This window comes from Electrona antarctica (genome assembly GCF_951216825.1).
Source record: "Electrona antarctica genome assembly, chromosome: 24".
Lineage (NCBI taxonomy): Eukaryota > Metazoa > Chordata > Actinopteri > Myctophiformes > Myctophidae > Electrona > Electrona antarctica.
The window spans coordinates 14,469,248-14,613,426 of NC_136803.1; the positions used below are offsets into that span (position 1 = coordinate 14,469,248).

Sequence of the window (144,179 nt, forward strand, 5' to 3'; positions counted from 1 at the left end):
GCCAACGTTTTTGCATTTGTCTTTTGCAATCCACCCAATTGCATACCCCTGAGCACAAGTTCTCTCTCTCTCTCACACACACACACACACACACACACCTGGACGGTCGGACCTGCGATTGTGTGTCCACTTCTTGGATCCGAAGTTCCGAACAGAAACCGAACCAAACCGAGCAAATCCGAACAGAGTTCAGTTCAGTTCCTCCACGCAGATAAGTAAGCCTGGGACCGAGGCTAGTTCCTCCGCAGCATCAACCTGTGCTGTTCGGTGTTGGCTGAAATCACCGAAATCACCCCTCAGATAGCGTCAAGTTACACAACCAGTCCACAACTACACCTGGCACTTCCACTTTGAAATATCAAAATAAAATTGTTATTACAAAAAACACTTAAATTCAGACCTATAACCTAGCATAGGGCCTAGATATAATTTGGCAATTTGAAACAGACAAGGCTACTTTCAAATGATCTGATGAATTGATGAGGACCCCGATATAAACAAGTCTTGGTGTTTTTTCTGGTTATCCTCTCAGTAACAGTTTCTGTATTGATCTGTAGGCTACTTTCGTTTGAACGGTCCCATTCTACAAACTGTGAATAACATTTTCAATCTGAAAACGTTTTGATGCCAATCAAATACTGCCAATACTTTTGTTTTTCTTCTTTGTTTATTTGTTGTTCTCCAGTAGGCTAAATGTTAAATACGATCTCAGGTTACTGGACTAAAACCAAAGCGAGCATATCTTTTAAATTTGTTGAAATCAAATTAAATACAGTTCGATGCTGCAACTCTACAAACTTTAAGATTTCAAAATAAACGCTGAATGGTTCAGCTCATCTCCAAAGACACATGGACAGTGTTGTTGGCGCCCTCCTGTGGCAATACAATGCAAGTACACACCTAAGCAATAAGCATGCATGGCATGGGTCATTGAGTAGGCTACTTTTACCTAAAGTCACGTTCTTGTATTTGTTTTAGGCTATTGAGAATAAGGTTAGAAATAAGTTTAGGGTTAGGCATAGTTTTACTGAGGTTATGGTTAGGAAGGTGGCTCACGGGTAGAGTGCTAAGGTAGAGTGTCTGTTTTGAGGCCGGATGGAAACCGCAAGGTTCCTAGTTCGATCCTGGACTCCCCCAGAGTCCAAATCAGAGCAAGACTCAGATTTTTGAATTGCTCCTGATGTGCAGGTTGGTGCCTTGCATGGTTTCCTCCATCATCGGTGTACTGTATGAATGCGTTTGTGAATGGATAAATGTAATGCAGAATCTATGTAAAGCGATTTGGATGAAAGCACTTTTTAAATGTACCATTTACTGAGGTTAAGGTTATGCATGGATTTACTGTAGGCCTAGGTTTACACATACATTTACTGAGGTTATACATTTAGGAATAAGGTTAGGATTAGACATAGTTTTACTGAGGTTATGGTGAGACACTGACTACCCGGTATATAGTCAAAAAGTGAACTAATAGCTATCACAATGAAACTTCTCCATTACATGTGCTAATTTGCGGAACGATACATTTGAAGATCGGATAAGGCCAGGTTCAAAATTATTGTTTCATTTTCTTGACATATTAGACTCTAAGACACAGGGTGGGGTAGCAACTTATTACTTAAAACCTTTGATTCTAACATGTAAACAAAATTAAATAAGAAGGTTGCCTCTTATATAGATTCTGGAAAGTTATGGCTCATGGACTTCTGACTTATTTTGGTATTGCCATTAACACCTGAAGGCCGAACGGATTGCGGAGTGGTCTTGATAACGGAAGGTCGCCAGTTCGAATCAGCGGTCCGACACGTTCAAATTACCACCGCTGAAGTGCCCTTGAGCAAGGCATTGAACCACTACCATGAAATGTTCTATGAGCAGGGCCTGGCTGGAAACAAGTTCTTGAGCTTAGCCCAGATACCCTGGGTAAATATAGTAACTTTGCTTTGCTTTTTACTACTGACCAGTAATGTAAACTAACCAGAATCTCAACTGAGAATACAGGTTCTGTTTCAAGCTCTGTCTATAAAGAGACACAATTTGGCCATGCAGTTCAAACCTGTCACCCTGCACTGCAGAGCCACTATTACATAGACTTCATAGACAAGCACTTACCTGTTGTTGTTAACTTGTTCTGTAGCTGCTGATGCCCTTTTAGGATGACCAGAATCAAATCCAAACTGTTAATTTGAGGTATTTGTATAAGTATTTGTGTGGAACCGGGGGGACAGGGCGGCGTTAGCAACTTATTACTCAAATGCGTTGTCATATTCGACCATAGGCCTAATAATGCCTATCATTTTATTATTAAACACCTCTGATCTCACATTTGGTTTTAAATGCAAATTTTGGTCATGGGTAGTATGGCTGACTTGGTACCGTAGCCTAGGGGATATTTATCATGTTATTTTAACAGACTTAATAGTAGGCTACATTTTGCAGGAAAGAGGCAATGAGAGCTTTACAACAGAAAGCCAACTATTAGGGGACTATAGGGCATTTGAATTTGTGGGACGCCTTTAAAGTCCTGGCAATGAGGGACTGTCCCACGCAAAGGGGGACATCTTGCTTAGACATAGGTTGGTTAGGTTTAGACATAGTTTCAGTGTTTAATGATGTTGTGTATATCTCAGTTTCAGCCAGACACCATGATGCAACTCTGAAGATATTTATGACACATACACTCAGGGTGTGTGTGTGTGTGTGTGTGTGTGTGTGTGTGTGTGTGTGTGTGTGTGTGTGTGTGTGTGTGCGTGTGTGTGCTTGTGCGAGTGAATGTGAATGTGTGTGTGCGCACGTGTGTGTTTGATAGATCGATCTAAAGTATTATGCAACATCTGCTTTCCAGTAAATCGTGTGTGTGCGTGTGTGTGGTCACTGTTTCTCAGATAATTTGCCGTATAGTGGTCCCCAGCTAAATAATAGAGTTGGTAACCAAATTTGATCTTCAGGGCGTTTCATTTTACGCTCTCAAGCTAGAGTTCAATATTGTCAAACATCTGCGTCACTTAATTTACAAGAAGGCAATTAGAGAATGTAGAATGATTGTTATTTTGATCAACGTTTTGCCTGTTATCTCTCCTAATGGTATACAAACATCAATACAGCATGGAATTGTGGACAAAATCTTATCAAGTTACAACAACATATTCTTTAGTTTTGGATCTGAGAGGCTAAAAGTCATCAAATGGTGGTCTGTGGCTCAAATGCTGAATAAATAATGGACCTTGATAGGAAAAAGCCACAGATCTATCAATCTGAGAATCCCATCAGCAAATATTCTGGAAAACAGCGGCCCAGTCTCTCTTGAGAGACTACAGATCTCTAAAAGCAGTGTCGTAGAACAGGGGTGAAGATTGACAATTTTCATACTGCCGTGGCAAAAGTAGCTGATCTACAAGCTCAAAGTGACGCGTTTTGAACTTGTAGATCAGCTAGTTTCGCTATTTTTGAATTGGAATCCTGAAAAGTCACATTTTTATTTCACTTCAAATACATTTAGTTATAGTTCTTATTACTAGTCATTAAGGTACTAATATAGAATATAAGTATTTAACCCATTTTGGGCAGGAACCCCTTTTGGTGTTTTAAACATTGTTAGCTTGTAGGTCTGCTATTTTTTTTAAATTGTGAAAATATTTATTTCAGAAAACTGGAGGATTTAGAAGATGGGTTAAAGCGGGCATGTTTGCATGTTTGGAATAGTTATTGTATTGGAATCAATCAGTATGCCCCAGGCCATGTATACCGTAGGCGTAGAGGGCCATGTTTCTGGAGTGGTCCAATGTCTGCATTCACAGAAAAAAACTAGGATTCAATGTGAAAATGTATTTGGGATAGAGACAATTGAACAAAGTCACATATGCACACACGCACCCACACACACATACAGTTTACACACACACGCCCTGCTCTCCCTCGGGTCCTCAGATTCCCCTCAGCTCTGTTTAAATCCTGGTCTCCATGGCGATTAGGGTGTTCACTCTAACACAAACACCACGCAATATCCTGATCATTATCAGTGCAAGCCTGACACGTTGTGAGCTTGTAGATCTGTCATTTTAGACACGTTGTGAGCTTGTAGATCTGTCATTTTCGACACGTTGAGCTTGTAGATTTTAGATCTCTGTGTGAAAAAATGTGGGACATTTTGTATTTTATGTACTTTCATTCCAATATGTTATACCATACCATGGTGAATCACATCTTGATGATGTCATCAAGATGTGATTCACCATGTTAATGATTTTTTTTCAGACCTCCAGTTCTAGGAAACACAGAATTGGGGGACTTTTTTTATTATTTCCACACAACACCTCTAATGTATATTAATGACATAGTAAAATGTTGAAAATGAGTGGCATTCCCCTTTAAAACTGTGTTTTACTCAAGTAAAACTTTTTTACTGCAATTCATTCACGTAAAACTGTTTTATTAGAGTATAAATCTTCTTTTTTGTCACATTAATTACTTGTAAATGTAAACCTTGATCAGTTCAGCGAGGGGGTATATATAAACAGCAGATGTTCAACAATAAACGAAACTGTTTATTCTTAAAAGACAGAATGTTCTAGAAAGAAAGAAAGAAAGAAAGAAAGAAAGAAAGAAAGAAAGAAAGAAGTTGTTTATCCCCAGCTGCTCTCTATCAGAAAGCTGCAGTGAGGTCACTTTATCACACGAACACAGAACGGCTCACAACACCCATTCTGAAGACACAGAGCGACCACAACACCCATTCTGAAGACACAGAGACACAGAACGGACCAGAACACCCATTCTGAAGACACAGAGACACAGAACGGACCAGAACACCCATTCTGAAGACACAGAGACACAGAACGGACCACAACACCCATTCTGAAGACACAGAGACACAGAACGGACCAGAACACCCATTCTGAAGACACAGAGACACAGAACGGACCACAACACCCATTCTGAAGACACAGAGACACAGAACAGACCAGAACACCCATTCTGAAGACACAGAACGGACCAGAACATCCATTCTGGAGTGAAGTTTTACATCACAGCCCTGCCCTCTCCTCTACTCTTGGTTCTGTTTACTTTGGATTCGGTTTAGTTTGGGTTCTGTTTAGTTTGGATTAGGTTTAGTTTGAGTTCTGTTTAGTTTGGATTCGGTTTAGTGTGAGTTCTGCTTAGTTCATTGCTTCATCATGTCTTCGTGGTGCATCCTGCGTTGCTTGACCACCTTCCTCCTGCTCTCCTCCTCCTCCTCCTCCCCCAACGCCATCTCCGAGGGAGCGCCGTGTGTCCCGGGGTCTCCGGAGCCGTGCGCGGCCGGGCTGCGGTGCACATGGAGCGGTGGCGTGGAGGCCAGCACCACGGTAAATTAATGTTACACTTCCTTGTATTATTAGGGATCAAGCACAAATGGGCAAAGACCCCATATTGTTTTTGTAATTTGGCCATATGGTAGAGGGTCATGGGAAACGGTCAACAACTGAAGCTCACAGTCATTGGTCAAAGGGCCTCTGACCTTTAGATCTCCCAGATATGATTGTATATTATAGATAGGATTGATAAAGTACTGTATATCATACACACAATCCACGCCTGGGATTTTCGTAGCCTGGTTAACCACTCTCCCACTTGACATCGCATTACCATTCATTTTTGTGGAGTCTGGACGCTGGTTGCGGGAGTACAGCGTTGAAAGACAAACCCTTCACCAATCAACGTAATAAAAAAGTGACATTATCTCCAATCAGTGAACGACACTCGCCCGGAAAACAGAGCCTGATTGGGTCCAAAATCTGGACTGAAGAGTATGACATCACCCCTCTCTATATAATATGACTTATTAGCACTGTATTGTATTGAGTATCAAGTAGTACTTTGCTATAAAAAACCAAGGAAAGTGTTTCTTGTCTCCCAAACATCATTAAAATAAGATCTGGTTGCAAATGGGGTGGCCTTTTAAAAGGTGCATCTCCCTACTGAATAAACCAACGTTGTTCTTAAAGGTCTGGTCTTCTTTTCTTTTTAAATTTTCTGAGCTCAATTTCACCAAAACAAACCCTGAGCCTTTAACATTCAGTAGATTTTCTGTGGTTTTCTGGCTCAAACAAGTGCTCTGTTTTGCCTGTGGACTGTGATGTAACAGTCCACAAATCCCATAATAATGACATAACATGACAATTTGCCAGAAGATTTCACTGTTGAGGGATTTTGCCTGTTTTCATTGCAAAATTAGCAGGCAACAGTGCAACACTATCTCTCTCTCTCTCTGTTTCTGGCACAACAGCGCCACTTTTGCCCCTACTGGTACTCATAGTCATAGGTTAGGACGGACATTGCTGTTCCTTGGAGTGGTTGCACCACTCAAAAATAAAAATACATGAAAAGGAATGTCATGAAACCCTTAAAGGTGCGGTCCCGGAGTGTGGCCTCGGGGGTGTGCGTGTGTGTCAGTCCCGGAGGTCCGGCGGTGTGCGGGAGCGACGGTGTGACGTACCGCGACGTGTGCGAGATGAGGAGGCTGAACGCTGAGGCGCAGACAACCAGCAGCCCTGTGGTCCTAGTGCACGCCGGTGCCTGTGGCCAAGGTAAGACCAGGTCACTGTGATCCTACAGAGCGCTGAAGTCCCGACGTCACTCGCTCATCCCCTGCTGGCTCACAGGCACCTTTTCTCTATGGAGAATAACATGGGGTCATCTTACAATCGTCTCATATAAGAATTGTGGTCCAAAAATAAACAAACTGTCTCGGCAATATTGTCGGGGAGGCGTCTCTGTATCATTTAGGTCACTCATATTTGTCGGTCACTCTGTATCGTTTAAGACCAGTCGGTCACTCATATTTGATAGTCTGTTTCTAGCGAAAATGTAATTTGGCAGCAGTAACATTAGCATTTTATTTATTTTTAAGATTTGTTTTTGGCTTTTCTGCCTTTATTGATAGTTTCAAGTGGAGATAGACAGGAAAGAGGGAGAGAGAGAAGGGGAGAGACATGCAACAAAAGGTCGTCATGAACTGGACTTGAACACGCGACGCGCTGGCCAAAGCCTATATGTGGCATGCGCCTGGACCACTAGGACAGCAGGCACCCCAACATTAGCGTTTTCTCTCAGTCAGTTGATTCTTCATATCCATGAGTTCAACGGCCTAGATGATTTGTTATTTGTTGATTATTTTTCAAACACAGTTCTTATATGAGGCGATCTAAGATCCCCCTATGGGGATTACAATGCAAATAACAAGTACACAAACCCGTGGACTTAGAGCCCTCTACCGATATTGACGTCAGACTTCGGTGCTCTATAGCGCAGTGGTTCCCAAAACCTTTCAGCCCGTGACAAAAACAGAAATTATAGACATTATCCCGGCGGGACCCCAAACTAGTGAAAATAGCTGATCTACAAACTATTAGCCTGAAGTCTTAGAGCAATCATTTATTCATAACGTAAAAAGTTGAAATAGGGAGCAACATTATGCATTTCCTCCTGTGTGTGTGTGTGTGTGTGTGTGTGTGTGTACTTGCGTGTGTGTGCCGTGCACGTGCGTGTGTGTAGTAAAGCATCAGGCTGAAAGTCATCGTTTTCGGTTCAACTTCATCGCTGACGTTGTGGAGAAGATCGGCCCTGCAGTGGTTCACATAGAGCTGTACCGCAAGTATGCACGCACGCACGCACGCACGCACGCACGCACGCACACACACACACAACAGAATTATATCCTGCACCAACCTCCCTCCCTCCCACCCATGAAAAGAAGCTAAACAAAGTCGCACTGTGATCGAACTGCGGCTAAAGCTAAGTGGGGGGGTTGTGCGTTTCTTTTTTTTAATGTTGGCGGTCTCATCGACCAAACCGTCTTCAAAGTTGATGCAGGTGTTAATGTTAGGTTTAAACCAGGGTTTAAAATTTTGGAAACCACCAAACGTTATCGAGTAGGGAGTAAGATTATTTACGATTATGTCTGTCTGTCTGTCTGTCTGTCTGTCTGTCTGTCTGACAGGATGGCGTTTACAAAGCGTGAAGTGGGCGTGGCCACTGCGTCAGGTTTCGTGGTTTCAGAGGACGGTCTCATCGTCACCAACGCTCACGTTGTCGTCAACAAGCACCGCATCAAGGTAAATATAACTCTAACCCTATAACCCTATAACCCAACCCAACCCTAAGGGTTAGATAGGTCAGGTAGGTTATAGGATAACCTACCTGACCTGGCGGAGACGTGCACTTTTTCCAGTTTACTCTGTATTGTCGCCCTCTAGGTGGAGCTGATGAACGGAGCAACGTTCGATGCCAAGATCAAATACACCGACGAGAAAACAGACATCGCTTTGCTCAAGATCGATGCTCCGGTGAGTGAGAGAGAGAGAGTCAGAGTGTCTGTCTGTCTGTCTGTGCGCATGTGTGTAGCACACAGCCAAGACCCGGCCCACAACAGCCCTGCCAATCGAGCTCAGCCGTATTGGCACAACAGGTTGTGTGTGTCGGTCTGGCGAGTGGGAGACTGGAGTTCAATCCCTGCTTCCTGCGCATCACTACACGTGCAACAATCCTAAACAACGTGTGTGTGTGTGTGTGTGTGTGTGTGTGTGTGTGTGTGTGTGTGTGTGTGTGTGTGTGTGTGTGTGTGTGTGTGTGTGTGTGTGTGTGTCAGATGAAGTTACCAGTGTTGGCTCTGGGTCAGTCAGCAGACATCAGACCAGGTGAGTTCACTGAATGGACATTATCATGTTTAATCACTGAATGGGACATTAACACATTTAGTCACTGTATGGTCTATGGGACATTATCCCGTTTAATCACTGAATGGTAAATTGTGCATTTATATAGCGCCTTTATCCAAGGCTATTTGCAGAGATTGTGCATTACATTCACCCTTCACACACATTATAAAAAGGGACACTACAATGTAACGATACAAGCACATGTGTGTGCTGTAAATTGATGTGCCCAAATAAATAAACATATAAAAAAAGATATTAATAAAGTATTATATTACAAGAGAATTCGTTGTGGTCATTGGCAGTCCCTTCTCTCTTCAGAACAGATTATATTGTTGAGGGGCCCCTCCTATGTCCAGCTTTGAGGGTGTGTATAAACACAAACATTGTCCTAACACAAACATTGAATGCCATTGAAAATGAACGGCCATTTTTGAGTACGTAAACATAAACATTGAAGACAAAAGTGAGGACGCAAATTGTGATTGGCCGGAAGGAGATGATGTATGATGACAAGAGCGCCCCTCACTTCACATGGGTGTGATTTTTATTAATGAAGTATCATATTATCTTACAGGAGTTTGTTGTGGCCAGGCAGTCCCTTCTCTCTTCAGAACATATATATATTATTAATAAATATCATATTATCTTACAGGAGTTTGTCGTGGAGATAGTTCTCTCTTCAGAACATATTAGATTATTAATAATAAGGTATTATAATCATATTACAGGAGAGTTTGTCGTGGAGATAGTTCTCTCTTCAGAACATATTAGATTATTAATAATAAGGTATTATAATCATATTACAGGAGAGTTTGTCGTGGCCATAGGAAGTCCCTTCTCTCTCCAGAACACGGTGACAACAGGCATCGTCAGCACAACACTGAGAGGAGGCAAGGAGCTGGGAGCTCAGTTCTCTGACCAGGAGTACATCCAGACGGACGCTATTATAAATGTAAATATATAATGAATGTACATATATAATAATACATCTATTATTAATGTAAATATATATACTAGTACGACGCCTGAGGGCGAGAAGCGACAAGGGCGAGGTCGCGTGCATGCATCCACCTGGGTGACAGCAGACTGCTGGGCGAGCGCTGGCGCTATGGAATGCAGGGGTGCAAATGGGTGGGGGATGGGGTCAAGTCCCCCCCCAGGGTCACATTTGTCCCCCCCACTCTTCTCTGCGAGGGGCAGAGAAGAGTGGCTTTGCTCAACTTGATTTATACTTCTATTCTCCACTCTGTTCGATATATATATATATATATATATATATATATATATATATATATATCTCTTACTGTAATAATCCATTTTCGATCTTAAAATCGATTTGAGACTCACGCGATTAATCGGAAAATCGATTACCAAGCTAGTCTAGGTGCTCTGATAGAAGCTTTGAAAATAATACGTAGGTTACAATAATTAAAGAATATATAGGCTACTACATGTTTAAAACATGCGAACCCTCTGCACTCCTGAAAACTGCCCAGGAACTGATGTCGTTGTACATTTTATATAGAATAGGCTACTTACAGTTGGTCATACAGTGAGTTTTGACCATGAGCTGCTGATAATGTGGTTAAACTTTTACGTTTTGAGTCACATGGGAGGAGGAGAAATCACAGCCAGGTAATTCATAATAATAATAACTGTGCCAAAACGCAGTTTTGTATGTGCATTTCGGGGGGGTTTAGGTAGCGTGGAGGTACTGGTACAACCTCTCTTGAGTCCGACCCCAACCCCTAAACATTACCCCATGTTTTGGGCGTTTGACCCCCCCATCCCCCCGTCCCCTGGGGGGATGGGGTCTTGAGTTTAAATGGACTCATGGTATCAGTCAAAAGGGAGACATCGAAGAGGAAGGATGGATGGGGAAGGATCAACATAATGGAATGTCATAACAGGTCATCTCCATATATGGAGATCTAAGCCATCTGACCTCAAACCTCAAACCCTTAGATTCTAAGGGTTTGAGGTTTGAGGTCAGATGGTAAGAGTTGCTGGCCAATATTGATGACATCAGGGATCTCCATCCCTGATGATGTCACACGCTCCATCCCTGATGATGTCATGCGATATTTGGTCGCAATAATATATATACGGTATGGGATGTTATTAATGTATTTATCAATGTGATTATCAATCATGGATATTAATTCATGTTTCAACGGTTTATTTGCAGTATGGCAACTCAGGAGGACCATTAGTCAATCTGGTAAGAAGGTTCTATGATATTTATTATTTAATATCTATTTGATGTCTATGATATTTAATATCTATTTAATATATTTTTCTTTTCTTATTTTACATATAGTCAGTGCTTTCTTATTTTCATATTTTCATTTCACATTATATTCTTTATTATTTATTTAACCTCTATGATTTGATAATATCTATGATACATCATAGATATATCCAGCAGGTTATGGAAACGGATCTAGCCAACTGAGTTCAACTGAGTGTGTGTGTGTGTGTGTGTGTGTGTGCCTTCGTGCGTGCGACGTGCATGCGTGCGTGTGCATGCATGCATGCATGTACGTGCGTCCGCGCGTGTGTCTGCGTGCATTCGTCCGTGTGTGTGTGCGCGTGTTTGTAGGACGGCGAGGTCATCGGTATCAACACTCTCAAGGTGGCGGCGGGGATTTCGTTCGCTATTCCTTCTGACAAGATCAAACAGTTTCTGTCTGAGACACAAGGTACTTCCTGTCTGAGACACAAGGTACACACACACTAGTCTCACGTAGCCAGACAACTATTCCACATTATATTCTCAGAATGCTATATAGAGTCTGGAACTACACCTCCTGAATGTTATACGAGTCTTTACTACACCTCCTGAATGTTATACGAGTCTTTACTACACCACCTGAATGTTATATAGTCTGGAACTACACCTCCTGAATGCTATATAGAGTCTGGAACTACACCTCCTGAATGCTATATAGAGTCTGGAACTACACCTCCTGAATGTTATACGAGTCTGGAACTACACCTCCTGAATGTTATACGAGTCTGAACTACACCTCCTGAATGCTATATAGAGTCTGGAACTACACCTCCTGAATGTTATACGAGTCTGGAACTACACCTCCTGAATGTTATACGAGTCTGAACTACACCTCCGGAATGTTATATAGAGTCTGGAACTACACCTCCTGAATGCTATATAAACCTCTCCATCAAACAGAGGCAGGTCCCCCAAGATTTCAAACTGGCCAAAGTAACCCCCCTGCACAAGAAAGGGAGCAAATTAGACCCCGGCAACTACCGCCCTATTTCTATTCTTAGCTCCATCTGGAAAGTGATGGAAAAATAGTCTATGAACTGGTTGAAAAGTATCTTGCCACAAAATAATTAATGTACAAATTTCAATCCGGCTTCAGAACATCCCACTCCACTGACACATGCCTCCTCTATTTGAGTGACCAGATCAAACACGAGGTGGATGCTGGCAAATACTGCGGCATGGTCATGCTGGACCTCCAAAAGGCTTTTGACACCATGAACCACTCCATACTGGTTAACAAGCTAAAAGCAATTGGTTTTGATAGCACATCAGTGAGCTGGATGCAATCCTACCTGGAGGGAAGAGAACAGATGGTGGAGGTGAACGGAACACTTCAACTCCTGAATGCTACATAGAGTCTGAACTACACCTCCTGAATGCTATATAGAGTCTGGAACTTGTGAGAATTGAGAGGAAATCTAAGTAAGGAAGCTACCATTTCCGTTCACAAAAATATATTTTGAAAAAATCTTTCCACTAACCACTATTTTTTTCCACTAACCAGCAAGCTATATATGCTTAGATGATTATAATTTATATTAGGATACATTTGCGCGAAGGTCATCAGTAGACCACAGGAAGCTTGCAAATATTTTGATTGTGCACAGATGAGTGTGCAGAGCCTCCCTTTATTTTTTCTTCATTATACTTTTGTGACTCCAAGTTTTTTCGGCAGATGAGCAGTGGTTTTTTTCTTCTTTTTATGTGATTGTAAAGACGAAACTGATATAGGGAGGAGGGTGCACTTCTGCTTTATATTTTACTCATGATCAGAGCTTCCGTTGCTCCAGACTGTATGACGGAAGCATTTATATTTTACTCATGATCAGAACCTCCGTTGCTCCAGACTGTATGACGGAATCATTTATATTTCACTCATGATCAGAACTTCCGTTGCTCCAGACTGTATGATGGAAGCATTTATATTTTACTCATGATCAGAACTTCCGTTGCTCCAGACTGTATGACGGAATAATTTATATTTCACTCATGATCAGAACTTCCGTTGCTCCAGACTGTATGATGGAAGCATTTATATTTTACTCATGATCAGAACTTCCGTTGCTCCAGACTGTATGACGGAATCATTTATATTTCACTCATGATCAGAACTTCCGTTGCTCCAGACTGTATGATGGAATCATTTATATTTCACTCATGATCAGAACTTCCGTTGCTGTATGACGGATATAAAGGAATTTGAAAATTGAGAGGCAACAGTCTCTGGCCATGCCAGACTATACACACGCTGACCAGATCAAACACTTACTGTAGTATGCACGCACACACAAGCATGCACACACACGCGCACACACACACACACACACCACACACACACACGCACACGCACTACACACACGCGCGCGCACACACTACATGCACGCATGTCACGTGCGCACTACACACAGTCTTTCCGGGAAGACAAACGGGCAAGCGACTGCGCCTGCCCGCTCCTTCCCAGTCTACACACACACACACACACACACACACAGGTCGTATTGACGTTTGAACTTTGACCTTCAGCTCTGGCCAAAAACACACTAAAGAAGAAGTACATCGGAGTGAGGATGATGTCACTGACCCCAACGTGAGTCTGTCTGTCTGTCTGTCTGTCTGTCTGTCTGTCTGTCTGCCTGTCTGTCTGTCTGCCTGCCTGCCTGCCTGTCTGTCTGTCTGTCTGTCTGTCTGTCTGCCTGCCTGCCTGCCTGCCTGCCTGTCTGTCTGTCTGTCTGTCTGCCTGCCTGCCTGCCTGCCTGCCTGCCTGCCTGGATAAAGATGTTAAATGTGTGTTTGTGTGCGTGCGTGTGTGCATGCATGCATGCGTGCGTGTGTGTGTATGTGCGTGCAGTGCAGCTGCTGAGCTTCAGGACGTGGATGTGATGTCTGGAGTGTACGTGTTGGAGGTTCTCCCTGGAACACCTGCTGAAAAGTGAGTCATAACACTGATTGATTGATCGAACTGTACGTAAAAAAAACAGTCAAAACGACGGAGGCGAGACAGGTGGTCACCACCCCCCTTATTTTTTCTTCCACTCTGGACATACCTGTATAGTGTTTTATATTTTGTGATGTTATATTGAATTTAGCAATTTTTTCCATGTCATGTTTATGAATTTAATACACAGGACCCGAATGGAAACAAGACCGTTAGGAGTGTTTTGGTGCTATATGCTTTTTGATCAAGGGCTCAATTTTCGTCCATGCTAATCCCCTTATCCCTAAACTACTTTGCCTTTTTCATTTCTTACTATTTTGAAAATAATTTTTTGAATAGTTAAAATAGCCAATCTACAAGCTCACAACAAATAAATAAGTTCTTATAGAGGGTATGCGCATGCTTAAAGTGAATGGCACATCGAGTGGCAAAGCAACATGCAAAGTGAGTTTAACATTGTTTAACGTTGTTTAATGCAATTAAATAGGACTTTTCTGTGTGGATGTATGGGCTGTCAAGGCCAGAAAGTAGTTTTTGCCACTCAGTAGGCGTTCCTGCATAACTTCCGGGTTTGATGATGATGTCACACGCATACACTCTATAGTTATGTTTTAAAATACGAATACGTTTATATTCATTTGTGTTTCAGGTCTACACTGGGAAGTATTAGAAATTAAGTTAATTCACAGCCCCCTTTCTACTGTAAATCAACAACACTCTTTTCTTCCTCCAGGTAATTAGAACGTCAAGTATCTTAATTCCCAGATGAACAGGTATAAGTATACAGGTAATTATTAGTTAACTTCAATACCAGGTTATCAAGTACAGTAAATATTTTAACTCTTCAGGTTAGCAGGTATAAGTATACTTCAAATAATCCGTTTACCAGGTGAGTATAAGTAAACACTTGTATTATGTAAATAGGCTACCAAGAACCCAATGTCCAGTCAGCTAAGTATAATAAAATTACAGTTAGCCTACTTAGACAAAACACATACAAATACAATAACGTACAATTGGTTTATCAAAATGCAAAACAAATAAATCCCAACTCTAGTTGTCAATCAACCTATTTCTCAAACCAACCAGAAAAACACCCCTTATTATTCTAATTAGTGTAAACAATAAACCTATTTGAATTAGGCCTATGCTAAATTAACCTTATAATTATTGTAATTAGCCTATGCCAAACCCTGTTTTAGAATATTTTTAAATCTTATTTTAATTATATGAACTAAACCCAATTTTAGTCTTTTTAGATGTAGGCCTAATTTAAATCCTTTTAGATTAGTAAATGAAAAACCTATTTTAATTGTAACCCTATACCTAGATTATAGGCTACTAACTAACCCCTTTTATCTTAATATATTAAATAACCCCTTTTAGCTTAATATATTAACTAACTCCTTTTAGCTTAATATATTAACACGGTGGAGTAGGCCTACTTCAAAATAAACCAAAAACACTTCAATGAACTTCAAAGCTCAACCTCAAAATTAAACAATAGACTGGCAATGTGGGCCCACAACCTTTCACACCATTACACCCTGGCAATACAAGAATTAAAAACAATTAACCCCCCGTTGCAGGCCTGTATCGATGCTCGCGGGTACGTTGTGGCCTAAAACGGAATGGCCCCTTCGCTCTACTGAGCCAGGAAAATAAAACAAAGGTAGCCTACCTTAGCGTGTGACGAGTGTCTGTGGGTGGGTGGTGATGCTGATGCAACAGTTCAGCTCCTCTCCAGCAGCGAACCGATCTCGACTTCCAAACGAAGAACAGCAGCAGAATGTAGCATGCACATGCAGGCAGGCAGCTCACTTACAGTGTAGAAACATCTCTCCTGTCGTCCCGACGTAGGCCTACAGCAGAGACTTTAGCCCGACAACATCTCTCTGCGCTAATATCGCAGCATATCACGGTTTAAAACGTCTTGTAGACATTCAGTCCGCGTCTACAACATGATTACTGCAGCTTCACTGTAGTTGTCGAGCAGAAACACACATAATGGCAAACTACAGCTAAAATACTATTTTACATTAAATGTTACAAACTTTAGGATCCCACATCAAACGGACGCAGCCTCTCTCTTTCTCCTTGATTGGAAACCACAGGCACCTGTACACTCATGGTGCACCGACTCCTGTTCTCTGAAACTACATTCCCCACATCTGCCAATCACACTAGGTAAGTAGCCTAATATAATTGACTCAATAATGACATCATCATTAAATTGTACGCTTTTCAGCTTTACCCCAAAAATACAGACACATATAGAAAATAAAATCACCAGTCAATGCTACAAAATAAAACACAGTTCCACCAGGTTAATACCCACAAAATGAAATATCCACCGTTACTATTCAACAATGTTTTTTAGAAATAGTAAAAAAGGCAAAGTAGTTTAGGGATAAGGCCATAAGGGGTTTAGCATGGACGAAAGTGTTTGACTGTACTGTAAACTATTCAATCAGGCAAAGTCACCTCTCTCCTCTCCTCTCCTCTCCTCGCCTCTCCTCTCCTCCTCCCCTGTCCACTCTTTAGGGCGGGGCTAAAGAAGGGTGACGTCATCGTCAGCGTGAACAGCGAGCGAATGGCGTCGGTCAATGACGTCAGCGCCGCCGTAAAGCGAGGCGCAGCGTTGCAGACAGTGGTGAGGCGAGGAAACCGAGACGCCACGGTCCTCATCGTCCCCGAGGACGTCAACCTTTAACCTCTGGGGCTTGACCAACGCACCGCCCTGACCCCGGGGCAAATTTAGATTTTAGTTTTAGTCATAGTCTCTTAAATAGTTTTCATTTAGTTTGTCACATTTTAGTCACCTGGAATGTTTCAGTGTTAGTCTAGTTTTAGCCGACTAAATATCGTAAGATTTTAGTTGACTAAATTTGATTTAGTCGACCAAAATGTATTTTGGCGGGCCTTGATGCCGTCGTAATGACTGATTTCACAAAGTGCTCACAAAGTGAGCGCTGCAACACGTTGTAACAAATTGCAATTACTCAAGTAATGTACTTAAATACAATATTTTGGGGTATTTTCTTTACTTTAGGCTACTGGAGAATTTCCAATTGTCAGTACTTTTGTCTCCAGAGGCAAATGTGCTTTTCACAACGCTACAAATATTTGAAAACTTAAAAATGTTTACATGGTCATGTTTCACCTTTGTTCTCTGGACTGGTTGATAGACTTCCGTTGCTTTGACTATGCATGCACCTCCTGGTACCACAGCACCTCAAAGGCCCTTAAAACTAGGCTCCAGACTTCCCAAAACAAACTGGTCAGGCTCCTACTTGGCCTCACCCCCCGAACCCACCTCACCCCTGCCCACTTTGACAGGCTGGAATGGCTTAGGGTCGACGACAGAGTACAGCATCTTGCAATGGGTCTGGTCCACAAGATTCGATACACCACCAAGATACCCATGTACCTGTCTAGATACTTCCCTAATGTTAACGAAGTCCACACCCACAACACCAGAGGAAGTGCAACGAACCATGTACAACCCAGATTCGGCACAAACAAGGGACTAAATTATTTTCGCTCCTATGCCACCAAAATGTGGAACACCCTACCAATAGTCATTAAGACATGCAAATCCCTTGACTCCTTCAAAACCGCTCTCAAAGGGCACCTACGGACGGCTGCAATTCGAAACTGGCCTCCGTAAAATCTGAATCCCCCCCCACCGCCCACCCCTTTTTCCCCTCACTATATGTTTATTTTCCCTTTTTACCTCCCTTATGATGAATTCCTGTTCTGTTCTTTGACTATATAGAAGTGTCTATTTGTACGTCTCTAAATGTTTTGATGAATTGAACAAGGTGGACCCTCTTGTAAACAAGTGTAATGCTTAATTGGGTCGTCCACTCACAGTTAACAGTCTTTGTATTGAGTTTGTGCTTGAAATGTACTGTAATTCTGCAAACTGTTAATAAATAATTCAATCAAACAATCAAACCCGAGCTCTGGCAGAGCAACTACACAAGCCTCAACAAATGGTAACTGTACTGTTCCCAGGTGTAACAACTCATTCGGACAGTCTGCCTTCTCAGTAAAGGGGGCAAACCTTTGGAACTCTTTGCCTACGGGTCTAAAACTAGAGACGGATGGTAATGTGTTCTACAGAGGACTCAAACTATGGTTGAAATCAAATCATCTGTGCCCACATGTATAGTGTCTGACTGGTTACCTGAGTGATTGTGTTTGCTTTTGTTTTGTAGGTCAATGTAACGGGTATTGTCATTTTGTTGTAAAATATTATTAGTAGCCTATATATTCCTCTTTTTGTACTCAATTGGGTATTTTAAACTAAAGTGTTACCGTCTTTTTAGATCACCACTTTGACTAAAGCCTTTATCACAAACATTGCAACTAAAGGGCTTTTCCCCTGTGTGAGTCCTCATGTGTGTTTTTAGAGCACCACTTTGACTAAAGCCTTTACCACAAACTTTGCAAATAAAGGGCTTTTCCCCTGTACGAGTCCTCATGTGTGAGTTTAGATCCCCCCCACCCCCACCCCTTTTCCCCCTCACTGTATGTTTCTTTTCCCTTTTTACCTCCTTTATGATGCATTCCTGTTCTGTTCTTTGGCTATACAGAAGTGTCTATTTGTACGTCTCTAAATGTTTTGGTGAATTGAACAAGGTGGACCCTCTTGTAAACCCGTCCACTCACAGTCTTTGTATTGAGTTTTGCTTGAAATGTATCCTACTGTAATTCTGCAAACTGTTAATAAATATTTCAATCAATCAATCAATCAAAATTGCCCTTTAGACCAAAGCCTTTACCACAAACTTTGCAAGCAAAGGACTTTTCCCCTGTATGAACAACTGTGTGCCTCTTCAGACTTTCCTTGACTAAACATTTTGCCACACTCTGTACAACTATTAAACCTTTCTTGTCTGTGTGGCTCTTCGTGGAGTGAGTTTGTTTTGATGGTTTCAGGTCCTGGGACAGCTTGTGGCTTGAAGACAATGTTTGTTCTTCCACCTTTTGTGTCTTGTGTGAATCCAGTGTGTTTACAGCCGACTGACCTTCCCTGGTCTCCTCCCACTCATCACTGTCTTCAGTGAGGTCAGATTCAGAACAGTGTGGAGAGAGGAGCTGCTCATCTCTGGTTGGTTGTGATGTTCCACAGTTCACTACAGTACATCAGCTTGTGTTTTAATGTGTTCACCACTAGATGGTTGTGACACACAGTCAAAGTGTTAACCCCCAACCCATATACCATTGCAAGTAGGTAAGCTATATGCTAGTCATTGTCATGTCACTTGGAAATAAAGGCGTACACATCCATTTATGCCAAACATAAAAATGTGATGTGTCTGATGTCCCGCTGCGCTCCCGTGGTCAAAATCATCTTGCACATATTTTAACAGAGCCAGTAAAGCACTGTTTGATTAAGCATCTAAACGTGTAACATTGTAAATGTTATATACTATTTAATTGCGCAATTTTATTTGCTTGTACAGTTGGAAATCAGGACATCAGCACATCAGGAGCAATTAGGGGTTCAGTGTCTTGCTCAAGGACACTTTGACACTAAGTTCGAGCCGGCAACCTTGTGGTTTCCATCTGGCCACTCTACCACTGAGCCACCACCGCCCATTTCCTATGACACATCGTTGATGTATGCGTGAATGTTTTATCTCAAATTATTGCTTTCTAGGGGGTCCCTGGAATATTATATTTTCAGATGGGGGTCCGCGGCCAAATACAGATAATTCTGGGGGTCCTTGACAGGAAAAATGTTTAGCACACTGGCAGAAAACGTATTTAGAACATTTTTTTAGAATCGGCCTCAGTCCTAAATGGTTTAGATCACTGTGTAAATATACTGCAGTGCAGCAGACTCTGAGTCCAAGTAACTTCAATCAATACTGTGTGAAACAACTACAGTGGGAGTGGACCGCGGTCGCCCTCTTGTGGTTTGACCATGAACTGTACATGCATTTTATCAAGTCAAGAAGGAAACACAAATAGACTATACTAGGATGTTAAGATGTTTTAATGTCTACAGATGTTGGCATGCATTAAAACGTAAAAAAATCTAAGCCTTAAACATCTGCATTACTTAATTTTCTGCACAATGAATTAGAGAATGTAGAAGTATTGTTCTTTTGATCAACGTTTGTTTGCCTGTTGTCTCTTTTATGGTCAATACAGATACAGATCAATACAGCATGGAATTGTGGACAAAATCAACAACATATTCTGAGTCTTGGATCTGAGAGGCTAAATCTCATCAAATGGTGGTCCGTGACTCAAATGCCGAATAAATGATATGGACCTTGATATGAAAAAGGTTGAAAACCACTGAAGTAGGACCACTGAAGTTAATTAATACGAAAAAAGATGGGAGCTAGTTTCTGCCCGACAGCGCCGAGATGTTTTCTCCGCGTGTCTCCTCATACCAGGTAGTTGCTGAAGACGTCTCCTCTGGGCATGGTGACCTCCACGTCCGGTCTGACGACAGAGAGGCCGGGGCTGGCAGGAACATCCTGTTTGAGGACAAAGCGGCCGGGGCTGGCAGGAACAGCAGGAGGAGGAGGAGGAGTTTGAGGTGCTGGGGGGTCTGGAGGTTGAAGATGACATTAGGAGAAACGATCAAACGTGATTCTGATTACTTTGTGTGGTAACACGTTCAAACAGGCCTACGACGTGACCAGTATAGGGTTGAGTACAGAGAACCGGTGCCATACTAGAACCGGTACCACCACATCGGATACTATACCGATACGTATGGGATTACAAGAACACTATCCCCAAATCACGCTAGCCCCGGGTCAAATCCGGCGGCCTCAGAACAGTCGCCACCAGGCACCAGGTATTCCTAAAAGTAACTCCCAATGTAGTACAACATTGGTCAAAAAAATAAGAAATGCTATTGATGTCATTGACTGTTTGTAGGCCTGTTTGAATGGAGTGAAGATTTCACTCAAACAGTGATGTTTGTAGACCTGTTTGAATGGAGTCACTGGAGACTTCACTCAAACAGTGATGTTTGTAGACCTGTTTGAATGGAGTCACTGGAGACTTCACTCAAACAGTGATGTTTGTAGACCTGTTTGAATAGAGTCACTGGAGACTTCACTCAAACAGTGATGTTTGTAGACCTGTTTGAATGGCATGAAGACGTTACTAAAACGAAAACTAAAGTAAGATGAGTTGAAGAAAGTAAGGCCCCATTTACACTGGCAGCCAAATCCAGCCTGAATCAGATCTGTGCCACATCCAGATTGGAATCTGATTTGTTTAAATGAGTCATGTGATTATTTAAACCAATCGGATTTCAATCTTGATGTGGCACAGATCTGATTCAGGCTAGATTTGCCTGCCAGTGTAAATGGGGCCTTAGTGTCCTCTCTTACAAACTGATTTCTGATATGACAGTCTAGGACGGGCGGCTAAAACGCTGTGATTCTTGAAGGTGGAAGAGAATTGTGTAATTCATATAACTTTCTGTTTTTCTTTACATAAAACTGACTGATTTCATTGATGTTTGACTATAATATGATAATATAATATAATGTGTTATTACCTCTGTTGACCAATGATGGGATATTGAAATGCTGCCTTCCCCTGTAGAAGATCTGTTGGTATGGAGAACAAAACAGTTATATTTTAGTTATATGTTAAGGTCATGCTAAGAACATGTTAAGATACTGCATATGCAATTCAGAACATATCATTATTGATAATTATGTGTTGTGATAGTGTATAAAGTATTTTCCTTTTAGGATGCCACCCATATCTCCATATCTCAACTTCTTTCTGTTTTCCTCCGCAAGTTTTCCTCCCAAATTTGATGTATCCTGAAACACTTTGATGTTGTACTCTATCTCTCCTCTGTCAGAGTGCTTGTACTGTATCTCTCCTCTGTCAGAGTGCTACTGTATCTCTGCTCTCCTCATTCTCTCACCTCCTCACTGGACTCTGAGCTGGAGGAGCTGGTACCGTGGCCGCAGCGGAGCGACACCACCTGGGCAGACAGCGCAGACACACGCACACGACTGACACAGGAATAAGAGGGCTGGAGAGGCAGAAGGAGGGAGGGAGGGATGAGAGGTGAAGGATATATGGTTAATTTATATATGACATTGTACATTGTTGTCAACTTGCAGATCAGTTCTCGTGGGCAAAAGGAGTAATTAGAAATGAGCTCAGTTAATAAATGTTACGCTCGTATCATAGGGCCAAATTAGACAATGAGCCAGTGGGGCTGCGGCCCAAGGACCCTTGGCCCTCAGGGACCCTTCCTGAGGGCCAGCGGTGCTGGGTTTGAGGCCCTGAAAAGGGCTCCTGGGGACCTTCATTGGCTGTTGATTGTGTTAAATTTAGGTCAAAAAGATGATTAAAAAAACGGAAAAAACACAAAATGTTGCGTGCACGCATACTATGGGGGCCTCCCAAAAAATACTGGCCGCGGGGCCCTCGCGGGGGTTAATCCATCCTTGCCGTATCATATGTTTAGTGTCCACGGATTGTTTGTTTGTGCAGTCAGTCAGTCAGTCAGTCAACAGAGTCAACAGCCCTACTGACCACACAGATGCCAGATGAACCCAGTGCACTGTGTCTGTGTGTCATTTAGAGTACAGTATTTTCATAGGTCCTGTGACCTGGCAAAAAGCCGACAAAATGCTTGGGGTAATGTAGAAATTGTTATGTATGATTGTTGTTAATAATAATTCCCAGTGGAACGTCACTTCTTGTCATTTTTGATAATAAAGTTGGTTAAACTCTAAGACACGATACTATGTTAACATGACAACAAACACCAAACAGATATTTGCAAAAGTAATTTTTGTTCCAGGTCTGATGAAAGTGAAAGACAAGGATTGTCTTACCAGGAAGAAACCGGGTCTGAAGGCACATCCCTGAGGATCCTCTCTGGAACTCTTCAAACACGCAGACTCTTTGACACCAAAGCTCAGCATGAGGTCATACGTAGCATGTCCTGCATGGTTCATGGCAACAGGGATGACCTGGGATACGGGATTATTAGTGTTATGATCCCGGCAGAGAATATTTTGGTGGCCAGAAATACGTGGATCTGACCGTTCCGAGGTCGCCGGATTTGACTAGGGTAGGTTGAACACCTACATAAGTGATGTGATCTCACATAGTACTGAATTTGAATCAGAATTATCTTTATTGTCACATCACAGTTTTACAAGGGGCGACTGTAGCTCAAGGAGGTCCAATGATCAGGTAGACTGGTAGAGCAGGTCGTCCAATGATCCATGGGTCGCGGTTCGAATCCCAGCTCCTGTCTACATGTCGAAGTGTCCTTGGGCAAGACACTGATTGAACCCCACATTGCCTCCATGCCTTGCACGGTAGCTTGTCACCATTGGTGTGAATGTGGGAACCTTGTTCCACAAACAGCACACTATGGTCTCTATAGCTTATTTAAAAACGGCACAGTTGTAGGGTCTCTTAAGGGGTTTCCAGATATTTACAAGATTGATTGCACAACCATACTGTAGTGTGTGTGTGTGTGTGTGTCCTCTCCTCACCCGTGTGACAGAGCCTCTAGTGACTCGGTACAGGTGAGTCCCAGCGTACACAGAGTTGACCTCGCTCAGAGCCGCTCCCAGGCCCCTGTCTGCCATCACGGCCATCTCCGAGTTGTACACCGGAAGACCTGAGGAAAACACACGCTAAACTGTTATGGCCTGTTATCAGGCCTGAGGAAACACAATTGTTACTATACTGTATTCTAACCTTTTGTGTTCTTGTTGTAAATGAACGCCCTGCTGTTTCATCATACAGCGTCACACAAAAGCATCAAAAGTAGCAGATCCGCAAGCTCGAAGCGAGGAGAAAGACAGAGAAAGACACAGCTCTTACCTGAGCAGTACAGAGACTGCAGCAAGGCCAAGAGAAGGACACAGCTCTTCATGTTGACTAGCACACGGCAAAAGCACTTTACATTTACTGGTTCACCTCACTTCCAAATAAATAGTCCTCGTCCTAAACCCTCCCATTATCCGTCAACCTTTGTCCTAAGCTCTGTTTGGGTTCGGTTGGTGCCAAGTTGCCAACACTATTGATCCGACCTTGGCAATTATGATTAGATGAAATCCAGAGCAGAACAGAATAGACATTGTAACGTTGCAAGGGCACGTGCAATGTTGTATCTAAACGTTTTCTTGCACCTGAAAATTTCACACAAAAAAAGGTTTAATATAAAAGATTTTTTTTAGTTGGTTTTGTTCCTAAAACTTCAGGGTTAATTCTAACATTATGCCTGTACTGATGTTTTTAGTGCTGCTGTCGGGAGTAGTAGGACGCCTTACAGAGCTCTGAGGCCCCGCCCAAGGGTGTGATAGGCAGCTTGATGTACAAGTATAGTAACACCCCCTGGACATGACGCTAGTATATCGCAGGGACTTACCCCCCTGACTGCCAAGCAGGGAGGCACTGGGTCCCAATTTTATAGTCTTTGAAATGACCCGGCCAGGGATCGAACCACTCTAACGACAAGGCCACTGAGCTGGATGCTGTCGGGAGGAAACCTTTTATGTCCGTACTGTAGTTCCTCTTTTCGTGTTTGTTTTGTTTACTTTTTTTCATAAATGAATGCCTTATTTTATACTTGATCATATGGGTGTCGTGCAAAAGCAGTTATTATTATTATTATTACAACACGGTGTAATAGGTTGTGTGAGTTTGTAGATCTGCTATTTTTGCTACTTTTCGATTTATTTAAATGTTTTGCGTATTATGATGAGAGTGGTTAAATCTGTTTGTACATGGGTTTTATACAAAATGGTAAGTGGTAAATGTTGCAAACCATGCAAGGAACCAACCTGCACATCGGGACACTTCGACACACGCACTTCGACACAACGCACTAAAAAGTTTTCAACCAATGAAAAGTAGAACTAAATAGCAACTGCATCGGATCCATTGGTTTTCATCACTTTTACATTTCTTAAAAAGAAACAGTTTTGGAGGTTTACTGCTGACAGTGACGACGATATCCCAGTTTCACCCCTGCACTGCACTGGGATACTGGCCAAGAACAAATATAGTGCTGCATGAGACTGAACTAACTGTCTGTCTGGGGTCAGAATCCATTACAACCATTAGTTTTGCACGAAAAACACTCCTTGGCCTAAATACGGCCATAGCCGTCATCACAAATGTGATGAGGTCAGCACATTTGGGCACATTTTGGCAAGTGGATATGGCCGAATTTAGGCCAAGGAGTGTTTTCCGTGCAAAACTAATGCTTGGGATGGATTCAGAATCATGAAAACCACCTAGTTTGACATGTCACATTCTACTTAAAGTATGATGAAATTTTGCCTTATAATGGTTGTCTATGGCGTGGTTTTTTCGCGATATTTCCGGCAGAGCAGACCTCTCATTCTGTGGACCCTAATGACCAAGTGAATAGAAAAAACACAGCTAAGAGTATGGCAGGTCTGACAACAAGAAAGCAGTACACTTGCAGTGTAGCGTGATATCTGCTAAAGTTATAAAACACATCTAAGCCAATTTGAAACGGTCAAAGAGACATTCTAATTCTAAGACCTTTAAGCAAGCGGCCAACGAGGTATTCTATTTTTTGGGGGTTTCTCTAGTACAGCGGCTAACAGTCAGGAACAATCGTTCATTTTGTGATACAAGCGTGAAATTCGGCATGAACATTCCTCTGGCTCATCTCTTTAACTTTTTAAACCGGTCATTTTTCAAGATGGCCACCAAATGGAAAAAGTCATATCTATTATACCAATTTTGGGTTAGTAGTTTTCTGAACCGTCATCAGATAGTGAGGAACAGTGTTTGCCATTTATTACATTCATCATCAATATAATATAAAACAAAATGTCACATTGGTGTGGTACAGTATGTACAGTAGAGCGTCCATTTTGGTTCATGTAAACAATCGACAGTATATCCTCAGTCATACCGCATGTATTACTACATCATTATTTAAACACATTCATCAAAACAAAAAAATATGTTTTATTGGTCTATAGCAGTCGGTCTCAGCCTTTTTAGGCTGTGAGCCCCCACAATAATATTTGAACTGGGGACCCCCACCCTGACAAACACTTGAATTGTAGGAGTTTAGTTTTGGAATTTAGTTTGACTCGGTTCCAGATATAGTGAAAATAGCTTATCTACAAGCTCACAACGTCTTGCAATTTGAGGTGTTGTGACCTTATAGATCAGCTCTTTCCGCAATTTTTGCCTTATATTTTTTTGAGTGGTGCAACCACTCCCTTACAGAGTTGTGTGTGTGGGTGGCTGGCTGGCTGGCTGGGTGGGTGCCTGCCTGCCTGGCTGGCTATGAGCACGAAAACAGCATGGTTGTTTTTCACCACCTGTGCGCAACCTAACACACACACACACACACACACAAACACACACGCACATATTAACTGTATATATGATGATTTCGGGTGTGCCAGTACAGTACAAGTACAGTATAGTACAGGGTACAGTAGAGGGCGGCTCGCCGGAACCGGGCCGGGACCCTGGGTGCGTTCCTGTGGGTCCTTTTTATACTTGATGCACTAATGGTTCTTAAAAGTACTCAAATTGTCACTTCACTGTCACCTGGGGATCCCCAAAAAATGATGTGGGGACCCACCTGGGGTCTGGTGTCTGGTCCCTGTAGCTGCTTAGGGCCACATTCAACTAGTTCTTTTTACACAATACCGAAACAACCAAAAAGGTAGCATAGTATAAAAATAAGAGTAGCATCTAGTACTGATGGAACTGAGAAATGGACAAAATGAAATAGGACAAACTCTTCGCTCTTTACTTTTACGAGCAGGATTTACATACCGTTGCTGTCAGACAGAAATCTCTGCATTTTAAAGCAGCACTATGTAACTTTCCTCTTCTACCCCAGATTTGAGCCTGGATTCCTGTGCTGACATGTATTACCATTGAAAGAATGCAAAATTCTCTTCACTTAACCCAGTGGTTCCCAAACCTTTTCATGTCAAGGACCCCCAAATTGGCACTCATTCGCCCGCGGACCCCCCACTTGAAAAGATATGCCAGGGACCCCCATAAGAGAAGATTTTTTTACGGCTCTAGCACAGATTCTCAACCCGTTTAATTTCAAGGACACAAAGTTTGACATGCATTAGTCTACGTACGGACCCCCATTTAATGGCATTTCTATCTCTGGGACCCCCAATTTATATTGTAAAATCAATGTTCATTTAACTCTGAAACCAAATGGACCCCACTGGAACTCCCTCAGGGACCCCTGGGGGGTCCCTGGACCCCACTTTAGGAACCACTGACTTAACCTACAGTACCTCTAAGTGTGTCTGAACCTATTATGAAATATTGAACCAATGAAAAGTATTAACGAGAGCTTGTGACTAAATATAATAACTCTCCGTTGGAACATTATCTGAAAACTAACAGTTTGGGATATACTAGGTTTCCACCTGACAGTGACGATATGTAAAACATACCGTAGCTACAACAGCATGATTTCCTGACCTAACGTAACAGATGATCATTGCTGTTTCCTAACAGTGTATTATATCATATGTATTTATTTATGTACAATTATCTTTATAATATTACAGATCGTTTCTCACGTGACCTCCAGTACTGACCAAATCACCAGGACGTCAGCGCAACCATAATGTAGGCGTAGCATCGGGACACTTACATTCTCTTGTTCTACAGTAAACATCCACAAGTTGACAAATTAGTCGACATGGCTTTTATGTTATTGTGTAGATATCCTCAGAGACATTCCACTTGTAAATAGCTAGCCTAACCGTTCTGATTTGGTCTATGCATGTGTTCTAAGCAGAGGTCCCATAGTGCCACAATCACTCGCACACGCACACAAACGCACGCACGACACACACACACACACACACACACACACACACACACACACACACACACACACACACACACACACACACACACACACACACACACACACACACACACACACACACACACACACACACACACACACACACACACACACACACACACACACACACACACACACACACACACACACACACACTCTCATCGAGCCAGTGTTCCCATGAGCGGCTCCATGGCTGCCAGGAAGCAGGCGTCGAACTCCTGATCGGAGAAGCGCGCAACAGACTGGCGAGCGTTGCGTCTGATCTGCAGTCTGGCGGCGGCGGGCAGCGCCAGGATCCTGTCCATGGCGTCCGCATAGCCGCCCTCGTCCTCGGCCAGGAAGCCCGTCTGACCGCCCTCGAACGGCACCACGATGTCCAGCTTGGGCCCGCCAGACTTGTGGGCCAGCACGATGGTCCCGGCGGCCATGCACTCCACCACGCCTGGGAGGTAGAGATGGGACCAAACGAACATTACATCATGTCACTATTACTGTAGCAACATTTTTTAACCCATTTAGACTTGAGACCAGATTCTACAAATGTCTTCAAAATCCTGACAGTTTTCTGAAAAACGTATGTTTTAATTTTTTTTTAATCCCACGATTTTTGTAACCCATTTATTTTTATCCCAGTGTCAATTGTCTAATGTAATCCTGGGCGCTACACTCCCTCTGCCAACCTGAAGAAGAAAAAAACTTATGTTTCGATATCAGTGGTGCTCAAACTATTTCATGTCAAGGACCCCAAACATACGTGTAATTGGCCGCCGATCCCCAACCTGAAAATGTTGTTCCAGGCAACCCCCCAGAAGCAAAGATATATTGCTGTGAAAGAATATATATTCAACGTTTTCACGATAAAAAATAAATATATAGGAGATCTACAAGCTTGTAGCATGGCACTCGGTGCCGCACTACAAGCTTGTATGTCTGCTATTTTTCAATAGCTAAAGTTTAAAAATGTTTAGGTTCCAACTTTACTCACCGATGCCAAAGTGTTCGTTCCACATGGTGTGCAGGCCGATGCTGGCTCCTGCCAGCTCCCTCTTCAGCTCCTCGAAGGTCACGTTGACCTTGAACTCCACCCTGTTGGCCACGCCCAGCTCCTGGCACAGCCCCCTGAGCATCAGCACCCTATCCTCGTCCTCCTGGTTCCGGCATCCACCAATCAGCACCAGCCGGAGCCCCCCCAGCTCCTCCCCTCGCCGCTCCACCAGCCTCTTGAAAGCCCGGATCTGCAGACGGTGGTCCTTCTCTGGCCTGAACTGTCCGATGGAGACCACCGTCCGGCTCTTCCTGTAGCGGAGAAGTTATGAGAGTTTAGTTGACCACGTCATTAACCACTTCAGCCCTGTATACATTTCGGACCTGAGACCATTTCGGCCGTTAGAACATAGTCGATCTACAAGCTCACAATGCGCTTGTAGATCTGCTATTTTCAAAAGATTTCTTTATACATTTTATTCATTTGAAAACTTGTGCACAATGAGTACTTTTACTTTTGGTACTTTTTGAAGTACATTTTGATGCCAATACTTTTGCAGTTTTACTCAAGTACATTTTTAATTCCGGACTTTCCCTTGTAAAAGACTAGTATTTCTACATTGCAGTATTGACCTCATCTGCAAAGTGTTTGTTTCATAAAATCCACTGTAGAAGACATGTTAACAGTATGAGCTACTTTCTGTCAATTCCTTGCAGGTGATTATTTTTTAAGTGTTGAAGTTTGGAAGTGCTCGTTGGATATCACTCAACGGCCCTGCGGACCACCTGTTTTGAATTTGCACATAATGCAGGAAGCAGCCGGACACTTAGAAAAATAATCACCTGCAAGGAATTTCGTGACAGAAAGTAGCTCATAACTCATAACATGTCTGAGGTGGATATTTATGAAACAAACACTTTGCAGATAGAGGATAATTGAAGCTTTTCGTGCAGCTGCAATGTTGTTTGACATTGTTTAATACAATCAGATAGGACTTTTCAGTTTGGATGTATGGGCTGTCAATGGCAAACTGCGGCTAGTTGCCACCCTGCCATTAACTTAATAGCAAGATGGGCGTGGTCTCTGCATAAGGTCAATTGATACTACACACTACAACATTTGAGTACTTTTTCCACCACCGCTTACCTGTCCTCCTTCTCCTCGTCGTCCAGGGCGATGTCCAGGAATGCGGTGACGTCACAGGGCGGGTAGACCACACTGGTGCGGTTGGGGGAGCGCCACAGCGCCAGGATGTGGTCCAGCGTCCATGAGGAGTTGACCATGACGATGTCGCAGCAGGAGCCTGCCATGCCGTAGAGCAGGGCAAACACGCAGTAGTACACCACCTTGACCGCACTCAGGAACAGGTTGTTGGAGATGTAGTCCGCGTTGTTGAACCTGGCCAGGAGAGGGCAGTGTTTAAACACGTTAATAATAATAATAATCTTTATTGTCCCGAAGGATATTCATCTTCACAGGTCTGTTCAACACCAACAACAAAAACAACACATAGTACAGAAAAACATTACACCAAGACAATACAAAAACATGAGGTCCCCACTGTGTACAGAACCATCCTATCGGTGGGGCAGTTTGTTTAATGCTGCGATGGCTGAGGGGACAAAACTCCTACTGAAACGAACTTTTTTCCATGGTAAGGTTCTGTATCTTTGTCCTGATGGCATGAGGGTGAAAAAGCGATACAGGGGATAATCAGTGTCACATGATATTGAGAGTGCTAGCCGTGTGATGGCCTTGTTGTTCATATCAGAAAGTGTTGGTGTGGGAAGTCCGATAATCTTGGAAGCAATACGGGTAATACTGAAAAGTATTACCCGTTAGAGACCTGAGGCCGATTCTACAGAAAAAAAGAATAATAATAATTTAAAAAAAGAAAAAATCTAATTTCTGTTTTGGTTCTTGAGCTAAAAAGTTTGCGAACCACTGTTAAGTGGTACTCACCTAGGGTTCCTCTCCCTGACCACGGACAGCATGTCCGTGCTGATGGTGGGGTAGTGGACGTAGCTGGCCACGCTGCAGCCGCCCAGGTAGCGGAACAGGGGCAGCGTGAAGGCGTAGCCCATGGAGTCCACGTAGAGGTCAGGCACGTACTGTGCCAGGGCCTCCCAGCCCAGGAAGACGGAGCCCACGCTCTGGCACAGCAGGGTGAAGTGGGGCCAGAGGCCCGGCTCCACCAGCATCCGGTGCCTCAGGAACACGAAGTGGACCGGCCGCGGCAGCGTCACGCTGAAGCGCCGCCGTGCGCCCTCCGTCATCTGCGCACCCGTCACGTCGTAGTCCCCCGTGTACACCACCACGTTGACGTCGGGGTACCTGTGCCGCCCGAGCAGGTGACATTTAGATTTTGTCCCATTTAGTTTGTCATATTTTATGCCTATCTGTTTACGTCATACATGGGCAACTGGCGGACCGGGGGCTACATGCGACCCCCACCATCACTTAATGTGGCCGGCAGGTTAATATCAGAATACTGATACATGTATATACCGGTATTATTGATTTTTTTGTATTTCATGAGGTTAAGAATTAAAGGTATATTCAGTGATTTCACTTAATTCAAATATCACTTCTTTTTTTGTTTTGTTGTGATAATCCTCCCGACCATAGAGTGTGCTGACCATATAAGGAGTTCCTCCCTGTCCCCAGTGAGCCCCTGGGGTAAAAAAAAAAACTTAGGTTTCGTTTTTGGCTAAGTCAAGCTCAAAGCTCAAGCTCAAAGCTCAAGCTCAAAATGCGTCGCAGTGCGATGCGTTTTGAGCATGTAGATCAGCTATTTTTTGCTACGACAGAAATAGGCAATGTGGCCCTCTGGAGTGAGTGTGGACATATTGACAATATTCAGACCGTGGCCATCTTGCCAGCAAGGTGCTAACTATGTGCAACTTCCCATTGACAGCCTATTCATCCGAACATAAAAGTACTATCCAATTGTATTAAACAGCGTCAAACTCACAAACATTGCAGCTGTGCGAAAAGCTTGAATTGTCCTCTTTCTATCTGCAAAGTGTTTGTTTCATAAAAATCCACTGTAGGCTTTTTATGAGCCAATTCCTGTCAAGAAATTCCTTGCAGGTGATTTTTTTGAAGTATTGGAGTTTGGAAGCCCTCTCCATCGTCAAAGTTGCCCACCCCTGGTTTACGTCACCTGTTCTGCAGAGCTCTGATGGCGCACCACAGCACCCTCTCCCCGCCGCCGCCCGCATTGCAGTATGGGTGGAAGAAGGCCACGGCGGGCCGGCCGCCGTCCCGCGCCCGCCGTGCGTTCCTGTTGGTCTGCAGCCACAGGCGCACGCTCAGCACCAGCAGAACCAACACGGCCACCAGCAGCACACACAGGAACAGCAGAGGCAGCAGCAACTTCCACAGCAACCTGAGAGCCACCAGGGTGGGAAAAGTTACGCATATTTTGTACTCGAGTAATAGTATCAATACTACAACGTAGAAAGTAAATACTCTGTTACAAGTACAAGTCCGGAATTCAAAATTTACTTGAGTAAAAAGTAGCCTGGGCAGCATTCCATTTCGGGTTCATGATCCGGTCGGGAGCGGATGGTAACTTTCGTCATGTTGTAGTCAATGATTTGTAGTCATCTGGCAGCAAACCACAAGGCGGAATCAGTACTATGAATATTCCGCCTTGTGGTTTCCTACCTGATGACTACAAATCAGTGACTACAACATGATGTAAATTACCATCCGCTCCAGACACACTGCGATTTTGGAACACAGACTAGGCTTTCTTCCTAGGTGGAAAGCCTGGTGACGCGGTGGTAAGTAAAAAGTACAAAAGTATTGACATCAAAATATACTTTAAAGTAGCAAAACAAAAGTAGAAAGTACTCATTACGCAGAATGCACCATTTCACATGATGTTCCAAATGTATAAATATAATTTAAAAACGTTTTTCCTCACACACACACACACACACACACACACACACACACACACACACACACACACACACACACACACACACACACACACACACACACACACACACACACACACACACACAAGTTCAGTTCCACCAGTGGGATTAACAGTTAAATACATGCAAACATGGATCAACATAGACTAGACTAGAGCATGTTGTTTACACTGTATGTTCTATATGAGTACTGTTTTGAATACATGTCAGCAATATACCCGGTTAATTCACACAGACACACATATATAAATATTTATTATCATGAATAATAATGTAATAATACCTGGTTAATTCACAGAGACACAGTACGAGCTGATCGTGCCCAGACATCTTGGATGATGATGACAACACAACATAAACTTTGACCCCGCTTTTCCTCGGCGCTTTAGCACGGCAGCAGTACACTCATGTGTTTGTCTTTATCGCCACCTGCTGGACAGAGACGGTATAACACACACCTTCACTACTCACTGCACGCTGCGCACGCACGCACGCACGCACGCACGCACGCACGCACGCACACACACACACACACACACACACACACACACACACACACACACACACACACACACACACACACACACACACACACACACACACACACACACACACGCACACACACACACACACACACACACACACACACACACAGCAAAAAATATAATTGTTGGCCAATCAGCGAGGCCGACAGGTTGGGGTGGCCAATCACAATCGGATAAGTGGTTTTGTTTTTTGTTGTTTGTTAATCTATTTGGGTCTCACTCAATTTATCTCTGAATATATAAAAAAAGAAAAGAAAGAAAAATGGCAAAAAGTTTATGGAAATATTATGTACATACAACTGTGTTTGCAAATTGCAATGTGTTTGTTTTAGACTTGGCCCTTTGAAGAGGAATATATTTCTGGACATATTAAACTGCATTTAATAATAGTTATCATAAAATTAAAACTTCTAAATGCGACAGCAACCCCATGTGTAGTGGTAGTATACTGCCACCTGGTGTTTATATTGCATTGTTTTCTTTTAACCTGTGCAGCACTTTGGTTGACTTTGTCATTTTAAATGTAGGCCTACTATATAAATAAATTTTGAGTTGAGTTGAGTTGGTGAATTTTGGGACTTTGACACCAAATCCAGGAGAAATACCTACATTCCAAAGCTGAGGACTGATCTCTCCCAGTCAGAACTCCAAACTCACTCCATATCTTGTGCCACAGGCTGAAGAAAATGGAACCCCTGGGTCCATTTGGTTCAATGTGTACATTCCCAGAGTCAAATTAACCCTGAGATGGGTTACACTGAGGTTCCAGAGATAAATCTTATCTTATATTATTGATCTAATATTATTAAACTTATGTTATGGTCCTTGAAATGAAAAAGGAAATCAATCAATTCTCTGGGCCCACGCACACTGTCACATTAAAGTGCAGCAGACAACAGTCCACCATTATAAAATGAATGCTCTCTAGAAAGCAATTAGGTTAGCATTAGCTTAAGTCGACTCATTATAGAGTTGTTTAATTCTTGTGTAAACATGCATTTTGTTGGTTTGAAATTAAATTCCAGTGCCTGTCGAGGCTGGTGAAGACAGGCCACCACACAGGATTATTTCTGGGCTATGATTGGATACTCAACTACATTGTTATAATCTGCCACATTTGACTGATTTTAAACCACCTTATTACATATCTGTCATCCATCCCACTGCTATTTTAATCACACACATTATGTGACCTGTTTCTGTTCCTTTATCTCATTCCAACTGACAACAGAGCTTGTACCACTTTTTTGCCAATAGTCGAGTTGAACTCTAAAAACGTTAAAGATTATAAGATCTTGTGTTGTTGACTGAAACAGCTAGAAATGTGAGATAAAATCATATTATGCAGAAAAACTGGAATACCACTGTTTTTTCTGTTTGTGGATTGTGTTTTACATAATAATAAATCACTATAAAAAGGGAATGTGATTATGTGAGGTAGTGTATCTGTTCATTGTCAGTGGCATGTATTTCTATACTTTAGTGGCTGTGTTGTGCAGGCGTGTATGTGTGTAATTGCAGTGTTTCACTGTTTATAATATACTGTATATGGCATTATTTCAGCGTTTGACAAATCTAAATCACTAGTTATTCTACTGCACCTTTTCCCGTATATACTTGAAATACTTTAAAACAATGAGTATCATAATAAGATACATACAGACACGTTTTAAAATTTTAGATGATTTATCAAGGAATTCAGTTCATATTTACAAGTTATATACATTGTTCTTATATACAAAATGGAATCATTAATAAACTAGAATAAGAGTAACAGATACAAATAGATAAATCAAAACAAAAGAACAGTAACATAAATTCATTGATGAACAGTTTGCAACAAAGTTACAAATATATATCATTGTTCTTATATACAAAATGGAATCACATTTGTGACAAAGTGTCCTTTTCTTGGAGTCTCTCCTCCGCCCATTTCTCTAACCGTCCCTTCTGCAGTATAGTATAGTAGTTTGGCCTCTCCAGAACGGCTGCCATCTCCATTTCAACCAACCTCCTTGCCATGTCCCGGAGCTGGAACTTTCTAATTTCCTTGTCCTTCTCCATGGCTGCAATCTTAGTCCTCATCATGTCAACCAAAATCACCATGTTCTTCCTCTCTTCCTCCATGTTTTCAATCTTCATTTCTTGTGAGAGGAGCCTGGACCTGAACACATTAAGATAAGATAAAATGAGACCTTCATTGATCTTGCCACGGAAATTCAGTCACCAGGGCAGCACAGCAGTTAAGATGAAGTTAAAGGGTAAGAAAAGTACTGTAAAAACAGCAGAATAAACGATATCACACCATCGATAATTAACAAAATATACAGTTACAACACTATACACTGACACCACGGCGCGTAAACAGCGCCTCAAACTGTGACTCCTCCGCAAGTTAGATAGCATCGGCATAGATGTTTGTCCGTATGTGATTAAGGATTGGTTTTTGGGCGTTCCTGTCTAGCGTGGTGTCAGTGTATAGTATAAACCCTTAATGGTGCTTTCATAGTGCAAGATTAAATAAATAAGAGAACACACAGTAAGCATGTCAGATAGTGTACTTACTGTAAATTGTCTTCTGCAACGCTCTCTGTCCTTCCAGCATCATGCCTGCTCTTCCTCACTTTGAAGCAGAATTTCTTCTTCTTAGAAGTTTGCTCTGAGGTGAAGACGCTCCCTGCATCTAGGGCTGTCACATGAAATTGTGATTAACGATTTAATTATGTTTTTGACATTGAAGATTTGCACAGGGCAGATATGACAAATAAAATAACTCAAATGCACAAATAAATTAATAATGTACTGTGACCAAAACAGGCCGACATAGGGCGCCTTCGGAAATAGCGCACTGAGTGCACTGTGCAATGCAAACTAATAGGCGAGTGCGCTCCTGTTCAGTATTTCCGAACACACCCATAATGTTATACTTTCAAAAGTGTTTTAAAAATAAAGGAAATGGCAGATTCACATGATAGAAATACCAGCTCACAATGCGACATGTGAGCTTGTAGATCTGCCATTTCCACTACTTTTAAAATCTTCCAAAAATGTATGAACATTATACAACTTATAGAATGCAAATGGTTCTGATTATGCAAAGTAATTATGACTATCTCAAATAATTGCGATTACGTCATTAATAATTGTGACAGCCAGCATACCTGCTTCCTCAACCTGCTGTCTAATTACATCCCATTCCTCGAACTTAGAGGCTGGTGGTGGTGGAGTGCTGAATCTGATGACAAAAATGTACAATTTACAATTACAATGTAGGTATTTAGCATGCGCTTTTATGCAGAGTGACTTACGATAATCAAGGTAACATATTACTACTGTACCCTTACTAGCCTATATACATGTAACATAAATAAGTTATTTTATAGACAGAATGCAGAGAGACAATGTGATTCCTGAAGAACTATACCATGCAGGTATAGGCTTAAACATAACCTAGCATCTGTTTAAATAATGCTATCTAAATTACATTATTATCATTGTGAAATGAAGAACATACCTGGTGTGCCCCCCTAGTGTTGAAAACGTCTGGGAACTCAGATTATACCTGATGATGTTTGATTCGCCAAAGAACCACTTCTTCAGCCTGTAATAGAGAGAGAGATAGATAGAATATTATCGCATTTGCATCATTTAAAAGCAAACAGTGTGCAACCAACCATTAAAAACGGCAAAATGAAAATCACAAAAAGCCGGCCATTTAAATCATTCAATTTCAACATATCAACACTCAACCAACGCTAACGGACGCCCGCTGGTCTGTCGTCTGTAAGCACCGCACAACGTGCGGTGCTGACAGACACGGGTGCAGTTAGGCGCCGTTCACACCTAGCAGACAGCCGTCTTACTAACACCACACACACACACACACACACACACACACACACACACTGTCTGTCGTCTGTAAGCACCGCACGTTGGCGTCCGTTGGCGATTTTTCCCCCTGGCGTCCCAGGGGGAAAAATCGAATCTAATCAGTTAAAACACAACTAACCTCATCAGTAAACTGTCTGTCCTCCGCTGCTTGTTGTTGTTGTTGTTGTTGTTATCCATGATGATGATGAACAATTCGTCGTTAGTTTTCACCGGGTGTGTTCCGTTAGTCTGTGATCAGATATCGTTGAGAAAGATGCGACTAATGTCTGTGATGTCTGTGCAGCGAATGACTTCAAATCGCCCACTCTCAGCTGCTTAACCTGTGACCTGTAGTGAGGCGAGCTCTGATTGGTGGGAGCGTCGGTCGCTCCACCAATCAGGTCGCTGCGTTGCACCGGAAGCTCGCGTGCGGCAACGTCATTAACTCAACTAAACTAAACCTAAACTATGATATGATAAACATTTAAACAACAACAAACAGCATTGTTTGTTTGCATGACTCAGTAAAAACACGGCTGCTATTGGACTGGCTGGCCACTTGATGTACCGGGCGGGCCGTTAGGCCGTGGAATCCATGGTGAAATCACGTTATGATTTTTTCATTTTTTTTCAAGTTCAAATGATAGCAGCAGGTGCTGACGTCACGCGTCCAAGCGCACGTTGAACAACCAATCAGAACGGTGAGGTAAACTTTAAAATCACGCATTTTCTACCTTAATATAACTGTTGATAACACTGTCCGTTTGTTTGTAGATGTTTGCTAACTAACCAGCTAGCTAGCTAACTAGCGTGCTAGCTAAGCTAGCTAGCTAAGCTTGCACGTTAAGCCAGCAACTGCACCTCTCCACTCCATGTTATTATGCATTCATTATGGTCATATCAGATACAGATTATAATTATACATCGAAATTCCTCAAGTCCAGCTGAAACCAAACCAAACTCTGGAGACTGGAGAACAGAACGTGAACAACAGGCTAACTTTCGTGTGCTAAAACGGCTTTATGTATCATTGTGAATTAATTTCGTGATGGTTATGTTGCACATTTGAGTACTGAGTACTGACATATTGGCCATCTATTGTATTTGCATCATGCACAAAATAATAAAATATGGTCACCAGCCAGTTGAGAGTGGCTCTGTATGTGTGTTTTATACATTTTTAAGTATTAAGAGTTTGTTGAGACTAAATAATAACTTCATTGGATCCATTGTAACATTCTTTTCCATTTCCTGAATAGTACGGTTTTGAACATGCAAGGTTTCCACCCGACAGCGACAATATGTTGGAACTGCATGTGTATATGTGCCCATTAATTTGGCCATATTTGAGTGCAGCAGAGGTACAGGAAAATGATCACCCGATACTACATCGGGTGCAATGATTGAGCCCAGATAGTCTTATATAAACTAAATCGATTAGTCTGATTAAACACATATGCTAAGCCCTGTATTATACTTAGTTGTACAATGGTGGTGTGCAATAATAGTAATTAATAGCTGATCTACACGCTCACAATGCGTCGCATTGCAACATGTGAGCTTGGCGTGGCACCAAGGAGCGAGCCATCTAGATTTGCACATCTAGTTTGTGTGTCTCTGCACCTCCGCGACTACTTGCAAACCACTGGACGGATCAGTGTCAAATGTTTTGTGCATGTTGACAGTAGGCCAACAAAGTAGTAAATCTCGGAATATTTTTTTATATTGCAAATAATTTCTTTTGGTGTGAATTACACACAGATCCACAGTGAAGCCATGCCGTTATTAGACCTTACTTTGTTTTTTTTGATTGATTGATTGAAGAATTTATTAACAGTTTGCAGAATTACAGTACATTTCAAGCACAAACTCAATACAAAGGCTGTTAACTGTGAGTGGACGACCCAATTAAGCATTACACTTGTTTCCAATAGGGTCCACCATGTTCAAATCATCAAAACATTTAGAGACGTACAAATAGACACTTCTATAGACAGAACAGGAATTCATCATAAAGGAGGTAAAAAGGGAAAAGAAACATATACAGTGAGGGGGAAAAAAAGGGGTGGGCGGTGGGGGGGATTCACGTTCAGCTCCGTTAATTTGTTTGTTTTCCTTGGAGGAGCTGCGTTGGGTCCCCAAGTTGGCTCAGTGGCCATACCTTGAGTTGGCTGTGTGGCCGCGACCATCTCTTGTGTTGTCCTTGCGTTCGTGTTTGAGGGATTCCGATTTTACAGGGGCCAGTTTCGAATTGCAGCCGTCCGTAGGTGCCCTTTGAGAGCGGTTTTGAAAGAGTCAAGGGATTCGCATGTCTTAATGACAGTTGGTAGGGCGTTCCACATTTTGGTGGCATAGGAGCGAAAATAATTTAGTCCCTTGTTTGTGCCGAATCTGGGTTGTACATGGTTCGTTGCACTCCCTCTGGTGTTGTGGGTGTGGACTTCGTTAACATTAAGGAAGTATCTAGACAGGTACATGGGTATCTTGGTAGTGTATCGAATCTTGTGGACCAGACCCATTGCAAGATGCTGTACTCTGTCGTCGACCCTAAGCCATTCCAGCCTGTCGAAGTGGGCAGGGGTGAGGTGGGTTCGGGGGGCTAGGTCAAGTAGGAGCCTGACCAGTTTGTTTTGGGAAGTCTGGAGCCTGGTTTTAAGGGCCTTTGAGGTGCTGTGGTACCAGGAGGTGCATGCATAGTCAAAGAAACCCTGTACAAGGGCTCCTGTTAAGGTCTTCAAGGTGTTTTTGTTGACCAGTGAGGAGATCCTGTAAAGGAATCTTGTTCTATGGTTGACCTTTTTGATTACGTTGGTGGCCATTTTATTTATTTATTTTATTGTTAAATACATTTTTGTACTTTATACAAATACATTGGTTTTGGTACTAAGTAGCTTTGCGGTTTAATTTCCAATAATAACCAGCTTACTGCACAAGCAATTGTCACCACAGTCTCCAAGTGGAATATGAATTTGTCTTAGAGCTGCATGTACTTGATATGTCCAGCAGATGGCTGTCCTGCATCGTGTCCAACAGAACTGCTAAGTGGCTGCTAGGAGGGGATGTGGGAACTCCAGTCTCCAAGCCTTTGATGAAAGTCTTCAGCACTCAGGAGTCAGCACACACAGGCACACAGTAAGTAAAGGTCAATACAAAAGTTTGTAAATGCAAAATAATTAGCCAAGTGTAACATATTTATAGTTCTAGTCACTGGAGGGTATTTTTTAGCTTTTGTTTGTTTTAATACATTTCTTTAATACATAATAATATTGATACATTATTGTCTCCACCAGGCCAAAGGCATGGGGAAAGAGTATGTTTTGCACTCCATCTGTGTGTGTGTGTGTGTGTGTGTGTGTGTGTGTGTGTGTGTGTGTGTGTGTGTGTGTGTGTGTGTGCTTGTGTCCGTCCGCCCGCCCGCTGCTAATCTCCGTCACCGGCTACCTGTTATAGCGCCACTAGGAGGCCGACTTTTGATAAACACATGTTTTGATATTACTCCTCCAGATTCTGTCCAAAAATTCCGCAAATCACACTATCTCTATAGTCATGTGTTCAAGACGGATCTGTCCGATATTTCAGATTCCATCCTAATTGGCTAACATTGGCTTTCAAAGTTTGCAGGATTGGCCCGTTTTGGAAAAAAAAGCCTCAAATCCTGAACGGAGCGTGCAATTTACGTGAAATCTTTCACAGACTTTCCTACTAGGCTGAGGAATATATCCCACCCTTTTCACATTGGCCTGTTATAGTGCCACCAACTGGTGGATTTTTGCAAAACACATTTTTGGAACAAAATGCCTCAAACCATCCAAGGCGTAAGAAGAAATGTCACCCTTTTCACCCTTTGCCTATTATAGAGCCACCAGGAGGCAACCTGACCTGCCCTGGTGGAGACCTGTGCCCCGAGGGGCACTTTATCTAGTTTTACACTAAGACTCTGCAGGGAAGTTGCACCTACTGTAGGTAGCACCTTGCTGGCAAGATGGCAGCCGTGTGCATATCATCAATGGCTGCTGCAGTGCCAGTGCGGGCTGAATGCCACTAGGCGGGGCCGCTCTATTTGCCACTTCTCTCTGGAGCCAATCGGAGATGAGATTATACCCAGAGAACACAGTGGCCGCTTGGTAACCGGAAGGTTCCCGGAAGGATCCCGGGATTCCCCAGAATTAGTGTCGAAGTATACGTTTGAGCAAGAGTCAGACTCTGAACCCCTAATTTCTCCCCATGATGGTTGGTGCGTTGCATAGTTTCCTCCGCCATTGATGTATGAATGAATTCAATCTATGTAAAGCGCCTTGGATAAAGGCACTATAAATGCACCATTTATCATTTAACTTGCTGGGTGCCAAACAACAATTGACATTTGAATCCTGTTGTACACGGCTGTGTGTGTGTGTGCGTGTGTGCGTGCGTGCGTGCGTGCGCGCGTGCGTGTGTGCGTGCGTCTGAAACAGAGACATACCAGGATAAGGACAGGTGAATACCAAAGTGTCCCATGTGTCAATAGCATCCAAGACACCTTCTCATATTGCGGTGTAGCAGTATTAATGGTGTGTGTGTGTGTGTGTGTGTGTGTGTGTGTGTGTGTGTGTGTGTGTGTGTGTGTGTGTGTGTGTGGTGTAAATTGGGATACACAGTACACATGATCGAGGCACCCCGTAACTCACACCTCACTCCTGCTCGCTCTCTCTGTCAGAAACAGCTTCTGTGTTAAATAAGCCACAGTGGTCTTGCAAAATCCTCCCGAGCTGAATCAGTGAATAAAATGTGAATACGTCTTTTTTTATCACAGGGTGTTTCCCCAAAGCCTATAAGGAGTTGGACCCGAGAAAAGTGCAACAATGTGTGCATGACATACGTACGATAAGGCTAAGTTTGTTCTACTAAATCAGTGCTTCCCCCAAAGAAACATCTGTCTCTGTGCTCATGTTACCAAAAACCTTACCTCATACATGGTGTGTCGGACACTGAGTTCATTCTGCCTGTACATTTAAGCTCCCATATGCAAACTTCCGCTTGCCTGCTTCCATTTAAACCTTGTTTATAGCACTGGTTTATTTTTTGTTTCCTATGTTTTGTTTTTAATTATTATTTCAAAACCTGTAAAAGAAACATTCCCAACAAATATTGTTTTTCCATGAATAAGAAAAAAAAATATTTCTAGCAATAGAGTATGCGCATGCTTAAAGTGAATGGCACATCGAGTGGCAAAGCAACAGGCAAAGTGAGTTTAACATTGTTTAATGTTGTTTAATGCAATCAGACTTTTCTGTTTGGATGTATGGGTTGTCAACGCCAGAAAGTAGTTTTTTGCCAGTCAGTAGGCATTCCTGCATAACGTCCGGGTTTGATGATGATGTCACACGCGTAGTACCTCTATTCCTTGAAGAAATAATAGAAACATCAAAGAAATTCCATAATTTAGAAAACAAATGTTTAAGAAATAGTGGAAATTGTCAATCTACAAAGCTGGCAGTGTACTGAACAAAACTATGTTGTGATCGCTCGTACTCCCTCAACAGTCACACTGTGGGTAAACACTGCACACATGATTTCACTCAATTAATGAGATGCAAAAATGTATGGTTTATATATTCGTGCCGGTTTGGTTCTTGAAATAAGCAGCTAATGTGACAGCCATCTGAGCCATGCGAATGCTTGTAATTTTGATGTTCTATAGCAAAAACCATATTGATTAATATCACGAAACACTGTTCTATACAGTAGCAAAAAGCACATTTATTAACGTAATGGCGTTCAGCTGAAAGTCTTCCAGGAAGGCTGCTCTCGTGTATCCTCGCTCTCAGAGATCCCTCCTCGCTCCTAGAGCAGAATGAAATAAGAATAGATAACCTTCAGAATGCGTTTATTGCACTTTTATCCAAAGCGCTTTACATAGATTGTGCATTACATTCACACACACGGCAGCTCCCATCTGGGAACTCTCAGGCAGACTTGATGCTCCGGCCACAAAACGGCCTGGCCAATCAGCGGCAGCTAGAGGCGGGATCAAGGCATACACAGTGCTGCCTTGCCATCTGGCGGAGTCAGGTTAGAGGACACCATGCAACATCACACATCGGGAACAGGGTTTCCGAGTCTTGCTCAAGGACACTTCGACACTAACTCTGGGGGAGCCAGGAATCGAACAGGGAACCTCACGGTTGCCATCCGGCTTTACCCCATAGCCACTGCCTTCCCTATGGCTTTAGCTTCCGCTTTGAGCCAGGAAGTATCAAGTGGGACACTTGAGATGTATCCATACTAGTGTCATTTGGTTCATGTGGCAGCCCTTATGCCATGGCAACCTGCCCAAAACAAATAAATGTCACCGTCGACCGTGTACTGTATGTGTGGGAAGAGTGCGCGGGCATCGTCTGCACGTGAATTCACCTTTAAATGGCAGCTGTTTCTAACATGAGACATGCCAGCCACGCACGTAGCACATGGATAAACATGACTTGACAGCACCACTTTTACTCAAGCACATTTTGAATTCCGAACTTTTACTTGTAACAGAGTAATACATTGCAGTATTGATACTTTTAATTTAGTAAAATGTGGGTACCTTTTCCAACACTGGGTCTGAGCATGTATGTGTGTGAGGGAGGTGTCAGTACTGGGATCCTAGCTAACAAAGGCTGATCCTGAATATAGATAAATGGTATAATGGTGCATTTATATATAGCGCTTTTATCCAAAGTGCTTTACATAGATTGTGCATTACATTCACCCATTCACACACCGATGGTGGAGGAAACCATGCAAGGTCCCCAACCTGATCATCGAGAGCAATTTAGGGGTTCAGGCTGTTCAGCGTCTTGCTCAAGGACACTTCAACACTAACTTTGGGGGAACCGGGGATCGAACTGAACCTTGCGGTTCCCATCCGGCCCCTCCACCTGGGGTGGCAGATGTGACTTGGGTATGGAATGGTGGGGATGATGGTGGTTAGCTCTGGTTCTGATGGGGTTTTACACATCCTTTTGTTTCCCTCATAAATTGTGTGTGACTTCAGGGAGGAGGATTACAATATGGACCCTTTCTCGACGGGCCATCAACACAGCTGAAGTTGATAGTGTTAATTCATTTGGGTTGTTTGTATTATGTATAGGCATGTAACGATTCACTCAAGTCACGATTCGATTCGAGTGTGTGTGTGTGTGTGTGTGTGTGTGTGTGTGTGTGTGTGTGTGTGTGTGTGTGTGTGTGTGTGTGTGTGTGTGTGTGTGTGTGTGTGTGTGTGTGTGTGTGTGTGTGTGTGCACGCGTGCTGCAAATCCATCCCTCCTCGTCTATATATAAGTTAATAGGTCTATCTATGTTAAAATGAAACCACCTTCTGACGTGCTGCCAGTGCCAAATCCCCCTGTATGGATACCCGAGACGCGCCGTGTGTCGGTGTGTGTGTCCTCTGCCAAAACCCTGTGCGCTGGCTGCATGCTAACTAAGCACAAATCGGGACACGAGCTTGTACGGCTGTACGCTGTAATATTCATACTGTAATGCATGCACCACGGCTGGAAACGCGACAAGTGACAAAGGACACTTTGACTTGCTTTCAGAAGTCTAAAAAAGAGAGAAGGATAGAGACCGGCGTATCGTCTGCTGTGGAGGACCCGTGACGTCACTTGACTTGACACACCACGTTGATTGGGCTGATCTATCATCTGATGGTGGTTGTTTTTGGTAAGGACCAGATTAGAAAAGGAGTCGTGGAAGAAGAAGAAGAAGAAGAACTCACATGTTTTGCATAAGTAAAAGTAGGCTATCAATATTGCAGTGTAGAAGTACTCTGTTACAAGTTAAAGTCTGGAATGCAAAATTTACTTGAGTAAAGGTACAAAAGTATTGGCATCAAAATGTACTTTAAGTACCAAAAGTAGTACACATTATGCAGAATGTCCCATTTCACAAGTTTTCAAATGTATAAAAAAATATTCAAAAATAATCTACAAAGTAACTAGTAACTAAGTTTCAAATGGTGAGGTGGAGTAAAAAGTGCAATATTTGCCTCTGAGATGTAGTGGAGTAGAAGTAAAAGTAGAGAAAATTGGAAATACTCCAGTAAAGTAAAAGTACCTCAAATTGTACTAAGTGCAGTACTTGAGTAAATGTACTTAGTTACTTTCCACCACTCACTGCCAGAAACGATCTCATTGGTTGTTGACTCAGCGATGGACGCACGCTTTGGACATTTTACGCACGCACGCAGTGTGAATGACACCGCCCTTTGCGGCGATGGCATGCTGTCAGCCATGGATTATTATATCATTTTGTGGCCTTCAGGCCACTTTGACCGAAATCTTACGTTTTATACTGCAGAGAGACGTAGAAGATGATTTCTCTTGGCATCGTGGTGACGTTGGCTTTTCTTCAGTTTGGACGGGTCTGCAGCGGTGAGTCCTTGGCATCTTTTACTTGCTTTTCATCTTTTTCTTCTTCTTTTTTTTAGGGGCTTTGTGAGGGGCCAATGCATGTTTTTTGAAGATTCTGAACGCCGCAACATGAAGCCGTGAGCTGATGCAAAGGCACACAATCTGATACTGTATAGATGTTCATTTCTGCACCTGACGGTTATGACTCGTCATTCTTGTTATATCATAATCACTTTACCCTCCTCTCTCCTCCTGTCTCCTTCTCCTCTTTTTCTAATCACCACCCTCCCATCCGTCTGTCCCCATGTTTCCTCACCGATCCTTCACTGCTCATCTCTCTCTCTCTCCCTGTCTGTCTCTGTGTGTGTCTTTCTCTCTCCCTGTCTCTGTGTCTCTCTCTCTCTCCAGTCTCTCATCTGCCCCAGGTTGCGTCTCTGTCGGTGGATTATGGCTCCTTTGTCACTTTGCCATGCAACGGCTCGGTGTACCTGGAGGAAGGGCTGCAGCTGGATGAGGGGGAGGAGAGTGAGTTCCGCTGGGAGGCAGTGGGAGCAGACGTGGCCTTCATCCAATCAGACGGAGAGCTGGTTCATGGTCCGGGATACGAGGTAGTATCTGCTTCCTGTTGGGTTTAGGGCAGGGGTTCCCAACCTTTATATTGTCACGGACCGGCTGACAGTTCATAAAATGTTCACGGACCGGCGGGGGGGGGGGAGAGGGGGGGTCGCGCGTCATCGTACCAAAACCTAACGTTCTCATGGTTGACTGGCCCTTAAATAGGCTACCCTCTGCTATAGGCATATTATTGTTATATATCATTGACCTAAATGGCGTTATATCATTATCAACAATGATAGTATGATTTATTAAAAAAAGGGTTAGGCTTATGTCTTTTTCATAAATTGCTTTGGACATGTGGAAAATAGCCTACAGCTGCTGCTGCCCGCAGAGCATACATACAAAGATACCAAGGATTGGACAGTGCTACGCAACATGGAAGTAACACTGACTCGAAGCCGTTTATAAATCACAGTCAGTGAACAGACGAGTCAACTTTTCACCGCCGTTTGGTGTGTCCCCCCCCCCCCCCGCCGCACAATCAGAAGCGTTTTCAAAGAGATGAGTAGGATATAGGCAGCCTGAAAGGCAAGCATTTGCATTCCAATGGGTGATTGAGCGTCGCACTCTACGCGCAACGGCCATCAGGTCTGGTGTTTGTCCTCTCTCTTTTCTCAGTGTTTTCAAATGGATTTTTATACGACGTGAAAACGTGGAATTCCCTTATCGCGTACCAGTGGCACGTGTCCCGCACTGGTTTGACCACCAGGGTATCCTAATAAGGTCCTGTAACTATGGTAACTATGGTCTGAGGGTGTACAAATGGTAGAACAAGCGTTTCATGTTAGACGTCAACAGACATTGAGAACCAGTGGTTTGTATGTATGTATGTATGTCGGTAAGAATGGTGGTCCCTTATTGGCTGTTGACAGTGACGTAACTAAGGTACACTTCAAGGTAGTTATATCTTTTATCGTAAGTTCGCAGATCGTAAGTTCGTAGAGGTCAGCAGTAAGTTGGAACCTCGTCAGAGTGCATTTCTAGTTCATTCTGTGTGGGAGTGTCTCAGGGCGGCTCAGAGTCTCAGAGTTCATGTGCAATATCATGCTGGCTAAGAGGTGTCTCACATCTAAAGACTGAAATCTTTAAAAAAAATCACACCTGTGTGAACTGAGTGGTGCAACTACACATTTATTGTTATAGTTACTGTACATTAGAACCAGGAAATTGATTGATTCACTCTGACGTTATATCTGTGATGTCAGTGACGTCACATACTAACCATAGCAACCATGCTTGTTTTTTTGGTATGAACAAACACGGGTACAAAGCCAGTTGTTGGAGTGGTTTGCACCACTCAAAAAAAAAAATCTTTAAAAAAGTATTTGAAAAGTATTTGGGTATGGGGAGGCTTAAGGCTCATACATAGTCTGGATTTTCGGTGGTTAGGTGACCACCGAACTACAACATGACGTCACGAGCCGCGGTGAAGAGCAAACCACCGCCACCGCTCCAGCCCTTCTCTCTGTTTTTACTCACCACCGCTCAACGTTATTTCAGCTCCGGTGGTCACCTCACCACCGAAAATCCAGACTATGAATAGGCCTTTAACTGAGCTCTGTTCCTTGCAGGGTCGGGTAGCGCTGGCCCCAGGATACAGGCGGAAGGAAGGAGACTGGTCTCTGTTTCTGTCCAGAGTCAGACTGACTGATGCTGACATGTATGAGTGTCTCAGAGGAAGACGCACCGTGTCAACAGTGTGGCTCAAGGTCAATGGTGAGAGAGGGGGCGGGAGGGAGGGATAACAATGTGCAAACTCAGCAGCAAGATGTATGAGCTGTTGTGACAGGAGAAGGATGTCTAACCACCTTCATGACTACAAATCATTGTGTATCCCTGCACTGTTTTACCCCGGTGCATACAAATACTGTACATTGCTGCTATTTTATCGGGAAGGTTTTATACAACCAAGTGAATTCAAAACATTGAAACACTGCTGTCAACTTTTACATTTCTTACAGAAAATGAAAAATCGTTATTATAGTTTTGTAAGATATTTCTTCCCTTTAAGTTCTGTATTCCCATTATATTGCACATACATTGTTTTGTTTTGATCGTGTTTTGATTTTCTCATGCCAATAGAGCTCCTTGGAATTAAAATAAAAAGATAATTGTGTGGGAGAGAGAGAGAGAGAGAGAGATAGAGAGAGAGAGAGAGAGAGAGAGAGAGAGAGAGAGAAAGAGGGGTGAGATATCTGTTATTTTCACTAGTTTGGGTCCCGGGGAGACATCACATTTCTCTTTAGGGGTCACAGGCTAAAACGTTTGGTAACCGGTGGTCCAACTAACACACAGTCCCCCTCTCAGCCGCTCTCCCTCCTCTCCGTCAGAACTGAGTGTGGAAACGTCTGTGACGGCGTGGCTGGGCGACATGCTGCACCTGCCCTGCGTCCTGTCCGTGCAGAGATCCCAGTCCTTCAAGGAGCTCAGTGTCTGGTGGCTCCGAAACGACCACCTTCTGGTCTCCTACAACCAGGTATGATGCACTTGCTGCCTCTTGTGTTCTCATGGTGCTGCTCTCTGGTTAAACAATGGTGCTAAGTTTTCAATAAACTTCTAAGTTTTCAATAAACTTCTTAAGTTTTCAATAAACTTCTTCCTACTCCTTTTTCGAACATAAATATAAGTTAAGGATTATGAAAGATCACTATTATTATTTTTGGACGCTTCTTTTTTTGTTTTTAATCTTTACTTTGTCTTTTCTTGTTTATATTTTAACATGTTCGGAATAAATAAATAAATGAAAAAATGAAATGAAAATGAAAAAAAGTGCTAGACAATTAAGTTCCCTGTGCAGACCAAGACCAGACTTATTTCAATAAGCAGAGAGAGAGAGAGAGAGAGATGTCAACCTGGTGTCAATGGAGATAAACGCCGAGTTAAAAAACGTAGATTGGTGCTTTTAGGATCAATGGGAACCAAAACCTGAAAAAGAGGAGAGATCCGGACACTGACACGGAGAGGGTGTCAAATCAAGATACTTTAGTCATGTCTACAAAATGTTAAAAGCCAAGTTATTATTTTTACAGAGTGTACAGCACTTTGCTTCAACAGTTTTTATTAGGTTTATAAATAAAGCTGGATTAATTTGATATCAGGCAGGTCAATAGACTGACAGTCTGCTGCATCGTGCCATGTCGTAGTCATGTTATTTCAATAACTGCAGTGCATTATGATTATGAATCTATTAAATGTTGTTTGTTCGCCCCAGTCCTACGTGACGATTGAAGACGAGGACACGTCTCGGTTCACCGTAGACATGGGCAGGACTGTGGAAGAGTTTGTCCTGTACGTCGACCCAGTGCTGTACGAGGACCAGGGACAGTACCGCTGCTTTTACAAGACCAGGTGAGTACTAGTTGAACTTTTTATTTTATTTTATTATTATTGTTTGAAGCTGAACTCTCCAATTGAAGTTACATAGTGAGGCTTTAACCTCTAACTGCTCCCCGGGTGCTCCAATAATAATCCTAAAAGTTCACATATGTGCAATGTACTATGACATAGGACTTTAAGCAACTAGTCGACTATTCAACTAATCGACTAGTAAAGCCACTAGTTGACCTCGTTGGTACTAGTTGACTAGTTGAGTTTTTTTCTCCCGTTTTTGTAGGCCTCAAAATCATCTATAATGCTAGATTCACTAGTAAGAAACCACACGACTGTTCAAGATTAGTACTAGTATTTATTTGCACAAATGAGATGTGGGTGTAATGATGAGGAGCCCGGGGAGGGCGAGACTGAGGATGGGGACGTAGTCGCGAGAGCTTGACGACCGACCTGCTCACCCGGGAGTGGTCGGTCGCCTCTGCTCGGACGCTGCCCCCCCGGGGGCTCCTGGGAGAAGGAGAGAGAGAGAAGTGTTAGCGGGGCGATGCTGAGGATGGAGGGGGTTAGTTGGGGAGGAGGGGGGGGGGATTTGACAGCGCGGGGCGGTATCAAACAGGTAAGTAATGATATGAGGTGTGTATTTATGCTGTGGGTAATGTTACGTGATTGGCTGTGCGGCCGTGGAGACGCAGGTGGACTTGACGAGGAGATATGGGATGGGAGTGATTAGGTTGAGCAGTGGGTGGTATTTACTCCTGAATCTACGTTGAACACAACTACATTTATAGTCACCAATGTACACCGTTTTTAACTAGTCGAAAGTGAAAGCCCTACTGTGACAAAGAAATTCCACAAAGGAGTGGGTAATATTGTTAATTATTATTAACTGAAGTACTGTGCATTCTCATTACAGTATACAATATTATTCAGAAAAATGGAAACAGCTGTTAATACCTGCCATTATACATTCACGTGTTATTGTTGTTTTCTTATTTTTAGTGTGAAAGAAAAGGCCAAGCCTGGATTCCCAGAGATCACCAATGTGGCTGTACTGGGGCAGGAGGAGTCCACTGCTGCTGGTATTTAATATATTATAATCACCAATGTGGCTGTACTGGGGCAGGAGGAGTCCACTGCTGCTGGTATTTAATATATTATAATCACCAATGTGGCTGTACTGGGGCAGGAGGAGTCCACTGCTGCTGGTATTTAATCTGTTATAATTATTACCAGTAAGAGCAACATATGGAATGAATTCTGTACTGGGACAGGAGGAGTGCACTGCTGCTGGTATTTAATCTGTTATAATTATTACCAGTAAGAGCAACATATGGAATTAATTCTGTATTGGCCATATATGGAGCGTGTCACAAAGCGTGACGGACTGACTGACACGATGCGTGACAATTAACATTGTTATTGGAATATTGGTAGCCTAGTTGTTGCAGTCGTATCATTGTCATTACACAGACTGAAATTGACCTGTAGTGTGTCTATGTACTGTAGAGACTGTCAGTACTATGCATGTCTTAAGTACCAGGTCTTATGACTTAACTTAAGACCTGGAGGCGTGGTCAATGCTGTTTGGCCACTCAGAATAGCCAAATGGCATTGATCACGCCTCCAGGTCTTAAGTTAAGTAATAAGATCTGGTACTTAAGACACGCATAATACTGCCCTAATTAGGGCAGTATTATTATCACGTGATGAGATTATGTGGTGCATAAAACTAAATTCTGCTTCCACACTTTTATCTCTTATAACCAGCTCAGTGGCCTTGTGGTTAGAGTGTCCGCCCTGAGACTGGGAGGTCGGGGTTCAATCCCTGGCCGGGTCATACCAAAGACTCTAAAAATGGGACCCAGTGCCTCCCTGCTTGACACTCAGCAATGCATCAAGGGTTGGATTGGGGGTAAGTCCCTGTGACATACTAGCGTCATGTCCAGGGGGTGTACTTGTACATCAAGCTGCCTCACGCTACAGAAACAGGAGATAGGCTCCTGCCTCATGGCTCGGCAAGGCTACTTACTTTTATTTTTGGTCTTAGCAGGGACAGAAAGCAGATTCTTTCCCAGATGACATGACAGGTCTGGTGGATGGTTCATGATATCGTACAAGATCTGGTTCAAGATCTGTAGATTTGGTTCCATTTGTACACTCTCAGTCAGAGTTATGGTGGTGCTTGAAATGTTAAAGTTTGAGAATCACTGGTATTGTAATTGTATAGCAGACGTGAAGTCCACATAGCAGCTCTGGCAGTGTGATGTTAAAACCGGTTCCAGAAAAGGTTCCAAATGTGATGGAACCGATTCCTGCTGGTTCCTCAATGTCGGTTCCCGATTCCTCCAGTTGCGGATCCCAACCTTATTTAACCCGTGCTATATTTCTGAGGTGATCGCAGGCTGACTTTAAGATTGTGTCTGGCTGTTTAAATGTATTTCTCACTGCAGCTGCTGCGTTACATCCTCCTCTGGTCTATCAACCTCACACACGTGACATAAACTGTTTGCAAACCCCACATAATGCTCCCGTGAGTGTACAGTACATTACATGGTGAAAAGCAACATTTACAGAATACAGGCCTCTGTACGTTCCTGTCCGTCCTGAACAAATACATTTCACGCCATGGTCTTTCTTCTGTCGTCCAGAAGACATGTCCACCTCGACGGAGACGGTGACAGATGCCTGGGCAAACATGTCCACCTCGACGGAGACGGAGACAGACGCCTGGGCAGACATGTCCACCTCGACAGGAACGGCGACAGAGGGACAGACAACGGTCGGGACCGCAGGAAGCACGACTCACCCCACTCCAGTGTTTCTGGACTACTTGATGCACGCAGAACAAGGTGACCAGTGGTGGGAAATGTACTCAAATGTTTTACTTAAGTAAAAGTGTCAACAATACTACAATGTAGACATACTCTCTTACAATTAAGTAAAAGTCCGGAATTAAAAAGTACGAAAGTATTGGTATCAAAATGTACTTAACGTACCAAAAGTAGAAAGTAGTCATTGTGCACATTGCAGAAGTTTAAGTTGATCTGCATTTTTTTTATTATTACTATTTTAAGGCCTCGTTATTTTATTTGTATTTATTTAAAAACAAATCGGTTAACTAAAATGTTTCCCCCCCCCCCCCCCCAATTCAACCTTTTGTTATTTTGTTAGTTTGAGTTAACTATAAAACCCTGCTACACTATGCACCATGTTGTGTTCCTTTCACAGTGGGCACTACGCCACAGCCAATGGAAGCACAGGAGGAGACCGTAACATCATTTCCTGAGGAAGAAGGTGCCTACTTTTGACCTCATGTTTGAGTGGAACAGAGAATGAACGTCAGCATCATTTGTTGTGGGAGGAATTTGGATGCAATCATTTAGTTCTAATGCACACCTTCTGTTTCCAAGATTACGTAAAGCGTTGGATCTCAAAAGCCGTCCAGGTCCCGGGACCACCAGGGGTCCAAAAGGACTCTTAATGGGGTTGTAACTCTGGGAGTGTAACAAATGGAACCAACTGGACCTGTACAGGTTCCATTTGTACACTCCCAGAGTTTACTAAACACTGAGGATTTTACATTGTAGATTGGTGTCCCAGAGATGTAAAATTACTCGTGTGGGGAGTGAGCAGCGCCCACGGTATTTATATCGGTCACAAGACGTCTTATGTCATCATTTAGTGCCCTAAACAAACATTAAAGTCCACAGACTTGGCTGGCAAACGATTTACGTCATAAGCGCTCTAAGCAAACACTACAAATCCCATAGACTGGGCTCCCATATGACATAATCTTCAAAAAGCCATGTATTGGAGGGGCTAGCGCCTCTAAAAAAAATAACAGATCTAGCTCAGAACTGTCTTGTTGTTGTGAGCTTGTAGATCAGCTATATTTCAGGGAAGTGATTTGATGTAAATGAAAAGTGGACTCTGGTCAACAAAATAAGTATACACAGTATGGTTAAAGTATGGACCTTTAGTAAGTATACGAACGGTTAGAGTGGTCAATAAAGTAAGTTGTTGGTTAATGTATGCCAGTTGTTCTGTTATATCATTGAACCTCTCTCTCTCTCTCTCTCTCTCCCTCCCTCTCTTTGTCTCTCTCTCTCAGGTTCACTACCGAAGTGGCTTGACAGCCTGCCCTGGGTTCGCATCGGGCTGATTGGCGGGGTGCTGGTGGTCACCGCTGTCACTGTGTGTGTCCTGGGAAGCCTGCGCAAAATCTAACCCCCCTCCCAACTCCGACAAGCTCCCTCACAGCCACACCGAGAACGAAGGAGCGACAGTGAGCTTTCACAGCCGGGTAATAAAGACTTACGAGACCCAGTACTAAAACAAATGGTCACAGTATTGGAAAAGATTTGAGTCGGTTAACGAAGCGAAGAAGTAAGGACTCTGTGTCGTTGGGAGTCAAATACTTGAGGGGATTTCAGCACAGACATGTACAGGTAAACTTGACTGGAAGGAACAGTGTTTGTGTAAGTACTTAAAGGAGCATTCAGTGATTTGGGTGGTTTTGGAGAAAAAAACGGTCCACCCGGTAACAAGATGTGCACATGCACACGCTCTACAGTGGGGGAAGTACAACAGACCAACAGCACGTGCACCAATGCCCGCCCCACTCGATCATGATTGGAGGATGGCCCCTCTCATCCTGATTGGATGAAGGCTTTGCCACCCAAAGCCCAAACCGAAACTAGGGTTTTTTGACCCCAGGGGCTCACTGGGGACAGGGAGGAACTCCTTATATGGTTAGCACACTTTATAGTAGGGAGGATTATCCAAAAAATAAGAAAGAATAAGTGATATTTGAATTAAGTGAAATCACTGAATATACCTTTAAGTAAATGTACTCGGTTACTTTCTACCGCTGCGTTCGAGGATTATAAAGTGCTGTTATTTGGACTTCAACACCTCGGTGCTCACATGGCTGTCGGGGACAGAGACAGTTTGGCTATCACAAGTGTTACATTTATAGAAACTTGACAGTTATACGCCTGATTTATACTTGGCTGCGCGTCATGTTGCGCCAGCTCACCAACGCGATGCGCTGAGCCTGCTGTTCCTTAGTATAAATCAATGATGCATTTTCTTGTGTTTGAGCCAAAGCTCAGGGTTTGGGTCGTCCTGTATAAGCACTGTGGAAACCCTGTGGATCCCTCAGTGGTTCTTCAAAGTGGGGTCCGGAGACCCTTGAGGTGTTCCACACAGTTTGACTGTGGGATTAAATATTAGTGATCCCCATCTGACTGCCTAGTTTTTCACGAACCTTTGAAGAACCACCCCGCCGACATCATTGTTCCGTTTCATCAAAATCCGCCTTAAAATGGTGTGATCCTTTGTCGTCATGTTGAAAAATAATCCAAACTGCCGATCAATAACAATTAAGAGCGTAGGAGAGAGCCACCCATAGTGCTCCGCCATTGCAATAGGAATGCATTGGGCCTCAGTTTCCCAGAAGCCTTAGCAAGCCATCTGAACGCTTCACCTATCCCACTCTAGGTGTGAAAAGTAAAACGTATTAAAAACGCAAATTAAACAATGAAAACATAACTTGTGGAACTCGTGATTGGGAGGGAAGCTGTTCTACATAATTTCACTAACTTCATTAACTTGTTAACGGGAGGGAAAGTGTTAAATGGACCCAGATACAGGTCTGTAACTCTGAGAGTATGCAAATGAAAATGTCTATGCTCTCTGAGTTATGGGGGTCCTTGAAATTAAAAAATAAAATAAATTGAGATCCAGTGGTGGCGTTTCGGTGTATATATAGGCTAAGCCCCGGGACACAAACTATTGAAAATAGACAATCTATCGTGAGCTTGTAGATCTGCTATTTTCAGCTAGCCTACTTTTTTTTCCTAGATTCTTTTGTACTTTGTATTTGTAATTGATTACACCTGTAGACTGTGATATGACAATAAAGTTGATTATCTCACACTGATTGAAAAATATTTGATTATCCTGTTGTGACCCATAGAGATGGGCCCCGACCGGCATGATGTCATTGATGTGGCATGCAGACTGGGAACAGACAAACCTTGGATGAACTTCAGAATGTAGTGAGCTTTATATATTAATAGTATGTTGTAATGTTATACACTCCCTCCACGCCCCACAGCTCTGAATGTCTGAGAAAGTGATACAGTTGGGTGCCACCGATATTGTCCCTTATCATTTGACCCATTTAGGCCTGACCTCAAAATTTTAAAAAAATCCTTCTAAATCCTCCAGTTTTCTGAAATAAATATTTTCACGATTTTTCAAAAATAGCAGACCTACAAGCTCGTAGCGCGCCACTTGGTGGCGCGCTATGAGCTTGTAGATCTGCTATTTTTCAATAGCTAAATTATAACAATGTTTAAAACACCAAAAGGGGTTCCCGCCCAAAATGGTTTAACTGTCCTTTTGCGCAGATCACGCAAACCTCAGCAAAAATAAAAGGACAATATCGATGGCCTCCAACTGTAGGTGGGTGTGATAAGACCACTGCAGAGATGGTGCCATGAACACAGGATTTTACAAATAAGAAAAAATGGCATTGCTGGTGGAGCAGAAACCTCTTATCTTCATATTTTAAAGGTATATTCAGTGATTTGACTTAATTCAAATATCACTTATTTTTTCTTTTTTTCTGGATAATCCTCCCAACTATAGAGTGTGCTGACCATATAAGGAGTTCCTCCCTGTCCCCAGTGAGCCCCTGGGGTCAAAAAACCCTAGTTTCAGTTTTGGTGGCGGGTGGCAAAACCTTCATCCAATCAGGATGAGTGGGGCCTTCCTCCAATCATGATCGAGTGGGGGCGGGCCTTGGTGCACATGCTGTTGGCCTGTTGCACTTCCCCCCACTGTAGAGCGTGCATGTGCACATTTTGTTACCGGGGCGGACTGGGTGGTTTTCCAAATCACCCAAATCACTGAATGCTCCTTTAACTTTTTGTGCTTTTCGTAAAATGTATTAAAAATGTGGGTGTTTCTAGTAGGCTATAGACAAGTGTATGTACGGAATTGCAGTTTGCCAGCATAGACTAGAAAAAAATAGAGTAACAATTAAAAAAATGTTACTCTACCTGGCAACCTCTATTCAATTATTTCAACCAACTAACTGTAGGCTACTTTCCCCAGATTAAGATGACGTGATAAAATATTAAAATATGCAGACTAAACACACTATGTCATATTCTGTAAGTGTTTGGTAACATCCTAGTGCGTTCTATGAGTAAAGCAATATACAATAAAATATCAAATACAAACATATTTAATGAATGAAGGAATGTTTACAGCACTTTACATGATCTGACTACATTCATCTGGTTTGTATTCAACAGTCTTTGTCGCCCTCATGTGGACTTTTCACTCGGTTTCTCAGAACTTGCTTTGATTTATTTATCTATTGTATTTACACGCCATTCAAAGTCACATCCGCACTTTGGATAAATGCACCTTTGTCCTTTTTAACCAGTTGGCCCACTAGGGAGCAGACAGACCAAGCTTATGGAAGCAATGTAATTTGACATCCAACCTGGTGTCGGTCAACTCTAGTCAACCTATAGCATGTACAAGATGGGGTGGGGCTAAAGGAGGAAGGAAGAGAGTCTGGGAGTGAGAGAAACAGGTTAAATTAAATAATCTGGTAAATGTTGTCACCAAATGAACAGCCAGGGATTAATATCAGTATGTTTGTGTGTTTGGACGGGAGCTGGTTTTCACCTTTGTATTTCTACCATAATCAGCTGACATGAATGACAAGATGGACTGTGGCTGGTCAACTAACTAACACACTAGCATGGAGCAGGAGAGTGTGAGAGAAGTTCCAACAAGTTTCTGAGTGAGTATGGATGCTATCTGAGAAGTGTAATGACATGGACTTTTAGTTAAAGTATAGGTATAGGACCTTTATAGCCCTAAAATGCTGTCATATTGCATACATTTCACCGACAGTGTCAGGAGGGCATAGGAGTGATCTATTGGTGTGTACTGCATATGGAATACATCGCATGAATGTAATATCACAGCCATTCCAGGATGCTACTGGGATGCTGCTTAACGGTGGATATTGGCGAGACCATTCTGAATCAATAAATATATAAAATTACGCTCTTGGAAACATTGGAAAAAAGCCATCACAAGATGTTCTTGTGAGTCTGTTAACTACAGATCCTGTGTTCAAATGCAGATATCTGGTTTCTAGAGATTAATATATTCCAAACACAAAAACAAAGCCACACGGACTCGTCTAGTTGTGAAATTAGTTTTAATAAAGAGTTCCCTGGAGAGGATTATAAGGCCAGAACACATTAAACTGGTATCATGATTGCTTTGGTGTACCTCACTTCCAACACCACTGAAAATGGACCCAACACTCAACATGGCAGAACACTTACAATAAATACAACACCACTCAAAATGGTGCAATAGTTTCCATCATGACCAATACAGTTATTTCATACATAGAGCTCTTTCCTTCTGCCATACTTAAAAACACTTAAACCCTGAATAGCTGAGAGGCTCTACACTAGGTCATTTAATATCTTCGCCCAAAATGGCAGAAATACAAGGTCACTCACAAAGTGCCGTGTTACGACCAGGGGTCATTGCCATGCTGGCTTGTCGTGGACATTTTTGTCAAAATTATTTTTTTGCCATGGACATGCAAATGAGCGGACAATAATTACCAGAAACACAAAGAGCTAGCCCAAAATGACCATTACAGGAGACTGGACTGGAGAGTGTACTAATGGAAGGGGTCCCAAATAAAAAGTTAATCGTACTAGTCACTAGTGGACTCTAGTGGAATATGCCATAGTGTCATAGTAAATCAGTGTCATACATATTCTGAAGAAAACCTGGAGACATTCAGTAACTGGGTCTTTTGATCAAAATAAGAATATTATGATGTTATGTGCAAAACTAAATCAAGAATTTGCCACAGATAAGGCCAATTGTTGCTACGGACACATTTGTCCGTGTACGGACATATTGATGACTCCTGACCCCTGTAGGACATGTTGATGACCCCTGGTTGCGACATGATGTGAGCTTGTAGATCTGCTATTTCAGCTGACTGTTGTCCCCAGAATGTGGACACTAGGGTTCAAGTGTTTTTGAGTGTCAAGGAAGAACTACTTGAACTTTGGTGTCAAATAATTCAGATCAATAGCCTCGGTCGGCTATGCCTTCGGCCTGGCGGAGACTAAAATAATCTATGACTATGACTATGAGCATAGTGTTGTTGTCATTAGTATTGACAGAGATACACACTGAATGAACTGGCCCTTAAAGGTCCCGACAGATTATTGGAGAATCAAAGGTACAATAGATTAATGGTCAAGGCCATAGATTTGTCATTTCAGGATTACAATATACAGTAATGTCTACCTGTGGTGCCTCCAAGTAAGACAGGCACAGTTTTTACATATATATTATCAGTTTACATAATTATCAAATGTCTTTAACAAATCACACAGGCTGCATTAGTGTGAGCTTCCACTGCAGTGCTACAGTACAGTAGAGTACAGTTAGTGGATCATTGCAGTGGCACACGAAATGAAGTAAACAGAAGGCTAAATGGATTTTGAACTGAAGTGGTAATAATATATTGAGAGAGGTAATATAGTGAACTGGCCCTGCAGTTCTGCTGTGTATGACTGAATAATGAATACATTCTGACTTTCATACAGTACATAGATCTTTCATACAGTACATAGATCTCTATACAGTACATAGATCTTTCATACAGTACATAGATCTCGCTGTTTTAAACGCCAGATGATTAGCATAGATAAATCAATGTGCCACCCAACCTGTGAGAGCACGCACACACACACACACACACACACACACACACACACACACACACACACACACACACACACACACACACACACACGCACTCGTCGCTTTATACTTAGTAAATTCAGTTCCAAGTTCATGTGTGGTTATCTACTGGTTCCGTTTCACACAGGAATGCAAAACATTTCAACTAGCTAAGGTTTCAGAACAAGTACTGACTGACTGTACTGCACACAATGAAATGTTGACCATGAACTCGGGAGTAAAAAACAAACAAAAACAAAACATACATCCTGCTTTGTTAAGAAAAACGAAATATTTTCTTAAAAGAAGTGAACACAGAGCTCAGTCAGTAGACTCAGTACTGGTTTGAAACTGGATCTTGTTCACTCTGGATTTTGTATCGGTCATTGCTTTTTCTCTCCATCATTAACTCTCAATCTATTTAGCTTTGTTCCCTCCTCTTTCTAAATTCACCATCTTTTCTCCTCATTTCTGTATCTCTCTTTCCATTCCATCTCCTCTTCCTTTCATCTCAATGTCTGCGTCTTTATCCCTCTTTCTTCTACTTAACTGTTTAGCCATTACAGTACGTTCTGCGTCTCTAACTCCTTCATACATTTCGCCTAGAGAAAATCACCAGGGTTTTTGGATCCCATTTACAAACTAGTCAGTCCTCGACATAATGTGGACTATTAGGCAATAACACATGGCACGGCCGGGATGTTATGTTATGTTGTATAAGCTAAGAGACGTCGCATGAAGTATGAGGTCAGATCAAGACAGGCTAAGCTTAAGTAATGTGAACAACCAACCAACCACAATATACAGTACCTCAACAAAAAATGCATACTGCAACTTAGCATTGGATATTTAGCTAGAAACATTCTCTGTACAGTGTACACCCTTAATCATGTTACCATTTGTCCAAAACAAATAAGGATATTATTTGGGCAACAAAATGACAACATCTTTCAGTGGAGAATGTTCATAATCTCCATACTCATTGTATACCTTCGTTTACTGCTGCCTCCCTCTGTCACATCTTCAAATACTCTGAATGATTGAATATATACGTACATATATATTTCTATTTTATTCGTTTAGCAACATCCAGGTACGCAAACTCAATCTCTCTCTCTGCGGGGCAGGTGTTGGTAAACTCCTCCCTCTGGTAGGCGTGGTTTAAGTATCGCCACACCCCCACCATCTCTGACGGAATCTCAAAACCACGGTACTTCCTGGCAACCACCTGGAGTGGAGAAGAGACGAAGAGAAGAGAAGAGAAACGTTAAAGGGATAACCACCCTGTTACAAAAGCATGGTTTGGGGCCAATGATCCTGTGTTATCATCAACCATGCATACCTCTATGGTCATTTGGGAAAGGTTTGCTTTATGACCCTAAAATAAAAACATAGCATTCAGTTTAATTTGTAACATATCCGGAACAAACTCCCTGAAAATTGCAGCTCTGCAACAACTCTGTTATTTTAAATCACAGCTAAAAACGTGCATGCATGTTTGCTGCTGCCTTTCATTGAGATGGTGTAATTATTATTCTACACTGACATTTAATAATAATTTATTTAAATTATTTAATTAATTTCCGTTGATTGTTTTTGTTCTTGTACTATTGCCTTTGCTCTGTGTCCTGAATATGTGTTTTCTATTAAGGCAACCAGGTTCAAATCCAGGGTAGAATAGGGGTTACACAGTGCATCTTTACATTCATAATTTATATTGTTACTGAATCTGATTGCACTTTTATAATTTCATATTTTCTTTTCTTAATGTTTTATATAAAACACATTGAATTGCCTTGTGAGCAGTGATTGGCCAGTTGTGATATTGTTGGTGTGTCCCGCCCCCCCTCACTCTGATTGGATGAGCAGGGCCCTCTGTTAGTATTTAACAAGAGTTTGTTCTGCTAGGTGTCACATTAATCTCTGCTAGTTGTTAAGAGCTGAACTTCTCCTTTCTGCACCAGCTGAAGCGTCTAGTTTTGGTTCTACTTTAGTATTTTGCTCTAGGCCGATTAAAAAATCTGGATTTGGACAGGTTTTGACTTGAGTTATGGCTTTATTACAAACATTGAAGTCCTTGGTCAACCAGAGACTATCTGCTGCTGCTGAAGAGATATTTGGGGTCGTTGGTAGAATTCTAACAGAGTACGAGGATGAAGCTTTCCACATCAAGCAAGAAACTGACCGCCAACGCAAACTACTGGATATGGTTTTACAACCAATCGTCAAACTACACAGAGCAGGTTGGTAAAACATTTACAGAGAGAGAGAGAGAGAGACCATTGCTGTTTAATTACTTAAACAGCAATAGTGACTATTTGGAATGGAAAAGGAACTGGTTGAAAAGTTGTGAGCTTGCATTGATATTTAATAGTCAATAGTATTCTAGTTGTAGTTTCCTCCATTCATGTCTGTTAATCAAATATTTACAACAGAATCAAGTAGTAAGGAAGAATTAAATAAACTGTTGATCGTGTATAATCAGACTGTTTAAAAGGAGGAAGTTCAATAAACTTTACATTTCAAAACAACAGGGGCTATATCTGATAGCAGTAGGTTGTAGCTAATTACATTTTACATTTGAGAAACAATGAGTGTCTTGTTTTAGAAATGAAGCATTGTTGAGGTAAGGTAAGAAACAGTCATTTGAAGTTAGGACAGATATGGAACTAACAGCCAAAGTTCCCTCCAACCACAACTACATAACTGGTTGAACTATTGACCAATACATTAAAAATGCATATCTATGATAGAATGTAGGTCATGTTCAAACATGTATTAATGGGTTCTCTTTTATATATTCTGTCTAGACGCCATACAGCTCCTTGTGTGTAAAGAGGAGGTATTCCCTGAGCAGCAGGAGAGAACCTCCAGTCTGATCAAAGAGGAACCAGAGTCTCCACAGATTAAAGATGATCAGGAGGAGAGAACCCCCAGTCTGATCAAAGAGGAACCAGAGTCTCCACAGATTAAAGATGATCAGGAGGAGAGAACCTCCAGTCTGATCAAAGAGGAACCAGAGTCTCCACAGATTAAAGATGATCAGGAGGAGAGAACCTCCAGTCTGATCAAAGAGGAACCAGAGTCTCCACAGATTAAAGAGGAACATGATGAGCTACTTCAAAGATCAGAGGTGGATGGTGGATCAACAGAGATATTACTGTCAGTGAAACCTGAAGATGGTGAAAACGTACAAACAGAACCTGTAGCCAGCACCTCATCTCAACACATGGAAACACAAGCTGATGTAGAGGACTGTGGAACATCACAACCAAGTAGTGATGATCAGCTCATCTCTTCACAATGTTCTGAATCTGACATCACTGAAAACAGTGATGAGTGGGATGAGACCACGGATGACCAGTCGGGTTCAAAAACACTGAGATCACACAATGTACAACACATGGGAGGAAATAGTTTGATCAACAAGCTGCTCCACAACCTCAAATCACCCAAACAAAGTTACTCCATGATGAGTCACATAGGTAAGAAAAGTTTTAGTTGTGCAGATTGTGGCAAAATGTTCAATCGCAAAGCAAATCTGAAGACACACAATATGATTCATTCAGGGGAAAAGCCATTTGCTTGCTCAGTGTGCGGCACATGCTTTAGTCAAAAGAGTGATCTAAAAAAACACATGAGGACTCATACAGGGGAAAGGCCCTTTACATGTACAGTTTGTGGCACAGGCTTTAGTCAAAAGGGTCATGTAAAATTACACATGATGACTCACACAGGGGAAAGGCCCTTTACGTGTACAGTTTGTGGCAAGGGCTGTACTCATAATGGAGAATTAAACGCACACATGAGGACTCATACAGGGGAAAAGCCATTTGCTTGCTCAGTGTGCGGCACATGCTTTAGTCAAAAGAGTGCTCTAAAAAAACACATGAGGACTCATACAGGGGAAAGGCCCTTTACATGTACAGTTTGTGGCACAGGCTTTAGTCAAAGGGGTCATGTAAAATTACACATGATGACTCACACAGGGGAAAGGCCCTTTACGTGTACAGTTTGTGGCAAGGGCTGTACTCGTAATGGGGAATTAAACGCACACATGAGGACTCATACAGGGGAAAAGCCATTTGAGTGTAAAGTTTGTGAAAAATGCTTTAGTCGGAGTGGTAGTCTAAATACACACATGAAGACGCATACATCAGAAAAATCTGTTGGTTAAATTAATGAGTTTTTCCATTTTCTTCAAAGAAGGCATTAGAGTTTGCTGATACTAATATAACAATATGAAAATCAGTGTTTGTCCACATGTCGTCAGGAATTCATGCACTATAGTGGTGCAATTGTAACTCGTCTCTGTGTGTTGACATGTGTTGTGTGTTGTTTCGACTAACATTAGCATAGTGTATTTTGATCACTTAGTTTGATCATTTGTTTAGATTCTCTAGTATTTTGTCTTCATAGAATGCATTGTAAAAGACAATATTTACTCTGTAATTTATTTTTCAAATAAAGGTTTGACAGCTACAGATCCTTTGTGTGTTCATTACAGAAAGCTCATCCACATGTGTTTCACCTCTTTAAGTATGGACGTCTTGTGCTGTGAACAATAGTGACAAGAACGGTATTGCTACATTAAACATGGTAGGATTAAGTCTAAAGTCTTAAAGGTTCAGGAATACCAGTAATTATTGTAAAATACAAAATTAAATATAATACCCTTTCAAAGATATTTCTCAAAATGTAAACACTCTTTCTTTTACCCCTGAGTCACTTAAGGACGCCTATTATAAGTTGTGGGCCCACACACACTCAAACACACCCACACACACTCACACAAAGACAGTCCCTTAAAGCCGGCAACACTATTCTAAGTTCCCCAAAACCTTTACATTGCTTGTGTGCGTTGTGGCCTCAAACCAAGAATGGCCCCTTCACTCCTTTCCTACAAACTCCCAACACTCGTCCAATATACATTTTGCTGCAGAGCTGTACTGGAACCCGCTTAGTTTGACCCAGTAGTGAAGCCCCAGTTTCTTCCTCCTGTTACTTAACGGCGCCTCCCCCATTTCAACCAACAAGGCTGGAATTAGCGTCTGTCCCAGGCTTACTTATCTGCGGGGCCGGAATAGGAGTAGTTCCACTGCAGACTCTCAGCGCTTTTTGTACCCTTTTTTTGTACTCTAATTTACAGAGATGTGTCTTTGCCGCTGCCCCAAACACTATGCTCCCATAGTCTAGGGTGGATCTTATCATAGCTAGATATAATCATATGCAGGGTCTCTCTCTCAGCCCCCCCAGTCACTGCCTGCTAGACTGCGGAGGATGTTATTTACTTTCTCACAGCACCCTCTCTATATGCTATTTCCATGTCAACCTTTCATCCATCCACAAGCCCAGAAACTTGAAGACCTTTACTCTCTCAAGGGGCTGGCCATTCATAACGAGGCTCGAGGCTGGGATTTTCCTCTTAAACACCATATACTGGCTTTTAGAGGAGAAGATCCTAAATCCCCACTTATCTGCCCACTGCACAACCTTGTCCAAGGCCTCTTGGGTTTGCCTGTACAGGTACCCAATGTTTTCCCCCCTCCAGCTTGGGGACAGCATTATTGAGTTGTCATCGGAGGAGGAGGCGGAGGAGGTGGTCGGAGGAGGAGGAGGAGGTCGGAGGAGGAACTTGGATATTATCCAAGTTAAATACCTGCATGCACGTTGTTGTGCTTAAAGGACAACAACGTGCATGCAGGTATTTAGCATTGCGTACTGTTCTGATGATGGGCCACCCTAACTTAATACAGTATTAATACTGTATTCTATACAGTAGCCTATCTAATATAACATTGAGCCGCTGTGCCAACTGAACTGCAAATGCCTACTGTAGTTGTGTGTTGTGAGCCGGCGGGCCCCTGTGTAAACTGCTGTTGCAAATGTTATTGATTGACTGATTGGAAATTTTATTCCGTTTGTAGAATGGGTACAGTTCAAACAAAATTAGCCTACACAGGTCAATACAAAATCTGACTGCTACGAGTATAAAACTAGAAAAAGCTTAAGACTTGTTACTTCAGGGTCCTCCATTTTCAATTCATCAGAACATTTAAAGACATAGAAAAACGTCGATATGCCTACTCTATTGTGTTCTGATGGGTGGGCTGGCCGTTGGTTGTGCTACAAAAGGCAAAAAAATCCGGGATAAAAAAAATGTGCGCATGCACGTGCACGCACCCGAGCTCCGGCACCTAAGAATTTAGAAATTAAGCACTGGATATTTCACTTTCATAAAAATGTTTGGGTCAGTTCATTGTCCACTCAGGCTTTTGTGTGCACTCCAGACTTTTTAAGTTGCTTCATTATTTAGATATTTTATATGTATTTTAGCTGCCTCGCCTCCCTTTCAAACCCATCGTAACTTCCATTTTAGATTCATCAAAAACACCAGTCCTTGGTTCTGGTGGCCGATGTTGTCCTACTAATACGTGAGGGTCCGTGTTTATTATTTTATTATTTTGGAGGGGAAAAAAGAAAGAAAAAGATCCATTAAAAAATCCCCAAAAAGGGCAGGCAGGCAGGCAGGCAGGCAGGCAGGCAGGGGGTGCATACGTTGGTTAGACATCTCCCGACATGTGTGACAGGTTAAAACTAAGCCGTGGCAGGGTAGAACTAACCCGTGGCTTCCTGTGAGGTTAGGTTTGGGTTTTGGGTAGGGTGTTTTGGGTCGGACTGTTAATACGTCAGACAGACAGACCGACCTTGAGGATGTGTAGTTTGGGCAGGAGGTTACAGTCTGCCAGAGTGAGTTCAGGTCCGTCTAAGAAGCTCCTGCTGGACTCTGGCAGGTCTCCTGCTGCGTCGGCATCGATCTCCTCTGACAGAGGAGTCCTCAGGAAGTCATCCAGCCTCCTCAAAGACTTCAGCAGAGCCTTCTCTAGCACTGCACGCACGCACACACGCACGCACGCACACACACACACACACACATACACACACACACATAACCAAAAGGTGTACAAACATTCATATTTATTCAGTATCTATTAGAACTGGGCTAAAATATTATAGTATATACGGTAGTATTGTATATTAATATACTGATACACTATACACCTGGTGAATGTTCACTCACTCTATCTATCTATCTATCTATCTATCTATCGACAGAAAACCTCACACACCATCATTGACGTCTTTTTTGGGGTTTTTGATGTAAGCAGAGAACTTTGCGAAGACGTCGATACCAGCTGTGTTGGATTCGGCGTGTTTGGGAGCCAGACGGGGGTACCTGAGGTCAGAACACAAACCACAGAACATTTCATGTCACCACTGGATACTAAGAACATCACATGTGTTAGTTACTTACAGCTCACTCAAAGGCAGTACAAAAAGGTAGTAAAATTGTGTTTGAGACCAGGGGCCTAATCCTAGGTATATTTTGTATTTTGAAAAACATTTTAAACTAGTGAAAATAGTTGTTCTGCGTCTATGAGCTTGTAGATAAGCTATTTTCACTTTACAAAAAGAAATGAAAGAAAGAAAGCCTAATAAAATGGGGCTTAGGCATAAGGGATAAGGCGCCACCTTAGGAATGCTTTAACACAATCTTTTGCCAAGGCTGGGCACTGCACTCCCTGTGCTGGTGTGGAACACCTGTGTCAAATTTGAAGTCGGTGGGTTCTCGAGTTACGTGGATTACAGCAGACGTACGTACATACACATACAGAGACGTGGTGCATTTATTGTAAGATAAGATACTGAACCCATGAACCTGTTGTGACGGGCACGGCGGGCGGGGTGGCCCTCTGCCCTCTGCCTCGGGGTGCCCCTCTGCCTCACTGCAGTCTTCAGTGATTGGCAGAGGTGCAGGCCATTAGGCCAACTGGTTACACCTGAGTTTATGGGTTTAAGTACGGTATCTGGACGGGACTCTACCCCGTTACAATACACTAGACACACACGCTCCCAGTCTGAAAGCCATGACTGACTAAATACATACAAGTTAAAACGTTTTACTCATGTGGATTTTGCCATGTACTCCCCTAGTAGAGTGTGTGTGTGTGTGTGTGTGTGTGTGTGTGTGTGTGTGTGTGTGTGTGTGTGTGTGTGTGTGTGTGTGTGTGTGTGTGTGCGTGCGTGCGCGTGTACACGTGCGCACGCCTACCGCGGTGGTGAGAGTTTCTCTTCCAGGAACTCTTCTATGTTGTTGACGTCGACCTTGACTTCGCCATTGAAGGTCATGAACGGCGGGTTCGTCCCCGGGGCCAGGTCCTGCAGGTCAGCGGGCTTCCTACAGATCCACACACACACACACACACACACACACACACACACACACACACACACACACACACACACACACACACACACACACACATTTACAATCTACACATGGAGTCAGTCTACACAAGAATACTATGAATGGCACTATAGGTGTCATGTGGACGGTCCACATTAGAATTGGCTAACAACGCTGTAGAGGTCAAGACCCTGATGCTAGACATGTCCTCCTATAATATAATAGAAGTGTGGAGGGCAGCGATTCAAGCCCCTGGTGTGACTATTCTGATGGTAGGATCGGAGCGTGTGTGTGTGTGTGTGTGTGTGTGTGTGTGTCTCACCTCTTCAGGTCCACGGTGGTCACATTGAAGATGACTCCTTTCAGCCACAGTATCATGAACAGTCTCTGGGAGAACGGACAGTTCCCGATGCTCTCCCCATCGCAGCCCGCCTACAAGCGCACACACACAAACACACACACACACACACACACACACACACACACACACACCAATTAACCACTTAAGTCTTAACCCACATTTTATTTGAGGGGCACTAGCCCCTCCTATGCCCAGCTTTGTGTGTCTGTGTGTGTGTGTGTGTGTACCACGGAAATGATTTGATTGGCTGAGCACGGAATGTGATGTATGATGATGATGATGATGATAAGATCGCCCCTCACTTCACATGAGTGTGACTGATTTTTAACAAATCTTTTGTCCAACAAGATCTACCCGCCCCAAAACACACATGATCCCATTGCTGAAAATATTTTAAAAAAAAGCTTTGGAATAGCGGTGATGGCATCACATACGTATAAGACAAACGCACTTGGAATGGGAAATGTGTGTGTGTGTGTGGGGAAATTGTATATAACTTTGTAATGCTACTAACGTTTGTGTGCAGCACTCTGGAAAACAAAGTATTGCATTATGGGTTTGAGCTGACAGACCCTTTTTGATTTCTTTCCTTTTTTTTTTTTTCATACCGTATTTAAATTATATATTTTTAGGGGTGTTTACCTGAACAGCCTTTCCGATCTACCTTTTGGCATCATTTGATTCTGTGAACTTGGACTTTAATGTTTGTTTAGGGCAGTAAATGACAACGTAAGACGTCATCTGGCCGATAATAAATACTGCCCTCGCTGCGCCCCTCACTTCACACAAGTGTGATTCTTTTCTTCTTCTAGAGAATCAAAGGTTCAGGCTAATGAATCCCCAGGATCCTGGATGGCTTGATTCTAGGCTTAAAATAATTTATATATTATAAATATTTGTTGAAATCTCTATACACTGACACCACATAAGACAGGAACGCCCAAAAACGTCACATCCGGTTTTAGCCTGGGGTAAGAATTTTCTATGGCTGCCAATGCAACTTGGTCCAATCCTTAATCACATACGGACAAACATCTATGCCGATGCTATCTAACTTGCGGAGGTAGCATGCCTTGTCCACGGGCAACAGATCTTTCAACATATGGCATTGCAAATACGTTTGATAATCGCTACTCTGCTCAATATTGTTTTGAAAATGCCGCAAATTGCATTGCAGTGAAAGAGCAAATCAACTTCCCCCGGTGGTGGGCGGAGTCACAGTTTGAGGCGCTGTTTACGCACAGTGGTGTCAGTGTATGGAATAGATAGCAAGGCTTTTGTACACCTACAGGTGACAGGTGCATACTGAAAGTGCCCGTACTGAAAAAGGAAAAAACTCCTGCACATAACGATAGCCTGATGAAGGTCGAATAGACCGAAACATTGCTGTTCCCTTAATAAACTTTTGTGTGCGGGAGTTTTTTCCCCTTTTCAGGAAGTCTCTATGGGAAAAATGAATGGTGTCTGGAACGATGGAACCAGAAAATGTCCGCCACTGCTATGCCAATATGCCCTATATAGCCTCCTCAAGCCAGCCATATTATTCATTATTACCTTGACATATAACTCAATGGTCGGGAAGCCGAGCTTCTTAGCCGCAACGTCGAACCAGGCCATGGTGAGAGATCCAGAGAAAAGTCCCCTTATTCCCCCCAAAGGACGTTACTTTGCTGGAGACGTAGTTACCGTTCGCAGAGAGCACGTACTGTAGCTCAAGGTTATGACTGCCATGGGTAAGTTTAGTTAGCAATAAACAAATCCTAATAAGTGTATATTTGTCCCGATGTCCAGTGATAAAAGTGATCTCCAAAGAAAACAATCCTTGTTTAAGTTCCTGCAGTGTCGTCGAAATCGTCCCAGAGAAAAAGGGACTATATGGGCCCAATGCCCAGCTACTCTCACAAAGTTGGACTCTGTGAGGGTATATCTTTGTAAGACTAATCTGTCAAAGGTATTAAAAAGGCATTACAAACAGCTTTAGTTACTACGGTATCAGTTTAAATCCACACAAAACATTCTGCTCCTCAAAATCAGCATTGCATAAGGTGTGTCTGTCTGAATGTCTGTCTGTCCAATATTTTCTTTTTGTCTGTTTGTCCTATGTTATGCAGCTGGCAGAGAGAGACACACACAGAGAGAGAGAGAGAGAAACAGAGAGCGAGGGGGGGCCTGGGGGCAGAGAGCCATGGGTATGCCTTCATCACACAATCACTCTTTGTCCAAGCAAATATTAAGCTAAATATCAAACTATCAATAAACACAGTGTATGTGGGTTCTAGTGTGTGTGTGTGTGTGTGTGTGTGTGTGTGTGTGTGTGTGTGTGTGTGTGTGTGTGTGTGTGTGTGTGTGTGTGTGCGCGTGTGTGCGTGCTTGCGCGCGTGTGCGTGCGCGCATGCGTGTGTGCATGGATACACTGTACACAGACACATGTTTGTACTTGATAGTAACAATGGATGTTGTGGTAGTAGCCTAAATATACACTAGATTTAAAACAAGGACAATATTCATGCAAAGTAGACAGGCTTGATCCAATAGAAAAGCAATAGCCTGTGTTGGGAGAATTAAAAGGTTTCACATTAACACACATTATGTGTGGAAATATTGGAAGTTGCCATAAAATGTGACCATACATCGGTTGTATTGAAAAGCAACACACATCTTCACCCTCCCAATGACTTATTGTGGGGGTTAGCAAAGATGGAGTACTCGTAGAGAGGCTGGGGATTTGGGAAGTGGCTTATTAACTTATTAAATTGGGACATGAAGGGGAGAAAAGGTTTTCTTTTTTCTTTTGCCTGAGGGGCATGTGTTGCTCAACAACAGTCTTTTCATAATATGCCTGCCCCTGAGATCTTTGATTTCTGTTATTGGAAAATTTAAATAAAAAAAAAAGAAAAGAAAGAAAAGCAACACAGTATTATGCGTGTCTTAAGTACCAGGTCTTATTACTTAACTTAAGACCTGGAGGCGTGGTCAATGCTGTTTGGCCACTCAGAATAGCCTAATGGCATTGACCACGCCTCCAGGTCTTAAGTTAAGTAATAAGACCTGGTACTTCAGACACGCATAATACTGCCCTGTCAGATAGGATCCAAAACCTGTCAAAGACCTCCACTAACAAGCTGTAGCGATGTGTGTGTGTGTGTGTGTGTGTGCGTGCGTGCGTGCGTGCGTGCGTGCGTGCGTGCGTGCGTGCGTGCGTGCGTGTGTGTGTGTGTGTGTGTGTGCGTGCGTGCGTGTGGGAGGGTCAGAACACAGTGCAATCTGTTTCAGGGTCAGCAGTGTGGGTGTCACCGGATTCTCTAAGAATCTAGAATCCTAAGTGTTAATGTAACTCAGAGAGTATACAGACAGAACCTAAACCTTATAGTTTCTTTCGTACACTCTCAGACTTACATTGATATTCAGGATTTTTACTGTGTATTCTACCCTCTGTTTCTTTCCTTCGTGGGGTGAAAATGCATATGGTCCTACTATTTTTTTTTTATTATTTTAATCCTGAAAGGTTTTGGACATACAGTATGAGGTTTCCACCCGACAGAGACCATATATATAGCAAACTTAAGTGTAGGTAGGATTTAGAATCTGCCCCCTCAGGTCTAAATGGGTTAATTTGAATTCAGCAGATCTATAAGCTCACAACGTGATGAAACACAACATACAGACAGTGATGGACAACATTTTCATAATAATTAGTAATTACATCTATATTGGTCTGTCTACCAAAAGAGTTTGACACAAAGGAAGGCATTGTTTAGTGTGCTTGCGCGTGCGTGCGTTCATGCGTGCGTGCTGGCGTGCGTGCTTGCGTTTGCATGTGTGCCTGTGTGCGTGCGTGTGTGCGTGTGTGCGTGCGACGTGCGTGTATGTGCAAATGCAGTTGCTCTCACATATTAGCACATTTTGTCCCAGGGATTAAACGTCTCAGCTGGTCACTCCTCAGTCAGTGTGTTGCCTTCATTCAGTCAAGAATTTCATCACAAACCAGAGAACAGACAGCTTTAAAGTTTATGAACTGACAACTTTATATCAAATTGTTATTGTATTGCATGTACAGAATCCTGAGTGTAAATGCTCTGTTAGCGTATATAATTTTGTTTAATGAATACCTTTTTATTTTGTCCAAGTCCAATCTGTATGGTAGGCTGTGGTTCCTAAACGTTTTAGCTCATGACTAAAAAGAGAAATTAGATGTTTGCCCGCATTGTGAGCTAGTAGAGCTGCTATTCTCAGAGTGCAACCAAACTGTCTGGAACTCGTCTCCACTAATCTGTCCCTAACATCATTTTAGTCTAGTTTTAATCTGTTGACGAAATTGTGGGTCCATTTGGTTTCATTTTAAACTCTCAAGAGTTAAAGTTCTATATATTAAGGGTGGGGACCACCTGGAACCCCCCCAAGGACCACTGGTTGAGAACCATTGCTGTAAACTGTCATTGACCTATCACGGTGCACCTCAACGGGTCCAGAACAAATTCCTGTTCGATCTGCTAGAAAAAGACTGAATTTTGTGTGTTCTGACAGGAGCTGAGATGAGCAAGAACACACACTCCTCCAAGCACCGTTTAGCACTGCTTAGCCCAGTGGTAATTTCAAGGACCCTCAGTTTGACATGCATATTAGTCTACAGACCCCCATTTAATGACATTTCTATCTCTGGGACCCCAATTTATATTGTAAAATCAATGTAAATTGAACTCTGAGAGTGTACAAATATAATTTGTACACTCTCTGAGTTACAGACCCATAAGGGTCCATTTGGTTACAAACTATCATTCAGCTGGGGACCCCCTGGAACTTCCTCAAGGACCCCTGGGGGTCCCCGGACCCCACTTTGGGAAACACTGGCTTAGCCAGTCCCACATAATGGCCGTCCAACCACCTTTGTACCGTGCCAGGCGTGCCTATTTAGGGTGCATATGGGTTTTCTTAATCTAAAGTTTAAAAAAATAGAAGATGCAATGCACGGTGGGCTTGTAGATCTGTTATTTATGCTTTTTTGTTTTTAAATTAGTGCTTAAGTGTCATTTCAATCCTGCCCTTTTTTAATCAAGGTAAAGAATGCATCAGAGAGTAATTACTTTAATTCACTGTAGAATAAGGAGGGTTGGAATGTTGTCGCCATCTCCCTGCCTGCCAAGAAGGCTAATCTCTAAGTGGATTACAACACACACACACACACACACACACACACACACACACACACACACACACACACACACACACACACACACACACACACACACACACACACACACACACACACGGAGAGAGAGAGATTACTGTAGATGGGTGTATGTATGTGTGTATTGTTATGTACTTGGAACAGATCATGTCACTGTTGTGCTCATGCAGGCTTATTTGACTTTTACACATCGGTATCACTGTTTACTCTCAGAGTCTGTCTGTCTTCATGCTGAGAGAACATTTTAAACTAAAGTATTGCACATTGCATGCATGATACGGTGTATGTAAGTATACTATTAGTTCTAACATACATACTGTATGGCCAGGGTTGGCCGGAATATACTGCCAAGCCTTCGGGGAGGTTTCATCAGCCTAATATCATCTTTGTCTGTCTGTCTGCTCAGTGGCCTTGTGGTTAGAGTGTCCGCCCTGAGACTGGGAGGTCGGGGTTCGATCCCCGGCCGGGTCATACCAAAGACTCTAAAAATGGGACCCAGTGCCTCCCTGCTTGACACTCAGCATCAAGGGTCGGATTGGGGGTAAGTCCCTGCGACATACTAGCGTCATGTCCAGGGGGTGTACTTGTACATCAAGCTGCCTCACGCTACAGAAACAGGAGATAAACTCCTGCCCTATGGGCCTCGATCATGGCTCGGCAAGGCTACTTACTGTCTGTCTGTGACTCTGTCTGTCTGTCTGTTAACCTCAATGATGTAACGCACTTGTATCGCTCAACTCGAGGACAGTCTTCAGAAGTTCCTGAATACAGTGGGTGCAGATTTGCATAATACGTACTGTATAGACTAGACTAGAGGGACAGGGTATTCCTGGCCACGCCCCCCTATTTCCACTCTGGGGTTATTTCATCAGCTTGACACCCAAGCCATACAGTGTTTTATATCTCCGACACAGACCAGGTCTAAGCTCGGCTAACAACACACAACTAGAGAGGAAACAATCCACACTCTCTGTAGAAGTCTTTTTTTTAATAATGTCTATGATCCGCAGCAGCAGTCAATCAAGCCCCATATAAGAGACGGTTTGTAAAGATTTGTCAAAGCTTTTGTTGAAATATGTAAAGTAGCCGACTGAAAATAGCCGATCTACAATCACACAACGCTCAAAACCCGCTGAAAAAAAAGCTCTGCACACTTTTGAGTATGCACAAGCTTGTATAACGTATGTGTGTGTGTGTGTGTGTGTGTGTGTGTGTGTGTGTGTGTGTGTGTGTGTGCGTGCGTGCGTGCGTGCGTGCGTGCGTGCGTGCGTGCGTGCGTGCGTGCGTGCGTGCGTGCGTGCGTGCGTGCGTGCGTGCGTGCGTGCGTGACGAGTACCTTGACGTAGAGTGAGACAACGAGGTCCTGGTCGTCAGAGACCCCGCCGCTGCTCCTCCTCGCCCTGGGAAGCACAGGACTGCACACCGTCTTGTGAGACAGCAGCGTCACCTCCTCTTTCCTCTCCTGGTCGCGGCGAGGGTAGTAGGACTGGCCGTCCTCCATCAGCACCACTCGCTTCTTCTTCCCCGGCTCGTCCCGCCGTTTCATCAGAGACTGGTCCTTCATCAGGGACTTCAGCTCCGTCATCCAGTCTTCCTTCGGCGCTGGGATCTTCTCCTCAGTCGGCGGCGCCTTTTTCTTCACAATCTTCAGGTCTCTCCTCCAGTCTCTCGTCGTCTCCTCCTCCTCCTCCTCTATGTCTTTCTTGATCCAGTCGGTGTCTTGTCTCCTCACGGACGTCATGCGCTCCGGCTTCGTCGTCAGCCCTCCTCCCTCGCCCCCGTTTGAGGACGGCGACTCTGGCCCTGTGATCCCGTTCTCCATGGCGTCCCTCAGTTCCCTCACTCGCCCGTTGACCTCGCTCGCTCCATCCTTGCCCTCTCCCCTTGGTTTGTCGTCCTGGCCTTCTGGCGTCTCGCCCTCTCCATGTCCGTCCTTCGCCTCGCCTCCGTTGTCCTGGGCGTAGGGCTGTCACGATTACACATTGAAGTTAACGATTAATTGTCACACGAATAATTACGATTAACTATTTAATTGTGTTTTTTGCATTGAACATTGGAACATTGCAATTTGTATTTCTGTTATGTCAAAATAGTGGAAATAGTTGATCTAAAATCTTACAAAGCTTGTAGATCTGCTATTTCTGATATTTTTGAAAGATATTTGAAAATGTATGGACATTTTTCAACATGGAAACGATTGACTATTATGAAAACAATTGTGATTATAACGTAATACTTGTGACAGGCCTACCTGAGCTGCTGTGGTGGTAGGTTCAGGTGCCCTCGGTATCTCCGATTCAGGACTCCCTCCGTCCTGCGACACCTCAAACTCATCATCCAAAACAGTCACGGGCTCTTCTGCCGTCCCCTCGTCCTCCACTGCTCCACCTCTGCTTGCGTCCTCCACGGTCACTTCAGAACTTTCTTCTGACTGTGATTCATGGTGGGGCAGCATCTCTCGCAACTCGCATGCCCCAACCGATGTTGACTGGGTCTCTTCTGAGGCGATTTGTTCTCCTGACCCCTCCGGTTCGATTCCACCCTCCTCCTGCATCTCGATGGCTTCCATCACCTCCAGATCGGCGTCGTCGTCGTGCTGCGAGTCCAAAGTAAGGTCCTCTGAACCGGGAGGCACCGGCGGTGGCTGTGATAGGCTGATGTCGGCCTCGATAGCCTCGGACACTGGCTCTCTCTCTGTTTCTACGCCATCTCCCGCTTTAACATCTCCCTGGTGCTCCTCTGCATGTGTGGCTTTCATAGCTCCGTTATCGTCCTCGCTTCTGTTCTCTACACAACCCTCCTCCTCCACCTCCTCTGTCTCGTCTGTCCCGGTGACAGCATTATCCCCAATCTGTAGCATTTGATCCTCCTTCGCCTTATCTCCGTCCCCTCCCTGTCCTGTTCTCTCTCCCTCTCCCTCGCTCGTCAGTGGCTGATCTGCTGGGTTGCTGCTTCCTTCTTCTGTAGCACGAGGCCTGGTCAACTCCTCTTCTGTAGCACCAGGCCTGGTCACCTCCTCTTCTGTAGCACCAGGCCTGGTCACCTCCTCTTCTGTAGCACCAGGCCTGGTCACCTCCTCTGCTGTAGCACCAGGCCTGGTCAACTCCTCTTCTGTAGCACCAGGCCTGGTCACCTCCTCTTCTGTAGCACCAGGCCTGGTCACCTCCTCTTCTGTAGCACCAGGCCTGGTCACCTCCTCTGCTGTAGCACCAGGCCTGGTCAACTCCTCTTCTGTAGCACCAGGCCTGGTCACCTCCTCTTCTGTAGCACCAGGCCTGGTCACCTCCTCTTCTGTAGCACCAGGCCTGGTCACCTCCTCTGCTGTAGCACCAGGCCTGGTCAACTCCTCTGCTGTAGCACCAGGCCTCGTCACCTCCTCTTCTGTAGCACCAGGCCTGGTCACCTCCTCTTCTGTAGCACCAGGCCTGGTCACCTCCTCTTCTGTAGCACCAGGCCTGGTCACCTCCTCTTCTGTAGCACCAGGCCTGGTCAACTCCTCTTCTGTAGCACAAGGCCTGGTCACCTCCTCTTCTGTAGCACCAGGCCTGGTCAACTCCTCTTCTGTAGCACAAGGCCTGGTCACCTCCACTTCTGTAGCACCAGGCCTGGTCAACTCCGCCTCTGTACAGTCCAGACACCGTCCTGCCTCTCCGACCTCGTTGGGCCCGGATGGCGATTCTGCAGGCTGCTCTGTCTCTTGGCTCACGTTGTTTACGGTGATGTCATTAGAAATGGACGGGGTATCTTGTACGGGTTCATTGCTCGCTTTCCCCTCTTCGTTGGCATCGTCTGTCTTTGTGACGTCGACAGCGTTGCCCGTCTTGTCGAGTCCTGTAACTTCGTCTTCATGTGCTGACTGGCTGATTGGTTCATTGGCCTCCACTTCTTCACCGGTGACATCATCACCGGCAACTGAGCACTGCTGGGAATCCTCCTGAACTTTGACCTGTCCTGTTGTCGTGACAGACGCTGCGGCTAAGACCGGTGACATGGCCGTGACTCCTTCAGACTCTTCAGACAGGCTTTGTTTTGACTCACTTGTGGAGGGAATAACAGCATCCATCTTTTCTTTGCCATCAACAGGCGATTCTGTGCACTCTGTTAAAGCATGTGGTTCAGCCTCCATTGTTTCTGTGCCATTGACAGGTGATTCTGTGCTCTTCTCCTTCAATGCCTGTTGTTCCTCCTTGTCTTCACCTCCATCCCCCGTGTCACCTGTACTCTCACTATCCACACCTGATACCACCGGCAGCCGTGTCTCTCCATCTCTCATGGTGTCATCTACATTCTCTCTGTCTGTCTCTTCCCCAAAATCTGTTTCTAAGCCACACAAACTGTCAGTGTCTCTCCCCGATCCTTTTAACTTCTCCTCCTCTCCTTCGCTTTCTCCTTCCACACGTCCGTCCTTCCACTGAAGCTCTCCCTCGCTTCCCCCATCCTGTCGCTTCGCCTCTCCGTCCCCCCGGCCCTCCGCCCGCTCCTCGATGCCATCCGGAGCCCGCCCAGCTTCTCCCGCTGTCCGTTCATCCCTCTCTCCCCGCTCACCCATTATCAAAGCATCCTCCCCTACCTCCTCTGCCAGTTCTACCTCCGCCTCCTCCCCCTGCCCCTCTTCCCCCTCTCCCCCTCTCTCGGACGGGAGCTCGGCGCAGGGTCCCACGGGATGGTGGACCACGGCACTGCTCGACAGGTCCGCGCTCGGTTGGCAGTCCGACTGGGCCATGTGGTTGGGGCGGGGGGAGGGTCGGCAAGTGTTAGAGAAAATGATAACACTTACTGGGTCAGAGGTTCTAAAAAAGATGCCAAGATTCCTGGGAAGGTCACGGGTCCAAACAGAGCTTAGAGGAGAGAGAGAGAGAGACGTCGCCGAGTCCGGAGCAGTATTCCAAGATGTGAGATTACACTGAATAGATCCGACACGTCTGGAGTGTGTCTGAGGTTCCAGGGAGAGGTGGAGGTGGAGCTCCAGGTCTGTGGGTCTCAAGTGCCAAGAACAATGGAGTTCATCTAGGTGTAGAGTTTGGACGTCGCAGGGAACTCGGTGTCAAGTAAAACACACAAACTGCTGCCACTTTCACTTAAGGCTATGAGGGCTGGAAGTGCATATTGTGCTATAGGCACAGTTGGCCAATAATATGCACATTTCCTCTCTCTCTCTCCCTCTCTCTCCCCCCCAGAGGATTAAGTTGTGGCTGATCCCCACATGACCAAGGGCTTAAACTGCTATGCCACCCAGTGACCGGCACCACTCGGGTTAAAGTTCCTTAAGTTCCGCACGACCGCACGCACGCTCTGCTGGGTCTGACTGTGCACCTTATATAAGAAACATGTATCTGAAAAGGTTTTCACACCTACAGTACAGGGGCGGCCTTAAGGATCGGGAGGCCCCATTCATGACATCATCATTTTAATAATGAATCATTATTATTATTTTTTTGTCAGTGTGTATTATCGGACTTCAAAGCATGAACAGCATACACAGCCAAGTAGAAAAATACACAAAAGCAGCTTGATTAAACAATTTTTTACTTAAGGTATAACTGGAAGGCAGCATAGGCGCTATACAATGATGCAATCGCAACTCTCAGCACTGCTAGTGCAGTGAGTGCACACACTGGGAAGTGGGAACAATTACAACCAAACAACACATAGACATGACAGGTCGAGCACCTGCAGTGATTATTAGCTGCTGCCAACTAGGTAAGTGGACGTACCGGATGAGACTGAATAATTGACAAGGCTGATTGGAAGGCTGCGATGCAATGCAATATTACTTCTACTACTACAACCTTACCTTTTTTTTTTTTTCGAAAAAGGCCCCTGGAGGCTCGAGGCCCGTTTCAATTGAAACGATTGAAACATATATAAGGCCGCCACTGAGTACAGGAGCACAGAGGGCTTCGCCACGACACCAGAGGGAGCGGCCATGATCTGGTTTATTTAAAACAAGAGAGAGAGAGAGAATTTAAAACAAATTCTATAGAACTCTGCCACCAAGATGTGGAATGTCCTGACACCAATAGGGTTTCTTTCAAAACTGGCCTGAAAAAAAGAAAGGAAAAATCTATCAAAGAGACCACAAGTGGAGGTAAATGTAAATTCCCATCAAAAGGAGGTGTCATTCACTGCTGCAGTTTTTGCTTTTTCTCATTTGTAGCCTACATATTGTGTCTTGTATTTGTTGATGACATGTATCATTGTGTTAACTTATTTGTTTCATATATGTTGATGAATTAAATACATAGGGTTAGTGTTATACTTTCAGCATAAATATCTGACAATACCACATGCTTTACGTTTCTGAATAATAAAGTAGGCTATTATAAAATTATACAAAGGAACATGCACAGAGTGTCAAATAGATATGGAGCTTTTTCCCTGACTTGTGGTTGGGTTACTTAAAACTAAAAGCAAATGTAAAAAAATATATATATATTTGGATAATGCTGTAAAGTAAAGTATACATGTATACGCTTACAACATGCTTAACATTCGACAATTAAGGTCTAATACATTCTACAATTGCTCCAAATTGCAACAAAACCTGTTATTCAGTCATTTTGGGGCATAAACAAGAAGTTGAAGGATAATGATGTATCGTGCACGTTCATATCATGTATACTTTAATAATAATAATAATAATAATAATAATAATTTAATAATAATAATACTTTTTTCAAATATTTTATTTTTCAACATTTTGGGGGAAAAAAGGTGATTTTACATCGAGGTGCCCAGATGTCCCTAGTGCCCACCTATCCTGTATCCATTCCGAACCAATAAGTTCCCTATGAAGCATCTCAGAATACATCCATACATACATCCATTTGGTTCAATTAGTACACCCTCAGACTTTTATAAACACTGATATGATTTGACTGTGTACAGATGTACATGATACGAGTTAGGATGCTCTAGTGCTTAGATATAAATGATGTACTGTAGGCTTATGGATCAGCTCGAATATGATCTGCACGCTAACCTTCTGAGTCGATGGTTCTCAAAAAAAAGAAATAATAATAATTTCAAGGACCTCCAGTTTGGTATGCATTAATTAGACCAGTGGGGTTCTAAAGCTTTTCAGGCTGCGTGACCCCCCAAAATAAAAAAAATAGATGCCTTGTCTATTGGCTATTGCCCACAAGAGGGCAATGTAAAGCAAGTTAAATTCGTATGCTAATTTAAATGTGTTTGCGGTTGGGCGTTAATAAATACGTGATAATAATATTGTATTACATTTACGTTCTATTAATAATATATATTGTTAAGCAAGGCCTCAGTGTGAGGAATGTTCTTGAATTTACCCATTAAAATAAAAATAAATCGATGAAGATTAACCATAAAAAGGATATGAATAGTTTCAGCATGTAAGTATTCATGTTTTGTAAATCACCACAGTGACGCTGACGGACGCAGATGTTTTGTAGATCTGCGGAGGACATAGAGAGGAGGAAGGATCATGGGAAGGATGGGAAAGGAAATTCTCCTAAACCGGATGCGCACATCAGCTGTTGAACTTGACGTGACGTCATATCATTCTCATCAGTGTTGCCATGTCTGCTTATTATAAGCGACATCCGGCTTGTTTTTTTGGGTCTTGTTTCTCAAGTCTTCTAGTTGCTTATTTTGGCCTTGTTTCCTAAATGTTGTTTTGTGGTTCTCAAACATTTTCATTGTCAAGGACCACGAAATTAATATGTATTTGTCCATCTGAAAATATGATGTTGTGCCAGGGACCCCTGGCCCCGGCATTGATCAATTGATTGATTGATTGATTGATTGATTGATTGATTGAATACTTTATTAACAGTTTGCAGAAAATAAGCACAGGAAGGTACAGTTCTGCTAAGATGATTCATAACCGAAGAAAGCCTATGGCCTTTGTTTCCATTGATTTGGGTCCTTTAGTTCATATATGAACATTTAATGACATGTATGACATACAATAGTAACAATACAAATATTCAGTGCTATGCAAAAAACATCTTGCCAGTTGCCACACAAGATGTGTGTATTTAAAATGTATTGAAAGATATTAGCCTATTGTGTGTGTGTGTGTGTGTGTGTGTGTGTGTGTGTGTGTGTGTGTGTGTGTGTGTGTGTGTGTGTGTGTGTGTGTGTGTGTGTGTGTGTGTGGATCCCGGTATATATATATATATATATTAGATTTTTTGTGTGTGAAAATAGCGGTTAAGTATTTATTAACAGTTAATTTCAAGCACAGAACTCAGGCGTCACATTGCTTGTAGATTAGCCCTAGAATGTCTGTGATCATACATATATTTCATATATAATATATGTATGATATATATGTTGATCTGCTATTTTCAAATAGTGTTCACTACTTCACTGATCATGTGTCGCTTCTTTTGGCCTTCTTGTTTTCATAGACCTCGTTGGCTTACTTCTCTCAAAACCTGGCAACAGCAATGATCTTCTCATCTCGGGCCCTAGCTAGCAGGAGCAGCAGCTTCATCATCACAACATCCATCTCTCTTATATTTATCCATTCATACTTCATTTGTAAAACGATACCTTTATCTCCCTGAGAAGACAACCACCCACACAAACCCCAGAACTGTGTTGATGAAGAAACCGGCGGATTTCACTGTGTGTTTTTTACTAGGCGGTTTTGTTTTGTAAGTAGGAACATTAGGGTAGCATGAGATGCTACTAGGCAAGCTATCTGCAGTATAACGTCATTGTTGTAGGGAGCTCTGTTTAAAGCTGTAATAGTACGGTGCAAACTGACCAGTTCCAACACGGACTGTCATGAATTAATGGTTACGGGCTTATTGCAGGTATGTATCTGTGCTGTCCTGTACACAATGCATATACTGTACACTATGAACTATGTAGAGAGAGCTGCTAAATAGCTTTATATTCCCATATTGGTTTAGAATGTTCAGTAACTGGGATATCCAGCAATTTTATCCAAACAGGAGAGAGAATTTTGATTGAATTCAGTTCATTAATTAACAGTTTGCATGGACATGGAAGTACTAAGAAAGCCTATTGGCTTGTTTCCATTTGGGTCCTCAATGTACTCAATTCAACTCATAAGGGTACTCGGATAATCAAGTGAAATTGGATGTGGTGAATTGATAAACAAAAATCAGCAGACAAATTTGGAACTGGGACTCTAGTAGTCTGTCTATAAAACAGAAGCTGATGAATGGGATATCTCTCCTGATTGGATGAAATTGGCATCCCACCTGGAAATGTATTTTCTTATTAAAGAGATGTGGACTGTGGAGACTCATGTTTATTTTTTATTTATTTATTAAATTTAATAATTACGTTAAAGCTGTTGCATACATATACAGCAGGGGTAGGCAACCTCAGGCACGGGTGCCAACATTGGCACAGGGGAGGGTGGTCACTGCCACTGGCATAAGTGTGTGAGAGATATTTTATTTTAATATTAAGAAGTATTCAAAAAAATCCCCTCACATCTATTAAATTCTACATTCACTCAAATTCTGGGCTCTGAGTCTGTGTGAGAGAAAATAGGCCACATAAAAATATTATGTACAGCCTATGGACAATCAAAATCAGATGGAAATATTACATTTTCATGTGGTGACATAATTAAACTATGTTGATATGGCACACTGATAATCAAGAAAATGGAAACATGGCACTTGTCAAAAAGGTTGCCGACCCCTGATATACAGTATACATTATTTTTTTCATATTTCGTTCGTTTTTTCATATTTCATTTCCTGACGTGCGCAGCCTTCTCTGACTGTTGTTGTTCCTCCCGTTTCGTTGTGACCCAGTCGAGTCCCAGTCGCCATGCAGCAGTCAGAGAAGAGCCCAGGACAAGAGGCCACAGTCAAAGTCCAGTTCACTGAGCTGCCCAACGCCCTCATCGCCTGCAAAGTGGCTGAGCACCTGTTCAATGACGCCACTCTGAAGGTAGGCCTCTGTGTGTTTGTGTCTGTGTGCGTGTGCGTGTGTGCTTGCGCGTGTGTACAAGGTATTTCTAGCCTGGGATCATTTTAGGATTTCTGAGCGGAAATAAAAAATCACACCCATGTGAACTGAGTGGTGCAACTCCCCCCCCCCCCCCCCCCCCCTCTCTCTCTCTCTCTCTCTCTCTCTCTCATTAGCAGGCAACAGTGCAACACTATCTCTCTCTCTCTGTTTCTGGCACTACAGCGCCCCTACTGGTACTCATAAGTCACACACATTAACACGAGTCACATAGGTGAACACAGACATTGCTGTTCCTTGGAGTGGTTGCACCACTCAAAAAATAACTCGTGTCATGTTGTAGTCACTGCTTTGCGGTCATCAGGCCGGAACCATCAAGCCGGAACCAGAATTACCACAAATAATTCCCTGCGATCAAGGGCATCACAAATATAGGAATAGTTTGGCATTTCCATCTTTTATTTCAACGTGTAGCGACTGGCGAGACTAAACTAGTAGTTTGGGGAACAAAGCGGCGCCGAGAAAATGGAACCACTGTGTTGTTTGTTTTTTGAGTGGTGCAGCCACTCCAAGGAACAGCAATGTCCGTCCCTCCCTATATGTCCGTATGTCCCTAGGGTACCAATAGGGGCAAAAGTGGCGCTGTTGTGCTAGAAACGGAGAGAGATAGTGTTGCACTGTTGCCTGCTAATTGAGAGAGAGAGAGAGAGAGAGAGAGAGAGAGAAAGGGCGGCTCGCCGGAACCGGCCGCCACCCTGGGTGTCTTCATGTGGGTCTGGAAGTTCCGGGGATCCCACACGGAGTTGCACCACTCGGTTCACAAGGGTGTATTTTTTTCAGTATCGGTGGCCTAGACCCGATCACATGGGCCAGGCTTTCCTCCGAGGTGGAAAGTCTGGTGACGCTAGGTAAAGGTATTCCTATACTTTTGAGTTCCAAACATGGAAAAAACAGCATTCCAGTTTATTTGTTTGAAAGGGAGGGGCTTTTTGAGTGGTGCAACCACTCCTAGAACCAGCAATGTCCGTCCGTCCGTCCGTCCGTCCGTCCGTCCGTCCGTCCATCCCTGTCTGTCTGTCTGTTTAGGGTACCAACAGGGGGCGCTGTTGCACCACTCACTTCAGACAGGTCTGATTTTTTTAGGCTAGTTTTAGGTTTTCGAATCAGTTAGGGTATTAGTTTAGGAAATTACAAGAAAAAGTTAAAAATGGCATAGCTATCCTAAATTGTTGCTGTCCGCACAAGGCCAGTAATACCAACGTGTGTCCGCACAGCCTGTGTTTGTGAAGTAACTACTACTGTATGTATCGTGTGAAAATTCCATGATTCATGGAGTCAAACTCAACCCTCTGACACAAAGGTTATGCAAGTCTGACCCAATTACACAACACAGCTGATCTAGAGCAAATATGTGATTTTTACACACACACACACACACACACACACACACACACACACACACACACTCATTCATTCCAGTCATTACTGGGTCATTCTAACCTTCCAAATGGCCATAAAATTTCATCTGTGTCTAGAGGGTCATTTAGATAATGAGCATCTCAACAACCCTCGACACCTCCGTTTGAACCTTGTGTTCTATATCTGTAAACTTATACAGTACTTGACCTCTATAAATAAATTAAAAACACCTTCAATATTTTATTCATTTTGGCAATGGTTCATCTTTCACTCAATAGTGACAACTCCTGTCGCAAGTTGATGATGTCGAATGTCCATGTGTTTTGATTTATTAGCACATTCCAATATGCCAGTATGCCGATCCTATACCACGTAATTTGTCCCATGATTTTTCATTCATCGTACAGTAATATTTTTGAATGCTTCAGTTGATGTTGCACGACTGATGTTTTGTACTCTTACTGCACTATTTATATATTATTATTTTACTAACTTGCAGCTGCACTTTAACTTGTTGATGGCATTTGTATGTATTCTAGATCAGTGGTTCAACTCTCAGAGTTGGTTCTATTTGTAACAAAGTCTCAAAGTCACAGACCTGTAAGGGTCCATTTTGTTCCATTTGTTCTTGGAGTTACAGACCTGTAAGGGTCTATTTGGTTGTACACTCTGAGTTAGACCCGTAAGGGTCCATTTGGTTGTACACTCTCAGAGTTACAGACCTGTAAGGTAAATCTACAGTTTTGTCAACAAAAATGTATTTTGGCAGGCCTTGATGGCATTGTAATGCCTGATTTTACACTTGGTTGCATGCTGAAAATAGCCGATCTACAAGCTCACAACACGTTGCACTGCGATGCGTGCAGTGCAACACTGGAGCACAACCAAACATAAAATGACTTAGTTCTACTGGATCTCTTCTCCACTAGTAGTCCCCTAACATTTTATTCTACTTTCTCAACTATTATCAACTTTAGTCACCGTAGGTTCGTTTTTATTTAGTTTTAGTTTTGTTTTCGTAATTAAAAAAAGGTAGTCGATGAACATTTTTCATCATACCGTAGTTTTAGTTGACAAAATCAACACTGATAAGCAATGAGAGTGTGTTTTTGAGTGGAAAAAGCAGTGGAATTCCACAGTGGAAGACTTGAGTCAGACTGTCTCCTCACCAAACGGGTGTGGCAGAATGGGACCGCTAGCCTAGCAATCATTCATTACAGCCCTGTCATTATGTGTGTGTGCGTGCGTGCGTACTGCGTGCGTGTGTGTGTGTGTGTGTGTGTGCATGTGATGGGGAGTCTTGTGCAGGTGTTTCTGCAGTGGAAAAGACCGACTGGATGGAAAAGAGTTTGTCATTTGTCAGATGCTGACAAAGCTCTCGCTCTAGTAAAAACCCATTAAGGTCATTAGAAGGAATTGGTGGTTTGGGGGCGGGGCTGGGTCAGGTTAATTTGTGGAGGAATACCATACCACCAGTGTTGTTGACTCCAGTCTGACCTCACACTGTAACTTCCAGTTCGTCTTTGTGTGACTTCATTTTCTGTCACAGCTAGGACCACAAAGACTTCACACACTTTCACCCAACCAGGGTTGTCACGAATTATGACATTTTACATGACGAATAACCCATTTTACTTACGTTTTGCAGGAACAATGGTTTCAGCTACCATTCAATCCAATAGCCCATCTACGCGTCACACGTGTTATGAGTTTGATCAGATTTCAGCCACGTTGGAGTCCTTATTTTGGGCATTGGTTATTATTGGTGGGAAATCGTAAAAAAAAGAAAATACAAAAATTGCAGCTATACGCGTCACACATGTTATGAGTTCGATCAGACGGTTTTTGTTATTATTTGACTTATGACAAAGTATATGGGTCTTAAGAGGTTGAAGTTGTTTATGAAGACTACCATCCATCTGTAGTGTAGTGTTTTCTGTACTGTTTCTGCGCTGTGCTGCTTTCGTCTATTCTGAACGCATGCAGTCAATAACAGCCAAGATCAGATCAGTGAGTCACTCGTGTTTGGGAAAAAATGTAGCAACATAATGATGTAGGGAAAGGCTGATTCACTCGTTCACTCCAGAAACAAGAATTCTCTAAATAAATCTGCAAATAGTTTTTACAAACACAGGATATGATGTTATTATCCAAAGTGCCTTGGCAGGGGCGTCGTCCTCCCATGAGCCAAGCCTGTGCCTAACATACCTGAATGGGACTGGGTGTTACAATCCATTTATACCATCAGCAACATCAGAAACAAAAGAGTTGGGTGAGGCAATGTCTACCAGTAAGTGCAGTGAATTACTGGTTTTGTAATTGGTATATATATATATATAGGGAAAGGCTGGTTCACTCGTTCACTCCAGAAGCAAATAAATACATCTGCAAATAGAGTATATAGTCCTAAATGGTAGCTGGTGGTATGGTGGTGCATGGATTAACCCATTTTGGGCGGGAACCCCTTTTGGTGTTGGCATTACGTTATGCTTTAGTTATTGAAAAATAGCAGATCTACAAGCTCATAGCGCGCCACCGAGTGGCGCGCTACGAGCTTGTAGGTCTGCTATTTTTGAAAAATCGAAGAACGACTGACATAGAAACATAGCTTTTTCAGAAAACTGTCAGGATGTAGAAGACATTTTTAGAATCTGATCTCAGGTCAAAATGGGTTCAAGTTCTCAGACGCCACAAACTGATTTCAGTCCTTTGGATTCCATAGAAGTCAGCATGTCTTCTATGTTGTCACTGTACAATAGTTAATAATAAACAGTTGTCATGTTGCACACGTGCCTAAAAGTGCTGATGTTTGCACCGCCCTCGTTGAAAACGTATTTCAAACTCCAGCTTGTCACTCTCCAGGCTGCATGAACAGCGCTCAAGCGCTGTTTTCAGACCCCTGGCCTCAATGTCGTAAGTCAGTCTTACTCTATGGCTCTGGCGAATCCCAAACAAGACTGTGCTTAATAACATTCCATCCCCCCAAGCCCCAATTGCTGTGATTGGTTTAGATGAGCAAAGGGAGACCTACGGATGCTTCAATGGTCAAAAAAGACAAATTTTCTATAATTGATTATGTCCGTTGCCGAATCGGTCAGCCGGGGCACCTGATGGAGGAGAAATGAACTGGTTGCAATAACGTGTTCCTTCCACGCGCTACGTCCAACTGGGGAAACTCCCCCATGTCAGGTGATTAAAAAAAACTAAACTAGACACAAACATTTTTACTTGACTAAAATATGATTCAATCTAAATAAATTGTATTCAAAACACAAAGAAAATCAAAAATTGCTGTCAATTCAACACTGACGCACGCACAATAGCACACACACACACACACACACACACACACACACACACACACACACACACACACACACACACACACACACACACACACAGAGAGACAAGCAAACAAACGGACAAAGCAGTCAGTGTTTGGGGGCGTGCTGTAGCGGCCAGGCTGCTGACGACAGTGGAATAGAAAACAGCCAAGAGACAAAGAGTCTCCCCGGGTGAAAAGATGACTTGTTTTCTCTCTCTCTTGCCCTCCTACCATTCATTTCCACTGCTCGTCTGCAAGGAATTCTGGTGGGTCAGCTGACGAGATCAAATGACCAAAAATTCCACTGTGTGTGTGTGTGTGTGTGTGTGTGTGTGTGCGCGCAGGAAGCGTTCACATGAGCACCTGTTTTCATTCTGATAAGGTGTTGGTGGATGCTGAGTTGCTGACTCAGTTAAACTGAAGTCATAGTCTGTGTATGGCGTCTATCTTGATAAACATATAAGACGCAGAGAGGCTAAAGCGGGGAAACCTTTAGCTGTCAGACTCGCTGCTTTAGTCGTCGTCTGCATGAGCTCTAGGCCAGAGTACTGCTTTTGTTATATTTTATTAAAGTTAAAACAGTTCATTACCACAGTGAATCATAGCATATAAAGCGATTGCGGTCAACAAAGTTGGACCTTCCCCGTTCACCCCCTCTCTCCTTCCATTCATGAAATGCCGCCTTGCGAACAGCTGACTTTACTATGAGTGACGTAGCACGCAACACCACGTGACCCATATAACTGTCACCAACAGTCTGTATTTTGCTCAAAAGTATTTGTTCAAAAGTAAACGAATCAATGGATTTGTGATCATTATTTGGTGGGCTGTTGCACTCTGCCCTCAACCAGTGTTTCCAGGGACCGACACTGGTCCTTGAGTAGGTTCCAGGTGGTCCCCAACTAAATGATGGAGAGTTGGTAATGGTAACTAAATGGACCCTTATAGATCTTTAACTCTTGAGAGCGCAATTGAAACCAATTTGGGGGGTCCATTTGGTGTCATTTTACACTCTCAGAGTTACAATATTGTCAAGCATCTGCATTACTTGATTTACAAGAAGTCTAGGCAATTAGAGAATGTAGCAGAATTGTTATTTTGATCGTTTGCCTGTTACCTCCTATGGTACCACATCAATACACTCAGCATGCAAGCCCTTGTACATCATACATACAGTATTGGACATTCTGTGAATTATTTATGAGAGTCAGTGCAAGGAAACATTCCTGTTTTATTACTAAGCATAGTGGAGAGAGAGAGAGAGAGAGAGAGAGAGTGACCAGCACCTGCTTCATGAAGTTGGACGTTTATCTCTTAAACCCAGCTCTCCCAGTAAAATGACCAGTCATTGTCTCTCACACACACACACACACACACACACACACACACACACACACAGAGAGACTTGGCCATAGTGGGGGCCAATGGAAAGTGTGACCTGTCGATACACTGACTGTATCCACTGAGTCATTGCTGACTACTGTACGCACGCTGGATGAGAACCATTCACTGTTCCTCATTCTGACGACGTGCACGCCTGCACAGATCAACAGTCTGACACAATGAGGTTTCATTCACCAATGTCCTTGTTTGCCTCATTTCCAGTTTTTAACCCATTTTTTTTAACCCCTTTTGGTGTTAGCATTATGTTATGCTTTAGCTATTGAAAAATAGCAGATCTACAAGCTCATAGCGCGCCACCGAGTGGCGCGCTATGAGCTTGTAGATCTGCTATTTAAAAAAAAACGAAGAACGACTGACATAGAAAACTGTCAGGATGTAGAAGACATTTTTAGAATCTGATCTCAGGTCAAAATGGGTTAATCTAGATCCGTTAAACATTTTTGCACCATTCTTTTGAGCACGAACATTCAGGGAATGTCACTATCCGTTGTACGAGAAAGCAGAGAGCTGATCTACCAGCTTACAATGTGTTGCAATGCCATTGCAGTGGCAGGCTATTATCCTGGTATTTCATGGATTCATGGACCAAAAAAATGCTGATATTCATTGTGCCTAACCCAGTGGTTCCCAAACTGTTTCATGTCAAGGACCCCCAAAATGATACTCATTAGCCTGCGGACCCCCATTTGAAGAGATATGCCAAGGACCCCCATGAGAGAAGATCTTTACGGCTCTAGCAGTGATTCTCAACCAGTTTAATTTTAAGGACCCCCCAGTTTGACATGAATTAGGCTACAATTCCCCATTTAATGGCATTTCTATCTCTGGGACCCCAACGTATATTGTAAAATCATAGTTAATTTAACTCTGAGAGCGGGTCCATTTGGTTCCATTTGTACACTCGGAGTTACTAAGGGTCCATTTGGTTCCTAATTATCATTTAGCTGGATACCCCCTGGAACTCTCAAGGACCCCTAGGGGTCCCCGGACCCCACTTTGGGAACCACTGACCTAACCTAATACTATATTAGTGTCATGTTTTCAGCTACTGTAGGTTCCTCCATTATCCTGGTTGGAACATTTAAACGGTTGACTGTGTAGATTTAAATAAATGACTATCCATTTAGGAGTAATTCACATAACATGTAAAACGGCAAATTTATTCACTAAAATATTGAGTACGAATATTGAATAAGAGTCTCGTAGTGTTTTCAGTGACATTTGGCTGTTCTAAGACTGGATTTAACAGAATGCTTCCTTCTAATATTTGACACGTGCTGCCAGGCCTGGAGGTTTGTCATGTTTTAGGGGCAAGGCCAAATGCCAGGGCAGGAAGGCCATCAAATAAAACAATTTTAGTCCATTGAAAGAATTCATTGGCCTGGGCTGTGGCTCAGCGGTCCAGGCACATTGGCCGGTAGTCCGAGTCTGGCAGTGTGCCGCGGGCTCGACTCCTGATCCCGACGGCCTTTACTGCATGTCACCCCCCCATCTCTCTCCCCCATTTCCTGTCAGCCTACTTTCTGTCCCTCCTATATAAAATAAAGGCGAAAGCCGCAAAAAAAACATTAAAAAAAAAAATCATTGAGTGTGAGCGTTATGGATACTATCTGCTATTCAATTGTATTTTTAGTTCTACATTTGTATTGTATTTGTTTTATTCAGGACCCCAGGAAGACTAGAGGCTCAGTCATGTGTCTCTGATCCTTCAATAAACAATACATAAACATAAATGCTCAGCCCTGCACCAATCAAATTCACTGGAGTGGTTTAAAGATGGGTTAAGAACAGAATCTCAACAAAAGACACTGGTGGTGTCTACATGACAAGAAAGAGACACTGGTGTCGACATATTGACAAGAAAGAGACACTGGTGTCGACATATTGACAAGAAAGAGACACTGGTGTCGACATATTGACAAGAAAGAGACACTGGTGTCGACATATTGACAAGAAAGAGACACTGGTGTCGACATATTGACAAGAAAGACACTGGTGTCGACATATTGACAAGAAAGAGACACTGGTGTCGACGTATTGACAAGAAAGAGACACTGGTGTCGACGTATTGACAAGAAAGAGACACTGGTGTCGACATATTGACAAGAAAGAGACACTGGTGTCGACATATTGACAAGAAAGAGACACTGGTGTCGACATATTGACAAGAAAGAGACACTGGTGTCGACATATTGACAAGAAAGAGACACTGGTGTCGACATATTGACAAGAAAGAGACACTGGTGTCGACATATTGACAAGAAAGAGACGGAGGATAAAGTGGTACAGTCAGCTGGGGCATTAAGGCCACTGTGGCCTCAGGGCATGACTTTTATTTTTTTGAGGGGCACAAAGGCAACGACGGCCATGGCCCCCGTGGCCTCCCTTCAATCCCTGCCCTGCATGCTGCTTTTTCTGCCTTAGAAACGTAGTGGTGACAGCTGAGCTGAGCCACCTCTTTCTTCTCTGTGTAGTTCCCAATCCCATATTAACAATTTAACATTTATCCAACGTATGTATTGAATGTCCAATGTTGCTGGATTTTCCTTCATTGTCAATGGCGTTTTTAATGGTTGTTTAAGGAAAAACTAACATTAAACGTGTATATAGGACACGCCCCTCAACAACAAAATATTCTTGCGTCCGAGAGGCTAAATCTCATCAAATGGTGGTCCGTGACTCATGCTGAATAAATAATGGATCAGCTTTGTGAGCTTGCAGATCGGCTATTTTCAGCATGATGCAACACGTGGTACGACCAAACAAAATCAAGCTTTACCTGGGAGATCTGCGTTTGTTGGATGAGGCGACACAGCGCTTCCAGACGCAAAAATAAACTGTTAATTATGAGGCTCATATAAGACTCATTATAAAGTATCCCATGCCTACATAGTTAGGTCTCATGGATATTTATTTGGGGGGATAATGTTTGTAAGATCATTCTTTACAGTTCACCCCAAAGAAAGCAAGGTAGACCATAGAACTGTAATTACTTACAGGCATGATTATGCTACCTATGCCTTTTTCTAGTTGGTTTGTTTGCATGTAGGGTCGGCTATCTGCGCGAAAGAGCACCGTAGTTGCGTGCTGCGACTGCACGCATCAGAGAAATTGCATGTCAGAGGGAGATATTGCATTAATATGGTGTTGGACTCGGGATTATTGTATTGCAGAACCTTGTCGGGTTTTAGCAGGACCGGGCTGGACATTCTGATATATATTGTTCATGTAAAAAACAATGAATAAAAAAGGAAAAAAGCAGGACGTTCTAGCCCAGGGGTTCCCACACTGGTGCGCGGACGCCCTCTAGGGGGTGCGTGACATGAAAACGGTAATGGCAGTTTTATGGTGTTATTTAACACAAACGGCAAAATCCGGTAAAACACTGTTGTAAGAAGATGTATAGAGCAGCTGCGGGAGTTAGTATACAGCAGCTGCATATCTCTCAGTGCAGTGACATTCTGTGATTATTTGCCATAATCATATTAAAAAATCACACCTGTGTGAACTGAGTGGTGTAAGGTTTTATATAGCATGATCAGCTGTGGTCTGACGTAATGTCTGACGTAATTAAATTACACCCGGATGTGATTTCACAACTGGCTTTTTTTGTGCAGAAAAAATGAGCATGGTTGCTACGGTCATCCAGTTCACCCGGGTGTGATTTAATTACGTCAGAAATAATTTTGAACATAGCAACCATGCTCATTTTTTCTGCACACAAAAGCCAGTTGTAGGAGTGGTTTACACCACTCAAAAATGTATCATTTTCGGCCAAAGCTAGGTCAGGAGGTAACAGGGGGAGCACGGTCAAAAAGGTTTGGGGACCGCTGTTCCAGTCCATTCATTGAGGTTCGTGTGCCAACGTAACGAGCAAAGGTCCGAACCTTCGAAGGCTTAGTGCTTCCACTTTCCATGGTTCCATGTACCTTGTGTCAGGGCCTGTGTGTGTGTGTGTGCGTGCCTGCATGCGTGCGTGCCTGCGTGTGTGTGTGTACACCAAGTGAGAGAATGGAAAAAATGGGAAGATGAAACCAAAACATGAGCATGGAAAAAATGCAGGGCTGAGTGCTCGCTCTCTCTCTCTCTCTCTCTCTCTCTCTCTCTCTCTCTCTCTCTCTCTCTCTCTCTCACACCCACCCACATAGACATAGACCGCAGTGGGATGGGATTGAGGTCTGGGGATGATTTGCACCTCCTCTCTCTCTCTCTCTCTCTCTCTCTCTCTCTCTCTCTCTCTCTCTCTCTCTGTGTCGCACACACACACGGTAATGTTTAACATCAACAAACAACACTTAGTTGAGAGCTCACCACTATTACACAACTCATTTTTCCACACACACAAGTTTCCATCAGAGAGACACGCGCGCATGCACACACACAAACGCAGACACGCACACACACACACAGCGCTATACCATTAGTCATTTTCGGTATCCAGTAACACCTGCTCTCTGTATGCAGGAGAAGTCACGTGATCAATCAGATGGCTGTGATCATCTCCGTGGGCACGTTCACTAAAACTAAGACTAAATGTAAATTAAAACTAGACTCAAATGTTAGGGAGGGACTAGTGGAGAAGAGATTCAGTAGAACTGAAAGACAAGATATTTTATGGTTGGTTGCGCTCTGACAATTGCAGATGTATCTACAAGATTGTATATTTTCAGCATGCAAGTGTAAAATCTACATCATTATTCACATCGAGCCAAAATAATTATTTTGTCGACGAAATCAAATGTAGATTTAGTCGACTAAAATCTCATGATATTTAGTCAACTAAAATCTCATGATATTTAGTCAACTAAATCTAGTCTAACACTAAAACCTTTCGGATGACTAAAATATGACTAAAACTAAATAGCATTCTATTCCTATGACTAAAACTAAATAGCATTCTATTCCTATGACTAAAACTAAATCAAAATTTGCTGTCAAGATCAAATGCTGTCACTGGTTGGGTCCGTTCGTCCTGATGGTGCTCCTCTTCTTAGCATCCTGCTCACAAGCGTCTCTCCCCTCCCCTCCCCGGTCAATAATATCTCTACGTCTCTCAGACACGTCTCTGCAAAAACAAACTGCTATTTTTAGCCCCTAAGCCTCCTCCTCTAGTGATGGCTGTTTGTTTGCCAGGTCAGGCCGCGCTGCACAATATTAAGTGAGATATGAAATGGTTATAATACTGAAATACTTATCTTTAAAATGGTAATGGTATATAGCGCCTTTATCCAAGGCGCTTTACATAGATTGTGCATTACATTCACCCATTCCCACATACATTCATACACCGATTGCAGCGGAAGCCATGCAAGGTACCAACCAGCACATCGGGAGCAATTTGGGGTTCAGTGTCTTGCCCAAGGACACTTCGACATGTAGACAGGAGGAGCCGGGATTCGAACCGCCGACCCATGGATCATTGGACGACCTGCTCTACCTCTTGAGCCACAGTCGCCCATATATGTCCTATCCAGGATTCAAACCCAGGTCTTCTGCGTGAGAGAACACATTTCTACTGCTGAGCTAAGATAGAACGCCCTCTTATCCAGGGGAGATGATGAGCTCCAGGCAGTACTACTCAAAAGGGAGATGATTCTGGGATCCTTTTTTGGTTCCGGAAAAAAGATTCTCATACGTCTGTTCATGTTTTTCCATGTATTATTCAGGTGGTTTGAATTTTGACAGGAGGACTTTTGAATATTAATGAGATTAGTCTTTGGAAGAAACTAAACCATTGTGAGTTGTGTAAAACCTGCCTTTTATTGGATAGTATAGTGAAGAGTGGCAGGAAATGGGGGGGAGTGAGAGAAAGAGACAAGGCAAAGGCCGTCAGGCTTGGGAATCGAACCCTGAACTCACTGTCAGGCCTGCATTAGAGCCTATGTGGTATGCACCATAACCGCTAGGCCATCTGCACTCCTCCGCCAGGGGGCTTTTAGGTGGTCCCAGGAGGTCCAGAGCGAAATGATTTATAGAGCACCGAAGTCTGACGTAAGTTACACATCCTACCTGGGTCGCGTTTTTCCCCCAATTCTGAATTCCCGTAGACTTTTTGACTCGTATGGATATGAAGAATCAACTGACGGTGAGGAAACGTTATTGTGACTGACTATTCTAAGATAACCCAATGTATATTCTCCATAGAGAAATGACTTCCGCAATCCAGGGGATGAACGAGTGTCGCCAGGACTTTGGTACTTTTATAGTTGGGAATGAAATGGACTCTTACAGGTCTGAGACGTACAAATGGACCCTTGACAGGCATTTCGCTCCATTTGTACACTCTCATAGTTATGGGGGTCCGTGGCCCACTGCATACCAAACGAGGGGGCCTTGAAATGAAAAAGGTTTGAAAACCTACTGGTGATTGTTTGAAAGATCAGTACATGTCATGAAAGCAAGGTTAATATTTCAATAAAACCACATTTTCTCAAACATCAAGTTCAAACATTTACCTTTATTGGTTGACCAAGCCACAAGAATGATAATGTTCCCCTTTGTCAGCGGTTATGAACTTGACAGTTTGTCTGTAATTACTGATAACATGCACTTTAATGAGTGGAAAGCTGTGACCTTAATTGTGAGCTTGTAGATCTTCTATTTTCAGAGCTTAACACCCGAGCGCAACTAAACCTAAAATGACTTATCTTTTAGTTCTACTGGATCTCTTCTCCATTCTAGTTTTTATTTGTTGATGAAATTGTCAGTATTATATTTAGTCATCATTTTGGTCATCAAACTAGTTTTAGTTTTGTCTGTGAAAATATTTGCAGTTGACGAAATGTTGTAGTTTTAAAGGAGAATTCCATGGCTTTCCAGGCTTTCTTACCTTTCTTTGTAGTTGTTACGTCCCCACCAAAGAGGTCCAGGTGTTATTTTGTGCAAAAGCTCCTTATTGGCTATTTCCCCTACCATAAGCCCTACATTCATTGCATTGAATTGAATAGGAATTGAATGGAGCTATGGGGTGTTGTGCTAATTTGCTTATTTCCATCGCTCAAAATTATAATTTTTTTGTATATATCCTCTCCTATGTAAATAATATCCCAAGCGGCACACTTTACTACTTATTTCGATGGAAATAAGCGAATTTGCACAACACCCCATAGCCCCATTCAATTCCCATTCAATGCAATTCATTGAGGGCTTATGGTAGGGGAAATAGCCAATAAGGAGTTTTTGCAACAAATAAAACACCTGGACCTCTTTGGTGGGGACGTAACAACTACTAGGAAAGGTAAGAAAGCCTTCTAGCATGGAATTTTCCTTTAATGGACGAAATGAACACTGCCTTATATCGTACTCGGATAGATCGCTATCTAACCCAAAGTTCTGACCAAGTCATAGCTTAGTTTTTATTTAGTTTTTATTTAGTTTTCATCATTGAAAACCGATATCCCACAAATATTTTGTCATAGTTTTAGGTGGCATTCACACCAGAAAGCTTCACTGCGATTTAAACAAATTCTGCTGCCTATTTTCAGAAAGTGCGCTTCGTTTGGGCAGGTGTGAAGGCTCAATCGAATTTGGCTGTGTATCAAACAAACAAATTCTAATCCTCCAAAAACGGTGGTTTCGTTTAGCTTCAAAGCGCAGCAGAGTGCGAATCACCACAGGTGTGAATGCAATCGCATTAAATATAGGGGATGAATGTGCCATAATTGTGAGTTGGTATTTGGCACACGATGAGGAAGGAGAAGGCATTATTACGCAGCGACGCATAAAGATGTCCCATGGACAAGCTAATGAAGAGCTAGAAGCCCTAATTGCAATATGGCCAGACGATCATATATCAAATATGCTGAAGGACAATGCAGTGTACAGGATATATAGTGAGAGAATGGAGGCGATTGGGTTCCATCGCACATTTGCACAATTTTGCATGCGCTCGCAGTACAGACCTGGATCGGGAATCGTGACGGGCGGCTCCGCTGATCTGGAGTCAGATAAAAGTGTTTGTGTAGACAGTAGGCTACTCCTATTAACCTACCAGGTTTATTTATGTAGGCTTATGTAGGCTAGCCCCTACTTTTCAAAACAGGTTGGTGAAGTTGTAGCGATCCGTTATTGCGACACGCACGCGTGCGCGCACGCACGCACGCACACACACACGCACACACACACACTCACACTCACACACACAGTTTGTACGTCCAGTCCCTGACACACTGCATCCACGTTTCCCTCAATTTAGGTCCTAACTATTACTCAATTTTAACACCATAGAACACATTGATAAAGTCCACTGCTGTGGTTGACACGGGCAGTATGAATGCAAACGCAGCAAATAAAAAATGCAAGAATGATGTAACTCCACTCCCCAATCACAGCGAGTCTACCAAAGTAGAGGTGAGAATGCGAATGCTTAGTCGACGAAAGCAAGCAACACTGGATTAGACCACGCACACGCCAACACTCCTCCAAAATAGGGGAGGGGGAAAGTTCAACCATAGAAAAAAAGTTCATCAACGATAATTTGGCTCAATTTTCAGTGACCCACAGCAAACAAACGCGCAACTAGGACGCAGGGCCTTTCTCGGCCCCACCTCTCTCCCTGTGTTTTAGGATCCAAGATGGCCGCAGCACCAGGAGGGGGTGGGGCAAAGGTGAGCGGGTGGAGTCGACATATGACCTTACTGGGCTGCATTCAAGACACTTGCCTTGTGTCTGACACCTGACTTGTGTCTGAACACAGCTTTGATGGATGTGTTCTGCCCCCCTCCCCCCCATCAAACAAAATGTTTGGTCAAACAATATGGGCTTCCATTGGAAATGCATTGGAGCGGCCATTAAACACAGACACAAGACAAACGCAAGACAGGTGTCTTGAATTTGTGAACGCAGCCCAGTAAGGCCACCCCCTCCTGGTGCTGCGGCCATCTTGGAACCTAAAACACAGGGAGAGAGGTGGGGCCGAGAAAGGCCCTTATTGCTTTGACCTCTGCCTGGCCTATTGCAAAATATGTAGAGTATGCTCTAAATGCTGCAAAACATAATGCAATCTAAAGTTAGCTCCTACAGTAGGTAACCTACAAGTTAATGGCCGGTGTTGAGGTACTGATCGACTGACACAAGTTTATCATTCATGGGAGTTGTGTTGGTATTATATCCGCAGGCGAACAGGCGCACACAGTTCAGTTTCTTTTATTTTGGGACTCTATTAAAAAAATACATTTGTTTGTTGCTTGTTTGGTTGGTGCACTGGTATGATCGGTACGCCTGGCTGAAACCCATCCGTGGTGCAAAAACTAAGATCGATTAACACAATCAGACCTAGCGCTTTGTCATTGATATAAAAAAAAAAAAATCTGATTTATTTTTTATTTTTTGGGGGGGTTGGCCTCTCCTTCTGCACCATACTCCTTGCTGTTTGCGCATGCGCGCTGCCGTTCACTTCCTTGTTTACGGCTCAGAAATAATGGCTCGTCTCTCCTAATCTAGGGAGCTCTCCATGGTTTTGACCAGATGGGCATACTTGGTCTTCATTTCTGACTTCAACATGCCTCTCGTTTAGAATAATGGGTGTATTATTTATGACGATGCATATACCAAAGGTCCTTTTATTCTTACTTATTACTAATATTCTTACTAATATTCTTGGCCAAGAGATTTAATTGTACAGTGCATTAGTAACTCCATTTTACTAAGACTAGAGCAGTGGTTCCCAAAGTGGGGTCTGGGGACCCCCAGGGGTCCTTGAGGGAGTTCCAGGGGGTCCCCAGCTAAATGACAGTTTGCAATCTAATGGACCCTTATGGGTCTGTACTGTACAAATGGAACCAAATGGAACTGTTAGTTCTGGTCCATAAACTAACAGTGATTTTCCAATATAAATTGGGGGTCCCAGAGATCGAAATGTCATTAAATGGGGGCCCGTAGACTAATGCATGTCAAACTGGGGGTCCTTGAAATTGAGAATCTCTGCTAGAGCCGCAAAGGTCTTCTCTTATCCCAGGCATATGCTTTCAAATGGGTGGTCCGTGGTCTGAAAAAGTGTGGGAACCACTGGACTAGAGGGCATAAGTGGTAAAAGTTTTAATATCGCAGATATTACTGGTACCTGCACTGAGTCATACCGGTACCTGCACTGAGTCATACCGGTACCTGCACTGAGTCATACCGGTACCTGCACCGAGTCATACCGGTACCTGCACTGAGTCATACCGGTACCTGCACCGAGTCATACCGGTACCTGCACTGAGTCATACCGGTACCTGCACTGAGTCATACCGGTACCTGCACTGAGTCATACCGGTACCTGCACCGAGTCATACCGGTACCTGCACTGAGTCATACCGGTACCTGCACCGAGTCATACCGGTACCTGCACCGAGTCATACCGGTACCTGCACCGAGTCATACCGGTACCTGCACCGAGTCATACCGGTACCTGCACCGAGTCATACCGGTACCTGCACCGAGTCATACCGGTACCTGCACCGAGTCATACCGGTACCTGCACCGAGTCATACCGGTACCTGCACCGAGTCATACCGGTACCTGCACCGAGCCCCAAAATGGGTTAAAGTGTTTAAAAGCATGTGCTTTCAACGCCGCCACCTCTCACGTTGACCTGCATGGATGCATTTTCCCTGCTTACCCACCATGACCTGTCATTTGAGCGTCGAGTATTATGTGTTCCGCTTGACCGCCAAGCATGCCGTAACGCTGCGCTCTCCTCCTCGGGAAAACCACAGCCTTCCTTCCTTCTGCACACATGACGACAGACAGAGAGGCTTTGCAAACGCTTGCATGTAGACAGACAGGGAAAGAGATGGTAGTTTCTGTCGGTGAAATTATATATTTTTTTTGTTTCGTAAACTAAAGGTGCAGATTGTGACATAGCTTCCATATTTATATTTAAGTTTATACTTTTCATGTACTAATAATATTAATAGTGGAAATGTCCAATCTACAAGCTGCTATTTCCTAAATGTTTATGCAAAACAATATTGCAATCTCAAATAATGGCGATTAGGTGATTTAATTAGGCCATTTAATAATTGGTACAGGCCTAATTACAGTCTAAATATTTCAAATTATTTAACATTACATTTTTTTTTTTTTTCTCTTTTTTTAAAGAGCAAAAATAAATTGCATGATCTACAAGCTCTCAACATCAGTCACAGATGCATTGTGAGCTCATACAATACAGACCTGCATGTTTTCCGTAGTACCCAGGCAGGGCCTGAGTGGTCCGACGTCCCACTGTGCAAGCCTTTGTTGTCTGCACACCTGTCCTATATGCACGCACGCGCGCGCGCACACACACACACACACACACGCACAGAGTCTAGTCTTGAAGGGGAGTTGGGGGTGGCCGTCGGGTGTTTTTTTCCAACTGTAAGGCTTAAAGCGTGCGAGCGCACAGTCACACACACACACACACACACACACACACATTGTTCCCCCACACCCTTCTCTCAGCTATTAATACCTCATAAAAGGCTGTTATCACAGTACATACTTTCCATGCGTCCTAGCCTACCCTCTCTGACTCCGTCGGGTCCCTCTCCACCCTACATTGTTTTATGACCCAGAGCTCTCTGTCGACCCCTCCTCTCCTTTTAGTCCGTCTCTTTAATTTTCCCTTTTACAGCTCTCTCTCTCTCTTTCCGAGACTATTTCCGTTTCCCCTGGTGTGCATGCGTGCGTGTTTTTGTCCTCCCGTTTTTGTGTCGATATTTGTGTGCACGAGTGACGTGCGTCCAGCCGCCCGAGACTAGGGTCAAGTGTGCCGCTCGATAAGCCTTTCTTTGCGAGTTTGCGCGCGTGTGTGTGCGTGCGTGCATGCGTTGTGTGTGTCTGCTTGCGTGCACGCATGCCTGTGTACTTGGGTCAAGTCAAGGGCAATGGCGGGTTTGTTGTCACATTATTTCCACTCAAAAAACAGAGATGGTCTTTTCTTGGTCTTCAAGGAGAGAGAGAGAGAGAGAGAGAGGGTCTTAGTCACAGCTCCAGAGAGAGAGAGAGAGAGGGTCTTAGTCACAGCTCCAGAGAGAGAGAGAGGGTCTTTGTCACAGCTCCAGAGAGAGAGAGAGAGAGGGTCTTTGTCACAGCTCCAGAGAGAGAGAGAGAGAGGGTCTTTGTCACAGCTCCAGAGAGAGAGAGAGAGAGGGTCTTTGTCACAGCTCCAAAGAGAGAGAGAGAGAGAGAGAAAGGTATTCACATGTCAGTTTGCTGAGCAGCAATGTCACTATTTTCCAGTCGCGTTCTCTCGGTCTCATTCTGTCTGTCACTCACATTGTCTCGTCTCTCTCTCTCTCTCTCTCTCTCTCTCTCTCTCTCTCTCTGTCTCTGTCTCTCTCTCTCTCTGATTAGTCAGCATTGGTGCAAGGGAGTGATAGCACAGACACACACACACACAGAAGGAGAGGAGGAGGGATGGACCGTCTGACGGCAGAGATAGAAAAAAAAAAAGTAACTCTCCGCCTCCTTCTGGAGCGATTGGCCGGGAGTGAATGAACAAGTGAATGGGCAGAGGGGAGGGGAGGGGGGAGGGCAGGGGAGGTGTGCGTCACTCAGTGCCTGGCTGCTGCCTAGCACTTATAAGCAGCCGTGGAGGAGCAGAAAGCGAGACACAGCAGGAACAAGAGAGAGAGAGAGAGAGAGGGCTAGATTACGCAGTCCTGTCTCGTATAACACACACACAGGGAAATTCGATGCATTTTTAGAGCAGAGTGCTCTGAGAAATAAAACGGCCACGCGTGCGTGAAGGAGTGGTGGACAGACGGTAGCCCAGGGGGAACACTGTTGTGTGTGTGGAATTCTTCAGTCTACGCTCTTTGAGTTGAGAGTCGGCCCTCTCGGGTAAACTGGTTTCGCTTTCAAGTTGAGCTCAGACTTGCTCGCTTAGACCCAGCTTGTTGGCGTTTGGTTTGCATGACACGCGAGAGAAAGACTGACAAAACGGAGATAAAATAAAAGAGAAACTGCAGGAAAAGCGTTGCGAGAAACCCGGACGCCAAGAAGACTCCAGTAAAAACAGAAAGCGGGGAAGTGACTTCGTCCTGGAAGCAAACGCCTGGTCGTGGGGTTTAATAAAACCTATTTCCTGTTTGGGAGCGGCTAGTACTTCCGGGTCAACCCGTCACCCTGGGGAAGGCAAAGCCCCCCCGAGCCCCCCGACATCCCTCCTCCCCTTCCTCGCCGCCGTCGCCGCTGAGCTCCGTCTCCGCCCCCTGCCGCCCTTTGACCTCTTGCGCCCTCCGGTGGAAGAGGCTCTGCCTGCCCTGGTTGTTGCCCGCCGTCGCCACCATGCACATCAAGACCACCAAGTGCAACCGCTTCTGCCTGGTCGCCTCGGTCACCAACCAGGAAGTGTTTGACCGCCCCGATGCACGGGTAAGAGAGAGAGAGAGAACATACGAACAATCTGGTGTCAGTGAGGTAGAGTTACTGGCCGGCTCCATATATGCATATCTAGTATGTCAAACCATGTATGGCTATCCAGGGTTTGATGAGGTCAGTGTCGTGATCTTCATATATATATCCAGGTGATGAATGATAGCCATCTCCATATATGGAGATCCATGTGTTGTACCATCTCTGTTCATTTGCAAGTGTGACTCGCGTTGCGGCAACCACACTGGTTAACATGAGACTATCACAATATGGCCATATATTGACTTTCCCATATATGGGCTTAACATTGATAACATCAGGGATCTCCATATATGGGCATAACAGGGATTGTATTAGGGCATCGTCTGTGAATGCCCATATATTTTTTCCCCTCTTTTAATTGACGTTTTCAGGCCTGAAACAACGGAGCTTCTTAATACGGCACAGTTGAGAAGCACGAGTTAAACTATTAATCTCACGAGGCGTGATGAACTGACAACCATATATGGAGGTGTGACCGACCGACTGACAGACGGGTTTTGCAGGTTTTCATAGTAATCTGTGAACTACAGTCGCAATAAACACTATAGGATGCCAGATCAATAATGACCTGGCATCTGTCTGCATAACATACTACCTAAATTATACCCAGGATTGGGATCCTTTAGGATTTTAACGATTCCTGTTCCTTAACGATTACCTCTTAACGGTCCCATTCCTGAACGGTTCCCTTTAATGATTTTTTTTTATGTATTTTTTTTTTGAGTGGTGCAAACCACTCCAACAACCAGCTTTGTTTGTATCCGTGTTTGTGTGTACCTGTACGTGGGGCCCAAAAGAATGAGCATGGTTACTATGGTCAATGACATTACGTCAGACCACAGCTGATCAGGCTATATAAGACCTTGCACCACTCAGTTCACACGGGTGTGTTTTTTTAAATATATGTTACATTTTGGCCTTCATTATAATATTTTAGAAACAAATCCAATCATACATATTATGAAGTACAGTATCTCTGGGTTGCTTGATGGCGTTCTAAAGGGACCCTTATAGTTCTGCCAGGTGGTCCTTGAAATGAGAAGTTTGAGAACCCCTGGTATTCTAATTGCATAGCAGAAGTGAAGTCCACAGAGCCAGCTCTGACTGTGATGAAATCGGTTCTGGAAACAGTTCCAAAATGTGATGGAACCGATTCCAGTTCCTCAATGTTGGATCCCGTTCCTCCGGATTCCGGATCCCAACGCTGATTTATACCACAGCTCGTTCAGACCCTGCGCTATGATTGGCTTGCATGCTAATGACACTGGCACTCATGCCTACACGTGCATGACTGCAGCCATATCTCTGTGTGTGTGTGTGTGTGTGTGTGTGTGTGTGTGTGTGTGTGTGTGTGTGTGTGTGTGTGTGTGTGTGTGTGTGTGTGTGTGTGTGTGTGTGTGTGTGTGTGTGTGTGTGTGTGTGTGTGTGTGTGTGTGTGTGTGTGTGTGTGTGTGTGTGTGTGTGTGTGTGTGTGTGTGTGTGTGTTCATTGCTTAAGCATAACTCTGTGGGAGTGAACTGGGAACCTCGTGGTTGCCATCCGGCCGGCTCTACCGGCCACTCTACCCCGGAGCCACTGCCGCCCCAGTATAACTTCCCTGGTTTGATTCCAGCTGTCCTTCATCCTTCTATGGTCTCTAGCACTCACTCACACACACACCACTCACTCACTCACACACACACACACACACACACACACACACACACACCGGTATAGGAAAACGATGTCTATACAGTAAATATGATGAATGATGTAATGTGACATCATGGGCCAGTGGTGTCACATTGTGTGAATGGAGGTGGAGAACCCAGGAAGGTGTTTTATATAAGGACGTTGCTGACATTGTGTGTCGTCATTGCGTGTGACATTGGTGTTTTATATAAGAACCGTCGCTGACGTTTCTTCCTTGAAACCAGCCACTAGCAGGGTTTCCTTTGACCTTTCCCCATGGCGTGTGTGTGTTGGTAGACCTTTACAATGGAAACGGGGAGGGACGTAGAGATGGGAGATAGTTTTTAAGGTTAAATGGTAAATGGTGCATTTATATAATAGCGCCTTTTATCCAAGGCGCTTTACATAGATTGTGCATTACATTCACCCATTCACACACCGATTGCGGTGGAAGCCATGCAAGGTACCAACCAGCACATCGGGAGCAATTTGGGGTTCAGTGTCTTGCCCAAGGACACTTCGACATGTAGACAGGAGGAGCTGGGATTCGAACCGCCGACCCATGGATCATTGGATGACCTGCTCTACCTCCTTAGCCACAGTCGCCCCATTCTGAACGGGAACCCCTTTTGATGTTTTAAGCATTATTACTTTAGCTATTGAAAAATAGCAGATCTACAAGCTCATAGCGCGGCACTCGGTGCCGCGCTATGAGCTTGTAGGTCTGCTATTTTAGAGAAATCGTGAAAATTTGGCAAAAATCTTTGAATATAAATTCTTTCAGAGCCAAAGTTTTTAACTCAAATCTTTGCTTCTGGGGGGGACCCCCCAGATGGAACAACATATTTTCAGATGGGGGTCGGCGGCCAATTACATATAATCTTGGGGATCCTTGACATGAAAATGTTTGAGAACTACTGACATACATAGAAACATGATTTAGAAGACATTTGTAGAATCGTCCTCCGGTCGAAATGGGTTAAGGTGGTTAAGTGTGTTTTATACATGATGGAACCGATGAAAAGTATTAACAAGAGCTTGTGACTGACTAAGCTGCTACATTGAAAACACAGGTTATTATTATTTTTCCATTTCCTGAAAAGTAACGTTTTTGACCCGACCGACAACCACAATTGTACATGTTCAAACAAACTGGCAGAGAGAGAGATCAGGATCAGATGAACAATGAAATGGATTGTGAGAGCTTTGGCTGCTTGAAGAATGGCTCAGTTGTTGTGGAGAAATCATGTGGGTCCGTCTGGTTCCATTTGTAACAACATATAAATAATTGGTTTCAAATCCCCAAAGTTTTGTTTGGAACTGCAACCAAAAAATACTTCGGGATTGCATCGGGTGATCGGAAAGCGGGGCCGATCACGTCATTTTCAAATGATCGGAATCGGATCGGTAGCCAAAAAACGTTATCGGGACATCCCTAGTATCTCCAAAATGTCATTATATCGTGATATTGTCTGTGATTTTGGATATTGTACTATTGTGATATGGCATAAACGTGTTCTATAAAATATAAATATTGAATCGGGAAAAATCGGTATCGGCAGATGCTCAAAATCAAATGATCGAAATCGGATCGGGAGCAAAATAGCGTGATCGGGACATCCCTAATTATAATTGATTTCTTTATTGTGCAAAAAAGCCTACAGCTCGTTAGTATGATGAGGTGTGTTTGATTGGACGTCCAGTGTGTGTCAGGGGGATGCATACAGTACGATACAAAAGATAAATATTGATATCGATACAGAAGGCCTATGTATACATTCCAGTGATGGCTTTAGTCAACCCATTTAGACCTGAGAACTGATTCTACAAGTGTCGTCTAAATCATGACCGTTTTCTCCTCCAGTTTTTTTAAATAAATATTTTCACGATTTTTCAAAAATAGCAGACCTACAAGCTCGTATGAGCTTGTAGATCTGCTATTTTTCAATAGCTAAATTACAACATAATGTTTAAAACACCAAAAGGGGTTCCCGCCCCAAAATGTGTCAAGTGTTTCTATGTCAGTGGTGCTCAACCTTTTTCATGTCAAGGACCCCCAGAATTATCTGTATTTGGCCGCGGACTCCCATCTCAAAATGTAGTTCCAGGGTCCCCCCCAGAAGCAAATATTTGTGTTAAAAACGTTCACTGTGAAAGAATATATATTCAAAGATTTGCACACATTTTCACGATATGCTATTCACAAAAAAATAGCAGATCTACAAGCTCATAGCACGGCACCGAGTGCTGCGCCACAAGCTTGTAGATCTTCTATTTTTCAACAGGTGAAGTTTAAAATAATGGTTAAAAGCTATAAGGCGACACCGCATGCGGCCTCAGGTCTAAATTATGCTGTGTTCACACGCAAAGCTACACAGTGTATATTTGTAGCTGTTGTAGCTTCTGCAGCAGCTACAAGCAGCTACAAGCGGCGGATTTGCTTCGTAGCTTCACGTCTTCTGGCTTCTATTGACAACGAATGGTAGACTGCCCGTGTGAACGCGACATGAGGTATCTGTGAGCGTCTCTTCTGTCATGTGCGCGTCCTTAAGCGCACCAGCCCGTGCGTTACACGAGAGCGAGACCAATCACGTGTTGCCATGGCGATCATCTAAAAGCGTTAGAAACGAGGCTAGACTCTGTTTCATTTTGAACCACATGAACCCCAAGCATGCCTTCTGTCTCTCTCCGGGCACGTCATAGCAGGTGTGTGTGTGTGTGTGTGTGTGTGTGTGTGTGTGTGTGTGTGTGTGTGTGTGTGTGTGTGTGTGTGTGTGTGTGTGTGTGTGTGTGTGTGTGTGTGTGTGTGTGTGTGTGTGTGTGTGTGTGTGTGTGTGTGTGTGTGTGTGTGTGTGTGTGTGTGTGTGTGTGTGTGTGTGTGTGTGTGTGTGTGTGTGTGTGTGTGTGTGTGTGTGTGTGTGTGTGTGTGTGTGTGTGCGCTATTTTAAAACCGTGGATGTGCGTGTGTTTAAATAGCCTGCCGTTTAGAAGTGTTAGTGTTTGGAAGCGTTTTTGTGTGCATGCGTGCTCTCAGCCAAAACACGTACACACAAGGTCGCTTCTCTGCTTGATTTGTCACTCTTAATTAGCTTGTTCCAATAATAGTTTGTCATCTCCAGTTGGGCACCGATCTCATCGGCTTTGACGCAAGCAGCATACGCACACACACGTGCCACGCACGCACACAGACATTGGCGTTATGATACTTGCGAGGACATCAATATTTTGGGATGATGATTTTATGGATGATATTTTTATCCAACCCATTTATAGAGCACAACAACAGTGTTGAACCAAAGTGATGTACACTCGTTAACAAAGAATACTGTAATACCAAGAGAAAAATAACAAAGATACGCACTAAACTGAACAACATATAGACACATTTCCCCCTTAGTGTAACAGTATTCATATTTTAAACCCGTGGTTTTCAACCTTTTTCATATCAAGGCCCATTATTCTTTTCAGCATTTGAGCCACGGACCACCATTTGATGACATTTAGACTTGCTGGCCCAAAACTGACACATTTTCTTATCGTTGGATAGGGTTTTGTCCACAATTCCATTCTCCAATTATGTAGACTTCTTGTAAATTAAGTAATGCAGTTGTTTAACAATGACAACTCTTGAGAGCGTAAAATGAAACGGGTCCATTTTGTTTCGGCTAATGGGGGTCCATTTGGTCACCAACTCTCCATTTAGCTGGGGACCACCTTTAACCCCCTCAAGGACCACTGGTTGGAACTTGAAAACCACTGTTTTAAACCATAACCGCAAAGCCGAAAATAACCGATCTTCAAGCTCACAGCGCGTCGCAGCGCAGGATGTGCATCACAGCGCAGGATGCGCTGTGAGCTTGTAGATCTTCTATTTTCGGTGCAAGATGATCCGGTCTGGCCTGGGCCATGGCTCAGTGGTCCAGGCACCTTGGCTGGTAATCCAGTCTGGCAGTGTGCCGCGGGTTCGACTCCCGATCCCGACGGCCTTTACTGCATGTCTTCCCCCCATCTCTCTCCCCATTTCCTGTCAGCCTACTGTCTGTCCCTCCATGAAATAAATAAAATAAAGGCGAAAGCCACAAAATAAAAACATAAAAAAAAAAAAAAATGATCCGGTCTGTTTCTCAACTCATACTGTACTTGTGGGGACATTTGGTCCCCGCTAGTATAGTAATACAAGTAGCACGCGCACACACACACACACACACACACACACACACACACACACACACACACAGGCTGCAGACTCCCTTGACAAGAAAAGAGGGACAGATATAGTCTGTGTTAATGGAGGCGATGTTTTTTTTCTTCTTCGATTTGATTTTATTCGTAGCTTATGCGGCGCTCATAGTATTATTCAGAGCAGAGCTTGGTATTTATAGACGGAGATATGACACAGAAACATGAAATGGGGCCAAGTGGTCCACTTTACAGTTAAACTGATACCTATATAATGTTATATAAGCAATGCATATGATATAGTATAGTGCAAGCTGTGTTAGTATTTTAATGGAGACTATTCTGTTGATTTCTTTTTTGAACCTGAAGCCGATTTATAAAGAATTGCTTCTAAATCCTAACAGTTTTCTGAAAAACTGTCAGTGGTGCTCAACCTTTTTCATGTCAAGGAATGAAGAATTATCTGTACTTGGCCGCGGACCCCCATCTTAAAATATGTTGTGTCAGGGACCCCCCAGAAGCAAAGATTTGAGTTAAAAACGTTCGCTCTGAAAGAATATATATTCAAAGATTTGTGCCACATTTTCAAGATTTTTCAAAAACAGCAGATCTACAAGCTCGTAGCACGGCACTCAGAGCCGCACTATGAGCGTGTAGATCTGCTATTTTTCAATAGATAAAGCATAACATAATGCTTAAAATACCAAAAGGGGTTCGCTCGAGAATCACTGGCAAGAATCACTGGCAAGAACTACGCTCGGAATGTGACATATCTCCAGCATCAGTTAAAGCTGCACTACGTAACTTTCCTCTTCTACCCTGATTTGAACCTGGTTTCCTGCACAAGTGTTGAGTGTTTTACCATTGAGCTAATAGAGCCGGCCTGCTTGCTCAGGGGATAAATTGAATCTTGACCATCGGGTCGAAATGTGTGTCAGATCCTGTGTCTAGGTGAGACATGACCTTCTTTTTTCTTTTTTTGGTATTCAGACAGCCAGCTAAAACGCTCCCAAACAAAATGTAGTCTCTGTGACACATCTAGGGGCAACAGTCTGCATTCAAAGATTTTCCTAGAACCTTTGTCATTGGTCGATTTGCCTGTCTACTTCCTGATTGGTTAGTCACTTCTGCAGGATTTTTTCGACCAAAACTTCTAGGAAAAGCTTCTAGGAAAATATTTTAATGCAGATTGTGGCCCCTGAATACCCACAAAAAAAAGGTCATTATATTGCTTATAGCTAGTCACAGAATATTTATCTCCACTACGATTGCACCCAGTTGCAAGTGTAAAAACTAAAAACATACTCTACCATACAGATTGGACAAAATAAAAATGGATTCATTAAAAAAAGTTACATAGTGCCACTATTGGTGTCCTATTGTTTTTATGTATCTCATTAATTCATCTCTCCCTCTTTCCCCTTTTCTTTCTCTCTCCCTTGCTCTCTTCCCTCTCCCCTCCACCCCCCCCACTCTCTCTCATTCTCTCTCTCTGTCTGTTCAGGGGAGTTTCGAGTCTCTGTTCCGCTCCTTCGACCCGGAGGTGCAGTTCCAGTACTTCAAGTCGTTCCGTCGCGTGCGAATCAGTTTCAGCGATGCCCTGGCGGCGGCCGAGGCCAGACTGAGGCTGCACAAGAGCGACTTCAACGGCAAGGAGATGAGACTCTACTTCGCGCAGGTACAACTTTCACACTAATAGTGTTGACTCAATTACAATCTAGGCATTCAGCAGATGCTCTTAATCCGGAGCGATTTAACCCATCGATTCTAATAAAAATGACGTCTAAATCAGTTTTCTGAAAAACCTATGTTTCTATGTCAGTGTTGCTCAACCTTTTTCATGTCAAGGACCCCCAGAAGTATCTGCATTTGGCCACGGACCCCCATCTGAAAATATGTTGTTCCACGGACCTCCTCCCAGAAGCAAAGATTTACTTAAAAACGCTCAACACGCTCAACACGCACAACATTTTCACGATTTTTCAAAAATAGCAGATCTACAAGCTCGTATGAGCTTGTAGATCTGCTATTTTTCAATAGCTAAAGTACATATGCTTAAAACACCAAAAGGGGTTCCCGCCCAAAATGGGTTAATCCAGAGCGACTGAAAACAGAGAGATGTGTTTTGGTGAGCGGTGAGTTGTAGCGGTGGTCACCTTATCACCTAAAACGGAGTATGAATAGGCCTTTACAGTAAGCAAGAACAACACATGGTAACACAGCAAATGCATAGAAATAGTCATAAAGGATCATAAGTAAGCTAAAAGAACCTAACATCCGTTTAACAGTAAAATATCTGTACAATGAAACTAATTAAACTATAAGTAAACACTATAGAATGTCTACATACTCTTATTATATACTCCTTATATACTCCTTATATACTCCTGGTACTAATACTAGCGAAAGAAGCACACACATCCGCTCTAAAGGTCCAGGTGCAGGACAGAAGTCAGAATTGAACAAAAGTGCACACTCGATCACGCCCCAGATTTGTACCATTCATTTTCCACCATATGGTGACTACTACCAATAGTACTGACACCAATATTATTAACCACTTTTCAAGTGGTCATTATAGCCGGACATTTTCCCCAAAAAAAATCTAATTCCTGGAAATATTTCAACAATCCAGTCCAGAAAAGGTTTGGAATTTTAAGAGGCCTGAAAAAATGATTTGGATATGCATTGTTTTTGGCTATTGATTTAGTTATATAAAAATAATCTAAATATTTGTATCCAATAACATTTCTTGAAATATGTAACGGGCTGCGTGATTGCAGCCCAATGTGTACCAGATGTGACAAAAATAACAGATCTACAAGCTCACAACGTGCTGCAGCGTGTGATCCTATGCCCTGGGATAGGTGGTGTAGCAAACATTTTGGCACCGGATTTGGATTGGAATTATACCATTCTATATGCTATGCTGTATTGTTGCTACACTGCCTGTCTTTGAGCATTGCACATGAGAGTAAGAGACACATTATTGTGCTGAATGATTGTTATATGTCTGGAAATTGGGTTAAATGTTTGGTAAAAGAAATGTGTGCGAACCCTGGCCTTTAGCACCCTCTGGTGGACAAATTGTCCACACATACAACAGCTGCAACACAATAGTTCTGTTCTAATTAAAACGAATTCAAACTACTTTGTACTAATTTTGATAATACTAATACCACTACCAGTGGTGGAAGGTGACTAAGTACATAATTTAACTGTACTTAGAATTTGGAGGTATTTGTATTTTACTTGAGTAATTCCAATTTCCAATACTTTTACTTCTACTCCACTACATCTCAGAGGCAAATATTGTACTTTTACATTACATTACTACATTTATTTGAAAACTGGTTACTTTGATTATCATTACAAAACATACATTAAACACCCCAGCCCTATGTACATTTCGACCATTTGAAAATAACCCATCTACAAGCTCACAATGCGTCGCTTGTAGATCTGCTATTTTTCAGGAATTGTGAAAATGTGACGCAAATCTTTTGAATATATATTTTTTCAGAGCAAACTTTTCTTTAACTCAAATCTTTGCTTCTATTATCAGATGGGGGTCGGCGTCCAATTACATACATTTTTGGGGGTCCTTGACATGAAAATGCATTTGTAGAATTGTCCTCAGATCTAAATGGGTTAACCCATTTTGGGCGGGAACCCCTTTTGGTGTTAGCATTATGTTATGCTTTAGCTATTGAAAAATAGAAGATCTACAAGCTCATAGCGCGCCACCAAGTGGCGCGCTACGAGCTTGTAGATCTGCTATTTTTGAAAAATCGAAGAACGACTGACATATTAACATAGCTTTTTCAGAAAACTGTCGGGATGTAGAAGACATTTTTAGAATCTGATCTCAGGTCAAAATGGGTTAAGTAAAACAATTGGGTATTTTTCCACTACTGGTGATGATGATGATGATGATGATACTAGTACTACTGCTGAAACGTTGCTGCCGTTGTTCCGGTCAGTCCGTCCACATAGGCAGTCCCCATCTGGAGCCTCCCAAGCCCGACAAACAGTTCCTGATCTCGCCCCCCGCCTCCCCCCCGGTGGGCTGGTCTCAGTCCGCGGACGCCATGCCCGTCATCAACTATGACCTGCTGTGTGCCATCTCTAAGCTGGGACCAGGTAACGCCACACACATTTGCGCGTGCACGCACACACACACACACACACACACACACACACACACACACACAATGGACATTTTGATGCTGCACCTGTAATGTTACTAGTTAGGTTAAAGGTAGGGTAAGTGATTTTCTTTGGTTAAAATAAGTAGCTCTATTCTGATAGTACTCATTGAGTATAGAGTCTCCATAGAGAGCTTAAACAGAAAAATGCATTTTCAGGTCAGGAATACCAATCCAGTTTATCCAATCAGGATAGATAACTCTTGCAACCCACCTGGAAATGCATTTTCTGTTTATCAAAGAGTTGGAGAGATGGGGAGATCCCTGTTACTGAATAACAATGATTACTATCATCAGAAAATAGTGCTTTAGCCTTTTAATTATAATAATAATAATAATTAAAAAAAAGTTTTGTTTTAACCAAAATGTATCAATTACTTTACCTTTCCGCTAAACATGTCCAAATTGTGGATCTCAGACTTCATGTGGCTTATCCACATATCACATTTCTGACGTTCTACTAGCCTGGTAGATCAGGCATGGTCAGCCGGATCTGACACCCGTTGACTACCAAATTATAGTTAGGAGCCATTGGGGCTTCAGTGCCTTGCTCAAGGACAACAACACTTCCACACAAACTCAAAGGGGAGAGCCAGGGCTTGAACCGGCCGTGAACCTTCCAATTCCCAAAGAAGCCGCACCAAACCGTGTTCGGCGGACAAGTTTAAGAACCGTCTGTGTTTTAATTACATTTCCTTAAAAACGGCATCATGTGTGTGATTCCGTGTCTTGTCTGTGCTCCCCCCCCCCCCCAGGCGAGAAGTACGAGCTGCACACGGCCACACCCACCACGCCCAGCGTGGTCGTGCACGTGTGTGATGACGAGCATGCCGGCGACAGCTCGGGCCCGGACGACAGCGACCAGGAGAACTCGCCCCGCCCGCCGCGTCCCAAAATCATCCAGACGCGCCGGCCCGACTTCGACACCCCAAACGTCACGCAGTGAGAGACGAGAGAGAGAGAAGAGAGGGGACGGGATGTCTGCCCCGCTCGCTCGCACTCGTTTAAAACAAAGAAGATTTTTATCAACGGTTCGGTCTCTCCACAGCGAGATAACAAGCTTTGGACCTAATCGATGGAAGGACGTTTTTTGGGGGGACTTGTTAAAAGCACTACCCCCCCTCCCCCACTCCTCCCCACGCCGGTCAAACACTTGGAGAGGGGGAGGCTGTGTCGTCGTCTCATAGACGTGCATTTCATAGCAGGAGAAGAGATAGAAAACGCGTGGGTGGGGGGAGGGGGGAGGGCGTAACATCTGATTATGGCATAGTCACGTTTGCGTTCTCTTTCCACCCCTCGCATCTACAGTTTGTGGACTCGGATGGACGAAAAGAAAAGTGAGTGAATGAAAAGCAAAAGCAGAAAGTGGTTGGTTGAATAGCTGATTTCTTTTTTTAACATTACTTTTTCTGGTCTAACTTACTTTTTCTGGTCTTGCTAGGGTGCTATATTTATATCTGTGGGTTATGGAAGGTAGAAAATGCAGAGATTTGTCAGCATTACGGAGGAGGGGGGGTTCCTCCGGATTGTAAACATATTGGTTCCAAACCCGCCTTTATCATGTATGAAGATCACTCTTCTTGTCACACTGGGGTCTTTTCACATCTGTGACCAGAACTACAGTAACAGTACTTTGTTTCAGAGCCATTTCCTGTGTGGGCACGTAGCATCACTTCCCGTTTGTCCTGTTTCCCTTCGGGGTGCAGAATGTAGAGGATTCCTTTTTTTCTTCCTGCTGTCCTTGTGCTTTGATTTGATGTCACAGCAAACCCCCTGGTGTGTCTAGTGGAGTCTAGCAGCCATTCTGACTTTAATTGATAGCTTGCATTCTTTGGAGAGTCAAACCTCCCATTCATTTTTGACCACCAACCTGCCGGTTTAAATGACTCCAGGTGGTTGCAAAGAAAGAGTTGAAACATTGTCTAAAAAGTGTCATTTTCCACTGCTAGCGTTATACCCACAAGAGTGTATAATATTGTTTCCTAGCAGTGGCTTGATGTATCCTCTCTGTCAGTCTATTTTGATTGCAGTGAAACTATTCTACCTAGGTTTATTACAACAATATTAGCACTATACAAGAGTTGTTTTAGTTTTTTGGTGTAAATTTAGCTAATTCATAATATATGTAAATATATATTTTTCCCCCATTTATCTGAGCTGTGGTAGCGTTTCTGCTGCAGTGTCCTTAATCAGTACAAACAGAAATGCTCCATCTATTAGAAGAATTCTGCCACTGTTTCCATTCTTGAATGTACTGTAGGATTTAACTCATAACCACAGTTTCAGTTAAACAGGGCTAATGTTTTAGTTTTATGACCGCGTTTCAGGCTACTCACGACAAAGTATTCAAAGCAGATTGTAGAAGCTATGACTGAGAAAAGTCAAATCATTCTTGGGTTGAGAGGTAAAAATAGCTAAATAAATAAAACCCACACATTGTTGCAAGGTGAGACCTAATTCACAATTCGGGTGTTGGCCTGAAATATTTCACAAGCCTAATGTAAAAGCTGATTTATACTTTTTTTGTACGTGGGTGTCACGCACAGAAAATAGCTAATCTACGAGAAAAGGCAGAATATACTGAAAATGGCAGATTTACAAGCTCACAACAGCAACACATTGGGGCGAGAGCTCGTAAATATGCCAATTTTCGTTGTGCGACACCTGCACGCAACAGAGTACAACTACGGCTTAATACTGTAACTATTCGGTAGTTGTATGTATGTATATTGTATTTATACAAGATGTTTGTATCACAGACCACTGTGTTTAAGGGAAACCAGTACTATCACTGTGCATAGAGAGGTACGTACTGTATGCGTGTTTGCCCGTGCGAGCGAATGCCCCTGCTAGTGCCCCTGCCCTGCTAGTGCCCCTGCCAGTACTTCACCCTCCACAGCCACTGAGAATAAGCACCCATGCAGTGGGACTGCCTCCGTGCTTCATTCACATCAGGATGTCAGTAGATTGTCTTAGCGCCACTGTGACATACAGTACATTATCGTTACGGAGTCTCTGTATGTGTAGCAGCATTGTCGTGTTGCGAACTTGCGACTAATGTTTGTGTTGCTGCCTCGGCATGTCGCTGGCCCAAGCACACAGTCCCGTCACTCACAGGACTGCGCATGTGTGTGTGTGTGTGTGCGTGTGTGTGTGTGTGTGTGTGTGTGTGTGTGTGTGTGTGTGTGTGTGTGTGTGTGTGTGTGTGTGTGTGAAAGAGAAACACGACTGACTTCATGTTGAATCCATGAAGGAAAACTGTTGTCAAAGGGGTTCATCTGGTCCGTTTTATTTCTAGGAGCGAACACGTCTTTTTGTGAGCACCGTTCACACAAGCTATGATCTGTGTCCAGGGATGAAACTTTCAGAATTGTCATTTATGTGTTACGCCACCCTCCACCCCCCAGAACCTGCGGCGTCCTCACTGCCTAGCAAACCAGGACATGTTGCATGCTCTCTCTGTCTCTCCTTCCCTCTCCTGTGGCCAGTATTGTCTTGTCATCTCTGCTATGGAAAACTATGACACCCGCCACTTGACACCTCACCCGATCACGACCTACATTAAGAGCTCTGAGATGCTCGAGAAAAGAAAAATATTATTTTCACGGTTGTTTGCTCTAAGAGGCGGAGTGTTGTTTTCTTTACCCGAGCGGGATGGGGTCGGTGGTCCCTGGGGCTGTTTGTCGACCCCTCTTGTCCTCAGAGCCAGAGGGTCTGTGTCATAGCAGCACTGTGAAAAGGCGTGCGCTCACCTATCCACCACTACACGACTGGAGGTTGGCATTATATGCTTTAGAAAACTTTAGCTGTTTTTGTTTTTTACTCCCGTTATTTGAAGTTCATATATCTGGAACTAATAACCATGAATTTGTCATTAAATAAACTTGACTTGACCATCAACGGATGTGTTTATTTTATTTCTTGGAAAATGCAATGAAGGCGATGCCCCTCCTAGGCCCTTCCCCTGGTGCAGCTATAGCTGAACAGAATGTCCACGTATAAGTGTAGGCTTTAAGTGGGTAGTCAACAAAGTGCAAATAAACGACTTCAAATTCAACACACACGTTCCACACCCCCACAGGGAAGTGCAGTGGCCGGTGTCGAGTCATCTGACCCACAGTTGTCCAGAACCGCCACAAAAAGCCTCTGCCCAGGCTCCATATAGGTAGCTGGCCTGTTCTGACATCACGACACTCGGATACGGAAATCTCCATATATGGGCGTAGAAGTCTGGGAGCAGAACTATATCGTGTGCGGACATTCCACTTTCTTCTTCATTCAGTAATTTTTTGGGGCCAGCACCGTATTCTGAAACTGGGATGTGCATATCGTTTTCCTTCTTTACATAGAAGTGACACGGACAGATGGGTGGAGTACTCTGACACGGGTACTGTTCTGGCAGCTTTTGATATTACTATTAGTAAGTAAACAACATCAGGAAGAAGCAGGACTCAACCATCAGGATTCGAACTCCATTCTTTTATTGTATATGTCATCACACCGGAGAGAGACTAGTGTCTCCCTCCAGAGCTTCCCCCAGCACTCCCCACACACATGTCCCACACATATTTTATACTTTCAGCAGTGTACAGAGTTTCAGGAGTAACAAGAGATGGTCATTCCTTAAATGGACTCTATTCTATAGTTAACTCACACAGTTTGAAATAGGTTTACATGAGTCGGCAGCGGTGGCCGAACGGATTGCGGAGCGGTCTTGATACCGGAAGGACGCCAGTTCGAATCGGCGGTCCGACACGTTAAAATTACCACTGCTGAAGTGCCCTTGAGCAAGGCATTGAACCACTACCATGAAATGTTCTATGAGCAGGGCCTGGCTGGAAACAAGTTCTTGAGCTTAGCCCAGATACCCTGGGTAAATATAGTAACTTTGCTTTGCTTTAACTTTCTAATGAGTTTGTCAGTGAAGAACAGGTGGTAATTAGAGTGTTAAGTATCATCTACTAGTAGGCTACATTCAATTAATCAATACCATAGTGTTTATATGCATTTTTGCCACCACAGTGTATTGCATAGCCCATAGCTGGGTGGGGGAGGATCTCCAACTTCCATCGTTACTCTACAGCCGGGCACAAGTCTAGTATAGCTAAAATCTAAAATGCCACAGCCCTTTCCCGGTCTGTGCTGTCACTTTTTATTTATTTTATCAAAGGTGGGAGTATATTTTGTTCAGATTTATATGCTCCTTTTAATTGTATCTATTATATTCTATATTTATTTTTAAAGTGCATTGTTGTATTGACTCTGTATTGACAAACCAAACCAGGCATCTGTTGCTGCAGAACTGCCTTGCAGGCAGTGTTTTCCCACTGGAGGGCACCAAAGACCACTCCTGTGAATGGGGCCTAGTCTGTTTAGAGGCAATCTGAGAACCCATCGTCAAAAAATAAAGGAAAAACAGCGCCCTCTTTGACTTGAAGGGGTCAACAGTCTGTCTCGAGAGACTAGTTTGAGGTGGTTGCTTTCCATCAACTTTAAAATCCTGTTTTTAGTCCATGGGCCAGACCAGAAGTGAGGGACATTTTGGTGGCAAAATCTCTTTGCTACCATTTTGTTTGTTGTGTCCATATAAGTACTTTGAGACATGATAGCATTTTCAAAAGAGTAGCTTTAATACTTTTTTGGGACAATCATTGTTTCCCCATTAACTCTATATGCAGAATAGGATTTTGTGCAGTTTACTGTAGGTGGTATATGTAACAATTATGTTTGATTCACACTTATAATTACACACACACACACACACACACACACACACACACACACACACACACACACACATGCAATGACATAAGAGTATGTTATAAAAAGAAGCAAAGAACAAGAATAGTGCACATGGAAACAGTCCTATTTCCCAACCAGAACGGTTCATGTGCAGAGTCAGCGCAGCTGGTTGAGACTTGAGAGGATGAGCAGCAGGCCATGCTACTACAATAAAATCCTGGAGGACACACACACACACACACACACACACACACACACACACACACTTCACTCTACCATCTCAGCAGCTGTCATGGATTATTCTAGAAAAGGAGACTCCACTGGCAGGACATGGGGACATAACATTCCCCTGTTAGTCGTCTGTGAGCTTCTGGAGTGTTCTCTGCAGAGTGTAGTGTGTTTTTAAATAGCCTGTGTCTCAGGGTGAAGACTGAATTACATTGAGTTTTGTTTGGTGTAAGAATCTCTGCTCTCCACTATAGAGGGTATGCGCATGCATAAAGTGAGTTGAACATCGAGTGGCAAAGTGAGATTAATGTAATTTAATGCAATCAGATATGACTTTTCTGTTTGGATGGGCCAGAAAGTAGTTTTTGCCACTCAGTAGGCGTTCCCACATAACATCCGGCTCGGGTAGATGATGTCACGCGCATACCCTCTATTGTGGAGCTGCTTGCCTGCTTCCCTGCATTTTTCCCTCTGTATGACATGTTTTATTCAAAGAACAGTTAGGCGATTTTTCATTCTGTGAATCTATAGTTGGTGTCTTTGAAGGCTGATAAGTGCAACTAAGCTACCACTTGGGAACTGCTATCATGTTGAAATATTATCTAGGGCGGGATATAGACCTTTTCAAAAAAACATGATAGCATTTGTCCCTCACTAGTGAAAATCCTGGTCTGAGCCCATGGACTGTCATATTGGTGTAAAACACACTCACACTCACACATGTTTTTATTCTAGGCCTACTAATTAAAACAGAGCGAGAATAAAATATTACAGGCTCATAAGTCATGATGATTTATAAGCCTGTAATATGAAAATATTTGATCAATCATAACTATGGTTATGACTCATAACCATAGTTATGATCTATCAAATATTTTCATATCAAGGACCACCAGATTGATATTGTATTAGACTGGCCAACGACACGTCAGATTCTGAACACATGTTGTACCAGGGATCCTACAAGACCTGGTTTGACGGAGAGGTATCCAGCTTTGGTTTTCTTTTTAACAGTTTATCAGGGGAGAGCGCGAACGCAGTCCCCCACTACCACAAATTATGCAGTCGAGATTCCCACATTTGAGGAATTCGTAAGTATATCAGCTCGACCGGAGTGCAATGGCCAAGCCTCAACCTAGGTGAACCACCTTCATGATCATGGTGTCTCCCCTGCCAGGTAAGTATGAGTTGTACACGCCAGTCTGGAGAAAGCCATTCACAGACGTAGCAGTCGCATTGACGGTTAGTTGGTTACTACAACATAACTGCTACTAAGATTTTAATTTAAATAGTCGACATCGTTGTAACATAACAGTTGGATGACGTTTGGAAGAAATATGCTACATTTTGAATTTGACTAGTATAGGTTTTTTTGTATTAGAATCCTGCACCCATCATGCATTGCATGCACGTATTAGCATATCAGCCAGCCCCTCCCTCAAATTAGTTTCAAATAATTTACTGACCCCGGAAAACAAGGGACATCCCCCAACAGCATTCAAACCAGCCACCAGACAGTGAATGAAGGTTTTAATTTAAATGGTTCAGTGACAAATTAATAAAGACTACTAGTAGTAAATATAAATAAATAAACAGCGAGAGTAGTTCGTAGCCTCTGTGAACTGTTAGGTCCCGCCTCCTTTCAAAGCATGTTCACATGATTCTTTCCTAGCCTTGGTCAGTGTAGTGTATCTATCAGCTGCTGCTCTGCTACAGAACCATAGAAAGAACGTCCTTACATCGCAAAATTCGCAACCATGATGAACTATATGGTAAATAATGGCTGGATTCTATATGGATTGACTGTTGAAAGCATGCATGTTTATTTTATTTAAGTATTACATTAGTTACTTTTACTTCTAGCCTTCTAGGTCTTGTCTCACTGCAGTGCATATACTATACACTTCTCTGGCTCTGCTCTATGAATAACGACTCAGGTCCGTCTGAAGTTGGCACAGTGACTTGAAGGCCTCTCTACGCAGATAGAATTAAGATAATTTACTTATTTATAATCAAACCAATGTTACGTTTTTGCTGCTAAATGTAACATTTGAACAGATCTCTCACCTGTTGTCACTTGTCAGACTGTTTTCATTCTTAGTGATTTTATAATGCACAGCATAATCATGGTGTTCTGAAAGAACATTTTCATGTCTGTCAAGTGTCAAGGACCCAGAAATTAAGTAAATATTTAAGGCTGCCGACCCCCATTTGAAAATATTTGCCAGGGACCCCCATAAAATAAGTTTTTTTTTAGTTATACCCTAGATTAGATTTCATTCAGAGAGAGAGAGAGAGAGAGAGAGAGAGAGAGAGAGAGAAATAGTATGGTTATTCTTATACCTTCTCTTATTGTCTCCACCAGGCCGAAGGCATGGGGAGAGAGTATGTTTTGCACTCCGTCCGTGTGTCCGTCCTTCCGTCCGTCCTTCCGTCCGTCTGTGAACAGCTAATCTCCGGCACCGTTAACCCGGTCGATGCCAAACTTTGCACACACACTCCCTGGATGCCAACGATGAACCTCTGCCCCACATTTTCCAGAACGGCCTGTTATAGCGCCACCATGAGGCAGCTTTTCACATTTTCTACCTAAAACTACACCGATCTGCGTGAAACGTTGCATGCACACTCCCTAGAGGCCAAGGACAAACCTTTTACCTGCCTTTTCCGCATCTGCCTTTTATAGCGCCACCAGGAGGCCGACTTTTGTAAAACACATTTTTTGATATTACTCCTCCAGATTCTGTCCAAAAATCTCACAAATCGTTACACAGTATCTCTATGGTCATGTGCTCAAGTCGGATCTGTCTGATATTTCATATTCCATCCTAATTGCCTATAATTGGCTTTCACAGTTTGCAAGATTGCCCCGTTTTGAACAATAGCCTCAAATCATGAACGCAGCATGCAATTTACGTGAAATCTTTCTCACATTTTCTTACTAGGCTGAGGAATATATCCCACCCTTTTCACATTGGCCTGTTATAGCGCCACCAACAGGTTGATTTTTGCAAAACACATTTTTGGAACAAAATGCCTCAAATCGGTACACATGATCTCTGTAGTCATGTGATCAAGACGAGTCTGTTGGATTTCTCAGATTGTACACTGATTGGCTAAGATTGCCTTCCAAAGTTTTCAGGAGTGGCCCGTTTTGTACAAAATGCTGCACATGTCCTGCTCATCCAGAATTCTATCCTCAGAGATGCTATGAGTGATCTGGCTCTGCATTTCCTCAACAAAATGAAGGAAAAAAAAATTCTCCTAAACATTTTGCCAAACATCACACACACTCCTATCCTCCTGGTGGAGACCTGTGCCCGGAAGGGCACTTTTTCTAGTTGGGTTTAATTTTTCGCAGCTGAAATAGTTAAACTTCTTTAACTATTTTCTGGGGACCCCCTACCCTCCAAGGACCCCTGACTGTCCCCCACACCGATAACTACTAATCTATAGATTTAAGACTACCAATGCCACTCGATTCAACTGTCATGACTATTTGTATCAAACCAATTCTTATTGGTGAAATTGAATGCTGCAAAGGTTACGTCTGGGTTTCTTAATGGAGATTTAAGAGGAAGAGAGGAACAATAATATATAGAATACACAGCAGCAAATAGCGAGGACTGTATACATGTCGTACACAATACAAAATGCAACTTATCAGAGATATAATTGTTTGAAGTATGCTACATTTTGAATTTGACTAGTATAGGTTTTTTTGTATTAGAATCCTGCACGCATCATGCATTGCATCCACGTATTAGCATATCAGCCAGCCCCTCCCTCAAATTAGTTTCAAATCATTTACTGACCCCGGAAAACAAGGGACATCCCCCAACAGCATTCAAACCAGCCACCAGACAGTGAATGAAGGTTTTAATTTAAATGGTTCAGTGACAAATTAATAAAGACTACTAGTAGTAAATATAAATAAATAAACAGCGAGAGTAGTTCGTAGCCTCTGTGAACGCGCACCGCTATTGGTCCATTCTGTTAGGTCCCGCCTCCTTTCAAAGCATGTTCACATGATTCTTTCCTAGCCTTGGTCAGTGTAGTGTATCTATCAGCTGCTGCTCTGCTACAGAACCATAGAAAGAACGTCCTTACATCGCAAAATTCGCAACCATGATGAACTATAAGGTAAATAATGGCTGGATTCTATATGTATTGACTGTTGAAAGCATGCATGTTTATTTTATTTAAGTATTACATTAGTTACTTTTACTTCTAGGTCTTGTCTCACTGCAGTGCATGCTAAGGTTGTAGCATATACTACACTTCTCTGGCTCTGCTCTCTATGAATAACCACTCAGGTCCGTCTGAAGTTGGCACAGTGACTTGAAGGCCTCTACGCAGATAGAATTCAGATAATTTACTTATTTATAATCAAACCAATGTTACGTTTTTGCTGCTAAATGTAACATTTGAACAGATCTCTCACCTGTCAGACTGTTTTCATTCTTAGTGATGTTATAATGCACAGCATAATCATGGTGTTCTGAAAGAACATTTTCACGTCTGTCAAGTGTCAAGGACCCAGAAATTAAGTAAATATTTAAGGCTGCCGACCCCCATTTGAAAATATTTGCCAGGGACCCCCATAAGATTTTTTTTAGTTATACCCTAGATTAGATTTCATTCAGAGAGAGAGAGAGAGAAAAATAGTATGGTTATTCTTATACCTTCTCTTATTGGGTTAAATTTTTCGCAGCTGAAATAGTTAAACTTCTTTAACTATTTTCTGGGGACCCCCTACCCTCCAAGGACCCCTGACTGTCCCCCACACCGATAACTACTAATCTATAGATTTAAGACTACCAATGCCACTCGATTCAACTGTCATGACTATTTGTATCAAACCAATTCTTATTGGTGAAAGTGAATGCTGCAAAGGTTACGTCTGGGTTTCTTAATGGAGATTTAAGAGGAAGAGAGGAACAATAATATATAGAATACACAGCAGCAAATAGCGAGGACTGTATACATGTCGTACACAATACAAAATGCAACTTATCAGAGATATAATTGTTTGGGGTCTTTAGTGGGTAGATTAAAAGTACAATGTGAGTGACATGACCCCCCCATGACACACACACACTTCACTCTACCATCCCAGCAGCTGTCATGGATTCTTCTAGAAAAGGAGACTCCACTGGCAGGACATGGGGACATTCCCCTGTTAGTGGTCTGTGAGCTTCTGGAGTGTTCTCTGCAGAGGACATATTAATGCTCCACTCCATTTCTACACGTTGTGAATGGAAAACCTGTTGGTGACAGACAGTTAAAGTAGAGTTGGTCGACTCTCATTCGTGCCTGTTTTATACTCGCGAGTGTGTTTTCAGTGACTGTCGGCTTATAAAAATAACGCCGCAAATGGCATTCTCCGTTTGAAGATATGTTTATTCTTGTCGGTTGATGCAGCTGTCGACAAGACACGTTTCATGGAATTACACTAGTGTTGTGTGTTTTTAAATAGCCTGTGTCTCAGGGTGAAGACTGAATTACATTGAGTTTTGTTTGGTGTAAGAATCTCTGCTCTCCACTATAGAGGGTATGTGCATGCATAAAGTGAGTTGAACATCGAGTGGCAAAGTGAGATTAATGTCATTTAATGCAATCAGATATGACTTTTCTGTTTGGATGGGCCAGAAAGTAGATTTTGCCACTCGGTAGGCGTTCCCACATAACATCCGGCCCGGGTAGATGATGTCACGCGCATACCCTCTATTGTGGAGCTGCTTGCTTGCTTCCCGGCTGCTTCCCAACCCATTGAGCTCTATAATTTTGTGTGAGACACGTGTGAGAAATTACGTGTGTGAATTTCCCATAGGAACAAAGTAATTTGCAACCATTTACACAACATGGCAAATGCTGCATAAGACTGACCTAAGCAAGTAGTCAACAGGTGTGTCAGTGCACATTCATTGACGCACATAATCTAACACACTACATTATTATCAATCATTTGTTTAGGGTCTATTTTCAGGCAGACTTTACAGATTAAGATGCAACAATAACATAACTGATTAAAATAAATACAAGGTGAAGTAAAGCCGACTGTGTTGGAATGAATTGATCTGAATCCAGTGAGTGCACATCCTCCAAAATCAAACAGATTGGGTGAATTGCCGATCACCAATTGGTGACAGACCGATCGGAGCACCTAGTCGACAATTATCTCGACAATTATCTCGAGTAGTATACCCGAGTAAAGTATTATACCTGAGTAATGTTGTCCATTAACTACAGTATGTAGTTATGGGCGGACCACAGGTCCTTCCTATCGCTGAGGAAACGGCTGTAGCCTAGTGTGACCCTAAAGTGTATACACTCTATATGTATATAATGCAACGTGCGTTTGTGTGTGTCTTCAGGCTCTGGACAATGTCCCGCTGCTCCTCTACATCCTGGCCCTGAAGACACTGGTGCTGTGTCTGGGGTTCGCCGGCGTGAAGATCTACCAGGGCAGGAAGATAGAGGCGGCCTTGAAGAAAGAACGGGAAGACAAGAAGCTACTGGCAGAAAAGACCCAAAAGCTCTTTGACGAGCTGCAGAACAAGAAGGATGACTGACGAGGAGGAAAGAGGAGAGGAGAGGAGTGAAGGAGGTGAGGAAGCAGAGGAAGTGTGTTTGTGTTTAGTGGAAAATTGTCAAAGCCACCAGCCTTTTGAACTTGGGACATTTGTACACAAAAAGGTTTTGTACAAAAAGGTTTCTCTAGCAGCAGTGGTTGCCAAACTTTTCAGCCCGTGACCCAAAAGAGAAATGTGTGTCTCCTCTCCCCGGGAACCAAACTAGTGACACAAGCAGATCTACAAGCACACAAGTAGATCTACAGATCTACAACGCCTCGCTTCACGCTGCGTTGCAAGCTCGTAGATCGTCGAATTGAAGTGGACTTGGTCCCAGACTTTTTTTTTCTCCCAAGAAATAAAAATGTCTTAAACTTGAATGTGCATCTAACTAATACAAAACAAATGCACCATATGCCGGTGCAAGAGACGAACAAATGCCAGGTGTTCTTTGCCAAAGAATTTGCTGCTGAGGTGTTTCTAGCAACACACCTCTGTCTTTTGTGGCAGTGTGTCTAGCAACACGCCTTGGTCTCATGTGGTGCTGACACTCACTCAGCATTTGCCATGAAATGGGTGTCATCTGCCAGGGGCCTGTGGGGTTTTCTGTGAGTTCTTTTTCTATAATGTAATTGTTGCAAAGCAACAGCTGACCAAAATAATGGTTATTCTGTCAGCTGTTTGGGACACCTCCATTTCCGTTTCCTGACCATTACAAAAGGTGTTAATGTTAACCCATTTTAGGCGGGAACCCCTTTTGGTGTTTTAAACATTATGTTATAATTTAGCTATTGAAAAATAGCAGATCTACAAGCTCATAGCGCGCCACCGAGTGGCGCGCTACGAGCTTGTAGGTCTGCTATTTTTGAAAAATCGTGAAAATATTTATTTCAGAAAACTGGAGGATTTAGAAGAATCTTTTTAAATTTTGAGGTCAGGCCTAAATGGGTTAAGGACCACATTGACCAGAGCACATCCTATTCATCATCATCATTACCAGTAATAATAATTACTATTCTCACCAGTGGATTCTGATCTGAGTTATCTTTGTACAACTATTCTCAACCAGTGGATTCTGATCCGAGTTATCTTTGGACAACTATTCTCAACGGTGGATTCTGTTTTTCCAGGCAATCTGTGGTCATTTCCCTGAGGACTAGGAAGGACACACCCCTCCAGAGATGAGGAAGAAATCTCACTGGCCGCTCTGGGAGGAAGCGCTGTGCGTTCAGGAAGTTGTCCACGGTTCCGTGATGAATGTTTGCTACCTGCCCAAGTGTCGGGCCAATCACTTTGAAAAGATATTTTTTTTGCACAAAAAACAGGGTTTGGGTGAGAAGGGCTTTTACAAGAACTGAATGTCATGAAAGAAAAAACAAGGGGCTGCTCCTGAAAATAGTTAATCTAGCAAAGATGTCTCATGCTAAGGTCAAGGGTTCGATAATGGTTTATCTGGTTATGTAAAACCACATTTGCCATCATTTGCTACCTCACCTGACAAGTTCTCTAACTATGTACTGTAAATATATATATTTTTAGGCTCAAGTAATACAGCATTTTGGCAAACAAGCTCACATGATGTTTCGTCTTTTATCTGTTTTAAATGGGTATCCTACAGTAAGATTGTCACTGTTCTGCCCCACCGGTGGTGAAATAAATAAAACTTTCATATTGTGGAAAATGTGTGATTTTATTGCATGAGGCCAGGAACAGAGAATAATAACAAAGTAAAATGCTGGTCTACGGAACAGAATAGGTATTCTATTTTGTCTGATACTCAAATCAAATGTATAGTAAGTTAAATATTTCCCTTTTGAACAATGAGAAACATTTCTCTTCCAATTTATATAGTTTGAGGAAAAGGGTGGTTCAGTTCTTGTAATGTTTCATTTTGTTAAATATTGTAATGCAAGACATTACTGACACAACTGGTACTTGTAAATAAAGGTGTTTTTGCACTCGTAAGTGGTGACCTGTTTTTAAAGTTTGCCATCGCCATAATATATATATATTGTCACAATATATAATGAATATAGCAATAAAAGATCTATAAGCATGTCAGCTGCTAGATCAATCTATTCTCTAGGTCGTCCTCAGATGAGCTCCATCGTGGCTTCCAGTCATCCCGGTTTTCCATACATCTGGCCAGTTTCAATGCAGAGTTGACATGATTTTGGGGACTAAGAATCATAACGCAATACATTCCGCATAAAATACTTTTAATTTGCCCTGGGATACGACCCATTATGATTCAGCAAGCATTTGGTACATTGTACATTTATTATTCATACTGAACGAGTAGCCTAATGTGTTATGTCTTGCTATTAAATATATATTATATTCTTCTGTGTGAGCCGGGCAGAGTTTTAAATCATGAAATGAAGGGAGTCTTAAATAATAAAATAAGGAGTCTTAAATCATGAAATGAAGGAGCTTTAAATAATAAAATAAGGAGTCTTAAATCATAAAACGAAGGAGTCAAAATGAGTGTATGGTTTGTGTCTACCAGTACAATTCCAATTTGCAATTAAATTCAAATTAGCTTTATTGGCATGAGAAAGCATACGTTTACATTACCAAAGCAAGTGTCAAAATGTAATAAAAACAGTTGAAAATGGGGAAAGTATAATGTAGCCTACAGTTGAAGTTCCATGAAAGCCAGCTGCTTGTTGCCCATATCGCCACTGGGTGGCAGCAAGTGCCCACTCACTGCCCAAGATTTGGTCACATTTGATGGACTTTCCTCTAGCAGTCAGCAAAGACAGAGAGCCCGGGCCGGATCGGTTCGCGATGTTATCCAAATAATCCAAATAAATAAGACCGATGAAAACTATAATCAAAAGAAAAGTAGGTCGATATACTCAACCCATGAAGGAAGAGGAGAGGAGAGTTCACCTGCAGCAGCAGAGCAGCATTCAGCAGGTAGGGAAGTTAAAAGTACTCATCATGGATGGACCAGGGCTCGGATGGACCATAGAGTAATAAAAGGAGGGATGGGCCCTAGTTAGCCCTGCTGGACCAGGGCTAGCCCACGTTTGACGAAAGTGGCAGTTATAATTTATTGTTACATCTTGTGTACAGGTACACGTTATTCATGTAGGGTTAAAAGCCACGTTATTCATGTAAAAACGTTATTTTTGTATTCCTCAACTTGAGGAATACAAGAAAATAGGCCTATTTTACTAATTTTAGAATAAATATTCTTAAACTACAGTACTACACTTGTGTGAGTAACTTTTTTGCTTTTATTTATCATCATCAGTCACTAATCAGCGTCTGCCGACCACCTGCCGTCCGACCCTGTTTCTGTTTCCGGGGTTTACCTTTACCTTGTGCGCGGGCCACATGAATCTCTCCTGTTGTCAGGATGTGTATTTACACTACTACAGCATGGCTCCTGTGCTCAAATAATAATAATAAAGAGTGGTACAGAAGAATGAAGTAGTAGCGTTGATGAAGATGAAGTGGTGTGTGTTGTGGAAGAGGAGGCCGATGCATGCACACAGGTAGCCTATAGCATTTAGCCTACTGTATTGTGACAGTGTGTCTGTCTGTCTACTCTGATGGGCTTTGTAATGCAACCTTCATTAGGGTTATTGATAACACCTAATAAAGGATGTAACATGCAAATGTAGCTATTTCTAATATGGAGAGCAAACTGTTCAAATGTTCATGCAAATGTAGCTATTTCTAATATGGAGAGCAAACTGTTCAAATGTTCATGCAAATGTAGCTATTTCTAATATGGAGAGCAAACTGTTCAAATGTGTTGGTTGGTAAACCATTGGAAGGACCATTTGTCATTGTCGTCACATAGTTTACATTATTTAAACCTCCATTTCTAGTTTCTGTTTACACTGTCAAACAAGAATGCACCTGGAAACATTTGTCAATAGCTAAAACTCATTGGAAATTCAAAATGCAGCACTTAGGCCTATATGAGGAACTATTTGTTCCAGGCACGTTCATATCAATGTACAAATTTAAACGTCTTACAGTAATAATAAATACAAAAATTAATCCATGGCACCCATAAATTACAGTAAATATGCTAATCTTTCCCCCTAAGATACAGTAGCCTATGTTGCAGAGGAAAACATGAGAGAAATCAAATCAAATCAAACTTTATTTCTAGAGCACATTTACAAAGACCAAAAGTGTTAAGTTAAGTTAATTTGGTCAAACATAATTGAAAGCCAGGGAGAAGAGATGAGTTTTAACTTAAAGATTTAAAGGCCTCTAAAGAGCGGGCAGACTTGATATGTAGGGGCAGACAGTTCCAGAGGTTGGGGCTGGCCACTGAAAAAGCCCAGTCGCCTCTGGACCTGTAATTGGTATTGGGCACAGTCAGGAGCAGCTGGTCAGCTGACCTCAGGGCCCTGGCTGGGGTGTATGGGACACAGACTGAGTAGACAAAAATGGTGGTGTTTTATCATGAACATTAGTGAGGACCAATTATATGAATCATGTATACCATTTTGCTTCATTGTTGTTTTCTCCTGCTGTGTTGTATAGCACTTTGGTTGGCCTCGGTCATTTTAAATGTGCTCTATTAAACCCATTTAGACCTGGGATGATTCTAAAGAAATGTCTTCTAAAATAAAACCCTATGTTTGAATGTCAGTGGTTCTCAAACTATTTCATGTCAAGGACCCCAGAAATTATATGAAATTGGCCGCCGACCCCCATCTGAAAATATGTTGTTCCAGGGACCACCCAGAAGCAAAGATTTGAGTTAAAAATGTTCGCTCTGAAATAATATAAAAATGTTCGCTCTGAAAGAATATAGACTATATTCAAAGATCTGCGCCACATTTTAAAGATTAAAAAAAAATAGCAGATCTACAAGCTTGTAGCGCGTCTGCTGTTTTTCAATAGGTAAAGTGTAACATAATGCTTAAAACACCAAAAGGGGTTCCCGTCCAGAATGTGTTAATGAAAGTTGAGTTGATCTTGAATTCTTGATGCTATAATAAGTCATGTTGCTGGGGATCCTCTGGAACCTTCTCAAGGACCCTGGGGGTCCCGGACCCCACTTTGAGAAAGTGTCATTCATGTCATCATGTATACACAGGGCCTGATGGTGTCAGTCATCTGCGGCCATTGTCCTGACAACGAAGCAGCCAATCACGGCACGGACCCCCTGCAAGCTATGGGATCCAGACACCACCCTGATAACTTCAGCCAGAACAGCACGGACCCCCTGCAGGCTGCAGGCTATGGGATCCAGACACCACCCTAATAACTTCAGCCAGGAAGATCTGGAAAAGTCAAGACTTGGATGGAAGACGACACAAAGAGGTGACACACACACACACACACACACACACACACACACACACACACACACACACACACACACACACACACACACACACACACACACACACATTGTACTCTCTTAGTAGTCTCTGAGGTAAATTTACTGTGTGCATGCTATTCTTTCTGCATAACGGTTGATTCATCACATTGTTAAGCCTAATTCATGAAGAAAATAGCGACACATTGTGAGGTCTGTGAGTTACTCAACATGAGAACAGATCTAGGTTTTAATTGTATTTCTCATGAACCGGTGACCTCTCTGTAGTAAAGTCTGTGTAGACTGGGGTGTAGCACCCCGGGGAGTAATTCAATGTTCTCCATGGAATTGCCTCCTCTCCTCTCCTCTCCTCTCCTCTCCTCTCCTCTCCTCTCCCCTCGCTCCCCTCCCCTCTGCTCCTCTCCTCTTCTCTCCCATCTGGAATCATGGAATTACCCCCTCTCCTCTCCTCTCCTCTCCCAGAGGGTCAATAGAGAACCTGTTGGCTGGGAAAGTGATTTTTAGGATGTTTTGGATCACATCACAAGATGATTAAGTTTAAGACCCCCTTGACTCTGAGTGTGTTCAGACACACGTACGCAGACATGTGCACGCACGCACGCACGCACGCACGCACGCACGCACACACACACACACACACACACACACGCACACACACACACACACAACCTTATATTTCCATATTGACCACAAATCATCTGGGACCAGTTTTACATTTTAAATGTAATACCACTGCGTGCGTGCGTGCGTGCGTGCGTGCATGCGTGCGCGTGTGTTGGCGCGTGCGTGTCCTGAGACTCCTGACCTCTGGTCTTTTGCCTTCTCCTCTCCCCACAACCTGCAAAGCCTGCTGGGAGAAACAACAAGGGATTCTGGGAAAGCCAGTAGGAGGGAACTTTGTGCTTTATATAAACAACATCTGTGTGTGTGTGTGTGTGTGTGTGTGTGTGTGTGTGTGTGTGTGTGTGTGTGTGTGTGTGTGTGTGTGTGTGTGTGTGCGCGTGTGCGCGTGACTTCTCTTTGCCACTTCATAGGAACTGAATTTTAAAGCTACACTAATAACATATAACTTTCCTCCTCTACTCCGGTTGGATTTGAACCCGGTGCTGGAACCTTTACCATTGAGCTAATAGAGCCTGCCTGCTTGCTCAGGGGATACATTGAATATTTTGAGTCACATGGCCTCTGACATGGCCTGAATGTCTCAATAGAAGAGCAGGGACACAAAGCACAATATTGTATTAACATACTCTACCATACAGATTGTATAAGTTATATTGTATTAACATAGTCTCAACCCTTTTCATATCACGTTCCATTATTTATTTGGCATTTGAGACACGACCACCATTTGATGAGATTTAGCCTCTCAGAGTCAGAACCAAGATTTAGAATATTTTGTTATTGAATACAATTCCATGCTGTATTGATGTGGTACCAATAGACTAGAGAGATAACAGGCAAACGTTGATCAAAATAACAATTATTCTACATTCTTTAATTGTGTAGACTTCTTTAATGCAATAATTTAATTATTGAGAGCATAAAATGAAACCAATTCTTTAATAATGACAGTCACCAGATAGTCACAGTTCACTAAGATAAACATACCGGTATTATCTTTGTCTTAATCACTAGATAAACATCGATTCATATTATCTTTCAGGATCAGAGGCAGATGTCTGGCGATGTGAAGATAGCTCCCCGATGAGAGAGAGAGCACGCATGCACGCACACACACACTCATTGTTCCGCTCTTATTATAAAAACGTGTAGTCACATAACTAAAGAACGAATTAATAATTTAGCCCACAACCATAGAGAGAAACATATCGCTGCTTCCGGGCAGAAACCTTGTAGAGACATATTTCCACTTATTTTTCTTTTTTTAAATGAATCGGGGTGCGTACGCTTTTCCGACATGTCAATAGTCCGACATGCGGAAAACGACCGGATTACGTTTGGCGAACATGCGCTAAGGTTGGCGAACATGCGCTACTGTGAGCTTGTAGATAGACTATTTTCACTATTTTAAAATGTTTTTAAAATAACTATACAAACCTCCAGAAAATGTCCAGAATTGTTACTTTTCAGGATAAAAAAAAAGGTAAAAGTAGATTTGATGCTTTTGTGTGACACTGTAGTGTGATCAAGTACGGTGTTAAAAAACACAAAAAAAAACACAAAAAATTAAACAAAAAAATAAATAACTGAATGTAGAAGCAAAGCCTTGATTTAACACCACCACTAGAGGTCAGTGACGTGTCATGTTGGACTACTAAAGGACTACATTGAGATTAAAAATGCAGTTGCATAAGGATAGTCGCAATCTTCTGTGTGTGTGTGTGTGTGTGTGTGTGTGTGTGTGTGTGTGTGTGTGTGTGTGTGTGTGTGTGTGTGTGTGTGTGTGTGTGTGTGTGTGTGTGTGTGTGTGTGTGTGTGTGTGTGTGTGTGTGTGTGTGTGTGTGTCATGCTATATTTAGCGTCGTTGCCAAACAAACGGATCTGTTCGGGTCAGGGCTAGTCTACTGGAAATGATTACTTGGTAGTAGTGGTGGAAGGTACATTTACTCAAGTACTGTACTTAAGTAACATTTTGAAATACTTTTACTTTACTGGTGTATTTCCAATTTCCAATACTTTTACTTCTACTCCACTACAGTACATCTCGGATCCAAATATTGTACTTTTCTCCACTACATTTATTTGAAAACTTTAGTTACATTGTAGATTTTCATTATTATTATTTCAAAACATTTTGGCCATTTGAAATTAGCCGATCTACAAGCTCACAATGTGTCGCGATGTGAGGCATTGTGAACTTGTAGATCTGACATTTTTGAAATATTTTGATACATTTGAAAACTTGAAATGGGACATTCTGCATAATGAGTAATTTCACTTACGTTTTAAGTAAAAAAAAGAATGTGAGTACTTTCTCCACCACCGCTAGAGCGATAATAGAAACAGACTGGGAAGACTGGGATAGAGAGATAGAGAGAGGCAGATGTTATAGAGGCAAACAGACAGTAGAATAACGTATAGAGGGAATTACTGACAGATGTGAATGACATACCATCACATGCTCGCACACATGCATTGTATTACTATGTTTGTTGGAGTTTGGAAGCGCTCGCTTTCAGTAAAGCAACGTTCTGCTGCCTCCTGCATTATGTGCCAATTCAAAACGGGTGGTACGCAGGGCCGTTGAGTAATATCCAACGACCACTTCCCACCTCCAACACTAATAATAGTAATAATATCTGGGATTTATATAGCGCAACACTCAAAGACGCTTTACATGTGTTGGGGCCAGGGGGGGAACAAGAAAAAAAGACAACTTTATTAGAAAAAAATATTATAAGAATAAAACCAATAAAACAGTGCATATAACAAGTTTTAAAAACACATCAGCTTGGAAATGCGATTGTGAACAGGTGGGTTTTCAGTGCAGATTTGAAGGTGGGAAGTGAGGGGGCATCTCGGATGTGTATGGGGAGAGCGTTCCACTATACACTATACTATAACACAAAATTATTACCTGCAAAGAAAGTAGTTATGACAGACATGGTTTATGACGTGGTTTATGAAATAGAAAGAGGATATTTCAAGCTTTTTATACAGCTGCAATGTTGGTGAGTTTGACGTTTAATACAATCAGATTCTGTTTGGATGTATGGATATATAAGGAATTGGCTCCTACACATGGGTATAGTAATAGATGGTATGCACATGCATAACATGAGTGGCAAATCGAGTGGGAAAATGAGTTTAACGTTGTTTAATGCAAACAGGACTTTTCTGTTTGGATGTATGGGCTGTCAAGGCCAGAAAGTAGGTTTTCTTTGCCACTCGATAGGCGTTCCCACATAACTTCCGGGTTTGATGATGATGTCACGCACATACCCTCTATTGAGCAGTTGCCAGATAGAGAGACACACACACACACACACACGCACGCATGCACGCACGTGCGTGGGCATGGAGACAGATTTGAGCAGCGTATAAATCACATTGACCCGTCGCTGCTGGCTGCCACCTGCCATACATACCCTGAACCTTGTTACTGTACAATCATATCTGTCAATATGTTCCTCTCTCCCGGTGTGTGTGTGTGGGGGGGGGGGGGATTACATTTCTGTTTGGCTTTTTAAGGCTTCGTAAACAAAAGTTGCACAGGTGCAGATTATGGCAAACAACATAAAACAATATATTGAATTACTTCATAGTGGAAATAAAGCAGATCTACAAGCTCAAAAGCTTCAGTCAGAAGTCAGATCTTTTATTTCCACTATTTTCGAAATTGTTTGGAATTGTTTGTTTTTTTTCAACGTGGAAACGATTATGCAGATTATTTTTATTATGCAAAAACGATTCTCAAATAATTGCGATTATGTGATAATTGTGACAGGCCTGACTATACATGATGTCACAGCTTGGGATGTACTACTGTATGTCAGTGGTTCCCAAAGTGGGGTCTGGGGACCCCAGGGGTCCTAGAGGGAGTTCCAGAGGGTCCCCACTCCCCAGCTAAATGATAGTTAGGAACCAAATGGACCCTCCATTTGGTTCCATTTGTACACTCTCAGAGTTACATTTACATTGATTTTACAATATAAATTGGGGTCCCAGGGATAGAAAGGCCATTAAATGGGGGTCTGCATGTCAAACTGGGGGTCCTTGAAATTAAACAGGTTGAGAATCACTGCTAGAGCCATAAAAATCTTACTCTTATGGCATTATCTCTCTTACTCTTATGGCATTATCTCTTCAAATGGGGGTCCACGGGGCTAATTCGTGTCAATTCGGGGGTCCTTGACATGAAAACGTTTTGAGAACCACTGCTGTACTGTATGTACATTAAACACTGAACATTAGTGATCTGTCTTGAAGAAGGTCTGTGAGAGAGTGCGTGTGTCTGGCTGTGTGAAAGCCTCCATTAGGATAGTGCTGGAAGAAGACACTTGTTCACTTCACATGTGCTGTAGCGTGTTTCCGCTGCTTCACACCGCATGCCAGTCACACACGCGCAGGCACGCACGCACGCACGCACGCACGCACACAGATGCTCTCATTGTGAAGCCATGTGGTTAGTCGGCCTTAATTAACCAAGTCTCTAATTAGTGTGTGTACGTGCAGGGCTTTACAGATTACGTTTATTGAAATAGAAAATGTGTTTGGCATGTGCGTGTGTATGCGTGCGTGTAATGTGTGTACGTACGTATGCCTATATTTGGCACAGTAGTGTGAAAATGCATTCATTATTTTATAGGCTGTCTCCTTCTAGTCGCTGGCTATGTCTGCACACAATGCACAATATCGCTGTTGAGAAATCTTATGTCGAAATCCTATAAGTGTTTTTTTCATAAATGAACGCCCCACCTGGTCCTGATCACACTACACACAAAAATGGCAGATCTACAAGCTCGAAACGGCACATTTTGAGCTTGTACTCTAGACAGTACAAGCTCAAACATCAAGCTGTGAATGAACCGGCAGGTCTCCACTCCAGCTGAAACGTTTGGGAACCGCTGGTATATTCTGTAGAATAGATCTTAACACATTTTGTGCCCAAAACGTCTGTGGACGTCTTGGGTATTACCGCACGTGCATAGCCCAAGACGTCTGTGGACGTCTTTGGAAAAAAAATAAAATATATATATATATATATATATTTTCTTTTTTTTATTAAAAAAAATCTGAAAAATCAAAACACTTTTTTTTTTTTTTTTTTAAACACGTGGTGCCAAAGTTTGTGTTTTCGCCATTGAGAATGCATTTGGCGTTTAAATTAAATAACTCAGAAACTATAAAACATTTCAAAGTAAAAAGTTCCAGCATGTGTCTCCACAGTCAGCTGAATTATAAAAAATGTGAATGGATTTTCTAGGTGAAAGTGATTTTGGGCAGTTTTGCGTGGGCTCTCAATGTGTTAAGTGATTAAGCAGGGAGGTCGCTCGCAGTGCCACACCAACACACAGCTGTGCTGTTTGGTCAGCCGCTGTATATCCCCTATAGGGAAGATACGGCAGCTGACCAAGCAGTCAGACCGCAAGATTATCGCCCTCTCGGTGACCTTTTCCCAAAAAGTAATAATCCATCGGCTTTACACTGCTGTATGTTCTGGTGCATTAAAAGGCAGTGTAATGAAATGACTGATGCATATTGTCCCATTAGACTGTAATGGGATCATTTATTAGACTCATATGGGATCATTTAGACTCATTGTATCAGAGCCGAGTGGAGAGGGACATATCGGAGGCATTTTATTCAGTAAAATATCCTTTAACAACAGGGACACAAATATATCATGTCCCCGGGACAACAAACAAACAAACAAACACACAGGCACAGCCCCCCCTCACACACACACACACATGCACACATGCACACGCATATTCACATTCACACAAGTTCAACAGCTGCAGTGGCCGTGATTATCATCATTAGCCCTGACACAGTTCGGGATGATGCCTCATTATATAAGCAGAGTGCCTTCTGTGGCGCGCACACACACACACACACACACACGCGCGCGTGCAAAACCTCATTTCCTCTCCCATCTCTCCCCCTCTCTCTTCACTCATTCTGTCCATCTGGCTTTTCTTCTCTTCACCTTCCCTCTCTCTCTCTCTCTCTCTCTCTCTCTCTCTCTCTCTCTCTCTTTCTCTCTCTCTCTCTCTCTCTCTCGCTCTCTGTTGCTCTGTCCATCATTGTCCCAGTTGGGTCTAGACTCTAGGTGGTAGTAGTAACTTGTAAGACATCTCTAGCATACGGGTTCTTAAGGTGGCTACAGGGCCAAGCATTTGATGAACGATGCCAGTGGGGAATCCTTGGTCATCTTACCGTATCAGTGTTGATTTTGACATCACATTTTGATTTAGTATGATGACGCCAACTGATGGCGTCGTAATGGCAGATTTTACACTTGGATCAGGATGCATGCTGAAAATAGCCCATCTACAAGCTCTGCTATTTTCAGAGCGCAACCAACGTTTTAGTTTAGTTTGGTAGTTTTTATTTGTTGACGAAAATGTCATTATATTTAGCCTTAGTTTTAGTCATTGTACCGTAGTTATTTATTGTATTTAGTCGCCGGAATCATCAATGTGTGAGCTTGCAGATCACCTACTTTCAATAACAGGGCTCCAGCCTCCAGACAAATGTTTTCACAGATAGCACTGGTGCCACCATATATATGAAACAGAAATGAAACACACCCCTTACGTTTTGCATGGCCGTGTTCAACCTCAACATTGCCATTAAGGATATCGCATGGTTTTCCATCATCAATGATACAGGCATAGATTATCTCACACTCTTTGGTGGATTTATCAGTGGAACCGTCTAGCACAGTGGTCAGTGACTTAGATTAAAATAATGTAGCATACACATAACCTATCCCATCCTTTTCACACAGGAGGCAATTTAATTCTAATCGATATATACAAATATAAGAATAATATATTTTTCCACGAGGGATGCACGAGGGAGCGCTATGAGAAGTTTCACTTTCACCCCGGCTTTTGCGATGCGCAATGCAGTTGGCTATAATTGGTTACTGCTGTTATTGAATCAACTATTTTCTTACTCCACTGAGCCTTCTACCGATATTGGCAAGAGAAAACCCCATAGACAAGATTTTTCCTTCCGGTGAAAAAGCCGCCTTTGTATGGTATCCAGAGAACTCGCCAGTTTACCAACTCGCCGCGATTTAGTGCATTTTAGTTTTACTTCACCTTCATTTAAATTGAATTGAGAGAGAGGGAGGATAGTTGTTTTGAGTTAACACTAGAGAAAGTAGGAATGCTAAAAGTTTAAACACCAAAGTACCGAAACAATGTAATTCATTAGTAATCAATTCCTGAAATGGTAGGCCTACTTATCATTGGTATTCACATACTCACTCTTTTTAATTGCACAAAATAATTTGATCACTTTGGAAAATGAACTATATATGTGAGTTTGACATACAACACTGATGAAGACAGCATTTTAGCATAACGATGAAGACATTGATGAAGAATTTTCGCCGCGGCGACTTGGTAAACTGGCGAGTTCTCCGGTATTCCTTTGTATTGGTGAGTAGTGAAAACGTTCTTTTTATTTTCGCTACAGACGAGAGGCTGGTCTGCAATTCATGCGAGCGCAGGAAGAGAAGAGCAGCATAGCTCTAATGCAAAGGCATTCGAGCTATGTATGGACCAGAGCTAGTGTTGTAATGCACCGTTTGAAATGGGTTTCATTCATTACTGTACCACACTGTCTGTAGGCTACTTCTCTGCTAGCCTCGGAGACCGCAGGCGTCTCGCTTTCACTCCTCTCTGCGGGGTTGATCAGTGGGTGTGCACATCACGTGTGCAGACAGGCAGGCAGGCCGAGAGAGGGAGCGAGAGAGAGGAGAGAGGGGACTCGGTGGACTTATTTTATTATCAACCACAACCAACCATTAATGCACTAACATAGCCGCCCGTGCCTCAGGCCTTTTTTTTTCTTTTCTTTTTTTCACTCATCCTCCAGCAAGTAGCACCGGAGCGACCTTGTTCAATTTTGACTCACACCTTAAGAAATTAGGTAGCATATGCGACCTGATAGGTCGCAGTCTAGAGCCCTGGTCAATAGTTCCAATAGAGCGTCGCAGTCCCGCCTCCTACCCTGGACCAGGAAATTAAACCCAATGCATTTTCCTCATAGACATTTCTTAGTAAGTATTTATTTAAAGACGGTTACGCCGCGGACAAAGCCAACTCGAGTCGTGACAACTCATGACAACACAAACAATATTTTGGACCAAACAAATAATTAGAAAGAAGAAAAAAACGGCAGGTTACAACACTTTTTTTGTTGTTTTTCTTCTTTGTAATTATTTGTTTGGTCCAAAATATTGTTTGTGTTGTCATGAGTTGTCACGACTCGAGTTGGCTTTGTCCGCGGCGTAACCGTCTTTAAATAAATACTTTAAGAAATGTCTATGAGGAAAATGCATTGGGTTTCATTTCCTGGTCCAGGGTAGGAGGCGGGACTGCGACGCTCTATAGTGCAAATAGCCAAGTCGCTTCTTTTGGGCTTGTTTTCATAGACCTGGTTGCTTATTTCTCTCGCAACATCTGGCAACACTGCATTGTACACTCCGGGAGTCATGACACACGCACGCACGCTCACACTCAGCACTTTCATGCGCGCGCGGGCACACACACACACACACACACACACTGTCACACACACACACACACACACACACACACACACACACACACACACACACACACACACACACACACACACACTCAGACACTATTAACAGATTTGGTGAATAAATAGGGATTATAATAGTTAAAACAGATGGTTGTCTTCACTAGGGTAGTCACTAGACAGTGTTACGTGAGGACATGGATGAGATCAAAAATAATCCTACTGACATGACATGAAAGAAGTGATGCCATGTGCGTCTGTATGTTTTTAATGCCACTAATATTAATGGAACAATGGCAATAGAACGTTCACAGTCAAAACAGATTAACGATGACTCATTCAGTGTCGAAGAGCACGGCAGGACTTAAAGAGATCGGCATGACTTCACACCGCAGCTTCATTCTCGGTTTAACTGCGATCCTAGATGACTTACCTTTTGTGTTTACATTGCTTACTGTAAATCGCTCTGGATTAAATTAAGAGCGTCTGCTAAATGCCTACATTGTACATTGTAATTTGCCGTAAATGTGTTTTGATTAGATCAGTCTTTTCTGGATCGGGGCCCATTTGAGAATCTTAAAGGCCTTTGTGGTTGCGTGCATTTTCAGAGAGTTTATTTTAGAGATGATGAATCATTTGTGTTTGTGTGTGAGATGATGTGTTCCACCTTTGATCAATTGAACTAATGTAGTATTATGTTGTAGGTTCTTATTTATTGGTATCACTAATATTAACATTATATTAATATTAATAACAACATATAAGTGCAGTGATATGGGTCCCGGGACCCAGGGGTGGTCTCTAAGATGGGTCCCAGGGACATTTTATGAGTCCTACTTAAACGACGTTAAGAGTACAGTACTGAGTACAGTATTGCATCCCAGGATCCACAAAGGTTGACATGATTGAGTCCTTTCTCAATTTAGTGAGTCTAAGGATGCAGGATGCAGGCTATTTGCATCACTGTACTGTAAGTGTTTTGCCAGTTATTTGGAGGCCCGCTTGCAATACCTTCGCGGCACACAGGTTGAGAACCACTGCTGCTTTATGGCGTTTTGCATTCCATTGGATGTCCTCTTCCTCACAACTATGTGTTGCCATGTTTGCACATTGCTGCACTTCACCCAGCAGTGAGTTTGTTTAGTTTGTTTTGTTATTAGACATGCTTTTCAACCTCTCCTTGGCTGGCTGTTTATAATAATATGTGGGAAGTAACGGTATGTGTCTCTCAGTGGCGTGCACAGACATTTAGAGGGGCAGGTGCTCAAGTGAAAAAGGGCACCTTATGCAGCGCGTGGAACCAGCCGGTTGCCTTAATAGTGTGAGATTTATAGATTTTGGGGCATAAATAATATATTAGAAGCTTTTTTTTAATCAAGAATTGATCAATGTCACCATGGTCCACATAGCGTACACTGTACCAATGTGCCCTTTTTTTCAAAAGGGCACATTGCTGTCCAGAAGGCAAGGGCAGGTGGTGCTCTAGCACCCCCTAGTGTCTATCTGTGCATGCCACTGGTGTCTCTGATGTCCCGGTACAGATGACAGGTAGTAGCTGGGTCTTCCAGCTCGTCATCAGAATCAGTTTTATATGTACAAATTAAAATACTCGTCTTTGTGTGCAATGCATGTGTGTCTTCTCTGGGGGGGAGAAGTCTGTGCAGAGTCTGTGCATTGTCAAGGAGGGCTTTCTTCTCATTGTGGATCAGTCACAGTGCTCAGGTATTCTATCACTGTGTATGCTCTGTTTAGTGGCTGCTCTGGTTCTGTCACCCACACATTTGCGCGCTCTCTCTCTTTCACTCCCTCTCTATTCTATCTCTCTCTCCCCCATCTCTCTCTCTCCCTCCCTTCCCATCTCTCTCAATTCTGTATCATTAATAATGAACATGGCCCACTTCTCTCTAACTTGCTAGAAGCTCCTGTGAGGAGATGTAATGATAGTTGGTCCCCCAGGGGGGGCACGCACACACACACACACACACACACACACACACACACACACACACACACACACACACACACACACACACACACACACACACACACACACACCCTCTTTTTCGCATTTCCTTTGACTTATAAGTGTGTCCCAGTGGGATTTAGATACAAGCATCATGGAAACAGTGCACACACACACACACACACACACACACACACACATACATACATACATGCACAGTCGCCTTATTACTTTCGACGGAATGCTGTAGGGAATATACAAACTCATACACACAGACATTGTGGGGATTGAATGATGCAACCTGTCTGACACTGTCTGCTCAGAGATAGAGAGAGAGAGAGAGAAAAAGAGAGAGAGGGAGACTGGTTCTGGAGATAGAGCAGCGGTTTGGGAAACGTAAGGTTCCTGGTTTGATCCCCTCCCAGCTCCCCAGGTGTTGCTGGTCGAAGTGACACTTACAACTTCCAATCCCTAATTGCTCCCGATGAGCAGGTTGGTGCTGTGTCTGTGTGCATGAGTGAACGCAAAGCTTTATACAATCTTTTCTTTAGTGAGAATAGAGACAGAATAGACAGACAGAGAAGAGATAGAGAACACAGGGATGGAACATAAAGGCATGGTTCCATCGTTCCAGACATTCACGTCATTTGGGGAGGGTAAAAATGAATGGGGTCTGGATCGATGGAACCGGAAAATGGCCGATAATAGAATAGAATAGAACGATGATAGACCAAGAGTGAGGAAGAATAAAACATTTATAGAGCGAACAGACTGAGTATTGCCCATTATTATGCTCTGTGTGAAAATAGCCGATCTATAAGCTCACAATGCGTCGCATTGTGAGCTTATAGATCGGCTATTTTCACTGTGCGGTACCGCCATGCGACAGAACAGAACATCAGGCTTTTAGATCGCCGGTGTTTTCACTCTGTGTCTATACAAATGGTGCCAAAATCCAGAGTGTTTTTGTGTGAGGGTATGAAAGAAAGAAATGGACCAGTGTTTGTTATGTAACGATAAGAGCATGGATGCCAGGAGAATAGAAAAGACATTGAGGAGGAGGAGGAGAGCTTGAAGGAGAGACAGCCAGCGAGGAAGTGGAGAAGGTAGGCGTTCTGAATAGACAAGAGAGAGGGAGAGAGACTTTATCCACCACCTTTATTTTCTAATAAACAATGACAATCTTACTCAAGACATACAGTAGCAACTGTACCAAGGAGCCACATTAAAAAGCTATAATGGTATGAAATTTAAAAAAAACTGCTCCACCATAACAGAACAGTGAGCCTCATTGAAACAAAACCGAAATAATTTGAACCCATCAGCATTATTCATGAGTGAATAAAAAAACTAAATCCATTCTAATTCTGGCTTTCACCAACATCGGCAAAAACCACTAAGTTCAAACACTTTTTTTTTTGCAGAGATTTTCCTTTTTTGTAGCCAGCACCAAAAAGTAATTTCAGACCAAATCACATTACACTTTTAAAACACACATTCCAATGCTGAGAGAGAGGGGGGGGGGAGAGAGAGGAGTTGATGTGAGAACATTGGGTTTGGGTATCAATGCTATTTCTCCAAACACCTTTGTCCGTTCGCCCCTTTCAGTTCCAATGTTTACCGCCAGACAGACACACACACACTCTCACACACACACACACACACACACACACACACACACACACACACACACACACACACACACACACACACACACTTTATTTTCACAATATTTATATGTGGAACCGAGTCAAACAAAATGTAATGCCTCAACTCCTACAATTCCAACTGTTTCTGATAACATTTTGATTTCATTCACCTGTTTTATTCCCATTGCTGCGCGTTCCTCACGAGTCCAGCACAGCTGGTTATGATTACATAACTACTCTGTTCTTAATCTCATTCAAGATGACATCCAGACAGTGTATTAGTCGTTTTAAACTTAATCATCACGCTAAAATATGTATCTGAAAACATTATAGGTTACAAACAAGCCAAACATTCAGGTTTAGCACCCGTGGCAGTTATAAGAAGTTGCTGCGCCTCAATGGAACCAAATGGACCTCTGAGAGTGTACAAATGGAACCGAATGGACCTGTAACCCTGAGCGTGCACAAATGGAACAAAATGGACCCTTACAGGTCTGTAACTCTGAGAGTGCACAAATGGAACCATACTAAGAGTTATGCCGGGTCCTTAAAAATGTAAAAATTGGTGAACCAATTTTTCTACCCAGCAATGTGGCAGGTCACACACTAGGGGCCGCTAGAGATGAGTTTAGACTTGGTCAACACTGACTGGGCTCAGCTCATCATGGAGGGAGTTGTCTTGTGAAGGAAGGGGGCGGGGCTTTAGTCTTGTTTGTAGATCTAAGTGGAGCTGCTGCTTCTGTCCATTCAGATCCCATGGTCCACAGTCAGTCCCACGAACAACCCTTCTAGGCACTCTATTAATACAGTCTGCTATACTATTACTGATTGAACTGAGCAGTTTTTGCAGTTTTATTTGACCCTGCTTGTCCGTTTAAACAGCTGTGTGTG

At 43.0% G+C, this 144,179-nt stretch overlaps 8 protein-coding genes and 1 long non-coding RNA gene across 13 annotated transcripts in view; 4 read left to right on the forward strand and 5 right to left on the reverse strand.

Annotated features, from left to right (window-relative positions):
• Positions 1–280, reverse strand: part of LOC306916917 (pleckstrin homology domain-containing family A member 1-like) — a 20,325-nt gene extending 20,045 nt beyond the window's left edge. For both annotated transcript variants that reach the window (XM_079495009.1, XM_079495010.1), the window contains exons 1-2: positions 236–280; positions 99–196 (exon numbers count right to left, since the gene is read on the reverse strand). The gene's annotated coding sequence lies outside the window, so the exon portion shown is untranslated. The remainder of the gene's footprint in view (positions 1–98; positions 197–235) is intronic.
• A 4,319-nt stretch (positions 281–4,599) lies between these two features.
• On the forward strand, positions 4,600–16,887 carry LOC306917498 (serine protease HTRA1B-like). Of its 2 annotated transcripts, XM_079495760.1 has the most exons (12): positions 4,601–5,345; positions 6,389–6,566; positions 7,534–7,633; positions 7,979–8,093; positions 8,235–8,324; positions 8,627–8,675; positions 9,503–9,648; positions 10,885–10,917; positions 11,299–11,398; positions 13,513–13,576; positions 13,838–13,918; positions 16,469–16,887. In XM_079495760.1, the coding sequence occupies exons 1-12, from the start codon at positions 5,175–5,177 to the stop codon at positions 16,635–16,637; spliced, it is 1,296 nt and encodes a 431-aa protein (XP_079351886.1). In that variant the 5' UTR covers positions 4,601–5,174; the 3' UTR covers positions 16,638–16,887. The 2 variants fall into 2 exon arrangements, with proteins under 2 accessions (XP_079351887.1, XP_079351886.1); XM_079495761.1 differs by lacking the exon at positions 13,838–13,918 and having other exon boundaries at positions 4,600–5,345.
• A 3,127-nt stretch (positions 16,888–20,014) lies between these two features.
• Positions 20,015–24,673, reverse strand: spp2 (secreted phosphoprotein 2). Its single transcript, XM_079495202.1, has 6 exons — positions 23,780–24,673; positions 23,446–23,573; positions 22,774–22,911; positions 21,849–21,959; positions 21,468–21,519; positions 20,015–20,501 (listed from the first exon to the last, which is right to left on the reverse strand). The coding sequence occupies exons 1-6, from the start codon at positions 23,829–23,831 to the stop codon at positions 20,335–20,337; spliced, it is 648 nt and encodes a 215-aa protein (XP_079351328.1). The 5' UTR covers positions 23,832–24,673; the 3' UTR covers positions 20,015–20,334.
• Positions 24,674–25,710: 1,037 nt separating this feature from the next.
• alg11 (ALG11 alpha-1,2-mannosyltransferase) lies at positions 25,711–45,717 on the reverse strand. The gene is made up of 7 exons (XM_079495773.1): positions 45,464–45,717; positions 33,022–33,167; positions 31,955–32,179; positions 30,751–31,122; positions 29,935–30,186; positions 28,789–29,099; positions 25,711–28,245 (listed from the first exon to the last, which is right to left on the reverse strand). The coding sequence occupies exons 2-7, from the start codon at positions 33,066–33,068 to the stop codon at positions 27,962–27,964; spliced, it is 1,491 nt and encodes a 496-aa protein (XP_079351899.1). The 5' UTR covers positions 33,069–33,167; positions 45,464–45,717; the 3' UTR covers positions 25,711–27,961.
• On the reverse strand, positions 35,070–37,635 carry LOC306917510 (uncharacterized protein). Its single transcript, XM_079495775.1, has 5 exons — positions 37,293–37,635; positions 36,798–36,884; positions 36,445–36,518; positions 35,849–35,972; positions 35,070–35,447 (listed from the first exon to the last, which is right to left on the reverse strand). The coding sequence occupies exons 1-5, from the start codon at positions 37,349–37,351 to the stop codon at positions 35,168–35,170; spliced, it is 624 nt and encodes a 207-aa protein (XP_079351901.1). The 5' UTR covers positions 37,352–37,635; the 3' UTR covers positions 35,070–35,167.
• On the forward strand, positions 44,640–53,962 carry LOC306917509 (uncharacterized protein). Its single transcript, XM_079495774.1, has 10 exons — positions 44,640–44,841; positions 45,478–45,551; positions 45,939–46,138; positions 47,720–47,864; positions 48,479–48,624; positions 49,360–49,496; positions 50,478–50,557; positions 52,127–52,327; positions 52,707–52,772; positions 53,590–53,962. The coding sequence occupies exons 2-10, from the start codon at positions 45,491–45,493 to the stop codon at positions 53,703–53,705; spliced, it is 1,152 nt and encodes a 383-aa protein (XP_079351900.1). The 5' UTR covers positions 44,640–44,841; positions 45,478–45,490; the 3' UTR covers positions 53,706–53,962.
• A 3,753-nt stretch (positions 53,963–57,715) lies between these two features.
• Positions 57,716–69,979, reverse strand: LOC306917542 (chloride intracellular channel protein 4). Of its 2 annotated transcripts, XM_079495833.1 has the most exons (7): positions 69,659–69,979; positions 69,458–69,608; positions 67,865–67,974; positions 67,408–67,533; positions 66,425–66,531; positions 66,002–66,183; positions 57,716–60,522 (listed from the first exon to the last, which is right to left on the reverse strand). In XM_079495833.1, exons 2-7 carry the CDS (start codon positions 69,518–69,520, stop codon positions 60,361–60,363), a joined length of 750 nt encoding a protein of 249 aa, XP_079351959.1. In that variant the 5' UTR covers positions 69,521–69,608; positions 69,659–69,979; the 3' UTR covers positions 57,716–60,360. The 2 variants fall into 2 exon arrangements, with proteins under 2 accessions (XP_079351959.1, XP_079351958.1); XM_079495832.1 differs by having other exon boundaries at positions 69,458–69,979.
• LOC306917543 lies at positions 61,226–63,778 on the forward strand. The gene is made up of 2 exons (XR_013789208.1): positions 61,226–61,537; positions 62,105–63,778. It is a non-coding gene; the product is annotated as an uncharacterized lncRNA (long non-coding RNA).
• An 11,519-nt stretch (positions 69,980–81,498) lies between the features above and the next one.
• On the forward strand, positions 81,499–116,519 carry rcan1b (regulator of calcineurin 1b). Of its 2 annotated transcripts, XM_079494972.1 has the most exons (5): positions 81,499–81,889; positions 82,871–83,009; positions 109,916–110,089; positions 112,395–112,554; positions 113,375–116,519. In XM_079494972.1, the coding sequence occupies exons 2-5, from the start codon at positions 82,887–82,889 to the stop codon at positions 113,563–113,565; spliced, it is 648 nt and encodes a 215-aa protein (XP_079351098.1). In that variant the 5' UTR covers positions 81,499–81,889; positions 82,871–82,886; the 3' UTR covers positions 113,566–116,519. The 2 variants fall into 2 exon arrangements, with proteins under 2 accessions (XP_079351098.1, XP_079351099.1); XM_079494973.1 differs by lacking the exons at positions 81,499–81,889; positions 82,871–83,009 and adding an exon at positions 102,143–102,519.
• The last annotated feature ends 27,660 nt before the right edge of the window (positions 116,520–144,179 follow it).

Coding starts and splice junctions, on each gene's coding strand:
- LOC306917498 (XM_079495760.1), top strand. CDS start 5,175: ATGTCTTCGTGGTGCATCCTGCGTTGCTTGACCACCTTCCTCCTGCTC. Junction 7,634..7,978: donor CACATAGAGCTGTACCGCAA/GTATGCACGCAC, acceptor TCTGTCTGACAG/GATGGCGTTTACAAAGCGTG. Junction 9,649..10,884: donor AGACGGACGCTATTATAAAT/GTAAATATATAA, acceptor GTTTATTTGCAG/TATGGCAACTCAGGAGGACC.
- spp2 (XM_079495202.1), bottom strand. CDS start 23,831: ATGAAGAGCTGTGTCCTTCTCTTGGCCTTGCTGCAGTCTCTGTACTGC. Junction 23,574..23,779: donor GCAGTCTCTGTACTGCTCAG/GTAAGAGCTGTG, acceptor TGTTTTCCTCAG/GTCTTCCGGTGTACAACTCG. Junction 21,520..21,848: donor GCTCAGAGTCCAGTGAGGAG/GTGAGAGAATGA, acceptor CCATACCAACAG/ATCTTCTACAGGGGAAGGCA.
- alg11 (XM_079495773.1), bottom strand. CDS start 33,068: ATGTCTGGGCACGATCAGCTCGTACTGTGTCTCTGTGAATTAACCAG. Junction 31,123..31,954: donor ATCAGAGCTCTGCAGAACAG/GTGACGTAAACC, acceptor CGGGCGGCACAG/GTACCCCGACGTCAACGTGG. Junction 28,246..28,788: donor GAACGAACACTTTGGCATCG/GTGAGTAAAGTT, acceptor TCTACCTCCCAG/GCGTGGTGGAGTGCATGGCC.
- LOC306917510 (XM_079495775.1), bottom strand. CDS start 37,351: ATGGATAACAACAACAACAACAACAACAAGCAGCGGAGGACAGACAGT. Junction 36,519..36,797: donor ACACTAGGGGGGCACACCAG/GTATGTTCTTCA, acceptor TTTTGTCATCAG/ATTCAGCACTCCACCACCAC. Junction 35,448..35,848: donor GTTGCAGAAGACAATTTACA/GTAAGTACACTA, acceptor TAATGTGTTCAG/GTCCAGGCTCCTCTCACAAG.
- LOC306917509 (XM_079495774.1), top strand. CDS start 45,491: ATGATTTCTCTTGGCATCGTGGTGACGTTGGCTTTTCTTCAGTTTGGA. Junction 45,552..45,938: donor GTTTGGACGGGTCTGCAGCG/GTGAGTCCTTGG, acceptor CTCTCTCTCCAG/TCTCTCATCTGCCCCAGGTT. Junction 47,865..48,478: donor AGTGTGGCTCAAGGTCAATG/GTGAGAGAGGGG, acceptor CCTCTCCGTCAG/AACTGAGTGTGGAAACGTCT.
- LOC306917542 (XM_079495833.1), bottom strand. CDS start 69,520: ATGGCCTGGTTCGACGTTGCGGCTAAGAAGCTCGGCTTCCCGACCATT. Junction 66,532..67,407: donor GAGAAACTCTCACCACCGCG/GTAGGCGTGCGC, acceptor TTCTGACCTCAG/GTACCCCCGTCTGGCTCCCA. Junction 60,523..66,001: donor CCAAACTACACATCCTCAAG/GTCGGTCTGTCT, acceptor TCTCCACTCCAG/GTGGTTGCCAGGAAGTACCG.
- rcan1b (XM_079494972.1), top strand. CDS start 82,887: ATGCAGCAGTCAGAGAAGAGCCCAGGACAAGAGGCCACAGTCAAAGTC. Junction 110,090..112,394: donor TGAGACTCTACTTCGCGCAG/GTACAACTTTCA, acceptor TGTTCCGGTCAG/TCCGTCCACATAGGCAGTCC. Junction 112,555..113,374: donor CATCTCTAAGCTGGGACCAG/GTAACGCCACAC, acceptor CCCCCCCCCCAG/GCGAGAAGTACGAGCTGCAC.